The sequence below is a fragment of the Hemitrygon akajei genome, chromosome 16, assembly GCF_048418815.1.
Source record: "Hemitrygon akajei chromosome 16, sHemAka1.3, whole genome shotgun sequence".
NCBI classification, from domain to species: Eukaryota; Metazoa; Chordata; class Chondrichthyes; order Myliobatiformes; family Dasyatidae; genus Hemitrygon; species Hemitrygon akajei.
The window spans coordinates 30,461,093-30,605,271 of NC_133139.1; the positions used below are offsets into that span (position 1 = coordinate 30,461,093).

Below are 144,179 nucleotides of genomic sequence, written 5' to 3' on the forward strand. Positions count from 1 at the left end.
TCTAATCTTTTGCCTACCCTAATATTTAATTTTTGTACCTGTGGCTTCAGCTGCCAAGGCCCCAAGATCCAAGTAAAAATATTTTTGAATTTTCTTTAAATACTTTTGCTTATGAAGAAGAAAAAAATACAGATGATGACTAAAAGCTATTTGAGAGGCAGGAATCATCCAAACAGTATGTTTATTTGCGAAGTGACATGGGAAAATGACATGGTGGGAAATCTGATGATCAAGCAGCCGATGATAAGTATATGGAGATAGGGTGCATGAAACTTTCAGGAAAACACTGTCAAATGCACAAAAATTGTAATTCCTAAGCGAGGCACCAGTATTCAACTATATAATTTACATATTTGCCAAATATATCAATTGTATTTCTAAATACATTTTTGACACAATGGAGGTGTGCTTTATTCGAGACTCCCAGTTCATTCTCCCAAACCAAATGCAAAGAGTTTGGTAAAGGTACAGCATTTCACTAACATTTGTCTTTGATATTTCCCTTACACCTTCTCTTTCAAATTACATTGGGTCAGTTCATATTTAGCTTATTTTTGAAATGGAACCAGCAGCACATGATAAAGGCAATCTGATTAAGGGTAGGAGTCCCTGGAGTCCACTCTAGTTGTAGAATGATACATATTTCTACATCATGGTTCTGTACTCTCAAATTCCTAACTAGAGAGGGTGGAATGTGTGCTATCTGGTTAAATAAAGGCTCCAATTCTACAGGTCTTTGTATGAAGTCCAAAGATCACTCTGGCAATGCTTAATAATCCCTCTTTCAGTAGCATTAATACTGGACACTCTGGGTTTCAGAAAATCCTGTTTGATCGATTTATTGAGGTATAAATATCAGTTACTGTGAAGGTCAAATATAGGAGGCAAGGGCCTTGTCTTAATATGGCTTGGTGAATGTTTTTATGGGGGAGGCCAATGGTTTATATTATAAATAATTTATCTGTAAACACCTAATGCTGAAAAGAGGTCGGAAATTCATTGGTAACACACTGCTACCACCTTTGCATATTTGGGGAACCAGCTCTCAACTCCAGTTAAATAATTTCAAATCCCCAGTTGGTGTCAATGCCCGTTTCTGCTATCTACATACCTTTGAAATCCTCAACTACAGGAACACCAACCATGGAAAATAATTATCTTCATTCAGGTAGAGTTCTACTCCAAACAACACCATCCACATTCTTTAGCACAAAACCCAAGATAACCAGACCTCAACACTTCAACAGATTCTATCCAGTTACAAAAGAGAATGCATCAAAATATTCTTACAGCATAATTTAGTAAGAATCATCATCTTAAAATATTAAGAGACATTAGGTACTGCCTTAGATATGTTATTGTGCCATTTGGGTGTATGGGGTGTCCAGGGAGGTGAAGGAGCTTGTTGTGTCCATTCCGGGGAAGCCCACTCACCTTTGGTTCCCTACTGGACTCTCACCTGTTGCTGCAAGTAGTGGTTGCATCAACAGTGGCCACAATCCTGTACACCACTTCAGCAGGTGGACAAAACCAAGCGAGGGTAGCCGGCGATCTTGTACCCTGGTGAGATAGGTACACGCCTGTCCTAGCATGGAAAGTCAGTTCTGGCAGACTGGGCAGATGAAATCTATAGTGAAACCCAGTGGCCAGGAAAGCCACTCTGCAATGCTCCGTGGCAAGCAAAGGGCCCAATGAGGCAGTCATCCTCTGCAACCAAGGGAGACCCCAGTGGAACTCTTATTTGTAACTCTGGATCCAAACTTCTGAGGTCAAGAGTGGAACTACCCCAGCGCAATGGCTTTTCCCCTTTAAAATCTCTCCCACACAGGTTACCTGTCATCATTCCACAACCACCACCATTATTAACAGATTTCAAAAATCGCCTCCAGAAACCATTGTTGTACAGTACCTATGCAAATTAAACTCAGTCGGCCCATTTTGGAATTAAGGAAGTCTACCCATGGATGCCATGCGTGTGAGAGGCAGTGTTGGTCAGGAAGGAGTGCAAAGATAAGCATGTTTCATAACCACAGCAATTATGAAGTTTCCTTCACTGACTTACTTGGCAGAGTCTGGCCGATACAACTCATTTCCAAACACTGCTGCACAATGCGGTCTTGTTTAGGGGAATGAGAAAATGTTGAAATCCAGATGGCCGTGAAAATTGACCAGCTATTGAGAATTATGCATACAGATAAATTTCTGCCTGGTGATCAAAATGCACAGAATTCCATCAGCTGTTGACGTAGTTTGGTGATCCCCTGGCAAATACCCAATAAAGCAGCCAGAAAGTATGATGGCTGAGCTACTTGTACGTTCATCCCCCAACGTATCCCTGCCCCTCCATTCCCATGCAGTCCACTGCATGAACGTGCACACATAGTGCAAAGTCATTTCCCTCCCTCTTCTCTGGCATTTTCTATTTCATTTGTCATTAAATATCTCCTATAAACAAATTTTGCTAATCATTGATCTTTACCATGTTTTCAGTCAGCAGCATCACTACAATTTCTATTTCTCCTCATTTCTAACCAGTCTTTCATTTCCTCTTCCCTTCCCCAGTTTCTTTGCCATTTAAGGCTTGATATATTAAACTAAAGGTTCTACTGAAAGTTCACTGACCTGAAAATTTTACTTCTTCCTCCATAAATGCTGCCTGAATGGCTGAGGATCCAACTATTCTTTATTTCATATTTTCAACATCTGCAGAATTTCAATTTTGTATTGTGCCAATGAATTTGTTCACTTAAACATGCTAAATTTGACCACTGAATATCATGTAGAAAAAAATTAAATAAGTATTTGGATTGACAGTTATTAGTTTGCTTCAAATGGTTTTGTTTGTACAATGTTTATAGCTAAAAGAGTGATCATTTCACTAAAAAAGGTTAAATAATCAACTTTTAAGTAATATTGATCTCATTAATCAAACAACCTTTGATCATCTCTAATTATAATTTACCTGGTTTCTGAAATTAGATTGTTTAAATTGTATGTAATCTTCTTTTAAAATGGGTTATAATACACAAAATTTAAGTAAAAGCAAGATGCAAGGGGACTGCAATTACTTGTGACCCTAGAAAGACCCCTTATAAAATCTTGCAAACCAATCTGGTCTTAGAGTGAACACAAGGAAATCTGCAGATGCTGGAAATTCAAGCAACACACACAAAATGCTGGTGGAACGCAGCAGGTCAGGCAGCATCTATAGGGAGAAGCACTATTGACGTTTCGGGCCGAGACCCTGAACTTACTTGTAAGTAAAGGGAATGAGCAGAAGTTAATAATAAGTTATGGGAAGATCATTTTCAATGAACAATTATACTGTCCATGCGTTCCAAGTTTAGTAGAGTGACAGTTAACCTCATTAAAACATGCAATATCATAGCATAGATGCAGGGATAAACTTCCCCTAATGGAAATTTCTAATATCATAAGTCACAGACTCCTTAGGCTATTGAACATTCAGGACTGAAAGGAGAAGGAAATTCTTCACTCAGAGGCCAGTGACACAGCAGAACTGGCTATCCCATAAGGTTGAGCCTGCTCAGTTACTGATTACATTCGAGAGTGCACCCAAAAAACTTTCACCATGAGGAAATCAAGGGATGCGAGGCTATTACAAGAATGTGCCATTGAAGTAAAAGATCAACCATGCAAGGCCAAATATAGCCCATTTCTGCTTTTTTTAAAAACCCAATCAAGTTTACAGTCTTACAATTCACACTGAGCAGTAATTATACAATGATGGATATAGTAACTGGGTTCATATTATGTTCAGTGCAATGGTCAGTGAAACAAACTCAAACATGTGAGGATCATTCCCCAGCTATATCCTCAATCATATTCTTCCACCAAATGTTTTTTGACTTCTCCAGTGCATTCAACACCATCCGCCCTGCTCTGCTGGGTGAGAAACTGACAGTGATGCAGGTGGATGCTTCCCTGGTGTCATGGATTATTGATTACCTGACTGGCAGACCACAGTACGTGCGCTTGCAACACTGTGTGTCATGGAGAGTGGTCAGCAGCACTGGGGCTCCACAGGGGACTGTCCTGTCTCCCTTTCTCTTCACCATCTACACCTCGGACTTCAACTACTGCACAGAATCTTGCCATCTTCAGAAGTTTTCTGATGACTCTGCCATAGTTGGATGTATCAGCAAGGGCGATGAGGCTGAGTACAGGGCTACGGTGGGAAACTTTGTCACGTGGTGCGAGCAGAATCATCTGCAGCTTAATGTGAAAAAGACTAAGGAGCTGGTGGTGGACCTGAGGAGGGCTAAGGCACAGGTGGCCCCTGTTTCCATCCAAGGTGTCAGTGTGGACATAGTGGAGGATTACAAATACCTGGGGATATGAGTGGACAATAAACTGGACTGGTCAAAGAACACTGAGGCTGTCTACAAGAAGGGTCAGAGCCGTCTCTATTTCCTGAGGAGACTGAAGTCCTTTAACATCTGCCAGACGATGCTGAGGATGTTCTATGAGGCTGTGGTGGCCAGTGCTATCATGTTTGCTGTTGTGTGCTGTGGCAGCAGGCTGAGGGTAGCAGACACCAACAGAATCAACAAACTCATTCGTAAGGCCAGTGATGTTGTGGGGATGGAACTGGACTCTCTGACGGTGGTGGCTGAAAAGGGGATGCTGTCCAAGTTTCATGCCATCTTGGACAATGACTCCCATCCACTCCATAATGTACTGGTTAGGCACAGGAGTACATTCAGCCAGAGACTCATTCCACTGCGATGTAACACTGAGCGTCATAGGAGTCATTCCTACCTGTGGCCATCAAACTTTACAACTCCTCCCTCGGAGTGTCAGACATTCTGAGCCAATAGGCTGGTCCTGGACTTATTTCCACTTGGCATGATTAACTTACTATAATTTAATTATTTATGGTTTTTATATTGCTATATTTCTTGACTATTCTTGGTTGGTGCAGCTGTAACGAAACCCAATTTCCCTCGGGATAAATAAAGCATGTCTGTCTGTCTGTCAAAACTGATCACAAAACTGGTCTCAAGAGATCTTGATAATTAAGGAAGGGGAAATTAAATTCAGACATCTTAAAAATAATTCCTAGTAAAGAACAAGAATGGCCTTGATTTCCATGCTTGCATTCAGCAAAATAGATAACATGTCTGAGAAAATGGAAACTGAAAAATGAGAAATACATTCCATCCTAGAGGATTGAAATAACATACAGGCAGCCCTCCTTATCCACAAGTTCCGCATACGCACGTTCAACCAACCGCAAAGCAAGAAAACCCGGAAGTGCTCTTCCAGCACTCATTGCTCGAGCATTATTCGCCTCGCATCTCATTCGTTCACTACTTTGTTCCTGTGAAAAATGGCTCCTAAAAAACAATTACCGGTATGTGGTCAAAGCAATTCCTCAAAGGCTGAGTGAATCTCTCACTGAGAAAGTAGAAATATTAGATCTTTTGAAAAGTGGCATGTCGCTTTCTGAACTGGGCCGTAAGGTCGGTAAGAACGAATTGAGCATTCGCACAATAAATCAGAAAGAAGCTGCAATTCGTGGAAGGTTTAGTGTTGCCCCTACAACGTCAAAAATGGCCTCTCTGGTTCGTGATAAAGTGCTTGTGAAGACTGAGAAAGCATTAAGGGTGTGGCTAGAGGACATGTCACAGAAATATATGCCTGTTGATGGCCAAATTATATGTGAAAAGCTCTCAGTCTCTATGAGCACTACTGTGACGGGGTAGATGAGAGTGAGAGAAAGTGTTTAAGGCTAGTAAGGGATGGCTGGCTGGCTATGTAAAGCGCTACAGCCTCAAGAACATAAAGACCATGGGAGAATCGGCGTCTCGTTCGTTCGCTGCTTGTGTTGTGAGTGAGAGGAACATGTACAGGTTTTTTCTTGTCAATATTCCCTAAACATTACAGTATAACAACTATTTACATAGCATTTACATTGTATTAGGTATTATAAGTAATCTAGAGATGATTTTAAGTATATGGTAGGACATGCATAGGTTATATGCAAATTCTATGCCATTTTATATAAGGGACTTGAACATCCGCGTTTCTTGGTATCCGCGGGAGGTCCCGAAACCAATCCCTTGTGGATAAGGAGGGCCAACTGTACAATCAGGTCACAACTCAAGAGGAAAATCGAAAGGGCCCAAGAATTGGAACAAAGTCATTTTCATATAATTACTAGGACTCTGCTTTAAATCCACCGTGATTTAGATAAAGTATGTATTACCAACATGAAGTAATACTGAAGCAGAATTTACATTCTTTTAATGGACAAGAAATATTATATTACAAGTTTGCAGGGCTTCAGCTGTTTTCAAAGTTTGGGAGGTCCAGATAAACGCCAGCCTTCCATTTTGCCCATCTTTGTGAGTGCTGCAATAGCACCCAGAGACAGACAGGCCAAGGTACCAGTCGAGTAGCTGTGAGCTGTGAGGGGGAAAAAAGACAAAGTACATTATAGAAACTGCACCAATCCATTCCCTTACTAGAAATAATATCACAGATTCACAAAATAGTCATAGCACAGAAGGAGGGTATTAGGGACATAATTCTTTCATGTCTTTAGGTAGCAGCACTGATATATAGGATTAAATGTATATTATGAGATTACATGACACCAAACTGTATACATGCAAAATATAGACAGTAGTACAAACAAGAAACCTGCAGATCCCAAGAATTCAGGCTAAAAGAGGCAATTGCTTCAATGTGCACTAAACATATAAAAAAACTGGGATATTGAAATAAGTTTTAAATTTTACCATTTTAGTTCACAAGAAAAAAACAAATAAGCTTGCAAAAGGCTGTCACATTTAGGCTTTAATACTTTCAGAAAAGCTTCTGGTGCTCTCTAGTGGTTAGCAGTAGAAACAGCAGACCCACTGGTCAGTCACTCAGCAATTCTGGCACTGTTCTGTAAGGAGTTCCTGTACGTCCTCCCAGTGAAATGCGTGGGTTTTCCCTGGGTGCTCCAGTTGTCTCCCACAGTCTATATACATACTAGGTAGGTTAAATGGTCATTGCAAGTTGTCCAGTGATAATGTTAGGGTTAAAAAGAACATGCCTTTATGCAGCAGTTTTTAAAACCTCAGCAGATTCCAATGGCCAACAAAATCAATTATATTTGAAGAACAGTCATTAATGCAAATTAGGAAATATCTCAACTAATATGCACCCAGCATGTTTCCAATTGCATTGATTATGCATTTTGGAAATGCTGATTAAAAAGTAAAAATGAGAACACAAGAACAAAACGTAAGAACAGAACTTGTGTTCTTTCTTAAAACTGGCTAAGGCACCAGCAAAAACTTTTGGCTCTTTTTCAACACTGAGCTGCAAGCTATGGTTTAATGTCATATCTACAAGAAAGTACGGCGCCATGTAGCGTAGTGGTTATCATGACACTATTACAGCTCGGGGCATTCTGGAATTCAATTCTGGCACTGTTCTGTAAGGAGTTCCTGTACGTCCTCCCAGTGAAATGCGTGGGTTTTCCCTGGATGCTCCAGTTGTCTCCCACAGTCTATATACATACTAGGTAGGTTAAATGGTCATTGCAAGTTGTCCAGTGATAATGTTAGGGTTAATTGGGATTGTGGAATTGCTGAGGTGGTGTGGCTTGAAGGCCCAGAAGGGCCTACTCCTAACCGTATCACTAAATAGATAGTGATTTTTTCAGTGCACAACATCAACAGAATCACATTAGAATTAAGGATTAGATTTATGATCATGTTTATCATCACTGACAAATGTCAAACTTGTTACTTTGCAGCAGCAATACAGTGCAATACACAAAAAATACTATAAATTACAGTCAGAAACATATACAAATTAAATTAGTGCATAAAGAGAGCAAAAAGCGGAGAGGTAGTGTTCATGGGTTCATTGCCTGAACAATTACCATTATGTTTGTGCTACTTTGGGAAGAAACATGGTCACAAGTGGCCAAGATTTTGAATTACATAATTGCTTCGGGATATTTAACTTTTACAAGACATAGGTCAAATGGAAAATATGGAGAGGTATTCCTGATAATAGTGGATAGGATAAATGCAAAAGAGAAAAAAAATACAAGTTACAAAAAGACATAGAATCAGTTCACATGGAGCTAAGAAACATGAGACAATGAAGTATCAATGGATGGTGTCTCTGGCCTCCAAAGAGATCTGGAAATGTAATACAAACCATAAAACAAAATCAGGAGCAACTTAACAAAGGTAATACCAAAAAATAATCAGAAACATTGTATATATGCAGGACAAACTATATTGCAATAATGGTGGAGGACAAGGTCAAGGAGTATATGAGATTTTGTTTTAACATCAACGTGTTGAGACAATGAGAGATTAGGTTATTTTGCAATGAGAAAGAGTTAGTAAATAATCTTGTCATTGAGAGATTTCAAGGGAAGAATAAGCATACTCTGATAGATTTAAAGTGACTTCACTCACATTAGTTCTTTATTTTCTTAGAAGGTTGACAGAGATTCAGTGTGTTACCGAACGCTAACAAACTTCTACAGATGTGCTGTTGAAATATCTTGACTGGTTGCATCATGGTCTAATACAGCAATTCAAAGGTGCAGAAATGCAAGAAACTGCAGAAAGCAGTGAACTCAGCCCAATATCTCATGGGTACAGCCCTCCCCACCATAAATACCTACACAAAGGCAACATCTGTCAAAGATCCCCACTATCTGGGTCATGTCATGCAAATTCCATCCGGCAGGAGATACAGAAGAACAGCAACTTTCCCTCAACCATTCAATTCTTAAACCAACCTGTCCCTAATTACAGAAACTCTGATCACTTTTTTTTTTGCTCTGTTCTTTCCTGTAAAAATTGTGTATACTTATGTTTTTCTTGTGAATGCTGGGTATATGATGCTATGTGCCCATGATATGGCTGCAAGTTTATCACTGTACCTGTGCTTATGCATATGACAATAAACTTGGCTTTGTTGAAACTAGGATTTTAAAACTAAACAATGGAAACCACAATGATATGAGCTATGCTGCTTATGATTATTTGGGATGACAAAAAAATAAACAAACAATATTTTTAAAAAATCAATAGTTTACAACAAATATATACTACTTCTAGACACAAAAACTTAACAACGAAAAATAGAAACCAGAGAAAATTTACAGATGCTGGAAATCTGAGCAACACACACAAAATGTTGGAGGAACTCAGCAGGCCAGGAGACATCTATGGAAAAAAGTACACTCGACATTTCGGGCCAAAACCCTTCAATAAGAAAAATTAGCATCAGCTGAACTACAAGAGATGTTGAAAACACTATTACCTCAAAGGAAATAATCTACAATGTATCGAAAAAGATCTGTTAGCCTCAGGACAGGCAAATGTGGCAGGCATTCAAACCATAACAGACTACAAATCTACCTTCCACTCCACCTTCCCCAAGGAGAAGGCACTCTGGCCACAGCTGATGTGAGGAAGACTCTACCCAAGGTCGACCCACATAAAGCTGTGGGGTCTGATAACATACCTAGTCAGGTGCTAGTCAGAGACTCTGCAGTCCACTTAACTGAGGTTTTAACAGACACCTTCAACAGCCTTCTGGAATAGTCCACTCTCCCCGCAGACTGCAATGCGGCCATCATCATCCCAACACAGTAACCTGCCTCAGTGACTAAATCCAGTGGCACTGGCCTCAACCATAATGAAGTGCTTTGAGTAGCTGGTTATGGATTGCATTAAATCCCATCTTGCTGCTATTCTTTCCAATTTACTTATTACTTAACTAGATCCACTGATGATGCCATAGCCCCTGCTCTCCACTCTGTCCTGTCCCACCTGGAAAATGGTGCCTCATATGCCAAGATGCTGTTTATTGACTTCAGTTCAGCTTTTAATATCATCATCCTTCAGAAGCTGGTGGATAAATTGTGCTCACTGTTTCCTAACAGCTCTCTCTGTAACCTGATCCTGGACTTCTCGACAGAAATGCCAGTCAGTTCATGTTGATAGAAGCATCACTAGCGCCATCTCCGGAAAGCTACCTAACGGCAAAGTGGTAATTCCAGATCAATGAAGGATGCATAACAGCTGTGGCAGGGCTCGAATGCTATCACCTTTTACAAAGTGATATCAAGTAACATAGCTGACGATGCTGCTGTCTGCAACAGAGAAGTGTCGAAGGAGGTGGGCAGTCTAACAGTGAGTGGTCAGCTTAGTTGCTTTTCTTGTAATAGCAGGACCTTTTGAACATTGATGTGGAATGCTGCAAGTCTGATTCACTGAGTAACTGGCAGACAATGGGGAGCTGTGGGCCTCAGTTGTAGCAAGGACTAAGCTTTTCAAGCTGTGGTGTTGCCCGTTTTTGTATGACTGTATTTTATTGATATCTATACTATGTGGGTCTTGTACTGTGTATGACTGTTGGTACTGTATTTTGCACCTTGGCCACAGAGTAATGCTGTTTTATTTAGCTGTATTCATGGATATTTGTGTATGATTGAATGACATTTAAACTTGAACAGGCTTTGCTTCCAGATGAGCTCAATGCCTTTTATGCTCGCTTTAACCATCAAAATATGAAGGTACCATTATGAATTCCTACAGTCCCCGATGATTCTGTAATTTCACTCTCTGAGGCTGATGTGAGCGCATCCTTCAGGAGGGTGAACCCATGGAAAGCATCTGGCCCAGATGGGGTACCTGGCCGAATACTAAAGCTGATCAACTAGCTGGAGTGTTCACTGAGATCTTTTAACTTCTTGCTTAGGCAGTCTAAGGTACCCACCTGCTTTAAGCAGGCTTCAATTACACTGGTGCCCAAGAAGAACATGATAACCTATCTCAATGAATATCACCCCTTGTTTACAAAATTATTGGAAAGATATTTTTAATATTATCTCAAGAGTTTTAAATATCAATCTCCAACCGCATCCTTTTACTGCAATTTTTGGTTTACCAATGATAGATAATAATCGTCTATCCGCTTCATCTCAACGAATGATTGCATTTGTTACATTAATGGCTAGAAGATCTATTTAACTGAATTGGAAAGAAATTAACCCTCCAACTGTATTTCAGTGGTTTTCTCAAACTATTTCTTGTCTGAGTTTAGAAAAAATTAGAAGTGTGGTTTTTGATTCTTCAGTTAAATTTGAGGAAACTTGGAGACCATTTATTCAACATTTTCATATGAGTTAAATGGTCTGATCCTAAACCTTACTGTTATTATCCTTAATTATTTGGATGGAGATTCGGAGTTATCGGCACTACTGTATGTATTTAACATTATGCAATTGCCCATGTTGGTTAGTTTTTTTTTAGTTTTCTTTTAGTTTTTGTTGGGGGTTTTTTCTTCTCTTTTTCGACTCTTTTACATTAATACTATGAGTTTGGGAGGCCTTGTATATTGATTATTACATATCTGATTGTTTATTTAAACTATTAATTATGTACTCTCAAATGTTTTGTATTCATAGTTCACTAATGTTTTTCTTCAAATTAATAAAAAGATTTAAAAAGAAAGAAAAGAATATCACCCAGCTGCACTTACAAGCACAGTGATGAAGTGTTTTGAGAGGTTGGTGATGAATAACATCTCCTGCCTGAGAAGCAACTTAGATCCACTCCAATTTGCCTACCGGCACAACAGATGTCATATCATTGGCTCTTCACTCAGCCCAAGGCGTGTACTTAGCCCTCTGCTCTGTTCACATTACACTTATGACTATGTGGCTAAACACAGCTGTAATGTCATATTTAAATTTGCTAACGACACCACTGTCATTGGCCAAATCAAAGGTGGTGACAAATCAACACACTTTAGATTGAAACTCTAACCGAGTGGCGCCACAAAAACTTACTCATGGTCAGCAGGACTAAGGAGCAGTATATTGACTTCAAGAAGAGACAACCAGAGGTCCATCAGCTAGTCCTCATTGGAGGAATCAGAGGTGGAGGGGGGAGGTGTCATTATTTCAGAGGACCTGTCCTGGGCCCAGCATGCAAGTGCAATTACAAAGAAAACACAGCAGTGTCTGCATTTCCTTAGAGTTTGCGTGATATCTATGACTTTGACTAACTTCTATAGATATGTGGTGGACAGTATATTCACTGGCTGGATCACAGCCTGGTATGGAAAAACAAATGCAACAGAAAATCCTATAAAAAGTAGTGGATACAGATCAGTTCACCACAGTAAAGCCCTGCACACCGTTGAGCACACTGACACGGAACAATGTCGCAGGAAATCAGCATCCTACATCAGAGACTCCCACCACCCAGGTCTTTCTTTCTTCTCATTGCTGCTATTAGGAAGCAGATACAGCAGCCTCAGGACTCACACCACCAAGGCATCAGACCACAAGTTCCTACAAAGAATGCAAGGCCTGCTGAGAGGGTCTTCGGGGTCTCTTTTCCACCCAGTAGAGATATTTATCAGGAGCACTGCGTATACAGACCCTTAGCATTGTCAATGATCCTTCCCATCTGTTCAACAATCTCTGTGACCCCCTACCATCAGGCAGGAGGTGCCGTAGCATTAGGAAAAGAAATGGTAGGATAAGAAACAGCTTCTTCCCCCAGGCTACCATCCAGGTCTCATCACGCATGAAGCGCCAGTAGCTTAATACTGTTAACTTTTTAACTTATATGATATAGACACCTCATTAGTTAATTTATGGAAATATTAATTTATTTGTTATTTCTGTGAGTTACAAGTACTACGTTGTGCACCTTGATTGTTTCGCTTGGTAGTACAGTATACATGTGTACGGCTGAATGACAATAAGCTGAATTTGAACTTTGAATTTCTGCAATGGATCACTAAGAAATGGAGAAGGAAAAGTAGAATATACAAGTAATCCAGCAAAATAAAAGACTGGAAAAGTTTCCATACATGTATAAAGGGGAAAGCAAGAGTTAAAATGGGTTTTCAAAGAAATAAAAGAGAATAAGGAAATGGCAGAAATTAAACATACTTTGTGTCTATTTTCACAGAAGATACAAAGTGCTACTTGAAAATAGTAAAATTGTTATAGTGAATGAGGGGTTAAAAGAATTTGCATTAATAACAAAAAGGGCTTTGCAAAAGTGGAAATTCTAGAAGAATGTAAGTATGATTGGACTCACCTCGTACTCCAAGGATCACTCCTGAAGCACAACCTCCAATGAAATAATTCAATGGATCATCATTGGTTCCTCGAAAATGTGCACTTAGACAGGTTGTTATTCCAAAAATTGCACCAAGTGCAGCTGAAAGGCAAGCAAATGGATTTGGAGTTATTACATTCTGCTATAAAGAGCCTTTAAAATAAGAGAAAACTCAAAGTCATTACTAACTAGGTGGCTGATTTTCCATTAAACAGCACTTCAAAAAAATAGCCAGATTGATGGCTGTTAAGAAGATTGAGCTGGATTCTTACTGATTACACAAATTAAATTGCATCCTTGAAAATAGAAGCATGTGTAAGGGAGTACAGGGCAAAATTGCATTATGATTACTCCTACCATAATCATGGATGATTATATTTTTTTGCAAAGGAAATCTTCCCCAGGGTTTAACCTAATAATTCTTCTAAAATCTTTATTGGTTTACTAAGCAATTCAATAACAGCACTTGATAGGCTTCATACTTTTTTTGCTACTTGCTCCAAATTTGACACTAATTAACATTCAACTAGACTTTTATGCAATAGTTTAATACTACGTTATTTAACTAGGCTATCAAAGTTGACAAAAGTGACATCTCCTCCTTAACTTCCAGTTGTGGTTCTTAACGGCATCCAATTTCTCTCTATCATTTTGATTCACATCTCTTCCATTAAACACCCCACTCCATTTTTGCCTGACCCATTTTTGAACTTCTTCAGTGCATAACCACTGAACTCTTTCTGTAGAACCATCTGCCTTCATCTCCTTAGCTCTCACGTCATAATTACTTATGATAATTTCCTGATATCCTGTTAATGTTTATCAGTAATTCACTGGCCTAAGTAATTAACAGCGCTTAAACCTAACCTTACCTTCATCATGTCCGTATCACTATAAAAATTTATACCGATCTACAGAAACAAGCAGCCACATGCACATTCCAAGTGGACTACAAGTCAATATTACAAGTACAGTTTCTTTTAACATTTTAACAGTTTAACTTCACATGGTAAACAATCCTTGGTACAGTAAAATTAGACTTTTATAATATAATAATGCCCTCATGAGTTCATAATGCACTTGGAATTCAAGCACCTTAAGAAACACAGTATCCCATAGATTCATGCCCACCATCAGAACCACTTTCCCGAGGGTCATAGAACCCTAAAGTAAATACAAAACAGAAGTAATATATTATTGCTGTTACTTGAGAAAGAATTTCCAACCTGAGCAAATATTCTTCTTGACAACTAATACTAGTGTATACAAGGTCCAAAATGCCCTTACCCATTGTCATGGTCCCATTGACTCCTCGTTGCACAGCTTCCATGGCATTTTTAGGTGGTAATGCAACAATATGATAGGCAGAACCAACAAGACCTATAAAAATAAATTAAGCAATAATCAAAAGTTTTTTTTTATTGTAAGACTGCATAGGAGTTTCAAATCCACTGGAACAGTTCTCAAAAAGTTGAATTAAAGTTGTTCACCAAATGCCAGAGGATTCAAATGTCACTCTTAAATTTGTCCGTGACAATATTCAAAACAACGGTTTGTTTTATTTGTCCTTCAGATACAACTATTTGAATTGCCCACTGAATCCTTTCAAGGATAAAATAAAACCTAGAGAATCAACACACACAAAATGCTGAGGGAACTTAGTAGGTCAGGCAGTATCTATGGAGGGAAAAGGGCAGTTGACATTTCAGGCCGAGACCCTTCATCAGGAATGGGCAGAAGCCAGAATAAAAGAGTAGGGGGAGGGGGAGCAATGCAAACTGGCAGATGATATGTTAATCCAGATAAAGGGGAAGGCATGAGGGTGGGGGTGGGGGCTAAAAGGGAATGAAGTGAGAAGCTGGGAGATTATAGTTGGAAAAGGCAAAGGGCTAAAGGAATCTGATAGGAGAGGAAGTAGGCTATGATACACAGGGAAGGTGGGGAACCAGAGAGTGGAAGATGATCGTAATAGGCAGGTCATGAGTGCAGAGAAGGGGAAGGAGAAGTGATAAAGGGACCAGAAAGATAAAGGAAAACAGTTTAAGTAAGGGTGAGAACAGACAGGAGTCATTCCCGGATGTTAGAGATACTGATGTTGATGTCCTCGGGTTGAACAGTAATAAGCCAAAATAAGAGGAGCTGGGCTTCCTATCTGCGTCTGGCACAACACGGTAGAAGAGGTGGCCATGAAGACATCAGTGTGGGAATAGGAAGTGAAATTAAATTGGCTGGCCACCAGTAGATCCTGGTTGTTACAGCACATGGAGCAAAAGTGTGTGCTGCACTAGGAGTACCAGTTACTATAAATAATGTCAATAGATTCACGATGTTAAACTACGTAGACTGAGTAGACTACGGTCAATTATGGATAACTCTGAACATCCTCTACATAGCACCATCCAGAGACAGAGAAGCAGTTTCAGCGACAGGTTACTATCGATGCAATGCTCCTCAGACAGGATGAAGAGGTCAATACTCCCCAATGCCATTAGGCTTTACAATTCTACCGCCAGGACTTAAGAACTTTTTAAAAGCTATTATTAATGCTTTTTGAGATAGTGATTTAGATGCATATCATATTTTTTTACTGAGTTAAGTATTGTATGTAATTAGTTTTGCTACAACAAGTGTTTGGGACATTGGAAAAAAAGTTGAATTTCCCCATGGGGATGAATAAAGTATCTATCTATCTATCTATCTATCAGAAGCAGGTCTAATACTTCATATGCTTGCAAATATGTGCCTGGAAGGGGAGTGATGGGGTGGGACAAGCAGACAAGGGAGCTGCAGAGAGAGCAATCCTTGTGAAAAGCCGAGAGGACAATGGAGGGAAAGGAATGCTGGTGGTAGAATCCCATTGGAGATACCGAAAGTTATGCTGAATAATGTGTTGAATGGGGAAGCCTGTGGAGTAGTATGGGAGGACAAGAGCATCCCTATACCTGTTAAGTCAAACAGGGTGCTGGCTGATGTGCGGGAAGTGGAGGAGATGCAGGTGAAGGCTACATTAATACCAGTGGAGTGAAAACCATTTTTTCTGAGAAAAGAGGGAATCTCATACGTCCTGGAATGGAATGTCGCATCATGAGAACAGATGCAATGGAGACAAAGGAAAGAGAAAAGGCAATAGCATCCTTGCAAATGATAGGTCAAGGTAACTGTGGGTCAGTTTGCAAAATATGTCATTGGATAATCTGTCTCCTACAATCTACAGAATGCATGCCATCTAATCAAAAGTATAGGAGTGTGTTTGCTTTCTGTTACCAGCACACACCATTTCTCGGTTCAGTTCATTCAGGGCTAATGAAACATCGACTATACTCTTTTCCATAGATGCTACCTGACTTGCTGAGTTTCTCCAGCATTTTGTGAGAGTTGGTTGGCAACAGATCTTATCCCTTTTGTATAGCTGGTTATAATTAAAACTGGTATGAAATGACAACTGTTAAACTGTGTACACTGCCAGACACTGGTAAAACAAAGGCTTGAATCTGACCCCACTACCCCATCCAATTTCTGGACAGAGATATTGCTTCCACAAGATTCAACACCTCCTCCGCAAACTCAGTTTCTCACACTGCACCCTACTTTGCCCTATAACTCAGGGATTCAGTCTTTAGGAATGTTTCGAGTGAGACTGCAAATAAGATTTAAATTCTGAAGTTTGGAGCTATTGACTCATGCCCAATAGAGATTAACATCTTCATTGCAGCAAAATACCCCTGAAGCTTTGTCAGATTCGTTTTAACAGTCATAATTCCAGAGTAAGAAGCTCAGGTAGCTGATGATGGTGAAAGTTAAGATGTTGCAGGATTGGATGCTCAGCAAGAAATGTTGACATCCATTATAAATGAAGGAGGAATAACAGCTCAAATAGAATCCGTTCAAAAGAAGTACTGGTAGTACAAATGCTTTGAAAATCATAAAATGCGAGATAAGTATTTGATAGGGTAGCAGAGATAAATAACTTGCTTTTCTTCAAATTAGTTCCATAGGATCTTTTAGGACCAGTTGGAAAGCAAATGAGCCTCATTTATCATCTTTTATTGGAAGATGGCACCATGCAGGCACTGTGTTCCTTCATATCTGCACTAGATTATCAACCAAGATTTTTTGCACTGGAATTTTTTGCTTCCAGAATTGTGCAAAAAAAAAACTGCCAAAAACTGACATGTAGTGATCCATGCAGTAGGCTGTTTAGAAAAAAAGTTACACAACATATATATATAGACACCATGGTTATATTCAATGCCAGAAAGCAGATTTGTTCACTTATCACACTTGGACCTGTCAAATGAGTACAAAATCATCCTACCCTAGGAATTTGTTTCCAAAGAAAAAGCTCAGGCATGCTCAATACACAAGAGATACTAAATGACTTCCTTAATTGGAAAATAAAGCTAAAATTGTTTGTTTAAAAAACCAGGTAAAGAAAAAAAATACAAAATGTTGGAAAGCAACATTCATGGAGGGGAAAAACATCAGCTCAATTAGCATTCATCAGAATTGGGTATAGTTAAAAGGGAAATTTTTAAGTGGCAAAGGATGTATAATGGCAGAATTGGAAATGAGAATAACAAATACACGTGCTGAAAATCTGCAATAAAAACAGTAAATGCTGGAAACACTCAGCCAGTAAGGTAGTTTCTGTGTAAAGAGAAATAGTTAACACTTTATGTCTTGGTCCCTTCAGTTGAATTATATCTGTCAACTCTGATGATGGCAAACACGAGGAAATCTGCAGATGCTGGAAATTCAAGCAACACACACAAAATGCTGGTAGAACACAGCAGGCCAGGCAGCACCTATAGGAAGAAGCACTGTCGACGTTTTGGGCCAAGACCATCAGGACTAACAGACAGAAAAGATAGTAAGAGATTTGAAAGTAGGGGGGGAAATGCAAAATGATAGGAGAAGACCTGAGGGGGACAGGTGAAGCTAAGAGCTGGAAAGGTGTTTGGCAAAAGGGATACAGAGCTGGAGAAGGGAAAGTATCATGGGACGGGAGACCTAGGAAGAAAAAAAGAGGGAGGGGAGCACCAGAGGGAGATGGAGAACAGGCAGAGTGATGGGCAGAGAAAAAAAAGGGAGGGAGGAATTAAATAAATCAGGGATGGGGTAGGAAGGGCATTATCAGAAGTTAGAGAAGTCAATGTTCATGCCATCAGGTTGGAGGCTACCCAGACGGTATATAAAGTGTTCTTCCTCCAACCTCAGTGTGGCACATCCCATTCTCATTCTGATATGTCTATCCATGGCCTCCTCTACTGTCAAGATGAAGCCACACTCGGGTGGAAAGAAATGGACAGCTTATACTTCTGGGTCAAACACCCTTCATCTCGACTGAAAGTGAAGGGAAAGGGTATAATATGAGCTGACAAGTAATAGGTGGGTTGCAAATGAGGAGATCTGATAGGAAAGTGGAGCATGGAACCAAATAAAGGAATTGGGGTGAACACATAGGAACTGTGGAGGGAGGGATCCCGGTAAAATAAATGTGTGAGTGATGTGCAAATCAAGTAACTGCAGGACAGAAAAGAATAATGTGATCAGGCAGAGTTTGGGCTTATATAGGAAGAACTAGGTAGAGCAGGAAGATGAGGGAGAAGGGGTGGGGGGGGGGGGTTAGAAAATCCTGTATTTGATGTTCAGGCCGTCTGGCTGTAACTACCCAAGCAGAGCGAGGGGTCTTTCCTCTGGTTACATTTGGCTTTACCCTGGTAGTGGAAGCGGTTGAGTACAGACAGGTTGGAGTGTGAAAGTGGAAAATGTCTTGTAACCAGGAGCTATAGATGACTACTGGCAGACAGAACAGGGGCTCATCCTGATCTCAACAATACAGAATGCAATTAAAAAAAAACGTTTGAGGGGGTGACTGGCTTGCTGAATGTTTCCAGCATTTACTGTTTTAGGGCAGAAGAGGTGGTAATGCGAACCCCTGTATAATCCCATTACACAGTCCTATGGCCTTCTCCATAAGGCTCTGCAATAAATTTCTTTATCGATTTATCCCATTTCCTTGAAGGTTACTACTAAATCGTCTCACTACGTCCTTTCAATCAGTGGACTCCAAGACCATAACTTGTTCTGCAAAATAAATTCTCGTCAGTCCTGCATTTTTCAGTCGTTTAAAGCTGCAGCCCTCCATCCCAATTCGGTGTGTTTATCCATTGATTTTCCTCAGGCGGCCCCCAAGTTCAACGTGCCCCGAGTTAGAGCCACACCTACCGAGGCCTGCCCCGAGCCGCGTCGTCTCCCAGGTTTTACTCGGACACTCATCCCCATCCTCCGAGTCCCAGTAACCCATCGCCGCCACCTCAAGGACACCGTCACTGGGGAAACGATCCAGACACCGCGAGACCACGGTACCTCCGCGAGATCGGAACCTCGTGATCAGGTCGGGTGGAACGCATGCGCGGAGTGGTCCTGGCGCTTTGAGAGGATGTTGGTCAAAACTAATATATGAAGTCTGAGTGTTAAGTTTTAGTACAAGGTAAATGCCCTTTGTCTTTCAGATAAGTGTTTCATAACAAGCAAACTTTGTGGAGAATGAGACACAGGCGGACTGCAGCTGCTGGGATCTGGAGGAGCTCAGCGGGTCCAGCAGTGTCTGTGGGAGGGTGGGAGCGGTCAGTCGACGTTTGGGGTCGAGATCCAGGTGAAGGGTTTCGACCCCAGTCGTCGACTGAGCATTTCCCTCCACAAATGCTGCCTGGCCAGCTGAGTTCCTCCGGCGTCTTGTGAGGTGTGCATCGTCTTGACTGCTGCTTGTGTTGCCTACCTCAGTGTGCCAGTCGTGTCTCGCACTGGCTTTATTTGGGGATAATGTCAATTCCAAAATAGTGGTGCGCAGGAATGCGTGTGGCAGATAAGAAATAGAAGCCTTTCGCACCTGTTGTGATATTCATTAAGACCATGGATATTTTACCTGGGCTTTATTTTTCTGCACGGATCCACATCCCTTGATTTCGTGACATCCAAAATTTTCCGCTATTTTTATTAGGTGTACTTAGTGACTTGGCTCTCAGAGCCATCTCTTGTAAAGAGTTTCAAAGATTCGCCATCCTCTCTTTGAAATTAAATCTCAGCTCCAATCTGAGTGGCCCTTAATTTGAAAGTTTGATCCTCAGTTATACACACTCAAGCCAGACAGGGTAAGGTGTTGCTCCATAAAACCTGTGGAAAATGTACATTTCAGTCTTTTGTACTCAGGATAAAGTGGGCTGAGTTGGGTCTGAAACTGTACTATCCTAGAAATCAATTTGTTGAACCATTTGCTTCAGTTCCTTAATTGCAATTTTGTCATTCCTTAGTTGGGAAAAATAAACCTGTACACCATATTTGAGAAAGTGTTGCCAAGCCTTAAATAATTTCAGTGAAATGTCTTTACTGTTATATTGAAATCCTTTTTATAGCAAAGACAGCATTTGCTCTCCGAATTGCCTTCTCTTGCCAACACATTACTTTGCAATGATTAGTGTGGTTATCCGGGCACTTCTGAACATTGAAATCTTTCCCCCTTTCTTTACTTAAGAAAAAACTTTGCTACTTTTTCTATCAAAGTGGATGACTTGGCATATTTCCATATTGTATTTCATCTCCTATGCCCCATAATTTGTTTCTCCCAAGGATTCATTTTCCTCCTAATTACTCATGCTGGTACCTAGCTTTGCATCATTGGCTTCATCATTGCATCCAGACCATTCTTATAGATCATAAAGAGTTAGGATTTGGCACTGATCCATCACAGGCTGCCAACCTGAAAATGATCTGTTCATTCCTAGTCTCCATTTTCTATTCAATAAAGAGTTCCCCAATCTGAGGTTTCTAATTTAGTTTAATATCTCCTAATATGGTAGATCATCAAATGCTTTCTGAAAGTCCAATGGATCCAGGAGATACACTGAAACCTCTTCCCCAACCCCCACTGATTCTGCTAATAAGTTCCTCCGAACAGTGTGGAGCAGCAACTGCCTCACAAGTCCAGTAACTTGGGTTCAATCCTAACTTCTGGCTCTGTGTGGACATTGTATGCTCCCTCTGTAACTTTGTGGGTTTCTGCTGGGTGCTCCCATTTCCTGCCAGATCCCAAAGGTGTGCAGGTCGATAGGTTAATTTATTATTGTAAATTACCCTGTGTGTGTATGTGAGTAGCTAATGGGAATGTGAAGAGAATAAAATGTAATTAGAGTATGGTTAGTGTAGATTAGTGTTCAATGTCAGCCGTGACTTGGGCAATGGGCATATTTCCATGCAGTATGAATCTACAACTCTATTGGATTGATCAAACATGAGGTTTTTTTTCATAATTCCCAATTCTATTATCACTTTCTCTTCTACTGATATTCAGCTAGCTAATCTGTGGCACCCCATTTTCCCTCTCCCTCTTTTCCTAAATAACTGGGTTACATTTGTTATCTTCAAATTAGTGGGAACAATACGTACTAGAATTTTGGAAAGTATTAGTGTATCTACTGAATTCATGGGCACCTTATTCAAACGAATGCAGGTCTATTAGGTTCTTGGGATTTGTTCACTTTTAATCTATTAATTTCCTTAGTGTTTTTGGTTTAAACTAATGCTGATATCTATCAGCTCTTCCTTCACTCTATTTATTGTTTTTTTGTCCACTATGTCCAATGGTGTTTTTGTGACTTCTTCCAGAAAAACAGCGAACTTTGTTTAAATTCTATGTCAGTTCCTTATTGTCCCCTGACTCACAATATTTGGCCCACATTAACTTTTGCTAATTTTTTTGTCTTAAACACTTATATCAAAGCTTTTGCATTCCTGTTTTGAGAAGATTACTTTCCCTTTCCTTTTCCAATCATTGTAATTTTATCAATGGACTTGCTATTCTTTTTGGCAATATATAAGCCTATTCCTCTTGATTTAGCACAATCTTTAATTTCTCTGATTACCACTTTCTAGCTAGATCTTTGTATCTGAAGGGATAGATGTGTATTTGTTATGACCAGTACATTCATTCTTTGAGTATTACATTTTGCCATCATGCCTTTTAAATTTAGTTTCCATTCTGCTATAGATAGCTCATGCCTTATACATTTGTAGTTCACTTTATTTTCTTTTAAAAGCCTGGTTTCAGATTAAACCAATTCATATTCAATTATTAGATAACCTTCTGCATATTATGATCACTCTTACCTTAATTACAAGATTGTTATGCAGATTTCCATACTATGAACTCTAAATACTATGTCTATGTCAATTTACTTAGCTATCTAGATTATATGAAGCCTTTCCATATTCTCAAATCTCTCTTATTTCTAAAATCTTGTTTTCCTTTCAGACATGAGGGTTCATGAAAGGTGATTCAGAGGGTGATTAATGTGCCTTTTACACACATTCCATTCCTGAAATAAACTGCAGATATTATTTCTCCAGATGTACTCCAGTTTGTAGGTCAAAATTCTGGACAATAGTACAGCCAGCAGATCCAGCTGCATACCTACCCAGGTTCTTCACTCACGCGATACATCTATCATGTTTCTGTTTTCCTAATCCATGAACATCTACCCATATTCCATCCATTTTAATCATGTTAATGAAAGGCCTGAAATGGAGAGTAGATTGGAAGTAAATTTACTCTGAGCTGTTCAGGATTCTTCTAAATTTTTCTCTATTTACAATTTAAATTTGTGTCGCTTTACACTTTTCTTTAAAATATTAACTACTTTTAATAACATCTCATTGGGCTGGACTAGTTTCTGAGAAGCATTGATCTTGCTTATTTTGTGAAAATGATCAGAAAATCTAATTACTGAACTGTTACCTGTTAAGTGTAAGTTCATTTAATAATAAATCAGAAATGAGGGGAAAGCCTTAAGAATACAATGGGCAACTGTCTTATATGTCGGGTGTTATCTATGTGGATGTGGTGGAGACAAGTACAATAATAGCTTTGAAAAGACATTTTGATATAATAATTGGAAAGGTTCAGAAGGCCATTCAAACACTGACAAATAGGACTAGATTGAATGGGGCATCTTGGTTGTCTTGGACCAGCTGGGCCACAGGACCTGTTTCTGTACCATTTAACTCTTAAGACTATGATTTTAAAACATTATGCATGCCAAAGGATGGTAGCTGTACCATTTCCCCTTTCACTAGTTTCACATCAGGGCTTGAATGACTGTATGCTTTTAGTAATATTGTTTTATCAAGAAGGTGAGCCCAAACACATCATAACCAGAATACTGCACAAATTCAATGATAAAGCTAAACAGAAGAAAGCACCAACACCAATTTAATTAATTAAACAATTAAAAAATACAGTTAATGACAATTCATGGACAAGTATGAAGAATTACGTTGAAAAACAAAAGAAAATCTGCAGATGCTGGAAATCAAAGCAGCACACACAAAATGCTGGAGGAACTCAACAGGCCAGGCAGTATCTATGGGAAAAGTGTATAATTGATGTTTTAGGCCAAGACCTATAGATGCTGCCTGGCCTGCTGAGTTCCTCCAGCATTTTGTGTGTGTTGCTAGAATTACGTTGAAAGTACTTGATTCTTCAATGTTTCTCAGTTGTGGCTGAGTTTCAACTTACAGGGAACTTTCAACATCCAGGACTATAATAGATTTAGCAAGGTTAAACCTACAGTACTTATTCAGCTTGACATGAAATTCAGTTACTCCCTAAATGAAAAGTTAAATACAATAGTTTCTAGACAAGGCTGATCCAAGTAATTTTGTTTTCCTCCTGGCAGACTGATGTTCTTGGCCACAGTCATCATTCACAGTTGTTTCTTCTTTTGTCATGCTCTTGGCCCACTTAAAAAAACTTGGCACAACTTTATCTCTCAATTGAATATTGTTGCTTTGCTCTTCTGGGGTTTGGAAAAATCTAAGAATTAATTTAGAGTTAAGTTTGATTCAATTAAAGGTTTAGCTTTTTCTGCCAAATTAAGAATTGCTTCAAAAATTATTTAACTTCTAGCTTTCTTACACTTCTCCTGTAATATCTTTTGTCTAGCAAATAAATGCCTAGGCCCAAATTTCCCTAGAATATATATACAGTAGAAGAAAGCCCTTAACTCCAAGTGGAGTCATTGGGACATCGTCGTGATGGTGTTTTTTAGCAGGCTTTCTTATTTTTATGAGGCCAAGTTGCTAGCTCGATGCTCAACCCAGCACGGATGGAAAGGGTGCAAGGGAGCCGGCTGGATATACTACACTTCATTCCAAATTTCTCCAAAACAAATCTAATTATTAACAGAAGAAAGTCTGCAGGTGCTGGAAATCCAAAGCAACACGTGCGTTAACGCTGGAGGAACTTAGCATGTCGGGCAGCATCTATGGAAATGAATAAAACAGTCAACGTTTCAGGCCGAGACCATTCTTCAGGACTGGGAAGGAAGAGGAAGATGCCAGTATAAAAAGGTGGGGGGAGAGGAAGGTGGGAAGTGAAACCAGGTGGGAGGAAATGGTCAAGGGCCGAAAAAGAAGGAATCTGATAGGAGAGGAGAATGAACTACAGGAGAAATGAGAAATTATTTCTATAACCCACTTTAATGCAGGAATGTTGTTGAAAATGTATCTAAATCTTTATTTGTGAGCAAGACGACGGCACTTGTAGGAGCAAACTCTGGCACTTATTGTCATGCGTAAACTTGTTTACAGAAATATGTTGTCGTACCTGCTATGTTCAATGACACAGGTGATAGATAGAGACTGGACAATGAAGACCCAATATTCTGGGAAACAAATAACACACAGTGAGGTGCTACAAATCATAGAACTGTTGTGGCACAGAGAGAGACAATTTGACGTAGCAAACTCCTTGTAGAATAATGTTACCAGTCTTATTCACCTTTTCTCTTCACCCTGAAATTTACATACACTGAACTTCCTCTCAAATTCTCTTTCAAAATCTATAAATAACTGTACGTACCATCCTTACAGGAAATGAGATTTTGTTGATTACCATTTTTTCACACCTGTCCTTGCATCTGTTACTTGATCATTGAATCTGTGATCCTTGGTACAGCTTCTTTCTATATTATCTAAAACAATATTTCTATCATATCTTCTCTTCACCTTCATTTCTCCAAGAACTTCAACTCTCAGTATAACATGTTAGCTGACATTTTTTATCATTTGAACATCCTTGTATTTTTTTGGCACCTTCTTTGGAATTTTCATCTTTCCTAAAGTGATGATCAAAATTGAATGCAATACTTCAGTTTTGTTGGCTAATCAGTATTTATATAAATGTTCTGCACTTGATGACACAATATACCCAAATTCCTTTATAGCAGCATACCCTTTAGTTACAAGCAATTTTGTCTATATTGTACTCAGTTATTCTTGTCATATTAAAATTCATCTCCCAGACTCCTGGTTGATTTGCAGGTCTAGCTATGTAACTTAATAGTCTACTCCTTTCACTTTACACCTCTAAATCTGATATTGTACAAACATTTTAAAAGGTTACACTATATAGCCAAATCAATTGTAATATCAAATAAGCATTAAGATGTTCCTTTCAATATTGCCTCAGACACATTTCGTTAACTTACACTTATTTTAAATTAATGTTGATGCTGAAATTTTGACCTTTAGAGAGAATAAGACCCTTTTGCGGGACACCTTGATTTGCTCCACAAGAATGGCCTTCAGCTTCTAGTCAACTATCAATTTAATTTTCTATATTATATCCATTCTGTGTTCTCAGCTTCTGACACAGCTACATTAAAGCTCGTTAAACTTGAGAACAGCAGAATGTACCTTCCATATTCCAAAGTTCAACAGTTTCAGGCCATCGGGATTTTCATCATTTTTATTTCAGATTTCCATCATCATAAACATTTGTGGTAATTTGCACAAATGATTCTGCATTGATATATCTCCCTAACTGACACCATTATCACCACCGTTCACCAAAAATTGTCTCTTTGTCATTTAATCTCTCCTTCCTCGCAATTGTTTTCTGTTCTCCTTCCCCTTTCCGAGCATCTTAAAACCAAACACATTTCAAAGCTTAAAGTTCAAAGTACAAAGTAAATTTATCGAAGTGAGTATACCATATAAAACCTTGAGATTCATTTTCTTGCAGGCATGCACAGGTAAATAAAGAAGTACAGCAGAATCCATGAAAAACCTTACATAACAAAGGCAGAGTCCCTGAATGTGAGATTACAGGCTGTGTACTCAATTCAGTGCTGAGGCAAGTGAAGCCACCCATGCCAGTCTAGGAGCCTGATGGTTGTAGGGGACCAACTGTTCCTGAACCTGGTGGCATGGGACCCAAGACTCCTGCATCGCTTACCTGATGATAGTAGCAAGAAGAGAAGGGACATGTCAAACACAGGCAGACAGGATGGGCTCAGGTGGGGGGATCTTTGCTGAACACCAGTTTGTTTTCTGCTCTCAGGTCTCAATGCTTTAATCTGGCTTGAAGTCCACCCTGGTGCCCTCTCTTCCAGTGATGGCCAACCTTCAAGGTGCCATACCTGCATTCTTGAGAGTCAAAGTCACTGAATCCTTTTCTAGCAGTCCCATATCCACTCTCATCTCATTTTTATTTTTTACTTGAAAAAGCTTTTACTATCCACTTTGATGTTGTGTCAGCTTCCCAATCCTCTGTCTTCCAGCTAATTTTTGCTTTGTTATATCCCTCTCCTGCTTTTACATTCGCTTTGACTTCCCTCGTTATCCACGGTTGTTTTATTTAGCCATTTGGGTATTTCTTCATTTTTGGAATACATCTATCCTTCAACTGCCTCATTTTTCCCTGAAACTCATGCAATTGCTGCTTTGTCATCCCTGCCAGCATCTCCTTCCAATGTACTTTGGCCAGCTCCTCTCTCATACCACTGTAATTTCCCTTACTCCACTGAAATATTTCACTTTCTCCCTATCAAACTTCAAGTTGAACTCAATCGTATTGTGATCACTGACTCCTAAGGGTTCTTTTACCTTCAGCTCCCTAATCACCTCTGGTTCATTACACAACACCCAATCCAGTATAGCTGATCCTCTAGTAGGCTCAATGAAAAAACTGCTCTAAAAAGCTATCTTGTAGGCATTCAACAAACTTACTGTCTTGAGATCCATTTCCAAACTATTTTTCCCAATCGACCTGGTTGTTGAAATCTCCATGACTAACATAACATTGCCCTTTTGATACGCCTTTTCTATTTCATGTTGTAATCTAGTCCACATCCCGGCTACTATTGAGAGGTCTGTATAAAACTACCATCAGGGTCCTTTTATCCTTGCAGTTTCTTAACTCAACCCACAAGGATTCAACATCTTCCAATCCTAAATCACATCTTTCTACTGCATTGATGCCATTCTTTATCAGCAGATCCACGCCTCCCCCTCTGCTGACCTTCCTGTTCCTCTGATACAACATGTAACCTTGGACATTTAGCTCTCAACTACAATCATCCTTCAGTCACAATTCAGTGATGGCCACAACATCATACCTGACAATCTGTAATAGTGCAAAAGATCATCCATCTTATCTGTTATACTCCGTGCATTGAGATGCAACACTTTAAGTACTGTATTTGTTACCTTTTTTGATTCAGCATCCCTAATGCACTGATACTCACCCTGCTAGCTGCAGCTATATCCTATCATCTGCCTACCCACTATCAGACAGTCTGACTGCATGCTATCTTTGCTTTTTTACCATCCATCCTATCCTGAGTCCTTCACTCTGGTTCCCACCCCCCCCCCCCCCGCCAATATCTAGGAGTAGAATATTAGTAGTAGAACTACTAGTTGAATATCTAGTAGTTTTATGAGCTGCCCAGGAAAAAAGCTGCCATATACCATCAGCACCATCTTTTCTAATGAAAGTCATTTGTCTGACTCACTGACTTTTTCTTTGTAAGTATGATCTGATATTGCTGGGCCTGCTATTTCCGGCATTTTCTTTTTTTTTATTTTGAGGTACAAATCTGGGTTTCGTGCTATTCTTAATATACCTTGCCTGAAGGTAATGTCAAGTACTTGTTTTTTGTCAGATATATGACTGCAGCGTCAATGTTAACCCTACTGGAACACACACAAAATGCTGGTGGAACACAGCAGGCCAGGCAGCATCTATAGGGAGAAGCGCTGTCGACGTTTCGGGCCGAGAAGAGTCCTGACGAAGGGTCTCGGCCCGAAACGTCGACAGCGCTTCTCCCTATAGATGCTGCCTGGCCTGCTGTGTTCCACCAGCATTTTGTGTGTGTTGTTGTTTGAATTTCCAGCATCTGCAGATTTCCTCATGTTAACCCTACTGGATACAGTTAATTGGCCCGGCTCTTAAAACATAAGCAATATTTGGGGCAATTCTACAATTTTGTTATGTGAGCAAATATAATCCATAAAAATGGATACTCCATTATCCAGAATGTCATTAGATATTATTGCAGTATTACACGTGAAATACAACAAGCACCAGGGGTAAGTGTACAGTTGAAGATCCCTGTATTACTCAGCTTTGCTGCTTTCCAAGTCATCCACCTTAGCTGGCCTGCTATTCTCCATTTGGTTCTGCAAAAAAAAGACTGACCACTGCACAAGGACGCTTCAAGTAGAAGGGATTAGAATTAAACCTTTCGAATCCTCTTATTCTGACAGTAACAAATATTAAGCAATTGACAAGCTTTGGATAACACACAATCCTTGAAAATTTTCCAGTTCTTTAAGGCACTTAACACTGCTGCAGCTACAGGCTAAGGACCCAATAATCTCATGACAGTAAATTAGAGCCATCATTCTGAAATGATTAGATTGTGCTTGGGAAATATCCAGGCTTTGAATAATAATAATACTTTAGGACCAGCAATACACATCTCATTTTGGGTTTTCACTATAATTCACATTGGTAAATATAATTTTATGGTGCATAAGCTAATTGAAGGAAATGTTTTACAATTGTCAAGTTTTATAAAATCATGTTATGCTTTTAAGAAACTGTCACTTGAAAGTTATTTGTATGATACAGTGCTGAGTACAAGCTGTATTTATGGTATTCATTAATGTTACAGTGAGGGGGTGCTACATTGTTGTAAATGCCTTTCTGTAATAATGTGTAACATAAAAGACTAGTGTGCTTACTCAGTTCAGATGCATTGAAATTACTTGAAGAAACAAAGAGTTATTTTTGTGTCCAATAGGATTAAATATTCATCCCTCAAGCAAAGTTTTAAAAACTAGTCAATTGTGTTACTATTGATAGTGAACTCTTGTTTGGTGCAAAAGAGTGATTCCACTTCTTATATAAAAATAGATATTCTACTTAATTCTCAGAAAATATTAAACTGCAGATGCTGGAATCTGAAACAAAAACTGAACTGCTGGAAGAATTCAGTCAGTCTAGCAGCATCTTTGGATGTAACTAGTTAATATTTAGAGTCGGAACCCTTCCTCAGAATTCTGTCTGGTTAGAGGGCATTGGGGTGCTTTTGAGTGTTGAGTTCAGACTTGACTTCAATTTGATGCTTTGCAATTTAGATTATAGCTAATGGTGCTGTGTATCCAGTTAAATGTGAACAGTTGAATTGGAGTCAGGCGGGAGCTACAGTGCCCCTGAAATCTGCTCTGCCATTTAAACAAATCACGTCTGATCTGATTGTAACCTCAGTTACATATTAGCATCTACCCACAGTAATTTTCACCCCCTTGCATATTATGAACTTATCTACCCCTGGTTAAAAATATTCAAAAAAGTTCCAAGACTTATGGCTGTCTGAGAAAAATAGTATCACTTCATCTCTGTCTGAAGTGGGCAACCCCTTATTTTAAACAGTCACTACCATTTTCAAAGTATCTCACAAGAGTAAGAATTCTCCCTGAGTCAGGATTCTTCAGGATATATTAGTAAGCCCCATCTTAGTCTTTTAAACTCCACAAGATACAAATCTATCCTGTCCATTCCAGGGCTAGTGAACATTCTGTGAACTGCTTTAAATACTTTAAAATTCTCAAGGTAAGGAGATCAGTGTTATAATCATAGAGTACTAAATCACAGAAACAGACCCTTCAGCCCATCTAATGCTGACCTGATCTTTTACCTAGTTCCATCTACCTGCATCCCGACCATATCCTTCCAATTCATGTACCTATCCAAACTTCCCATAAGTATTACAATTGAACCTGTATCTATCACTTCTACTTACAGCTTGTTCTGCACTTATATCACACCCTGAGTGAAGAAGTTTCCCCTTAAATGTTTCATCTTTCACCTTAAACCCATGACCTCTACTTCTAGTCTCACCCAAACTGAGGAACAAACACTTATTCAGCCTATCTGTACCCCTTATAAATTCTGTTGATCTCTCCTCTTTCTCTTGCACTCCAGGGAATAGTCCTAACCAATCAAACCTGTCCTTATAACTCGGGTCCACAAGTCTTGGCAACATCCTTGTACACAGAACTCCTGATGTACTGTCGCCATATGACTGAAGCGTAACTTCCCTACTTCAGAATTCATTTTCCCTAAGCAATAGATAATCAGATTCTGTTAGCTTTCTAATTGCTGTACCTATGTAGTGGGCTTTTACAAATCATATACTAGGACACTCAGATCCTTTTGTATCTCAGAACCCTATAGTTTCTCACTATTTAAATAAACGTTTTAATTTTTTTCTGCCAAAAATGAACTATTTCACATTTTGCCCACTCACTTAACCTATATGTTGCTTTGTCGCTTTCTTATGTTCTTAGTACAAATTATTTTACTGCCTTTGTTTTTGTCCTCAGGGAATTCTAGCTTCTGGCAGAGATCTGTTGCATAAGGTAAAGTTCCAAGTTTCAAGTAAATGTATTATCAAAGTACATATATGTCACTATATACAACCCTGAGATTCACGAGTCCATAGGTTGTGAGAACAGTTCAGTGATGGGGCAGGTGAAGTTATCCCCTCTCGTTCGACAGCCTGATGATTGAGGGGCATAACTGTTCCTGAACCTGGTGGTGTGCATCCTGAGGCTCCTGTACCTCCTTCCTGATGGCAGCAGTGAGAAGAGAGCATGACCCTTTGTGGTGGGGCTCCCCGATGATGGATACTGCTTTCCTGCGACAACTCTGTGTAGATATGCCCTTGTACCCAGTTGTGTTTCATATAACCATATTTTTCTATCTAATTATCCATGAAGAATAAAAATATGCTTGCTTTAAGAAAAATATGCTAGAGCTAATGGGAAAATAACCATGCTTAGTCACATTTTAACTTGTAATTGAAACTTATTTATTCAATAATATATATATTCAGTCAAATCTTTAAACATATACAGGAATTTGTACTGAACATGAATCCTAATGAGAAAAACAAAACATTTACTTGATCTCCCAGAGATTTATTAAGTACAATGCCTGCTCAGGCCACTGCTGAAATTTCAGAATTCCTGGGCTTCTAAGTATGTGAAACTGAGAGAGGTTTCTTTATGTTCACTGCCTCATTTGCCACTTTATCATTGGCTTTAGCAAAAGTTAAAGGTTCAAAATAAATTAATTATCAAAGTGCATATATGTCACCATATACAACCCTGGGATTCGTTTTCTGGTAGGCATACTCAGTAAATACAGGAAACTTGATAGAATCAATGAAAGACCGCACCCAACACTCAATGAAAGACAAACAACCAATGTGCAAAAGATGACAAAACATGCAATACAAAAGAAAAGAAAGGAGATAATAATAAAAAATAAATAAGCAATAAAAATCGAGAACATGTTATGAAAAGTCCTGAAAGTGAGTCCATAGGTTGTGGGAATAGTTCAGTGAAGGGTGAGTGAAGTTATCCCCACTGGTTCAAGAGCTTGATGACTGAAGGGTAATAGCTGTTCAGGAACCTGGTGTCCTGAACCTTCTTGCTGATGGCAGCAGTAAGAGAAGAGCATGACCTGGGTGGTGGAGATTTTTGAAGATGGACACTGCCTTCCTGTGTCAACGCTCCATGTAGATGTGCTCAATGGTGGGGAGGACTCTACCTGTCGTGGACTGGGCCATATCCACTACTTTTTGAGGATATTCCATTCAAGGACATTGGTGTTACCATACCAATCTGTGATGCAACCAGTCAATATACTCTCCACTGCACATCTATAGAAATTTGTCAAAGTTTTAGATGTCATGCCGGATCTTTGCAAACTTCTACGGAAGTAAAGGCACTGTCGTGCTTTCTTCATAATTACAGTTATGTGCTGGGCCCAGGACAGGTCCTCTGAAATGATAACACTGAAGAATTTCAAGTTGCTAACTCTCTCCACCTCTCATCCCCTGCATGGACCTCCGGTTTCCTCCTCCTGAAGTCAATACCCTTGGTCTTGCTGATGTTGAGTGAAAGATTGTTGTTGTGGCATCACTCAACCAGATTTTCAATCTCCCACCATATGCTGATTTGTCACTACCTTTGATTCGGCAACGACAGTGGTGTCGTCAACAAACTTAAATATGGCACTGGAGCTGTGCTTAGCCTCACAGTCATAAGTGTAAAGCGAGTAAAGTAGGGGGCCAAACATACAGCCCTGCTAGTGCTACAGTTTTGATATATTTACATGATTTATAGAAGCAAACACATTTTTGAGTTCTTTACACGTGCTCTGAAATTCCGGCATTTTTGTTGATTTGGCCTATTGGCACTCGAGAAGTTACTTATCATGGCACAGCCTCCTGGGTTATATCGTTTTTGGGTCCGGTGTAGAATAATGCGATAAGTCCCACTAATAGGATTGTGGGATTCCAAATCAAGGTTATTGTAGATATGTTCCTCTGTGATCCCCAAGTCACTTAATGTTTTCTTCACTTCCTTTTCCTCTTCACTTAGGGGCAGATGACCAGCTAAGTGATCTGGACTCAAGTGAAATGGTTGGTATGGTTCTGGAACTTGCATCTCTCTCAGCCATTGACTGTCCAGGATATTAGCTATGGTGTAGCGGTTTGTCGGAATGGGTTGCAGAATTCCATGGATTAGTTTCTTGCAGGGATCTGATACATAAGGTGGAATTGCATATGATCCCAATAAAATGCATTTTTTAAGCTTCTTGACAGTGTCTGCACGGAAGGGCAATGTCGCTGTCACCATGAAATATAATAGGATGCCTAAAGCCCAGATATCCACATGGATTCCGAAGTAACCTGTCTCTCTAAACAGCTCTGGGGCCGCATATGGAGGAGAACCACAACTCATATTTAAGGGTTCATTCACAGGACGCAGGATGCTGAATCCAAAATCACCCACCTTCATGTGGTTTGTGGCTGAATAAAATACATTTTCTGCTTTGAGATCCCGATGCACCACGTTGTTCTCATGCTGTTAAAGCAAATGGAAAAACAAGTTGGAAAAATATGAAGCAGTCAAGAAATGATGGAAGAAGTGGGGAATTAATAAACTGTTGAGTGAAAAACATGAACTGGGAACATGAAGACAACTAATGTTATGGCCACCACCAACAGCAGATCCATTACTCAGGTACAAAGATGAAATTTCCCCAAAATATGATCAGAATCATAGTAACACATACAAACTGCTGAAGGAACTCAGCAGGTCAGACTGTATCTAAGGAAAGGAAAAAACGGTCACTCTTTCAGGCTGAGAACTGATGAGTTCTGGTAATAGTTGGCAAGTCACAGAAGTCGTGTAATAAGGAGAGTGCACATAAATCAGTTAAGGTCAAGAAAATGGTGCTCTATTCTCTAGAACAAGGAATGTTGAAGGATAGACAAATACTGTCTTTAAAATTATGAAAGTTTTTCATAGAAATACTTAATCTGTTGGAGATCATCAAACCTAGAGGCATTAATGTAAGAAAGTCACTACTAAATCCAATAAGGAATTCAGAAAAAATATTTTTACACAAAATTTTTAGAATGTAGAACTTGCCAACAAAAGGAGTAGATGAGGGATCATTCTGGACACCTTGAATAAGATGCAAGATATACTTCTAAGGAGCAAGGAATAAAAGGCTGTTTGGGATACGTGAAGGGGGAATAAATGGCCTTGTATGGACCAAAAGTATCAGCATTGACTTCTCTCCATCTCCATTTTTCTGTCGTTCTTCCTACAAATGCTCCCAACCTGCTGAGTATTTCATAAACTCTAGAAATTCTGCAGATGCTGGAAATCCAAAGCAACACGCACAAAATGCTGGAGGAACTCAGCAAGTCAGGCAGCATCTATGGAAATGAATAAACAGTCAATGTTTTAGGTCGACTGAGACCCTTCTTCAGGACTGGAAAGGAAGGGGGAAGATGCTAAAATTAAAAGATGGGGGAGGGGAAGAGGGATAGCTAGAATGTGATAGGTGCTTTTGTATCAGCATAGATCTGTTGTGACAGTATCTTTATTTGCTGTTAATCTGGAAATAACTGAAAGTACCTGGAAATGCATTAAAACTGCAGGGTTATTCCATTGTGGACAAATTATCTCAATCTCTGGATTACAAATCTCTAATTGTGGGTTAGGAGGTCTGAAAAGGTGATTAGGTTGAAAAAAAAGGGAACTTAATCAAATCTTTCAAAAAACACAGAAAACACACCCTGACAATAATGTACAGCTTCAATTTGTATGAGATAAGGAACTTATTGAAATGGCATGTCCTAAAACAACATAAGTGGGAGAATATGTCAATCAATTTAAAATACAAAAACATTTTTTTTGTGCCAGGTGTAAGTAACATCATAGCAATTGTTAGGTTATATGGACAACCTACCTAAGTGATGATCACTCCAGTTCACTGGTGGTAGAAGTACAAATTTAAAGGTGACCCTAACACAATACAATCTTTATTAGCTAAGACTCTACTTCTCACTTACCATATGTTTGACAGCCGACACAATCTGAATAAATATGAATTTACTCTCATGCTCCGAGAGCCGACCCTGTGTGCAGATCTTGGTGAACAGATCCCCTCCTTCTGCGTACTCCAAGACCAAATAGAGCCGAGTTTGTGTCTCCAGCACCTCATATAACCGGATGATATTTGGATGATGAAGTTGCTCCATACACAGAACTTCATTTATGAACAGATCCTGTCTCTTGTGTGTTAGATGCTTTTTATCCATTATTTTAATTGCTACCCTTTCTACAAATAGGAAAATAAGAAAATATATATAATTACTTTTTCTCATTAATGAACAATATACTAGATATCACGAGGAAGTCTACAGATGCTGGAAATTCAAACAACAACACACACAAAATGCTGGTAGAACACAGCAGGCTAGGCAGCATCTATAGGGAGAAGCGCTGTTGACGTTTTGGGCCGAGACCCTTCGTCAGGACTAACCGAAAGGAAAGATAGTAAGAGATTTGAAAGTAGTGGGGGGAGGGGGAATTGCGAAATGATAGGAGAAGACCGGAGGGGGTGGGATGAAGCTAAGAGCTGGAAAGGTGATTGGCGAAAGTGATACAGAGCTGGAGAAGGGAAAGGATCATGGGACGGGAGGCCTCAGGAGAAAGAAAGGGGGAGGGGGGAGCACCAGAGGGAGATGGAGAACAGGCAAACAACTAAATATGTCAGGGATGGGGTAAGAAGGGGAGGAGGGGCATTAACGGAAGTTAGAGAAGTCAATGTTCATGCCATCAGGTTGCAGGCTACCCAGCCGGTATATAAGGTGTTCTTCCTCCAACCTGAGTTTGGATTCAACTTGACAATAGAGGAGGCCATGGATAGACATATCAGAATTGGAATGGGACGTGGAATTGAAATGTGTGGCCACTGGGAGATCCTGCTTTTTCTGGCGGACCGAGCGTAGGTGTTCAACGAAACGGTCTCCCAGTCTGCGTTGGGTCTCGCCAATATATAAGAGGCCGCACCAGGAGCACCGGATGCAGTATACCACACCAGCCAACTCACAGGTGAAGTGTCGCCTCACCTGGAAGGACTGTCTGGGGCCCTGAATGGTGGTGAGGGAGGAAGTGTAAGGGCAGGTGTAGCACTTGTTCTGTTTACAAGGATAAGTGCCAGGAGGGAGATCAGTGGGAAGGGATGGGGGGGACGAGTGGACAAGGGAGTTGCGCAGGGAGCGATCCCTGCGAAAAGCAGAAGGGGGGGAGGGAAAAATGTGTTTGGTAGTGGGATCCCGTTGGAGGTGGCGGAAATTACGGAGAATTATATGTTGGACCTGGAGGCTGGTGGGGTGGTAGGTAAGGACAAGGGGAACCCTATCCCGAGTGGGGTGGCGGGTGGATGGGGTGAGGGCAGATGTGCGGGAAATGGGAGAGATGCGTTTGAGAGCAGAGTTGATGGTGGACGAAGGGAAGCCCCTTTGTTTAAAAAAGGAAGACATCTCCTTCGTCCTGGAATGAAAAGCCTCATCCTGAGAGCAGATGCGGCGGAGACGGAGGAATTGTGAGAAGGGGATAGCCTTTTTTACTAGATATGATTTTTACTAATATACTAGATATGATTTCTTAATGTTTAGAATGGAGTCAATGAAGCCGTAGATGATTAAATATCCAAAATTGTGTGTGTGTATTTTGTTTTTTGTTATTTAGGTTTGGCAAAAATTGGAGAAAATGCTTGGGCAGGGGATCTGAAGACTGGAAGCATCAGCAGGGAGGATAGAGTGAGGCCAAATATAAAGGTTGAAAAGTTGAAGAAGAAAACCACCATATTGGTTTCCTCTGTGTATCATGGTTTCCTCCTGCAGTCTAAAGTCATACCAGTTAGTAGGTTAATTAGTCATTGTACATGGTCCTGTGATTAGGCTTGCGTTAATAGGTGGGTTACTGGATGGTGCAGCTCCTTGGCCGGAAGGGCCTGTTCCACACTGTATCTCTAAATAAAATTTTAAAAATAAAAAGAGAGATGCCTTAGAAACTCAGTTAACAAGTCTAGAAAGGTTGAACACTTTAATACTGAAATATGCCTCAATCCCAAATTAAAGTCTCCTTGAGTGATCACAACTCATATCTTTTGCTTGTCTGTTGTATGTGGTAAAATTTTGCACAAGTGAAATCAATTGGATGCTGTATTGCAAAAAAAATTACAGTATTGTGTGTATTCACTGTTTTCATCAACCGAGTTATCTTGTGTTTCACATTATCAATGTTGGACTCTATAACAGGATTTCTAGATTACTGCATGTTAATTTATACCAGAAACATAAATGACCTGGGAGACAGAAAAGTTTTAATTTGTGATTCTTCATTTATCTGTCATCTAAAATAATGAATATTTTGTTTGTTACATTGATACACAGATTCCTGTAAGTTAAATAATTTAGTACTGATATATCATCTTGTTGACTTTTTTATGCACTTCCCTTGAATCCCACTCAAGTTTGATTATTTGATTAGTTTAACAAGCTTGCATACAGGAAAAAATGCTTGGCAGTTTGATATCATCTTGCACTAAGTTATTCCTCTAATTGCTAAGAAAAATTAATTTACATCTTTAATTTAAAATTTATGATTTTTAATTTTGGTGAATGAAAGTGTTCATTGTCCCAAAGTGACACTTCCAAGCAGAATCTATAAGATAAATGAGCAAAAATTAAATTAAAAACTAAACATGCTCAACCTGTAATTAACCAATTACATTATTAAATACCAACATGCCAGTCTCAATGAGTAAACCTTGGTAATGATAATTTCTTGGATTTTTTACCCATATTAATTTATAATGTTTGAAACCATTTAACATCCTCAAGGGTAATTGTAACAAAACCAGGTTTCCTGTAGTTTTACAGTATCTAATCCCAAGATTTTGTTTTCAGATACATTAAATGTTGTTTTATTCCCTAATGGCTAGTTTCAAATATAACATCTGTTGTGATGGTAGGCAAATTGGAGTGGATCCAAGTACAAGCAGAACTTGATATGTTTCTCAAAATACGTATGTGCTGCTGGACAATAGTCATTAAGTCAGGTTAACATGTTCTTCTCAGGCTCCAGTATAACTAAAGCAGCTGAGTGCAAAGTTTAACGGGAGTGTATAAGATGATGAGAGGCATTGATCATCTGGATAGTCAGAGGCTTTTTCCCAGGGCTGAAATGGCTAGCATGACAGGGCACAGTTTCAAGGTGCTGGTGAGTACGTACAGAGGAGATGTCAGGGGTAAGTTTTTACACAGAGAGTGGTGAGTGCGTGGAATAGGCTGCTGGTGACGGTGGTGGAGGCTGATACGATAGGGTCTTTTAAGAGACTCCTGGACAAGTACATCTAGCTCAGAAAAACAGAAGGTTATGGGTAATCCTAGGTAATCTCTAAGATAAGGACATGTTTGGCACAGCTTTGTGGGCCGAAGGGCCTGTATTGTGCTGTAGGTTTTTTATGTTTCTAATATCACTACTACATCATTATCTAAAATCAAAATCATAGTCTAGTCAGCAGAATGGTGTTCTTATTTCAGTATAATTGTTCCCAATGTCTTGCATTGATGACTGCTGCAACTGTAGACAACCTGCTTACATTACGTCAAGTAAAATATTCACAATATGAACCTGACTTCTTAAATACTCTGGATGGAATTTGGTACTTCAGACATACCTTTTGTCAAGCAATGTATTCCAAGCTTCACCTTTGAGAAGTTTCCAATGCCAATCTGTCCACGGAGCTGGTAAAATCCAACTCTCTTTCCAAGTATCAGTTCATTTTTCACTTTTTCATTGTTCCTCATATCATAAATGACTTTTTCAAAGGGTGTGAATACAGTGTTTTCCCTCTTGCTCAACTCATCCTTGTCCATTTTGCGTTGTATCTGTCGTTTAATCCCTTGAATTGGGCTGGAGTATTTATGCAGTCCTTCACTGTGAATAGAAAGTGCCACAGCCATCATTGAGGCTCGCAGCTTATATCTCCTAAACCATTTCCTTATAAACAATTCCTAATTAGAGCTCACAAGGAGGAACTTCTGCTTGAAGGATGAAACCCTTTATTAGAAAAGCTGCTCCAAATATGATCTTAGTTCAATTTAGCCTTATTCCGTAATAGTCTCAGTCTTCTCGGAGTCACTTCCCAGCCTGTGATGCAAGTTTACGCTCTTTGCTTTCTGTGATTCAAAAAAACCCAAAACCTGAAGTTTCAGAAGATGTCCAATGACAATAAGACTGATATGGTACTTTCTAATAATAATCAGATCAAATAGCTTTCAACTAAGTTTTTATTCATTGACTGCAGAGTCACTGGATGATGGGAGCACCTTCCTCAGTTTCTAGATGAAGGCCGAAGATACTTTGAGATAACTCTGTGGGGAAAGATAAATTTAATTTCAGTAATGTTCAGTAAGCAGATTTGTGCAGAGTGCTTTAGTTGATATGGTATTGGGGATTGAGTATAAGAGTCTGATAGCAGCTGGATAGAAGCTGTCCTTGAGTCTGGTGATATACAATATGCTTTTTTCTATCTTCTACCTGATCAGAGAGGAAAGAAGAGAGAGTGTCTGGGGTGGGTGGCGTTTTTGATTACACTGGTTGCTTTACTGAGGCAGCGAGAAGTATACAGCAGATATGAAAGGAGTCATGAAAATCTAACTTGCTGTTTATAAATATCAAGTGATCAGGTGCAGCTAAAATTATTTCACATATTGTCTGTTTATGTATTACTTAGTGGCAAACTATTTACCACAATTGCCACTGCAAAGTTCAGTTGTGTCCAGGCCCAAAGCCTTGGGCATCATTAACCAGCATTGAAATTTATTCTGCTTGGCAGCTAAGCTGGATCTGGTAGATTAGCTGGCAATCATAAACCCCACAGGGGCCTGGGAACAGGTTAGCAATCAGGTAAGAGTGGGATTGGAGTAGCAGTCGATATCAGAACCTTGATCAGGAGATGTAGGACATCATTGGATTGGAGCCAGGGGAGAATGGAAGGTTATGTGGAAAATAGTGGAGCTGGGGTGAGGTTGGGGACAAGAAGAAATTGTAATGTTGAGGATGATTGGTTGGCGTGAACTTTTGGGACGAGTCAAATGGGTCATGAGGAGCGTTGGGAGTAACTTATAAGGCACCCAAGCAGTTCTACTTTTTGAGTAGGTTTGGTATGTCAGCAAATTTCTATAGCTGTACCATGGGGAGCATTCCGACTGGGTGCATCACATCCTGGAACGGAGACACCAATGCACAGGATTTCAGGAGGCTGCTAAGGGTTGTAGACTCAGCCAGCTCAATCATTGGCACAACTTCCCCCACCACTGGGGACATGTTCAAGAGGCAACTCCTCAAGAAGGTAGCTTCCATCACCAAGAATCCTCACCATCCGGACATGCCCTGTTGTTACCATCAGAAGGAGGTATAGCTCTCAACAATTTAGGTACAGCTTCCTTCCCCCCCCCCCCCCCGACCATCAGATTCCTGAAAGATCCAAGAACCCATGAATACTATCTCATTTTCCTTTTCTAGTGTTATTTATTTATTTTTGTAATTTATAATAATTTTTATATCTCTGGACTGTACTACTGTTGGAAAACAACAAACTTTGCGTATTATGAATCAGTGATCATAAATGATTCAGATTCTCTTGTCGAAGTCCCAGTACTGCATTACTCATACAAGGTTATCTGGGAGTACCAAACAATAGGGAATAAATTTTGCCCTTGCCTGCATCTGAAAAAAGAATTCCTTCCACAACGGGGCGGCATGGTAACGCAGTGATTAGCACAATGCTTTACAGTATAGGCAACTCAGGCTGCCTGTGAGGAGTTTGTATGTTTTCCCTGTGACCGTGTGGATTTTCTCCCACAGTGCAAAGACGCATCAGTTGGTAGGTTAATTGGTTGTTGTAAATTGTCTGCTGATTAAATCAGGGTTTGCTGGGCAGTGCAGCTCAAAGGGCCGATTCCATGCTGTATCTCAATCAATCCCCAAAAGCAGCATTGCAGAAGAAATTCTGATTTGATGCATGTCTGATAGGTCCTTAGACACAACAAATTTGCAAGTGTCTTTTCAGCAAGTGTACAAGTAGTTATTCATCCTCAGTCAGGTTTAAATCCAGTTGCCTACAACTAAATTATACTGAGCTATCAATCTAACTTTGAAATATCTGAATATTAGGTACATATCAGGTTGAAGGAGCAAAACAGAGGAGTTAAAGGATCTGTCCAGGAGAGTTTTGGATGAGCTAAAGTTTAAGGGGATGGAGGTTGAGAAACCAGCAAGGAGAGCACTGAAGTAGCTAACTGGAGGTAACAAAAGCATTTTACAGCAAGCTGGATTTGACAGGAGTGGAAAAGTACAATATTATGGCTTACAGAGTTGCAAATTATCTCATAAAAACTAATAACCATACACACCTCATGTAAAAATGAACATAGATGCAATTAAATAAATTAGAAAGCTACTGACATGTCATATGACCAGCATCAATAACAATCAGGCCTAATGGTGCAGGCCAGCAGAGCAGAATATCTGCTAATAGAAGGTCATCTGAGGAAATCGCCTTTTGTTCTGTATCCTTCCACTATTTTTGGGACTACTGTGTTTCCCATATCTGAGAGTGCTCAGGAGAGGTTGCAAGTGTTCTTTCATTGATTGAACCTCAAAATAACCAGAGCCAGACTAAGCTGAACTTGGACCAAGGCAGTAGCATAGAACAGAATTAAAAGTAAACAATCAGTGGGAGCAGCGTTAAGGTCATGGTAATTAGCACTGACAAAGAAGGTCTTTGTATCATTAACTGTCAATTTGATACTCAGGTAATCTTACCATGACCTCTATTAATGTAAATATTTGCAACTTTAAATCTAAATTAATAACTAACTAGTGATACATTGCAGATTTGCAGGTTTAGTTACCTACTTAACTGACCATGATTTTCATCGGCTCCATCGGCTGTAGCATATGTTAATCGGTTTGTTTTGTTCTTTTTTACAAGGTGTCCACATCTATTGTTTCAGTATCCTCTGACTCCCTTTGTTCTTGTGTCGATTACTCATAGCAAGGTCCACAAATGGCTTCAGTCACTGGCAGATCCTGTGAAGGACTGCTAGCAGTGAAACTGAAGAGGGTTAATCTTATCCACACACCGATAGTCATCAGAAGGAGGATTAATGGAGTTACTTTTCCTTTTTTTATCTGACCTGTTTGCTGTTAACCGGATTAAGAATTATTGCCTGACCTAAGATGACAACGCTGCCATTTATTAATTATTTATTTGTCAGAATTGATTCCTTTACCAACATGTAGCCAAGGACTTTAAATTGTTTGTTACTGGAAATGCCCAGCACCTCTCAGTTTAGGATTGTGTACCAGAGCCTCATTTCTCAAAAATAGCAACAATCTACATTCTATTGCATGAGGAACCTTTAAAAATATCCAAGGGGATTCACCATGAATGTTATAAAAATTATGCTAAGGGAAATATGAAGTAGAATCATTTGGTGTGTATTGAATTGAACTGACCTTATTTCTTACATCCTTCACATACACAAGGAGTAAAAATATTTACGTTACATCTCTGTCTAAATGTGCAATTTATAGTAATTTGTAATAAATAGTATGTACAACAGGATAGTCAGTATAGCATAGAAATACAATTGTATCTGCGCGAATTAATCAGTCTGATGGCCTGGTGGAAGAACCTGTCCTGGAGCTTGTTGGTCCTGGCTTTTATGCTGCGGTACCGTTTCCTGGATGGTAGCAGCTGGAGCAGTTTGTGGTTGGGGTGACTCGGGTTCCCAATGATCCTTTGGGCCCTTTTTACACACCTGACTCTGTAATATAGTGAGAAGTTCACATCTACAGATGTACTGGTCTGTCTGAACCACTGTCTGCAGAGTCCTGCAACTGAGGGCAGTACAGTTCCCATACCAGGCAGTGACGCAGCCAGTCAGGATGCTCTCAATTGTGCCCCTGTAGAAAGTCCTTAGGATTGGGGGACTCATGCCAAACTTCTTCAAAAAATGGAGTAGAATGTTAAGAAGGAAAATTCACTGCCTGCTACTCAAAGCTACCAATGAAAGGTGAATAAAATTCGGGTCTTTAATGCAAGGGGATTTTAAGTTATATAGGCTCTTGTGAGTTAACACTTATTTTCTGAAATTTTGAGCAGCTTACCTTAAAAAGGGATCTATTTGCTATGGAGGGAAAGTGAGTGAAAATTTGCTTGACGGGTTTGTTATTTGAGAAGGGATTAGGCAAACTGAGCCTCTATTCTCGTGAATTTAGAAGATTAAAAAGTGATCTCTTTAAAACAAAATACTTTGACGGCTCAATAGGGTAAACATATAATGCAATGTTAGTTCTGTTCTGCTTCAAGGAAATGTCTGAGGAGAACTAATCTGATTGGATAAAGGCTTTTGTTATTTTATGTGATTGGCTAAGAGGCAGTGTTTCTGATTGGTGAAAAGCAGGACGACCGACAGAATGGTGCTCTCTGATTGGATTCTCTTGGTTCTTTCCCAAAGGCGGGAAGGGCCGGCGATGGAGGATTTGGAGAGCGCGGTGGCGGACGAGCGTGATCAGGAGAACCGGCAAAGCGTGCAGCTCGACGCCGAGGCTGAGGCGGAGCGGCCGAACTCGGGCGCACAACAGAAACTGCTCCGCCTGCCGCTGAGCCGTATCAAGGGGCTGATAAAAGCGGATCCCGAGGTGACGCTGGCGAGTCAGGAGGCCGTATTCGCCATCGGCAAGGCCACGGTGAGTAATCCTGCTGGGTTTCGGGCATTGCCTCCAGCCTGGAAACACCTGCCTTGGTGTCCCCTGATCGGGGCTTGGACACCCTCGATTCTGCTCCTGCTTTGGCAGCCGAGGTCCGTCCCACTGGCGCCCTGGACCAGTCTCCTCAAGGTCTCTGGTCTATAGCACACTAAAATTTCCTTTGGAAATATAATCAACGACATCAGAGCAATGGAGGTTAGAAAACGGGGGGACAGTCAGGGGATCCAGGCCGCTTCTAATTCATGATGTTGAAACTATAGTTAAGTGAGTGGTAATGTTACTTAAACAATTACTCATCCTTCTACTTTTGGATGTTAATGTTATTTAGGAGAGTAGCTGCTGTTACCACTTTTTCTACTGGGGTAGGTGTACTTCAGCTGTGGGATTGCCGTTTGTATTCTTTTTGTTGTTAGTTGTATCGGAAAGTAGAGTTCACCCTGTTGTCAGTTTCTTCAGCCAGAGTGGATGTGTGTAATGGTTGGCCAACACGGTGAGTGTGCGTGTGCTACAGGGTGGGTTATCCGATTTAGCCAGCGTTTGTAGAAGAAGCGATGACTTTTGGCTCTTTGTCTTACATATTAATTTCTGATCACGATCCTGCAGACTATTCATTTCCAGTAATCATTCATGAAGTACTTTTGTCAAGCATTGTAAGCTTTTGTCCCACCATGGTTGGCAAATTTTTCAAAATGTTAGCTTGCTACAAGGACATTTATTTCATTTGCCATTTTCTTCGGATGCCTTTGTGTCCTCTGGTCCTCGAATGTTACGTTTAACAAACCAACATTCTGGATCCAAAAGCTTATATTTTCAAACAGTTGTCACGTATCTGTCCATATTACAGCTCATCCAACAGGTCTTGCTTTTCCTTTGGAATATTACCTTGGGGCAGATTTTAATTCAGCCTCTGCATGTTAGGATCAACTATTAAATATTGAAAACTTCTAGTTGGTACCTGGCAAATAGCAAATTTATTTATTTTTGAGCTTCCTTTCATTTGCCTTGCTGGGTCAGATCTATTGCATTAAATGACCTGAAACAATCTTCTCATGTTCATATAATTAAGTAATATCTAGTATTAAACAATGACATTGATCAAATACAAGGGAGAGTGGATTAGTGAAGCTTAGGACTTAACAAAACAGCTGAGATGAAGCTTTTCTTAGTGCGCTTAATGGTTCAAAGGTCTTCCCTGGGACTTAACAGGCTACCTAAAGGGAAAAGATAAACGTTTGCTGAGGGAAGAGGTGAGAAGTCTGTACAGGAACTCCTGAACAACTTGTATCCCATGGGTGAAACAACCTGTTTGGTTTCTTCCACCAGGAGCTGTTTGTTGAAGTGATTGCAAAGGATGCATGCACATATGCACTGCAAGCAAAGCGTAAAACTATCCAGCGGAAAGACTTGGGTGAGTCTGACAGTCAGCTGTCATATCATGCTTCTGAATGCCAGTGTACATGACAAACTAGCATTTCAGGTTGTGATATTGCCTTGGTCAGTTTTGCTTTTGATTTAAAATTGTCCTCTTTATTAAAATGTTTTTTTTAAATTTCCCTTTCAGATAATGCAGTAGATGCTGCAGATGAATTCGCATTTTTAGAAGGCAAGTTTGTGTTGTAGCCATTTTTTTTGGTCATACAAGTTTTTGTTATCTAGTTCTGGCACCCTCATAATTCCTGGACTTTGATCCCTCTGTCAGAAATTTGAGAGATGAACTGAGGGTTTTGTCACTTGTTTCAAGTTTGCACAGTCGGAGGAGGCATTGATGCAAGTGACAATATCGCCTTGAGTTTCATCGCTGATGTAAAATGTTTTTGATTTACTGTTTGCAGTGAGCAGAAAGCACTAGTATAACATCCCCATCCTGTTGCTTTTAACCACTTTTCTAATCTTAAAAGTTGACATGATTTCAATTTCAAATAGAATGGTAGTAAATGTCATAGTTTCATAAATGCATATTTTTTAATCTGTGGGTGTGGTATTTAATATATATCTAAATCAGACAGACAGACATACTTTATTGATCCCGAGGGAAATTGTGTTTCGTTACAGCCGCACCAACCAAGAATAGTGAAGAAATATAGCAATATAAAACCATAAATAATTAAATAATAATAAGTTAATCATGCCCAGTGGAAATAAGTCCAGGACCAGCCTATTGGCTCAGGATGTCTGACACTCCTAGGGAGGAGTTGTAAAGTTTGATGGCCACAGGCAGGAATGACTTCCTATGATGCTCAGTGTTACATCTCGGTGGAATGAGTCTCTGGCTGAATGTACTCCTGTGCCTAACCAGTACATTATGGAGTGGATGGGAGTCATTGTCCAAGATGGCATGCAACTTGGACAGCATCCTCTTTTCAGACACCACCATCAGAGAGTCCAGTTCCACCCCCACAACATCACTGGCCTTAACGAATGAGTTTGTTGATTTTGTTGGTGTCTGCTATCCTCAGCCTGCTGCCTCAGCACACAACAGCAAACATGATAGCACTGGCCACCACAGACTCGTAGAACATCCTCAGCATCGTCCGGCAGATGTTAAAGGACCTCAGTCTCCTCAGGAAATAGAGACGGCTCTGACCCTTCTTGTAGACAGCCTCAGTGAAATCCATCACTGAAAAAATGTTAAGTGTTTATTTCTTCAAAGCAGCCTCCAGTTAATCTGCCATTCTCATTACTTTGTTATATTTTGTATAGTATGTCCAAAAGTCTACTGATCCTAATTTGCATTCATCTTGACTTTAATCTACATCCCTTGCCTTAGCCATAAAAAAGAAGCAATATGGTCTCAGCAAGACATCAAATGTATTCTTTTCCTTAGATGCTGCCTGGCCTGCTGAGTTCCTCCAGCATTTTGTGTGTGTTACAATATTCTGTTATTTTGTTTATTAAATCCTTGTTACAGCTTGTTTAAAATATTTTTTAATTGGTTTAACATTTACTGACAATTGAATCACTTTTTTGGTATTTTTTGTTAATCTTTGTATCTGTCCGCAATTTTGACCCTCTTACAATATACCTAATGTCAACATTGCTTATAACATTGGATAGTGTGTACCATTGGAAATAGCTCAGAAAATGTGTAGTTGATGGTTGGGTTGAATTGTTCTCTGATATTGGTGAGAAAATGTTTTCAAATGGATTGCCAAGATGGGAGAACAACTCATCCCAACCAGTCTATATTGTACACAGAAGTGATCCCTATACAGAGGTCTCCAGAACAATGCAACTTTGTTCAGCTCTGTGTTTCAATTACACAAGAAGCACTGTAGCACATTAATTATAACAAAATGTATGAGCTAAGTGCTAATCCAAGGTCCTAGCAGGTGAATGTAAAACACTGCATGATCTTTGAAAAAGTTTTGTGATACCTATTAGTGTACTGTCCTTCCAAGAAACATTTCTATGTCCTGTTTGCTGTTCACGGATTTTCCATATGAAGAACTTTGGAGCATCTGAAGTTGCTGATCTGAAACATTCAATCCAATGGGAGATGCTGCCCTAGCATATGTAGCTTTTTAGTTCAAGATTTCATCGTTGTGTTTTCTTATGATTTCACAGTCTTTGTGAATGGCAGTTTTGTGACTTTCATGTGCTTCTTTCCTTTGGATGGAAGATATAATTGATAGTGAAGCATTAGTGAGAGATTTATTAGTTGTTATAGTGAAGCTAGATCATATGACTTAAAACTGATTAATCCATTTATTGCTCTTTTTACAAAGACAATGGTGCCATTCATCAATATATGTCAAATGTTCATATTTTCCTGTGCCATTATAAAGACAGGGGAGGCAATAGCCTTTGCTACTTGGGTATATATTATTAGAATGTTTGCTGCAAGTTTGTATGTCTCGGGGTGTTTCATGCTCTTATTATTCTTCCAGGAACTTTGGAGTGAAATGGAGACAAGTTTGATGAGGCTAAAATAACTCCATAGAAGGAGAGCTGCCAGCAAATTTGCTCATTATAGATGTATATTTGTATAATTTGTAAAAAGGAAGTTATACTTATTGTATGAGTAAATGTATGATTCCAAGTGTGAGTGTTTTCAGATTAAATAACTTGCATCAAATGAAGTTTCAGTAATTTTTTTCAATATTGCCTTTTAATCTCACAAGCCGGCTGGTGGCGTAGTGGCATCACCGCTGGACTTCGGGGCTGGAGGTCCTGAGTTCAAATCCAGCTGGCTCTCGGTAAGAGCTGGTGATCTCTTTTTAGAAAAACTCACCCGGCAGAAGACAATGGCAAAGCACTGCTGTAACTTGCCTCTTACGCGATTTCCCAGTACGTCAGAATGGCGTGGAAGGAAATCATCCACTAACTGGAAATAATTCCGGATGTGACATACCTTTTTAATCTCAAACCTTTCAGGAAATGTGGCTTATACAGCTTATTATCCCTTTATCCGAATTTTTTCAGATTTTGGAATTTTGAGTGCTGATGAGACGTCACAAATGGAAAATTCCACAAGGTGCTGTGAAGGTTCCCAGGTGATGTGCAGTGTCTGCACAGCACAGACAGTTCTGAAAAATGACCTCACATATATAATGAGCGGGTATTAATGAGAAACAGAAACACTGCATAAAGCTGAAAGTAAAGATCTCGATCGTGTGTTGGAAGATGGATTCAATCGTGTCCGAGTGAGGATATGTTGCTTAATGGTATCCTGATTATGAAACAAGCAAAGGTTTATCAAAACAAACTGAAAATTGTAGGTGATTGTGAACATTCAGCAAGCAGGTTGCAGAAATTTAAGACAAGACACAGCATTAAATTTTTAAAGATTTAAACAAAAATTAAAGCATCTGCTGATCGAGTAATAGAGAAATTCATTGAGTTTGTGAAGATTGTCACTGATGAAAATCTAGCACAGAACAAGTCTACAATGCTGGTTGTTTTTATACCTTACATAAAACCTAAAAAATTAAATTGCAGTGTACTGTAGCCTTTTAATCAAAGCATGACATTGTCGATGGAGACTGAAAGCATGTTGTTGTTCATTGTTCTTCAACAGCTGATTCAGGTATTCTGATGCTGCTGTGCTGTTTTGTTACCCTGAATACATTCTACAGTACATTAATGGTTATGTAATAATTCTTATTAAGTGCGGAACAAGTGTAAAGCAAAGATTGCTTACAGGTAGCACATAAATTCAGTTGGAAATTCGACAATCCTAAGCTATCTCATTATATATTCTGAAATATGAAATCTGAAACATTTTGGCAAGCATTTTAGACAAAGGCATTTTAGACTTGTCTCTGGAAAAGGAATCCTACTGCAATTATACTATCTCCAGGATCAGTGGTTTACATACAACGGAAAACCCCTTTCACAATTTAACCGTCATACTCATCTAGTGCTCCCATCCTTTTACAAACATCTTAATACTTGTACCTTCTAATGTTACAATATGTACTACAACAGTGCTGCGGTGGTTCCTCTGGGCAGTGACTTGGGCTCCATCATCTGCTGCTTTAAATGTAATCTATCACAAGGTCAGAGTGGAAAAGTATAGTTATTTGCGAACAATGTTCTATTCACAGTTCTGTTAACAAGTGAAGTGGTAATGCCTGCATGCATAGAGTCCACTTTGCATTTGGGTATGTGCTGATAAATGTCACAAATATCACAACACAAACGCCAATCAATAACTACATTCAACAAAGGCCTTCAATGCTATCATTCCTGAGTCTTTTACCATCAACCCCCCGGAGATAACCATTGTCCAGAAATGCAACTAGACCTGCCACATATATTTTGTAATTGAGAATAGATTGTAACTAAGTATCCTGTGATGAGCCTCCTGACTTCCTAAGATTTGTACCACTGAGGAGCTGGAATCGATAGTGTTATGAAGCACTCTCCGATTGCCTTAGATGAGAGCAGTCTCAACAGCTTTCTAAGATGGGACATACCAATTCAATAGCACCCAATTAACAGCCTTGCTTGGGCTAATTCAATGGCAATCCCAAACATACAAAACAGTCAAGTAAGTTTAGATTGGTATACACCGAATGCAAACAAGTAGGACTAGTGTGGATAGACATTTTGGTTGGCACAGATGATTTGGACTAAATGATTTGTAACCATGCTGTATGACTCCCAACTACTGAGACAGCAGGCACATGAGAGCACTGCTATCTGCAGATCCTCTTCCCAAGATCTACCCAATACGGCTTTCAAAATAAATCACCATTGCTTCAGTGATTTTCTAAGTCCTAGAACTCTGTACCTAAGACAGCTGAAGGACTGCAGCAGTTCGGGAAGGTTGCTCACCATCACCTATTCAAGACCAATTAAGGAGAGACAATAAATACTAACTTTGCCAGTCTTGTCAATATTGGATATATAAATACAAAAGAAATTGTATTTTGCTATTATTGCAAAGTATATCATTAAGGTTATGTGGAATTTGTGCTGCTCAAGAATATTCGAACATTTAGAAATTTAGCTTTACAGCTCTGTCAACCTGAAATTGCTACAAAGGGTTCATTATTGTATAGATATCATATTTGTTTATGTTTTACTTACTAATTATTGTTGGGTGGCTGATTGCTTATTGTGTTTGAAATGAACAAAGGATTATCTGATAGTGCAATTTTTATTTATGGTAACTTTAGAATACTAGTTTCTGACAAGATTCAATTACATTGTCTCCTGAATTCTTCAATCTATTTTGAATCAAATCCCACTTAGTTTCTGTTTTTTTTCTAGGAAGAGACTTACCGCTTGCTCACATCAAATACATTCGTGGCATTCAGTTAATCTTTGTTTGCAGACATCTTGGGCAATAGTAATGCCTCACTTGTCTATTCAGCACCAGATTTTTGTGCTGCTGCCTGGGCTTGGTGATAGTGATAGAATATGTTGAAGAGCGTGGGCAGTAATGGGATGGATTTTCTTTTTAAGTAAAATCCTAATGCAATACATTCAACTGATGAGCATCTGTATAATCATGCTTAATCTACCTTCATTAATTTAATATGGTCTGTCTGTATGCAGTGTATCCTCATCATCCACCCAATGCCAAGTACTTAAACTGGGTAGAAATTGTTGCTCTGAACAATGAACATAAGCACCTGTGAGATTGTCAGACTTTGAAGGATAATATTGAACATGGACTGCTTGGGCTTTTCTGAAGGTTGGGTAGTTCTGGCTTATTTCTCACTGTTTAGATTGAATTGCACCTCAGACTGTATTTTACCTCCAAATGAATATAATACAATGAATACAATTTTGTTATACTCTTCTACATTCTTCCTCACTGCTTTAACCTCAGATGTTGAATGTCTTCATAGATATTGTTTGCATTCTGAACAAGAAAGCTGAGAGTTAAGGCTCTCCGACAGGATGTTAGCATATAATCTACCTTCTTGTTTTAGCATGATACTGCAATTTATAGAAAAGTGTTGATGGGTTGATTAGAGGCAAGGAGAGATCTTGCAGGAAGAGCAAGACAAGTTTCTGTGCTTTAACATTGTGAAGAGTTGAAAAATGTATGTACCAATAGGCTTAGCAAGGCAAGCACACTCTAAATGTTATAAATCTCCAACAAATTAAGCCTAAAAGAGACTGCAGGAATAGATGACATTTATGCTAAACTGGCAAAACCCAAATTATTACAGTTTTAGGGACACTATGATCATCTTGTACTAAGATGGACATTTTTTGGTGTAATTGTTTTCATCATTGTAAAATTTGTATATAATTTATGTTTTTCTTGTGGCCTGCTGCAAGTAAGTTTTTCATTGCATATGTGCATACATGTACTTGTGTGTGTGACAACTCAACTTTGCCTTAGACTGTCATTGCAGGTGTTTCTGGACAATGATTAATCAGAAGATTAAGCATAGATTGAATCTTGTATTAAGACAGAGCAACAATTTGAAATCTCCACAGCCAAAACTTACCAGTTCTGCTAGTGTAAGGTTATGGAGAATGCCCTACATCTGGAAATGTAGGTGGTGGTATGATAAATCACATGATTTTTATGTGGAGTGATGGGCATACGTATAATCACTTAAATTGTATGTAACAGTAAGTAGTGGGAGAGGGTCAGGAATTACTGATTAAGGGTTTTAGAGCAAGAGAAATTAACTGGGGAAGGATGCAACTGGGCCTGTGCGTGAGAAAGGATGGAAGTGGGGCAGGTTCTGCTTGCTGCTCTGTGCTGACCTGAGGCTGAGGTCTACTCCGGGGTTTGTGTCTGTGGACGCACTCTTGTTCTGAATATTACTTGCTTGTGTTTATTGTTTGCATGATTTGTTTTTTTCTCTACACATTGGGTGTTTGGCCATTTTTGTTTGTTCTTTTGTGTTGCCTTGTTTTGTGGCTACCTATAAGAAGACAAATCTCAAGGTTGTATAATGGATACATACTTTGATAATAAATGTGCTTTGAAATAACTAAAGAAAAACAGTAAATAAGCCTAGAGGTGAATTAGAGAAAATTAATGAAATTGGCTTGAAGCGAGACCAAGCAAGAATGCAATGAGCCCTGGGAATAATAGCTGGGAAAGGATTATATCAAGTAGAAGTGTCAGAAGTAACATTACAGGACAATAAATGAAAGCAAGAATTTAAAATAAGGCAGAGAAAAACAGACAGTATCAGAATAGTAATGAGTGAGAAGCAAGAATGAATAATTGAGGGGAAGATGAGGGTATGAATAAACTAATCATTTTTTTTAAATTAATGCTCCATTATAAAATAATAAGTCACCCAGGCTCTTAATATTGTGTTTATTACTCTATGGAATCCATTTATATATTTATTAGATTTTTAAAAATTATACACTATCAACTCTCACAATACTTTTCACAATTCTGCATATATTAATACATCTGTATATTTAAACATATAAACATATTATACAATTGTCTGCTGTGCAGTACCACAGCTTGTGGAATGACTTTTGTAAAAAAAAAGTCATTCACTTGGACAAGCAGTTTACTTGCTTGTGTTAAAGAAATTCCAGATCTTCTGAAGATGCTTTTTTCCCCACTTCCATACATACTAACTCTATAAAATTACATCTGTTCTCTGCCTGACAGTCATAATTTTCTAGAGGCGGTGCTTGAAGAAGTCAATGAACTAATGACATCCACAACTGCCAGCAACCATATCATTGTACTGTTTCAGGACCACATTTTCATCATCATCAAAGTACAGCAGGTTGATGGAGAAGAGTTTGTCTGGGATGCAGCAAGGAGTTGCAACACCATTAGTTAGCTTAAGGGCATTTATAATGGATTGGACAGTGGCGTGGTTGGTAGGCCTCATATTTTGGCCCAATGGGAAAATGCATGCTCCTTTGCAGTGGTAGGCGTTGTAACCCCGAGGGGAGATGATCCAACCAGACCAGCCAATCTCTTCAAAATCCACATAAAGAGGATACCTCTGGCAGCCTTGCAAGTTCAAGGATCTTGTGTTGCGACTCTGGCTTGCTTTATCGTGAAGTGTTACTTCAGAGAGAAATGGAGTCTCTATGGCAAAGACAAAAGTTAACAATGTTAATAACAAAATCAAATCAAAATTATTACAGATGTCAATATGTAAAGACATCAAGAACCTGAAGGCTGTTGTGGTTTTAAAGGCAGCAGAACCTATTCTATGCACGTGGACCCACTGTACATCTGTCTTTGTGTGGGGATATATTACCTTGCTGATTTTATATAATTTTATCATTTATTTACTTTTCAAGCAGATTGGAATTAGTTTTCCATTTAAACATTTGGATCGTGCTTTGCAGTATTTCATCAAGTTAAATACAAGGCATCAAACACACGTTAGAATAGCTATGGACTACATAATCTGTTGAAGCTTTTCTAATATTTTCTCTGCTGGAAGTTATTTGCTTATACACTCAATGTACACTTCACTCAATGCATAAAAGAATGTGGACATGGTCAAGAGGTTCAGTTTGTCATTCAGACCAAACACAGGATAAAAAAGAAATGTGATCTAAGTGACTTTGACTGTGGAATGATTATTGGTGCCAGACGGGGTGGTTTGAGTATCTCAGAAACAGCTGATCTCCTGGGATTTTCATGCATAGCAGTCTCTGGTGCAGGGGTTCCCAAGGTAGGATCCATGGATCCTTTGGTTAATGTTAGGGGCCCATGGAGAAAAAAGGGTTGGAGACCCCTGCTCTAGGGTTACAGAGGATGGTGAAAAAAAAATCTAGTGAGCTACAGTTCTGTGGTCAAAAATGCCTTGTTAATGAGAGCAGTCAGAGGAGAATGATCAAGCTGACAAGAAGGCAACAGTAACTCGAATAACCATGTGTTACAACAGTCTGAACGTACAGTACATTGAACCTTGAAGTGGATGGGCTACAGCAGGGAAGGGGCTATTTATTAGGTACAGGAGATACAGTACCTAATAAGGTGGCCAGAGTATAGTGTCTGCTAATAACGCAGAGACTGGCAATGTGATGTGGACTGTGAAGAATTGTTTTAGAGCAGACTGGCAGTAAAACTGCTAATGGGGAAAATCCAGTACACGGTCTGATTCATCTGTTCAAATGAGAGACTGCAGTCATCCTGTCAAGCTCTCCAGTCTGTTGTATTGAGGATAACTTGCTTCCACTTAGGTTTTGTGGATTCTAAGACTAATGATGAGGCCAAAGTGGGAATCACAAACTGACACAGTGGGTGGAAGATTCCTGTCAGGCCAGGTGGGCAGGGCTAGTACACCACTTACACTGTGTTTGTGTGGGTTCAGTGAGCAGCAGCCTGAATTCAGATACTCCTCGTCCCTCTCTTGCATTGGAATGTGGGCCACTTTTACGCAAGTGGTAATATCCCTTGATTTTAAAACAGCTCCTTCTCAGTTACTGGTTTGGCAATGCCCTCTAGTGTTCATTGATATTGACTTTGTTTCTAATATAATCGCTAAATATTTGAATGTTAAACAAAATCAGTGTTACATTACCATTCACTACTGAAAGCTACAATTGTCTCCTCATCATTATTATTTGCTTTTCCACAGGCTACATTAGTTCACCAGTATATCACCTGACTGGTCTTTAATATAAGTATATAATGAATATTAATCTCCTATTTGCTTCAAATTTCTGACTCACACATATAATTGAAGTTTAAAGACAGTAGTCTGGGGTATTAAGAGATTTATGAAAAAGTGAACTGAAAATATAAATGACTTCCAGGGGCAAGGCAGAAGATGCAGGAGACGGGAGGATCTATTCTGTCATTGCAATCGTTGTCAGGAGGACAACTAATGGCTAATTGCAGTGTCCTCAGGCTCGTGGTAGTTAGAGAAATTACTTTGCATGTCCAAACAAATAGTTCAGATTATGTTTCATTCTATAGAATCCAATATGCAGTTATGCCTTAAGGCATTAAGACAGATAGTGTATGAACCACCAGGAGCTATGAATTAATCACAACTGTACGTAACTGAATGGGAATTTTATTCTCGAAAATGAATCTGAAGGAAGACAAGAGGGAACCTGTCTGACATTAGCTAACTCACTGATGTACAGATCCAATGACAGCTTTCTGTAAGAACATTTGACACAGTGCATCAGTGTGGTAGACTCTATACAAAATGCTGGAGGAACTCTTTGGAGAGGAATAAACGTCAACATTTCAAGCTGGTACAGGACTGATGAATGGTCTCAGCCAAAACATTAACTGTTTATTCCTCTTCGTAGATGCTGCCTGACCTGCTGAGCTCCTCCAGCATTTTGTGTCTGTTATTCTGGATATCCAGCATCTGTAGAATCTCTTGTGTTTGTGGTAGACTCTTTAGTTGTAACTGAAGAATTACCTATTGAAGAACTGGAGGTGGCAGTCCCTCTCCTTTCATCGTCTGTAAAGAGAACCACCATTGGCTTTTTGCTGCTGTGATGGTCTCTTCCGGAGGCAAAGTGGATGTAGTTGTTGAGTTGCTCTCCAGCCAGGCCCTGCACACTGACAAGCAAGCCTTTATTGCTATCTTTATCCTGTATCCAGTCATACACCTACATAAATAAACAAAACTCTCATCAATCAAGTTCAGCAAGTGTTTCTGGCAGAATGTGACTCCTGTTATGCCTCATAAACTGGTTTTAGATTTTTGAATATTAAAGGAAATAAGAGATGGAGGGTTAGTATAGGAAAGCAGCCCTGAAGTCAAATGTCAGCCATGATCATAATGCATGATAGAGCAGGTATGAAGGGCTGAATTACCTCCTAGCTCAATTTCTTGTGTTGTTATGTTACCAGAATGAGGCAGTGCTGAGTCTGATACAAAATAAATCTCCCTCAACCCAGTTAAAGTATGACTTAGTTCAAACTAACAGTTTTTTTTAACTAGAGTATTTGGACATTTCTTGCAAACCTCTGTCAAAATTGATATTGGATGTAAATAAATGTTCTAATTTTCTGTGGCTCCATGTTGATTTATAATATACGGAACTGAATCCACCATTACTTCAAAAACCTGGTTTACATTTCATTGTTATCTAATCCTGCTCCAGTTACTGTCTACTTGTAAAATTCATAATCCATCCAAACTTGTCTCTAAGACCATGAATATGACATCCGATGAAGAGAGATTTTCTGCTGTGGAGCTATGGTTGTAACTAGTTTTTATATTAATCTACTGTGGCTCCCAGTCAGCCTGGCCTGTTTGTTTTCATTCAGTTTCAGAGCACAAAATCCACCTTCTCACTTGGACCTACATACGTACCAATGCTTTGCTCGTTACACAGATTAAGTCCAGGAGACATGTCAAACTTTAGCCCCGTTAATTTACTAGGTACATTTTATTTATTGATAGGGATTGTTATGGATTGCTTCCTCCCTGTTGCCACTTGACTATTTCAATTGGGATGTTTTTGCTATCTTCTCCCATGAAGACAGATTATATTTTCCATTATTAACTCCCGAGTCTTACACTTTGGCTGACCAATACTTATTTCAGCTGCTCTCTTCCTTTTAATATACTGTCTGTTTTAAATTTATTTTCTACTTTACTCAAGAGCTCTATTTGCTCCTTCATAATTTCTTTATTTATTCTCAGCTTATTTCTAAAGAAAAATTCCCAATTAGTTTACTACTAATCTTCCCAATGCACATCTTCCTTCAATTTAATGCCATTCTAAGCTTAATTAACTACATCCTTCTCACAGAGCCTCTCTTCCTCACTGGTATAAATCTTTATGCGATTTATCAAACATCTTAAATATCTATCAACGATAGACTACTGTACCATTTTATCCTTTCACGTGTTTTGTCCAATTCTACTTTAGCCAATTGCCTAGGACATCCTTGAATATTCACTCATTAATTAACCCTGTCTCATCAAGTAATACAAGAAAAACAGCCATTTCCCTGATTAGCATGACAAGGTATTGCTCTAAATCAAGCATCCAGTACTGTAATTGGCAAGTGTTTAATGGTGAGGGCTGAAGCTGTGATGCAAGTACTCCCCGTAGTTCTAAAGTGGCTCTGTATAATCTCCTGCAGGTATATGGGTACTATGCAGTTATTCCTGCAGTTATAACAAGGATAAGTTCAATTATTGCTACAGGTATTACTGTCTTTTAATGTATTTACAACCAAAGCTGACCGGTTTTGTAACAAGAGTATTTTAAATGGCTAACACAGGCATTATGGGCCAAATGACCTTCCGTACTGTATCATCCTTTGGTTTTTATCAAGAGCTGGTATGGATACTAAATATGTTACAGCAGGAATTGTAGGCATTTGCCATCAGTAATAGAAACCGTGCAGTTATATATGCCATACAGAAACTACAAATATTATTTCTGTTGAAGATACTTACAGCATTAGTGATTGTGAAGACCTCCCATGTGCTGTCGTGGACTGGAAGTAGTCTGGTTGACAATAATCTTTTCCCTTTTGCTGTAGATGTGCCATTGTCCAATATCTGGTAGACACTAACCTAAGAAAAGAGATTACAGCTCAGACAAGTTGCAACATCTAGTCCTTTGAAAATAAACTCACATGACTTTTGAGATGGACTGAGTGCATGGCACATTTCCTTCAGACCTAAATGGAGGAGAAACTTAACGGAGTCAGGTTTATTATCACCGATATATGTTGTGAAATTTGTTGTTTTGCGGCAACAGAACAGTACCAGACAAAAATAACTATATGTTACAAAAGTAAATAGAATGCAAAAGATGGATAATGAGGTAGTGTTCATGGATCATTAAGAAATCTGGTGATAGAGGACAAGAAGCTGGTCCTAAAACACAGTGTCCAAATCATCTTGAACACTGAGGTGGCTTCAGGATTACTCCCTCCTACCTACCACTATTTTGAATTTCCAAACCATAATGTTTCATTGGATAATAAAATCTCAGAGTTGTGATTAATGCTGGGGCTGAGCGAAGGTATTCCTCAAAACCTAGTTTCTTGTTTCTGGCCTTTTACCTAAACTCCATGATAAGGAATTTCCTACGTGGGTACAAATGGGAAACTACACATGGTGGTGTGCCTGATTCATTTTAACCTTGACAGGAAATTTGTGTACAGTAGTTATAGGCGATCTCATTGGTACACATTGTAATATGCATATAGCAAAAATCTGTTTAAACAGGATCCAAACAAGTGCCAATTTGTGTCCTATATTCCTCATGGTATGACAAAGGCTAAACTATCCATCATTCACAAATATTAGACATATGGCATGTTTAACAATAAGAACATGATACTTTGGGACAAAATCAGTTAACCTTAATGATATAAAATGGTTGATATCAAGTGGTCAGCTGATTTCTATTGCAAGTGATTGCTTGCCAGTTTTTTTTTTAAAACCACTTTTGTATTATTATACAAAAATAAAATTACTATATTCCTGTACCTTAAAAATGAATTCAAAGGCACAGAAATATATAATACATGTTCCAGTATGGTTATTTTTAAATTACAATAAAGTGCCAGAGATATTATTCTTTCAAAGCATGGGCTTATTGTAATGTCTTTTAGAACCAGTGTGATTGCACGGGAACAGTGAGGGTGGCTTTCTAACCTGGAGAGAAATTATTGGTCCACAGAGAAGGTATTCCCCAACCTAATGGCTTTCTTTATAAGTCTTATTGAAAGTGGCTGCAGTGTTAATGGGTACATTGGTTGTAATCTATCACAATCCCCTGGGTTCTGGAAAGAACTGGAGAACTGCAAAAGTAATGTCACTCTTCAAGGCCAGTTAGCCTACCTGTTGTAGTGTCATCACTAACTACAGCCACTTTGTTCAATTGAAAAGAGAATATCCCTAATTGGCCGAATTAATTCGATTAAAATGAAGATTATTCCTAAATTTTTATATCTTTTTCAGGCCTTACCTATTTTTATTCCTAAGACGTACTTTGATTCTTTAGATTCAATTTTAACCTCATATATTTGGAATAATAAACAAGCTCATTTAAAGTTTACTTACAAAGAAATAAAGAGATGGGTGGACTAGCCCTACCCAATTTTAGGTTTTACTATTGGGCTGCCAATATAAGGAATATTACTTTCTGGTCCTATTATATTTATCGTAAAGATTGCCCATCATGGATCTCCTTAGAAGTTAATTCTGTAAAAAATTCCTCTATTGTCTCTCTTCTTGGATCATATTCTTTTTCAGCAAATAAAACAACAGATAACATAATTGTTAAGCAAACTTTAAGGATCTGGTCTCAATTTAGAAAATTTTTTTGGTTTAGCAAATTTTTCATTATCATCTCCCATTCTCCTTAATTTTTTTTTTATCCCTTCCATGACTGATAAAGTCTTTAAAGATTGGGATGAATTAGGTATTAAGTGTGTTTGGGACCTGTTTATCTCAGGATCTCTTGCTTCATTTGACCAATTGTCAAATAAATTTGCACTCCCAAAATCACATTTTTACAGATACCTTCAAATTAGAGATTTTCTATGTTTCCAGTTAGCTACTTTTCCTATAGGTCCTGATAAAAATTTACTGGACGATCTTTTAAATTTAAAACCTTTTGTTAATGGTTCTATTACCGGTATCTATAACTTGTTGATTGATTCTAGACAAGACTTTTTAGATAAAATAAAAAAAGCTTGGGAGAATGACCTAAATTGTCAGATTTCTGATGATAGATGGAATAAAATTCTTATACGGGTTAATAAGTCATCTTTCTGTGCTTGTCATTCTCTTCTACAATTTAAAGTGGTTCATAGAGCTTACATTTCTAAACAGAAACTCTCCAGTTTTTACCTGAATGTTTCTCCACTTTGTAATAAATGCAACTCTGCTGATGCCTCTTTAGTTCATATGTTTTGGTTTTGCCCTACAATTGAAAAGTTTTGGCGGGAAGTATTTCATACCATCTCTCAACTTTTTAGGGTCCAATTTGACCCAAATCCCCTTACTGCCTTGTTTGGTATTATTGCAAATGAAGATATAACTTTAAATACTCCTAACCTACAGGTTTTAGTTTTTAACCTCTCTTTTAGCAAGAAGAGCAATCTTGCTTAAATGGAAGGAGTCTACCCCTCCTACACATCTTCAATGGCTACGTGATATTTTGTCGTATTTAAATTTAGAAAAGATCCGCTGCTCAGTCTTAAATTTGAAACAAGCTTTTTATGATATTTGGGGACCTTTCCTAAATTACTTTTCCAATTTATAAAGTTTAACAGTGCACAGACTTTTATGTATATTTTTATCTTCTCTTCTTAAGTGAATATGTTTTTTTTTCTAATTATCCATTGTCATCCATCAGCTTTTTTCTTTGGTAGTTGGTAGGGGGTTGACTTTTTATATATATAAAAAATTTATTTTATGATGTATGACCTATCTTTAAATTTTTGATTACAGAGTGGTATACCTTTGTGTTATGCTATAACATTTTGATCAATTTTATTACAATATATGAATGTACACAAGTTATGTTGAGATGTATCTATGTGTTGCACTCTGTAAATCTTTTTTTCTTCTGAATAAAAATATTGTAAAAAGAAAAAAAGAGAAAATGCTGGAAAAACTCAGGTTGTTCAGGCAGCATCTGTGGAAAGAAAAAGTCAAGGTTTTGTAACCTGCTAAGTTTTTCCAATATATTCTGCTTTTACTTCAGATTTCCAGCATCTGGAGTTCCCCCCCCCCCCCCCCCAATCAAATCTGCAATACTCACAGGTCCTTGGTCAGTTATTGTCATGGCTTGAGGGTTAGTTGTTGCATGATTCAGTAAGACCAATACTTTGTGTCTTCCCTCTCTGAGTTTTCCCTCACCTGTATGGCAGTTATTTCTGCAGCTGTTCAGTAGCCACCATTGCCCTGCTGACTCACTTCCCAGTGATCAGTGGGGCAATGGTGTGACAATTGTTAGGCCTTACTGCAGCTCCCTCAGAGCTCCTGTTTTCTCTGATTACCCACACACCAAATCTTTCACTTTTTTTTTCCTTTCTGGGTGTCTTTGTAATGCAGTCTCTCCATCTGTGTGCAAAAGACCTTTTAATAGATTTTTGCCCAATTTCAGTATTTTTGTGTAGGATTAGAGTGAGTCCAGCAGGACAGAGGGGAGGGTCCAACTTCTAGGCATAAACGTCTGACATTCAAAAGACATATCGAAGCTAATAAAAATTAATCAAACAAAAATTGGTTATTTATTGCTTTTTAAACAATTATTTAAACACATTCACACCATTTGAAACAGATCTAAGAGCAAGGACCACTTCATCAAGCACCTACAAAAGCGGAACTTCCCGGTGTCCCTGCCCACTCAGGCCTTTTCCCTCTTCTCACCTGCCTCTCACTTCCCCCATGGCCCTCCTCCTATGGTCCACTCTCCTCTCCCATCACATTCCTTCCTTTCCAGCCCTTTATCTTTCCTACCCACCTTCCAACTCTCCACTCCCCCCCCCCCCCGACCTTTTTATCCTGGCGTCTTCCCGCTTCCTTTCCAGTCCTCGGGAAGGGTCTCCGCCGGGACCGTTATTTCCATGCATGCTGCCTGACCTGCGGAGTTCCTCCAGCATGTTGTGGGTGTTGCTCTGGATTTCCAGCATCTGCCCGATTTCTTATGTTGATCTTTAACATTTGTTCTCCATGGATTTCAACCTCGGTACCAAGTCTCTGAGCGTATTTCCCAGTCTCAAGGTTGCAAAATGCAAAGAAATTCAGCGGCAAAATAATTACCTACAAGACCCATAACTAAACTTTACATAAGTTTGAAGTAGCTTTATGCTCGGATGCCCTGAGGAATAACACACCGACAAATTCACCCACCTGGGAAACACATTTAAAACCACGCAACCAAGACCGCTTCTCGACTTTGGCTTTTCCCTCCAATTCCTTACTTTTGCTTTTTTTCCCTGTTTATTCCTAAATGTGCTTTATCTTAATGTCTGCCATTCGCCTATTTGCTGGGATTCTTTCAGCGTTCTCTGTAGCAGAACCTCTGCCTCGGTTTTCAGCCCCTGCACCACCCACCTCTCTCAATGACCCGAAACATCGACTGAGCATCTCTCCACCACCCCCAACACACAGGGGCTGCCCGACCACTGAGTTCTTCCAGCAATTGCTTTTGCCCTCTCGCTCAGGTTTGCGGGGGGAAAAGAGGCTGCGGGATGAACGGAGCTAACAGTCGCCTCTTACCTGACAAAAGTGGTGCTTGCGCTGCCCGAGATCCTGGGACGGGCGACCTCGCAGTTTGAAGAGATGCAGCTCGGCGGTCAAGATGGTCTCGCTCTTGGCCACACTGGACAGGTTGAAGAAGAACACGAACTGCTGGTTACGTGCTGAGGGAAGCAAGCATAGAAAGCGGAGAGGTCAGTGGAGCCGGAGGTGGCCAGGAACAGTCCCTGAGCACTGGGCATCAGTCGGGAGAAGGGCTCTCACCTCGATCCAGGAAGCTGCGCACCGTGTTTCCCACCAGCAGGTCGGGCTCTTTGGTCACCCCGTCCGCATCTGCCACCGTGTTGTACAGGTCCAGCATGTACTGGGGAGGTTGGCGTAGCTTGTGAGGCGACGGCGGCGCATCTTCCATCCCGAACACCTCCAACAACCTCTTAAGTGCCTTGGACCGTATCTGTCGGCTCTGGCCGGGCAGGCTGGCGGTGTTACCCGGTCCCGAGGACACGAGCAGGAGAAGCAGCAAGGCACCGGCACCCGGACACATGGCGAGAGACGGGGGAGCAGGATGGTGGCCACGGAGGGAGCCGCAATATATCCGCATCCTTCCCTCCCCGTGTAGCGCATCGCGGCCAATTAGTAGGTGAGAGGCTCGGGGCCTTCCTGCTAACGAGGTGTGAGCGACCCCCTAAAGCCAGGAAACACCTCGCTCCTGACCCTGCAATACACAAGTATCGAGTCACCCCGCGGAGACACCCCGCCGCTTCTCTCTATCCTGAGTGTACTCGCACAGTCGGGGCCGCTTGCTGACCCCTCGAGTGGCTAACTTCTACTAATTGGACCATTAGCTATACAAACAGAGAGCACCGGCGTTACCGAGATGGAGCGAATTAAAGAGACTGAGGCAGCGAAGAGTCGTGTATTCAGTTAGAATCAGAACCAGGTTTATTATCCGTGATATAGGTATGCCCTGAAATGTGCTGTTTTGCGGCGGCAGTACCTTGCAAGGCATAGAATTTACTGAAAGTTAGGAATAGTGTAAAATACCAAGAAGGAGGTAGTATTCATGGACCATTCGGAGTCCGATGGTGGAGGGCAAGGAGATGTTCTTAAAGCGTTAAATGCATGTCTTCAGGCTCCTATATCACTTCCTCCTATATGGTAAGGTGAAGGTCTTGGGTGGAGAGGGTCTTAAATGGTGGGTGCCCCATTCTTGAGGCACCAGCTCCTGGAGATGTCCTCGATAGCTGGGAGGGTTGTGGAAGTGACGGAGCTGTCCCTCTATAACCCTCTACAGTCCCTTGCCATCCTGCCCAGGGAAGCTCCATACCTGGCTGTGATGCAGCCAGTCAGAATCTCTCCACCAAACATCTGTAGAAATTTGCAATTGGCCTTGCAGCCCACTAAACTCACAACTCTCAAACACTAAATCCAAGGAAAAGGTTCATGGGGGGCGGACTGCATTAAGTTGAATTTATTGTCATATGAATAAGTACAGTGAGATACAGGTACATTTGATAAGCATCATCATCACCGGTTCAGACAGCACATAGAATATAAATTACACCTGACAGTGGGAATGAAAGGTTTAAAGAGTTTGGGTCAGAGAGGGATGCATAATACTCTCAGAAAGAGATTGGTTGTGAGTGAGAGAAGTTCTTGGTCTATCTTAAACACAAGAAATTCTGCAGATGTTGGAATGTAGAGTGGATGCTGGAGGCACTCAGCAGGTTGGGCTTATGGAAAGGAATAATGGTTGACATTTTGAGCTGACCCTTTGTCAGGACAGTGCTAATGAAGGTTTGAGACAGTCCTGATCTCCACCTGAAACGTTGACTCTTCATTCCTTTCCATAGATGCTGCCTGAGTTCCTCTAGCTTTTTATCTGGGTTTTTTATCAGAAGTTCCTGGGCTGGTGCAGGCTCTAACTGAGAGCTCTGGTATAAAGGCAATGAGCTGTCTGCCTCCTGACCTCTCTTCAGGTGGCTTTCACACTCTTAGCATGGCCCAAAGTCATTCATCTTTATGGATGCATCTTTGCAGTTGATGTGCTGCGGAAAAGTCAATGGGTAATTTTCACACCACCAGATCCCACAAATGGAAATACTTGGGGTTAAGGAGTCAATAAAAGTATTGGTAATAACATGGAAAGGAACAGAGTTGGGAGTTACAATTAAGAGAAAGAGGCAACAGGAGCGCACAGTTGGTAAGGCTGCTCCAGTTACTCAACTTCTATCCTGACCTCTAGTGCTGACAATCTGGAAATTATATGTTCTTCCTAAAAACCACATTTGTTTTTGCTGGTGGTCCAGTTTCTTACACATCCTAAAGATGTGCTGGTTCCAGGTTAATATGCCATTGTAACTTGCCCCTAGTGTAGGTGTGTGGCAAGACAATCCGCAGAGTAGAAGAGCGTAGATCAAGTTACTGTGAACCATAGAACTTTACAACACAGTACAGGCCCTTCAGCCCACGATGTGGTGCTAATCTTTCAGCCTAGTCCAAGATCAATTTAACCCTTCCCTCCCACATAACCCTCCATTTTTCTTTCATCCATGTGCCTATGGAGTGATAGAAAACCAAGGCACAGAGACAGGCCCTTCAGCCCATCTAACCTGTGCCAAATTGTTATTCTGCCTGGTCCCATCAGCCTGCACCTGGACCATAGCCTTCCATTCGTGTACTTATCCAAATTTCTCTTAAATGTTGAAATCAGAGCTCCGTCCACCATTTCTGCTGGCAGCTCGTTCCATGCTCTCACCACCTTCTGAGTGAAGATGTTTCCCTTCATGTTCCCCTGAAACATTTCACCATTCACCCTTAACTCATGATCTCTAATTCTATTCTCACCCATCCTCAATGGGGGAAAAAACTGCTTGCATTTACCCTATCTATACCCCTCATGATTTTGTACATCTCTATCAAATCTTCCCCTAATCCTAAAGTCTTAACCTTTCCCTATAACCCAGCTCCTCAGGCTGAGACAACATCCTTGTAAATTTTCACTGCACTCTTTCAGTCTTACAGACATCTTTACTACACACAGCACTCCAAATGATGCCTCACCAAAGTCTTATACAACTTCAAGATAACATCTCAACACCTATGCTCAATACTTTGATTTCTGAAGGTTAATGTGCCAAAAGCTTTCTTTAACCACTCCATCTACCTTCAAGGAATTATGCATTTGTATTGCCAAATCCCTCTGTTCTACTGCACTCCTCAGTGCTCTATTGCTCACTGTGTAAGCTTTCCCTGGTGTGTGTTGGCCTCCCTAAGTGCAACAGCTCAGACTTGTCTGCATTAAATTCCATAAGACCAGGAGCAGAATTAGGCCATTCAGCCCATCAGGTCTGCTCTGTCATTCCATTATGGCCGATTTATTATCCCTCTCAACACCATTCTTCTGCCTTCTCCCCGTAACCTTTGACACCCTGATTAATGAAGAACCTATCAACCTCCACCTTAAATACACCCAATGACCTGACTTCCAGAGCTGTCTGTAGCAACAAATTCCACAGATTCACCACCCTCTGGCTAAAGATATTTTTTCTCTTCTCTATTCTAATTCAATTCTGAGGCTCTGCCCTTTGGTCCTAGACTCCCCTACTATAGGAAACATCCTCTCCATATCCACTCTATCCAGACCTTTCAATATATTGATAGGTTTCAATGAGATCCCCCATCATTCTACTAAACTCCAGCCCAGAGCCATCAAATGCTCCTCACTTGTTAACCCTTTCATTACTGGGATCTTCCTCGTGAACCTCCTCTGGATTCTCTCCAATGCCAACATTTAGATAATGGGCTTCAAACTGCTCTCAATCCTCCAACTGCAGTTTGACCAATACCTTATAAAGCCTCAACAGTACATTTTAGTTTTTAATATTCTAGTTCTCTCAAAATGAATGCTAACATTTCATTTGCTACCAACTCAACCTGCAAGTTAACTTTTAGGGAATCTTGCACGAGGACTCCCAAGTACCTCTGCACATCAGATTTTTGAATTTTCTTCCCCTTTTACATAACAGTCTACAACTTTATTCCTTCTGCCTAAGTGCATGACCATGCACTTCCCTACACGGTATTCCATCTGCCAGTTCTTTGCCCATTTCCCCAGTCTGTCTGAAGTCCTTCTGCAGACACCCTGCTTCCTCAACACTACCTGCTCTTCCACCTATTTACCTTTGTATTGTCCACAGAATTGCCCACAAAACCATCAATTCCTTTATCCAAATCATTGACATACAACGTGAAAAGAATTAGTCTCAACATTGACCGCTGTGGCACAACACTAGAAGGCCCTCTTTATTCACATGCTTTCCCTCCTGCCATTCAGCCAATCTTCTATCCATTAAACCCACACAAAATGCTGGAGGAACTCAGCAGGCCAGGCAGCACCTATGGAAAAGAGTAAACAGTTAATGTTTCAGCCGAGACCCTTCATCAGGACTGGGGGAAGAAAAATCAGAGTAAGAAGATGGGGGTGGGGGGGGGAGGAAGGGCTTTTGTGCATTGAATTGCTGCCATATGTTTGGCTGATTAGCTAATCTAATAAAGTGGCCACTGAGTATATTTGTCAGATAAATATCCACCTTCCTTTGCTTTTATCATTTCATCCAAATGACTGTGTTCATATTAGAGCAACTCTTCTCTACAGTGGGAACTGAACCCACAATCATCTTATGCAGAGGGCTATGGGGCAACCTCTGAGCCACTCAACCTCAGGTAGGTGTGGAGATGAGGTATCTGACACGAGAGTTAAGCTTTACAAAGGGTTAACCTGGTTGCGGGGTCATCACTGCAGAATTTTGTAATGATCAACAACCGGATTAATCTAAGCCCTAGTTTAAAAAGCTAACAGCACTTTGAAGAACTAAGTGCCAAAATCTGTGGAACAGATCAACATAGGAAACAAGGGCAAGAAAAGGGAAAGTTTGGAAACACTGGGAGAAGTAAAAATACTTAGACAGACAGAAAGGCCACATAAAGGCATTGACGACTAGCTTATCTGTATAACAATCTGCAATTCTTATATCTGTTTTGGTTCAAGTTTTGTAATTTTATATTTTGCAGTTTTTATTTCTGATTAGGATAAGAATTCTTGATCAACCTGGAATAAGATTAAATACAAAATTTAAATTAAAGCCACACCTTAATTTTATCATATGCATTTAATATCTTCAACATTTTAACAAGTTGATTTGAATTCCTTTCACTTTCCCTGGGCCCTGAAATCACAACAATTTATAATCATTTATTAAATATGTAAATATTTTCATTAATATTATTGGAAGTTCTGTCAGAAGTTTTATGTTATAAGATCAGAAATATAAAAGACAAGAAATGACTACAGGATAAATAAGAAAATGATGAATTCTTACAGGTTTATGTAAAATGCTTGTTGAATATTGGAACAGTTTCAACTGAGGCCAGGGTTGACCATGGATGTTCCGTCCCAGCTGTCTATCTGTGTGTCCCAGGCAGTAAGATACGAAGAGTAAGCTGTTGCCCATGTAGCAGACTACCCCTTCCCTCACAGCTGATGAATCCAAAGTAACAGCGGAGACCGATACCGTTTGGCACCAGCGGCATTGCAGCAGTTGCCAATCAATATTGGATTTTTTCCCTCAGGGTTTACTTCCGAAGCTTTTCCCATGAGTGGTATAGCCACTAGGCAGTGAAGGTTAGAGATCAGAGCTTTCCTTCTCCTAGATGAGCTGCCTACCATGGCTAACGAGCTCCATCTGCCTGAAGTGACTGGTTTTAAGGTGCCAGTAATCCACTTTTGCCCCTTCTCCTGTCAGTAGAAATGGTTTTGCCAGGCTTAGTAGCTAAGCTACACGTGAAGGCCAAGAGCTTAACTTGGTTGTCAGAAGCTATTTGAGATACACAACATTGGGAGCATTTAATAGGTAGTGGGAGCTTATTCCTAATGCCACCCACTGACTAGAACAACATTAATGAACCCAACAGTTACAATAAAGATCAGCATTTAGATCAGTCTTTTTTTTTGTATTACTTTAAAAATTGGTAAGTTTTCTCAGGTACAGTTTGAAAATTTCGTTGACATAACCTTGAAAGATTTCTTCAAACAGACCTGGAATAACTGAGAGGATGACGTATCATGGCTTTATACAAATAATGAAACAAAATTACAAGGAAGCTACTAAATCAATGTGTAAACCATAACTTAACAAATAGCTAAAAAAGTAAAAATCTACCTCTGTCATTCTTGGTCTTGAAAAATTCAATTGGTCCATCACCCTTCTGGGTAAATCCTATGTTTCCACTAATCTTTCCACAGAAACCTTGCTTCCTGATTTCACTTTGGAATGGCATAAATCTAAATTAATGATTATGTTGATAGTCTCAGACCTGAGATATTAATTTTGCTTCTCCCTCCACAGATGCTGCTTGATCTGCCGAGTATTTCTAGCTTTTTCATCTTTTGTTATGGATTCCCATTATAGAAAAACCTTGTCAAATTATTTTATTACAGCAAACAGCTCAACAAAGTCAGCCTCAACTTTTATACTCAAAGGAATAGAAAGCAACTAGTTATCATAAATGAACACTTGAGTTCCCAGTATCTTGTAAATTAATACTGAAGACTGGTATCTCCTGAGATACAAAGGTTGGAATATAAAGCAAATACTCCAGATGCCATCTGTTGAAGTCACTGTAACAAAACTTCTCCCCATTGTACCTTAGCTCCTTTGAGGCCCTCATTTTTAATAGCACCATTGATTAACTTTTATACTTGCCTGTTAAATTAGAAAGTTTTTGTCAAAAATATAAACATGCCAAAATGAATATAGATTTTATTGTGTTTCAACTTTGCAGATGAAAGGATAGAGAATTTGTGGTTTGCAGCAGTGTCACATCATAAAACAAAATGTTTATGTCTCGATACAATGGGTAATTATGTCCTTTATAAGTTTAGTCCCATGAAGATATTTACAATCTTATCACAGCTCATTTGTTATGAAGGTCTCTGTTATATTCCTGGAGTACATGATGCAGTTGTATACTGAAATTGACAAAAAAATCCCCCAAGGTCAGTGCTAGAATCTATGTAGTTCTTTTTAATAATTAAGTAAGTTGGATATTGGAATAAAAATCACAATTTGCAAATAATATTCAACTTAGCAGATTGAAAGAAAAACAATAAGTTGGCTGCAACAGGACAAGAGTAGATAACAAGAATAGGCAGACATGGCTGGTGGAATGTTACACAGGATGTGCATTTTGGCAGGAGTTGAAGAACAGCAATATATGTAATGGCAAGAAGTGAAGGGATGGGGATTCAAATGCATAGATCTTTGAAGGTGGTGGGACTTTAAGGAAAGCAGTTAGCAAAGCATGTGAGAAGTTCATTTTCATTTTGAGTATAAACGTCGAGAAGTTACGGTAATTTTTTTTCATAAAACTCCAGGTAGACCTCAACCAGTTAATTGCATTCATTTCTGATCAACATACTTTAAGGAACGATGCAAAGAACCGTCAGTGGGTGGGAAGACATTAGCCAAAATTCCTTCCAGAAGTGAAGGATTTTGGTTAAAAAGTCAGGTGAGAAAAGCTAAGGCGATGGTCCTCATGGCAAAGAGGATGGAGAGATTTGCTGGAAGCACAAGATTCTGACAGTTTAGATAAAGTAGATCAGGGGTGTCAAACTCATTTTAGGTCACGGGCCGGATTGAGCAAAATGCAGCTCCATGCGGGCCGGATCAGTCGGACGCGTGCGAACGCAGCTTTCGTTGCCTCCGTTTTTTCAGCCTGCTCTCATGTGTCTCAGTCCCTGCTAAAACTACAAAGTGTTTCACTTTACAAATTCCGTTTCTTATGAAAAAGACTGCCGAATAAACACTAAAAACCCTGAAAACCTGGTACCTGAATAAACTCAGCATTAGCCATATCATACACCATAGGTGCTTCAATTACTGGGGCCAGCTTTAATAGTAATTAGATATTATCTCGCGGGCCAAAGATAATTCCACCGCGGGTCGGATTTGGCCCGCGGGCCTTGAGTTTGACATATATGAAGTAGATAAAGAAAAGCAGTTTCCAATGTGACAGTGCAAGGAGCTAAGGGTGTAAATTGAAGGTTTTGGACGGATGGCCTCTTGTACTGGAATGACTTATCACTTCATATTGTGTCAGTAAACAAGAATCTCAGAAGAGCAAAACTGCCAATATTCCAAACAAAAACAACCAGTAAACAAGAGTGAAATTCAACAGGTGATTCTACAGCAGTTTGTTCTCTACGGACATTAAAATTCAACTGTGACTGTCATCTGATTCTCCAGGACTTGTAATAGCTGCCCACTGTAGTTCCAGTGTGACAAGGTGGCTCAATTTGTAATCTTGCTGATGGAAATCAAGCTGAGAAGTCCAAGGAGGGAGCTTCATAAAAGGCAGCTTTGAAAGGCTGAGGTTAAGGATTAATAGAAGTAATTCAAAAACTTTTACCTATGAACCAATTTCCATTATCTTAGACATTCCAAAGCTTTGTCACTGGAAATATCAGTTCTGCAGGAGGTATAACCATATCTTAAAAGCATCCTTTGGAAATGGGTGTACGGGTTTGCTATAGAATGTTTATATATCCCAGGCACTTTCACCTCTGTTTAAAATGGAAATGTTATTCAATTTTTCAAGATAAGCTGAATAGCCAGCCAAATGGGGATGAAGTGTAATAGAGATAATTTGTCAAAGCACATCACAGAGACAGAGCAAAAGAAGTCCATAAAAAATGATGGAAACATTCCAGACAACAGATCTACAGATAAGCTTAATTACAAAAGATTACACAGGTGCAGATATAAATGTTATAAACAGAGTATTTATTGCAGGTCACCATGAGGTGTTCATTTGAATTGCCTCCTTGTTTAAATGTTGCATTACTGAAACACTTAAGGACAATCTCATCAGCCTGTTGTTTATAGACAGGTTTAGAAGCCATCCAGCTGTGTGTTAGCCGGCAGCTTCCAACACCAATTTGGCCAGCAACAGGGGCAATTGTTGCAGTTTCACCCCACTCAATTAGTGTTATCCTCTTATATCCTTGGATTAATCTATAGTATGGTGTTGCGTTTAATTTGAGCAAATTAAAAATAAATGACTATGACTAAACATTAGTCACCTCACACTTAACATAACCAGGGGGGTACTTCTAACATTAGAATTTCAGTCTGGCAATGTTTTTGGCTGTAAAATGTCATTATTTATTTACACAAGAGTAATCGTTTTACATTTAATATATCCAGATAGAAATAAATTATTCAGAGTTACTGCAGCTCATTAGCCAGCCTTGGTTGTTCACTTGAAGAACTATGACGTACAGGATTGCAGACCCAATACCAGCAGTCAGGATGAGTCTGGATAGATCTCCTCTAGGGGCAAGGACATTATGGGCTGAATCACTTCTTGTTGGGATTTTCTTCTGACTCAATGATAAAATGTGAGCAGCCATCAAGAACAACCCTGGGCATTCTTCACTGGATTAGTTCAAATGACGTGAGAGTGAAGTCAATCCAATGCATTTGGCTCTGGCCGGTTTAACAAATCGCTGTCGTCACAAGGTGCAGGACCCGAAAACGCCAGTTGTGCCTGGAGCTTAAGACTTGATTTGCGGGAACCACAAAAAGAATCAGAATCTGGGTCTGTGAGGAAGTGGTCCATTAAGGAACTTCCCAAGGAAAGAAAATGTGTCTGAATTTTACTCCTGTTTCCCCATTCCTCCCACATCAATGGAGTACTCAAGAGGACTCAGGAAAAATCAAATTGTGTGAAAGTTCACATGATATCATAGGAAGGGTTCTAGGACTTGTGAGGAGATAAACCTTGTGTGACTACTTGTGGCAATCATGCTCAAACAGAATAAGTAGACAAGGTCTACATTGAAGCAATCGGAGCTCACATGGGTAAGAACACGGAATATAGCTGAGGACGGATTTACAAGCCAATTGACCTTTCCCTGATTTCTCCTTTTTCCAGAGAGCATCATGGAATGGTCACTGCTGAACTGTCCCTTAAGCTTGGACTTCCCTCTTTAAATTTGAAGATGATCTTATTTGATCAATAGTTAATCTATGCTGAGTTGATGATATTAATTGAACTCAGTGCTTGCACCATGGGAGCGAGGGCTAGATGAGGGGTCACCACACATCTAGTATGACAATAGTCATCAGGTCAGAGGCAAATGGATCTTGGTCAATGTAAATCCCGAATGGCCAAGTGGAAGAGATGCAGATGCAGCCATATCCCAGTGTCTTCGGGAGGGGGGAGATGAATGACTGATGTTCCGCCAGTGCATTATGCAAACCAGCCTCATGATGTCCAAGACTTTTGGAAGGGATTACTTTCTCTGCGCTGCATTATCAGTCTAGGCATCTTACATCGGGTACTGTTTTTGTAGCTGGTGTGCTCCTGCATCATTTCCTTGATCATCATGAAGTTGTCCAGTGGCACTTACAGGATTTGATGGTGTAGATGTTCCTGATTTTCTATGTCTGTTCATGATTGCATGAATTTCATACTCCTGAGGAGAGCAGCCATTGGATGAGTCGCCTTCCCAAGCCACACATTGACCTTTATTACGACTGTCCCTGTAAAAATTAAAGATAAGAAACAAATAAATACGTAGCATTATGCCTTAAAATGCAGACAACGGTATTATTACAATATATCTTGATTGTTTTAAATCCAAACCCAAAGTAGCCTTGAGTTTCCATATCCTAGTTCTGACAGCATAGGCACCCTTTTAAATTGTGCCATTTAAACCGGCTATCTGTGACAATGAAACTGAAAATGCGTAGACAAGTTCCATGTTGAAGCAAGCAGAATTCCAAAGCAGATGGATAATATAGGGAAATAAGGAATGCAGAATCTATGGATTTGACACTATCTTAATGGTATAATCCTGCATCTATGATTTTGTAAGCAGACTATTAAAAATAACCCTCTCAGAAAATATGTTTTTAAAAGACATATAAATAATAAAGCAATATGCCTGGTATCTGCATTGCATGAATGCTATTTGTATGTCTGGATTTGTGTAGTTTGTGAACACAGGTCACATAAATATCAGAAGAATTGTGAATGGAACCATACATTGTCCATTCATCAGAGAACATAGGACACCTGATATGTGTACAGTATATACATATAAATTAGACAACTTTCATCCCATCTATAATATGCATTGCCATGCACATATCTTTGAACAAGGATATAAGAGTATCTGTAACATGCAAGTGGAACAGGTTCATTTTTAAAATTTGTACTGTGTGTTTAAACAAGCATGACAAAAATGTTCAGAGTGTCAAAGATCTCCCTTGTTTGGGATTAAACCATGTGTAAACCTTGATATGATAACTGATGTTATCAATGGGTCATCACTTAACAATACAAACAACTCCCCTGAAACTCAGATCAATTAAGTTCTTGATGTTTTAAATCCAAGCCCAAGCAATTCAATCCAAGCAATAAAAAGATTATGTATAATGGTCTGTTAATAATTCTATGGTGCAGAAATCATCAAGCTTAACTTGAAACCTTTCAGGGTCATTTCAGTAGATCTCAATGGAAGGAATGAGATTTAAAATAGTGGTGCTAAAATAATGAGTGATCCTTAACTCCAAACATGAGAGAGTGTGCAGATGCTGGCAATCCAAGCAACGTGCACAAAATGCTGGAGGAACTCAGCGGGCCAGGCAGCATCTATGGAAAAGAGTAAACAGTTGACTTTATGAGCTGAAAAGTTTGGCCTCCAAGCCTCTGAAGATTGCAATAATGTTTCTCAACCTCTGAGTGTGACCTTGGCTGAACAAAGGAGGACTTTTAGTAATTGACTAAGAGAACTACACTGCTCCAAAGAGCATTCTTACCCTCGGCCATTAAACTCTATAATGAGTCGGCCTATAGCCGGGGAAGCAATGAACCCCTCCTGTTAGACTATTTGAGGTAACTTGTTTTTTTATTCTTTCTTACTTCTCTGCTAATATTTGTATATCTGTGCACTTGTAATGCTACCGTGACACTGTGATTTCCTTTGTGATCAATAAAGTATCTATCTAATGCCAAGTGGTTTGAGTTCTAGATCTGACACAGAAGCTGCAGTCTGCATCCTTAGAAAGCAAATCCTAGCAGGAGTGGATGAGAGGGTGGGAGAGTGGGGGATTCGATGGGCCATGTGTGCTTACCTTTGGAGACGTCCACTTCCTGCAGTACACAATCCTGAACATCTGCCAACATCGATTTCCTGCAACATTAGCACAACAAAGAGGCACAGTCACTTCAGAAACCCGAGTAGAACAGCAGCCAAGCGCTGAGCAAACGGTCGCAGCTGAGTAATTAACACCTGCAGTACCTTGAGCTCCTCTTCCTTCTCACCCCTGGAGTTAATGGTGATCACATAGTAATACTCCACATGGGGCGGTCTGTAGCAATTCTCTTGCACCTCGCATGATTGCACGGTCTGAATAAGCTCCAAACCATGTGGGCTGTCCAGCACAACTGATTCAAATTCAGTGGGTACACATCTCAAACCCCACCTACAGGGAGCTAAACAGAACAAGGCTATAAAAATGGCTTCTCTCAGCGACACTTTATGAAACTCTGTCCATGAAGCTTCACAGAGGACAATTGCTCAGACACCGATCACCATATCTCAGACTGCAGCCCCGTTGTTCTTAAAAACAATGAGCACAAAATGGCCTTTAACCATATCTTAGGGTTGATGATACGAGTTATATGGGAGGGCTTGCAAGAATCATTTATTCTTTAATTTCTTTAATTTGTACAATTTGTCTTCTTTTGCATTTTGGCTGTTTGTCAGTCTTAGTTTATGCATACTTTTTAAAAATAAAATCTATTGGATTTCTTTCTCCTCATGTAAATGCCTGCAAGAAAATGAATCTCAAGATGTATATCACAGAAAATGCTGGAGGAACTCAGCAGGCCAGGCAGCATCTGTGGAAAAAGTACAGACAAAGCTTTGGGCTGACAGTAGGACTGTACTTTTTCTCCATAGATGCTGCCTGGCCTGCTGAGTTCCTCCAGCATTGTGTGTGTTGCTTTGACTTCTGGCATCTGCAGATTTTCTCTTCCTCAAGATAGTAGATGATAACATTCATGTTGTTTGATAATAAATTTGCTTTGACCTCAACTTTCTCTGCATACACCAACAGGCAGTCCAACACATAGGTCATTTTTATTTTTGCCAGGAACAATATTTGCCATTGTTTTAATCATTTTCTAGAAGTTAGACAGCTTAGTCTTGACTGTAGGACTAACCGTCACCTCCCTACCCTTCCCAACTGACTTGGCCACCACCCCCCCCACCCCGTATTCTCGCTGATTCCCCGATTTTAGACATGTGCGGAATCCCAGTGGTAAGGTACAGATGCTGTATTAGGCACAGTACAGGAAGAGATGTAGTGCTTTCTGCTGTTGATCTCCTGTGCTTCATGTTGCCATATAATCAACCCTCCGCCCTCAGGCCCGAGATCACACACGGGCATGTAACAATACTCTGTGCTAATTTCTGAAGAAATCCACAATGTGGGCCACTGATGTCCTAGCACCACCTCCCTCCACAGCGACAAATGCTGCTCTAGGCCTTGCTCTACGCAGACATGAGCTAGAGTTTAACCCATGGCCAACTTTGGTGATTAGACCAAGGGTTAAGATCTACCTACTGAGCCCGTATGCAGATTATGTGATGAAACTACACACAAGAACTTCACAGTGGTGTTTTGGTATTGGTATTTTCTATGTGATGTCTGGGTTACATCTCTATGCAACGTATTGGAACGCTTCCATGTAATATTTCAATGGAAAAATCTCAGTGTGCCAATGTGGTATTTCCACGGTAGCGTGTAGTGGTTAGCACAACACTTTACAGTACCAGGGTCCTGGGTTCAATTCCCACTGCTGCCTGTAAGGAGTTTGTATGTTCTTGCCGTGATGGTGTGGCTTTCCTCGGGGTGCTCTGGTTTCCTCCCACAGTCCGAAGTTAATTGGTCATAGTAAATTATCCCGTGATTAAATTAGGATTAAATTGGGCGCTGTGGGGGGGGGGGGGGGTGTTTCTGGGCAGCACAGATCAAAGGGCCAGAAGAGCCTATTCCACTGTGTATCTTAATCTCAATCAATCAGTCAATAAATAGATAAATCAACACTTCCATGTGGTGTATTGTGTGGTGCTGCCTTGTAGTATTTCCAGTATTGCCTCACATTCCCTCAGTGTGTAACCATGATACGTCTCCGGATAATGTGCTCTGTTTATGTAGTGGTTTCACCTGGTTTCGCAGCGTGAAACTTCCATGTGGTATCCCCTTGTTTTCAACGTGTATCTGAGGGTTTGTACAATGCCTTGGTAAGTGGACAGGGAGATATCTGGAGCAAAAGTCTAAATAATAATGGGGATACTAAATAAAGGAGCAGCTTTTCAGCTAGTTTTTCTGTTGGTTAAATACAGAATCTCACCATTTGCCTCGTTATAAATTTGCACCTTATTATTTACCTGCACTTTTACTGTTACACTTTATTCCGCATTGTTATATTTCACCTTATCCTACCTCAATGCGCTGTGTAATGATTTGATCTGTATGCAAAACAAGCCTTTCACTGTATCTCAGTACACGTGACAACAATAAGCCAATTCCATATGACACATGAGCAGCATTCGGCTTTTCAGCCCATCGAGCCTGCTACTCCATTCGATCATGGATGATTCTTTCAGAACCTACTTTATATTTTCCCCTTCAGCCTCCCATCCTCCTGCCTTCTCCCCATAACCTCCGACACCCTTACTAATCAAGATCATTCAACCTCTGCTTTAAATATCCCCAATGACCTGACCTCCATAGCTGTCTGTGGCAATGAATTCCAATTGAAAATTTAATTTTATATTTTCTGTAACATCTTTTCTCTTTACAACTGAATAATGAAATAGCTGTTTACTGTGAAGCATGGAAGTCTCAGAAATTAACCAGGATGAAGCATTTTTAATGCAGAACATAAAACCTGTGAGAAAGGGACCCCCTGGGAAATGCACCCTGCCCAGCAGCACAGTAAGGCTGTAAAGGAATAACCCAAATCTGCGTCTGCAGATTCTTTCTCGTTAGCCAAAATTCCATGTTTATCGACTACAGAGCATAACAAAAGCCAGCATTGTCAGGCAGTGGGAGATAAGAGGATGAGGGCTGATGGTGGTCTGTGACCAACAGAAAGAAAAGCAGATGTGAGAACATTTCATGAGGGTGAGGAGTGTCACTGAAATTGGTGGAATGGGGTGGGGCTCTGATGAGTGATCAAGACTGCCCTGTGTCAGATCTTCTAAGCAGTGTGGGTAACAGTCACAAACATGCTTAACACTGCAATTTTATTACCGTCTTCATTGGCTAGATGAGTAACTATTAACCTGCCCAAACTGACCCTGAAGTAATTGGCTCTCTGGGGCTTTGCAGAGGTCAGTTAGAACCACATTAATGTGAGTCTAGAGTCACGTAAAGCCCCCAAACTGGTTAGGGCAGCAGATTCCTATTTCTGAAAACACTGGGGACAAGGGCAGGGTTTTTACAATAATCTATCAACTTTGTGGTCACCGTTGCAACAACAGATTTTTTAAAATTCCAGACTTATTTAATATTTGAATTTGACTCCCTTGGCTGCCATCTTGAATTTGGACTCCATCCTCCAAGTCTCCAGATCTCTGGACAAGAGTGCTGTAACTTAGCCTCTGTATCCTATGTTTGGTGCAACAATCACTATTGCTGGTTCTGTAACATTGTAAAGCCTGGGAATTGGGAATAAATCTCCCTCAACCCATTGCCCATCTCCTCATTATGCAGGGAATAAATCTCCCTCAACCCACTGCCCATCACCTCATTATGCAGGAAATAAATCTCCCTCAACCCACTGCCCATCACCTCATTATGCAGGGAATAAATCTCCCTCAACCCACTGCCCATCATCTCATTATGCAGTGTCTAGGTGCTGGGTAATGGAGGTGTTTATTTCCTTTCCTCGTACAGAAGGTAGTGAGATCTTTACAACTTGTTAGATGCAATCACAGGCAATCAGTATTCTCCTTGTGAAACCCTGGGCAATTAACACTGACCAGATCGAATCACAGAGGTATACTGCACAGGGACAGGCTCTGCGGAGGAAATGATGTTGTTGTCAGTACATCAAAAATTAGGGTTTATAAATTACTTTCCACTGGGGAACCCAGGAGAGTTTTTGCTTGCACAGAGGGTGGTGTGAACGTGGATCGTGTTACCATAAGGAATCGTTGAGGTGAGGAGCATATTTGTATCCAAACGGAAACTGGACAAGTAGCAGTGAGATGGTTACACACGTGTGGTGTTCAATCAGGTGGGCGGGAGGAGCTTCATGTGTTGTCTAAATACTCAATGCACCAATCGAATGGAGACACAACGGCTGATGCTCACATCTGGAGCAACAATCAAAAGGAACTGAACAGCATCTCTGAAATGAAATGGGCATTTCAGGCCGCGATCCCAATGAATAGTCTTGACCTGAAACGTTGAGATCCTCCAGCAGGTAGATTGCTGCACCAGTTGAAGGATGGGTTCGTTCCTGAAGAGTTCCATATAAATCTCATTCTCTTGCTCTAAATAAATGCCAATCTAGTGCAGAATGTTAGACTTGATTATCATTGTTTTTGCCCCTCTAGTTGTGTGGAGTTGCCACCTCCACACTAATATTCAGCTAGGGATGGGTCTGTACAGATTCACACTTAAGATTCCTGAATGGACTACAGTCTTGCAATCTCAGTTTTTTCATTTGTTCCTAACAGAGGCCACAACTATGTGAAATTTCTCTGTCTCTCCAGACCCAATAGGTGCCATAGCATCCCATCCAGAATGAAAATGAAATTTGTTGAAATCATTTAAATAATGGAGCTTGGTTATGTCTGTAAGAATGGTTAAGCTGCACAGAGCCTTGCTGATTATTACGTCATCTCGCCCCACTCTGCCCCGTCCCTGCCCCCACCACTCTCAGCACCACATCAGGTTTTCAAATGGGGTGTTATAAGACCAATAGGATAGGAGCAGAATTAGGTTATCTGGCCCATCGAGTCTGTCCGCTATTTTATCATGACTGATCCATTTCCTTCTCAGCCCCAGTCTCCTGCCTTCTCCGCATATCCCTTTATGCCGTGACTAATCAAGAATCGATCAACCTCTGCCTTAAATATGTCCAATGACTTGGCCTCCCCAGCCACACGTGGCAACGAATTCCACAGACCCACCTAATCCCAGAGAAGGGGCTAAAATATCCTCTGGAAATGGGAGTTAAACTTGACCCAACATAATTAGAAACAGATCATTTTATTCTCACATAATTGTTGAGGGAGGTACTGTAGGTTTCTCTATTTTTTGCATTAAACAGTAGCAGGTTTTTAGGCTGAGAAGTATTTGGGATCTCCTTAGACCACCTTTGGTACTATGTCAATGCACACGTCCTTTTTCAACCACCAGGACTGCCAATCCATTATTAAACGAGCTGAACATCACAACTGTCCACCAAGATTCAGTGAACCCTGAGGCCATCACCAAAACGTGCATCAAGTGCCTGGTATAGCTCAGTCTGAGCATCTGCCTACATCCACAGTGACCTCCAATGGACTGTCAGGGAACTATGTTTTCAGAATGGCTGATTGAACACATCCTGTAGGGTTTCCGTTGCACTGGCATGCCTCAACCGCCCCCAGCTCTCTAACTCCATCCAAAAAGCGCTCGAACCTCACCCAAATTGGCTGGCACACAGCCTCACCTGGACACAACAGGCTTCTCAGCATCCCAGCAACGTCCAGAGTCTACCCTGCTCCTGCTCTGGATTAAGGTAAGCAAATAACATGACGGAGCGATGAGAGACAGTTCCAACTAAACAAGACAAGTGTCATCTTGCCCATTCAGAGGTAAAAACAGATTGCTGGAAACACTCAGTGAATCAGGCAGCATTTGAGGAAATGGAAACAGTCAAAAAACTCTTCCCCAGAAATGATATGTGGTATTACCATTACCAGTGGTAATGGATCAGAAATATTAAGTCTGCTTCTCTTCTTGACAATGTTGCCCGAACTGCTGAGTTTGTTTTCTCTTGGCATCATCTGTTTTATTTCTGTCTTCCATAAGACGATAACCTCCAGGAGCAGAATCGAGCCATTCAGCCCAGTCGAGTCTGCTCCTCCATTTGGTCATGGCTGATCTAGTTTCTCTCTCAACCCTTTTCATCTACCTGCTAATGAGCAAACAAAAAGCTAACAGGACAATTCCCATCATCAATAACGAGCACTCGAGCGTCAAAACATGTTGCTGAAGCATTTACAGCTATTTTAAGGTTGAAGTGCTAATCCATCTTGACTTCCTTTCAAAGCTCCCCCACCACAGAAGTGGATATGTAACCAATTGATCTAATTACTTCACACGACATTAAAAAATGTCATCAAAAGCTACCGGACAGGACAACTTTTAGATGGAAAAGCAATGCTCCAGAAGAAGCCATATCTCTAGCCAAACTGTTCAAACTCGGTTAATCACACTATTTTAATTTACACAGAAGCATGGAAAATTATCCAGGCTTATCCTATTCCAACACCTGACTTTCGCCATATTCAGAAGATAAATCCAGGGGATTGATAGAGTTAGGGAAGAATTCTTATTTCCTGTGTAACACTTTCATACTTAAGCAAAAAATTTCAACTCTGTTCATCCTGCAATCCGCTTTCATACTTCAGGCAGCTACAAAGTTAAATTATGCAGGAAATCTGAAATTAATGTGTAAAATGCCAGGAAGATTCAGCTGGTCGGGAAATAGGTAGGGAGACAAGAGTTAGCATTTATGTCTTTGACTTTCAGAGGAGAACCAGGTTCAAGCTGTGGAAACAAATACCTGCCAGTCCTGTCACAGTCAATTCTCTGAAGTGTTTACATTTCTCCTTTCCTTAGTGACACCTGGGAAAGAAAGTCGGAGCAGCCCAAGGGAGGAGGAAGAGATCCATGTTTTAATTCTGCCCTGCTGGACGTGGGTGGGTCAGCAGAAAGCCTAAAGCACCCTCCTCCTTGCTCCACGCACCATGTATTGAAGGTGGGCTGGCTGAGGTCCAACATGCTCATGCTGAAAGCTACCCTCCTCCCTCCACCAACCTCCTATCCGCTCATCTGTAATTCTCACAATTTGTGAATGTGGAAAGCTTTTCCTTGAGGCCGGAACATAAATAAGAGGTTTTCTTGGGGTTCTGCACAAGGTCTTGTTCTTCCAGCCCATCAAGTGCGTAGAGGTTCTGACTGAAGTGATCCCATCAATCCTGTAGAGTTATAGAGCACTGAAGCAGGCCATTCAGCCCATCTAGTACATGCCAAACTATTATTCTGCCCAATCCCTTCAATCTCCACCTGGACCATCGCCCTCCAAACACCTCAAATCCATGTACTTATCCAAACTTCCCTTAAATATTACCATCGAACTCGTATCCACCACTCCTGCTGGCAGCTCGTTCCACCCTCTCACTGTCCTCTGAGTAAAGAAGATCCCCTTCAGGTTCCCTTTTAAAAAAAATCACCCTTTACCTTTAACCTATGACTTCTATATTAGTCTCACCCAAGTTCAGTGGTAAAAGCTTGTTTGCATTTACCCTATCGCCCCTCATCATTTTGCATACTGCAAACCTATCCAGTCTCCCCTCACTTGCCTACGCTCCCCAGAATAAAGTCCTGACATTCAAACTTTCCCTATAACTCAGCTCCTCAACTTCCAGCAATTTTCTCTGTACTCTTTCAATCTTATTGATATTTTTCTTGTAGGTAGGTGACCAGATTGGGCACACAATATTCCAAATTTGGCCTCACCAATGTCTTATAACAACTTCACAATAACATCCCAGCTCCTGTACTCAATAGTCCAATTTGTGAAGGCCAGTGTGCCAAAAGTTCTCTTTGTGACCCTATCTACCTTCAAGGAATTATGGATCTGTATTCCTCAATCCCTCTGCTCTACCCCACTCCTCAGTGTCCTACCATTCACTGTGAATGTCCTACCCTGGTCTGTCCTCCCAAAGTGCAACCCCATCCTTCCCTCATTACAACTTAATCTCTCTTGCATATGTCCATTAACTCCCTTTTGACTATCTTAAGGAATAACTTACAGTAGCCAATTACCCTACCGGGGATGGAAATAGGACACCTAAGCCCCAGGAGGGGAAACCCATGTGGTCATGGACAAACTCAACATAGACTGCACCTGAGGTCAGGACTGAACCAAGATCAACACGTTGACAGCGCTTCTCCCTATAGATGCTGCCTGGCCTGCTGTGTTCCACTAGCATTTTGTGTGTATTGCTTGAATTTCCAGCATCTGTAGATTTCCTCATGTTTGCAGGATCAACACTCCCTAGGTTTCTACCACTTCTGTCTATGTTATACTCTTGTTGGCCCATCTCCTTCCATTTATCTGGATTAATGTTAAAGGCTAGATGGGTAAATTGAGTTAAAAATGTGGATCATTCAGAACCCGACTGAAAGGCAGCACAGTCTTGAGGAAGTTGAATAACCTAATTTCATCCTTATTACACCCTGAAAATATTTACATGCATTCTCCACTGTTTAAGGTTTGCAACTCTAAACTTAGAGTATTTGAACAAGAGGGTTCTCCTGATGCCAAATTTCATCTAACACTCCACAGAAATTGTTATGTTACTTCTGTTTAAACATACTGTGGGTTAACAGTAAAGAATCATATTCTGGAAGAATTAGAGAACTTTTATTTACAGTAATAAACAAACACGTCTTAACCCCCGCCACGTGCTGGAACATTCTGGCAAACCCCGCGCAGGCTCAGTGCTCTCCAATCAGGCACATCATTGCACGTGATACGACCACAGAAATGTTCCCCAGGTTTCCTTAAAAAATACTCATTAGTTTGAGTATTAAATATTTTTTTGTTAAAATAATAAATCACCTTATGTGTCTGGAGTTGTTCCAGCACTGAGAGATGTTTGGAGAATCCAACAATTTCAGAGTTGTAACTTGCTGATCGCCGGTTACTATCACACTGGGAGCTACACTTTCCAAAGTCCACACTGATTGGACTGCAGGAGATATTTGCCAGGAAAATACAGTCTCTTTTCAAAAGAATGAGGCAGCAACAGTTACATTTTAATCAAAGGAGCACTCAGAAGTCTGTAAATAAAAGCACCATTGCAAACAAACTCGAGTCACTGTAAAACCTTAACAACATACAAGAAGTCTGAGGTAGAAGGAGTAATAGGCTAGACCAGAGAACCAGGGATAGTGTCAGAAACAAGACTCTTGACCAGGGGAGAAAATGTACAGTATAAAACAAGATAGTGCAAGATAGTGTGAAAGAGGCAGGACGAGAGAGGGTGAAGGATGAGACAGCATCAAGCAAAGAAACTCAACCAAAGAGAAGGAAACAGGGAGAGGGAGGGAGAGAGAAAGAGAGAGATGGGGAGGGGGTAGCATTTACGGAGAGACAGCACGAAGCAGTAGCACGGCAGCAAATGAGAATGCAGTGTTCTGGAATATGTGTATATAGAACCAGGCTTATCATTGGAGGACTCTGGCCCTGTCACTGGTGGTTTATCCAATCCTATGCAGTTTTTATATGCTGTTTACTCAGCCTTCACAACCTATCCCAAAAACTTCTGATTGCTCAACCCAATTTTTGGTCCTGATGTTATGATTCTTGACTGTCAACCAGAATCTTCCCTTCCTTTGGCCCTAAGGCTTTAATTTCCTTCAGGGACTCCACAAAGACAGGCCTCACACTACTGAATTTACAACTGATCATTAATGTAAAAGCATAATTCATAGGCAAGTCATCTAAAACCAATAAATTACCAAGCATTTGGTTTCACTCCCTCATATTAGGAATAAACTACTCCTAAGGAGAGTTATGAGAGTGCAATCTCACTGGGGGCCACTTCAGCCACTTTGCACTAAAATGGACTTTGTTTTCTTTCTAATTGTGTTTTCTTAAAAAATGTGTATAATTTATGGGGTTTTTTTTGTGAATGCTGCTTATATGAGGCTATGTGCCCGTGATGCTGGTGCAGGTAAGCTTTTTATTGCACCCATATAAATATTCTTATGTATTTGACAAATGACAATATGTTCAACTTTGTACATGCCCACTTAACCATCATAACAGAGAAATTGCTGATAATCATAGGGAGTATGGGGAAAGGTTAACCAGCTCTAATCTAATTTCAAAGTCCAAAGTCTATTTATTATCGAAATATATATAAGGTATACAACCATGAGATTTGTCTCCCTACAGGCAACCACAAAACAAGAAACCTGAAAAAACCTATTCAATAAAATACTGACAGACACTCAATGGAGAGAGAGAGAGAGAGAGAGAGACACACACACACAGATCATGCAAACAATAAAAGCAAGCGACAGCATTCAGAACGAAATTGAGTCCATAGATACGAAGCCCAGAGAAGGCCCACAGCCTCAGTTCATCTCACATCGAGACAAATTTGAATGGCGGAGCAAACTCACTGAGCCAAATGACCTGCTCTTGGTCCTAGTTCCTGGGTTTAAATGCATGCAAGTCTGGTGTAACCAAAGTTTTATACATGTAAACCATGACTTCCTGACTCGTATACTCTGTGCCCCTAGTGAGGAAGACAAGTATGACATTTGCTTTCTTTACCACCCTATTGCTAATTGTAAAATGATAATTAAGTAAAAAATTAATATGCAAAAAGTCAAACTTACCCTCTCCTAAAGACAGTAATGTAGTAACCTGTGGATTCCCATGGTTATCTTGACCATATCTCTTCCCACCCATCTCCTGTTAAATTCTATCCCCTTTTCTCAGTTCTGGAGCCTCTGCAGCATCTGTTCCCAAGGTGAGGCCTTGCTTTCAAGGACGTCAGTGATATCCTTCTCCAAAGAAAGGGTTTTGAAGTTGCCCTCACCCGCATCTCCTCCATTCCCCGGACATCTACGCTCCTGCCGCCTTCACAGTGAAAGAGTTCCTCTTGTCCTTACCTACCAATCCATGAGCCTCCACATCCAACACATCATCCTCTGCAGCTTCCTCCATCTCCAAAGGGATCATACCACTAATCATATCTTTACCTCCCCATCCCCACCATCCACTGTCCACAGGGGTCAATCCCTCCGCGATTCCTCTGTCCATTTGACCCCCCCCCCCCCACTAATCTCCTGGCACTTATCCCTGCAAGTGGCCAAAGTGCTGCACCTGTCCATACACCCCCTCCCTCACCTCCATTCAGGGCCCCTAACAGTCTTTCCAAGTGGGGCAACTCTTCATGTGCAAATCTGCTGGGATCAGCTCCTGATGCAGCCTCCTCTACATTGGTGAGACCCATCGTAAATTGGGGTGCCACTTCGTCAAGCACCTCTACACCATTCACCACAAGCGAGGTTTCCCGGTGGCAAACCGTTTTAGTTCCGATTCCCACTCCTGTTCTGACATATCAGTCCATGGCCTCCTCTTGTGCCAAGATGAGGCCACCCTCAAGATGGAGAAACAACAGCTTATATTTCATCTGGGTATCCTCTAATCTGATGGCATGAATATCAATTTCTCCCCCCTCCCCTCTCGAACCTTTTACTTCTTCTCACCTACCTATTACTTCTCCCTGGGTCCCATCCTCCTTCCTTCTCCTATTGTCCACTCTTCTCTCCTATCAGATTCCTTCTCCAGCCCTCAATCTTTCTCATTTACCTGGCCTCACCTATCACCTTCTAGCTAGCCTCGTTCCCCTCCCCCCAGCTTTTTATTCTGGTGTCTTCCCCCTCCCTTTTCAATTCTGTAAAAGGGTGTCGGCCCGAAATGTTGACATTTTATTCATTTCCGTAGATGCTGGCTGACCTGCTGAGCTCCTCCAGCATTTTGTGTGTGTTGCTTCGGATTTTCAGCATCTGCAGACTTTCTTGTGTTTATAATGTAGTAAGGTCTGTTCCGATCTTAAAAAAGTTTAAAAGATGGAGCCAGGTGCTACATGCATCAACTCCATCAAATATCATCCAGACCAGTCCACTTCCATGTATTTCTGCATATACTTTTCTCTTCAACTCTAACTTTACAGTGGACATATGACGTCAGCAGCAAGAACAGAGGTGGGCACTCCGAGATTGAATTTACCTGTGGGAGCAGCGTAGTAGATACTGAGGTCAGTAAACAGACAGGTGGCTCTTTCAGTCGAGGCATCTTCCAACGTGACCTCTTAGCTGTGTCGGGAGCTTTTATGTTCGGGGACACAGAAGAGGTGGAGTGTGTGCCGCTGGCTTGGTCTCTGCCCCAGTTTCATTGGGTCAAAGCTGACCAGCCACTTCCAGACAATCACTTCAAAGACACTCTGAAATGAGAAGGGTCTGCTGGCTCCCAGAGTGTTTATTACAGGTCAGGGTGAGGTTACTGTTTAACACGCTCTTTCGCTAAAAGCTTGTTGCAGCCGTTTTAAAATGAGGAGACATGAAGGAATTCTCCCAGTGGCTTATCTCCCAGAGATCATGCTAGGGGGGTGAGGGAGCAGGTGACAAACACAGCAGGGGGGGACAGGGAGGCAAAACTCACCCACAAAAATCAAAGACCTGCTCTTATCAGTTATAGTCTGCAGCAAAGTCCACGTCTGCAATCCAAACAATGCACGCGGACTGAGTGTCCGCCGGAAGGTCTAGGCCATATATGTCAAACTCAAGGCCCGCGGGCCAAATCCGGCCCGCGGTGGAATTATCTTTGGCCCGCGAGATAATATCTAATTACTATTAAAGCTGGCCCCAGTAATCGAAGCGCCTATGGCGTATGATATGGCTAATGCTGAGTTTATTCGGGTACCAGGTTTTCAGGGTTTTTAGTGTTTATTCGGCAGTCTTGCTCGGCAGTCTTCTTCATAAGAAACGGAATTTGTAAAGTGAAACACTTTGTAGTTATAGCAGAGACTGAGACACATGAGAGCAGGCTGAAAAAACGGAGGCAACGAAAGCTGCGTTCGCACGCGTCCGACTGATCCGGCCCGCATGAAGCTGCATCTTGCTCAATCCGGCCCGTGACCTAAAATGAGTTTGACACCCCTGCTCTAGGCTATCAGTGATGGTATCTTTCGGATTGTCCTGTGTAGACCATGTCCAGTCTGTTTGCCACTCCTGGTGCATGTCAGAATCAGAATTAGTAGCATTGACATACCGTGTGTAAAAAAAAATTGGATAGGTACATGGACAGGAAAGGAATGGAGGGTTATGGGCTGTGTGCAGGTCGGTGAGACTAGGTGAGAGTAAGCGTTCGGCATGGACTAGAAGGGCCGAGATGGCCTGTTTCCGTGCTGTAATTGTTATATGGTTATACGTGTTGTAAAATTTGTCTTGCAGCAGCAGTACAGTGCAATATGTAAAATATTACTACAAGTTACAATAAGAAATATAATCAAATAAACAGTACGAAAAAAGAGCTAAGTAGCGAGGTAGGGTGCATGGGTTGGTGGCAGAGGGGAAGAAGCTTCTCTTAAACTGACGAGGGCGTGTTCTCAGGCTCGTTTACATTTTTCCTGTTGGTATTAGATAGATAGATAGATAGATAGATAGATACTTTATTCATCCCCATGGGGAAATTCAACATTTTTTCCAATGTCCCATACACTTGTTGTAGCAAAAACTCCTTACATACAATACTTAACTCAGTAATAATATGATATGCATCTAAATCACTAACTCAAAAAGCATTAATAATAGCTTAAAAAAAAAAAAAAAAAAAGTTCTTAAGTCCTGGCAGTTGAATTGTAAAGCCTAATGGCATTGGGGAGTATTGACCTCTTCATCCTGTCTGAGGAGCATTGCATCGACAGTAACCTGTCGCTGAAACTGCTTCTCTGTCTCTGGATGGTGCTATGTAGAGGATGTTCAGGGTTTTCCATAATTGACCGTAGCCTACTCAGCGCCCTTCGCTCAGCTACCGATGTTAAACTCTCCAGTACTTTGCCCACGACAGAGCCCGCCTTCCTTATCAGCTTATTAAGACCTTATCTCCTTATTAATGAGGAGAGGGCATGTCCTGGCTGGTGAGGGTCCTTAATGGTGAATACTGTGCATTCTTGAGGCAGCACACTTTAAAGTACATCCAGGTGACGAGTGACTCTGTTGGGTAGCTCCAGGGTATGAAGCTGAGAAATTGCTGCAATTGCCCGCAAGTTTAATATTCAGTAGTTTTGGATGTTTAAACATGTTTAACTACTACTAAACAGCAAACTTCCCAGTAATTCCTCTGTTTCCCCATTAGGAAACAGCAAACACGAGACTCATGGGATATCTATCCTTCAGGCACATTTAGCTTGTAATAATCCGTCCTTCCAGAAACACAGAGTTTGCAGTTATAGACAATAGACAATAGACAATAGGTGCAGAAGTAGATCATTCGGCCCTTCGAGCCTGCACCGCCATTTTGAGATCATGGCTGATCATCTACTATCAATACCCGGTTCCTGCCTTGCCCCCATATCGCTTGATTCCCCTATCCATATCTAGCTATGCTGGTGTTTCTTTTTATGAAGTTGTTTCCCCTTTGAGGGAAGAATTTCCTGAACTCTATCTCACAGTGAAATTGCACAGTAACACAGCAGCTAGTATAACGCTTCACAGCGCCAGTGATTGGGGCTCAATTACTGCCACTTTCTGTGAGGAGTTTGTACGTTCTCCCTGTGACCATGTGCGTTTCCTCCAGGTGCTCTGATTTCCTCCCACAGTCCAAAATGGCATGTGTTAGTAGGTTGTAGACATGCTACTTTGGCACCAGAAGCCTGGCAGCTCTTGCAGGATACCCCTCAGGATATCATCGGACTGTGTTGGTTATTGATGCAAACGGCATATTATGTTTCAACGTGCGTGTGACAAATGAAGCTCATCTTTAACCCTCGTGGCAAGTGTATTGTATATTAGTTTCAACCTCTGACCTGCAATTCCTTCTCTCTCATAACCCATGGTGCCACTGGGAAATAAATAGTTTGACCTTTCTCGTACCATTGAACAGAGATGTGCTCTGCGCGTGATGGATAGGTGTATGAGCTGTCTTACAGAGCACTATCACAGAAATTAGCTGCTTAGTGAAGCCAGCAATGATCTGGCAGTGAATATGCTTCACCGACCAGTGCACCTTCATAAATATTACACCAAATCTGCTGCGGATCCCCAGGGGGAGATAACGACCTGAACAAAGTGGCAGAATAAACACGAGAGAGAAAACCCATAGATCATTAACCCAGAATCAGAATCAAACTTATTACCATTGGCATGTGTCACGGAATTTGTTGTTTTGTGGCAGCTGAGCAGAGCAAAACATAAAAATTACCGTAAGTCACAATGCATAGGCAGACAGATAGCTGGATAGATTGGATCGAAAAATGATATGAAAAAGAGGAATAACGAGGTGGTGTTCATAGACAGTTCAGAAGTCCGATGGCTGTTCCTCAAACACTGAGTGTGTGTCTTCAGTCTCCTGTATCTCCTCCTTGATAGTAGAGATGACAAGAAGACATTTTTCAGGTGGAAAGGGTCCTTACCAATAAGTGCTGTCTTGAGACACTGCCTTTTGAAGACATCCTCCATGGTGGGGACAATTAAAAGAAAACAAACAGAAGTTGGTCAAAGTCTCTGTTGGTAGTATTTTTGTTTAATTTCTCCTGTCCTCCAGTGATGGTCTGTTGCCTCCAGACACATAATGTACAGAAAGGAGTCATTTGACCCATGGAGTCCGTGCTGACTCAACAAGGAGCAAACTCATTATCCTCTTTCCCCTCTCCCACATACACTGTGAATTGTTCTCACTCAAACACCCTCTCCTTTCCAAAAACTCTGAGTGCTTTCGTACATACAATTCAGACATACGAGGGGTGATTGATAAGTTCATGGCCCAAGGTAGAAGGAGATGAGTTATACAGGCACATGCAGTTCAACTCTTTGAGTGATTATGCAGAAAGTTTAAAGTTAATAACTCATTTCCTTCTACCTTAGGCCACGAACCTATCAATCACTCCTGATGAGTTATTAACTTCAAACTTAATGCAAGCCCTGGATGATGAGGGTCTTTGATGAGGGTCTGCTGTCTTGTGGCAGCACTTCTTATAAATGTGTTCAGTGGAGGGGAGGGTTTTTCCTGTGGCGGACTGGGCTGTGTCCATCACTTTCTGAAGGCTTTTCCATTCTTGGGCATTGGTGCTTCCATACCAGGCCATGAAGCAATCAGGAAGTTTGTCAATGTTTTCGGTGATATGCTAAATCTATGCAAACTCCTAAGAAAATAGAGGCACTGTCAAGATTTATTTGTGATGATACTTAAGTGCAGGTCCCAGGATAGACCCTTTGATATGCTGACCCCGAGAAATTTAATGCTACCAGCCCTCTCCATCTCCGATGAGGTCTGGTTCATAGAACTCCATCTTCTTCCTCCTGTAGTCGCCAATCAGCTCTTTGGTTTCACTGACATTGACTGAATGGCTGTGGTGGCACCACTCAACCAGATTTTCGATCTTCCTCCTATGTGCTGATGTTTCACCACCTTTGGTTCAGCTAACAACAGCGTTGTTGTCAGCAAACTTAAATTTGTTTAACTAAAGAATCAGAATCAGGTTTAATATCACTGGGATGTGTCCTGAAATGCGTTGTTATGCGGCAGCAGTACAATGCATGATAATAAAAACTGTAAGTTTTATATGTGTGTGTGTGTGTGTGTGTGTGTGTGTGTGTGTGTGTGTGTGTGTGTGTGTGTGTGTGTGTGTGTGTGTGTGTGTGTGTGTGTGTGTGTGTAAAATTATGTTAAATTAAATAAGCAGTGTGAAAAGAAAAAAAATAGTGAGGTATGTTCATGGGTACAATTTCAATTCAAAATCCTGATGGCAGAGGGGAAGAAGTTGCTGCTGAATCATTGGGTGTTTGCCTTCAGGCTTCTGAATCTCCTCCTTGATGGTAGCAACAAGAAGAAGGCATGTCCTGGGTGACACTGGTCTGCTCTCTCGGTAAAACCCTTTTCAGTGTGATGGTCTAGAATGTAGACAATATTTTGTGGCAGTTGGGGCGACGTTCAAGCACCCAGAGGACCTGGACCAGGTTTTGTTTGTACAATCCCAACACAAATGGTCAGGTTGTGCTCTATTGTCTAATTCTGGATACATACCATTTGCAGAGAGACCTTCTGCTGCATGTTCTTAATCTTTTACCTGTAAACAGCTACAAATCTACTTTCCAAAGATTTTGCCATAACTATTTAATAGAACATCATTAAACCTTAAAAGGATTTCACAATATTTTTTGTCTCTTCTTCAATGTGGCTGTTATTGTGTTAATCAATCTCTTACAAAACTATCCAAAGACATAAATCAGAGCAAAATCCCTTCAAGACTGAATGAACAGGCCGATCTTTAACCTCATCTCCACTTTTCAACCTATTTCCCATTCCACCCAGTTACACTTATTATTCCATCTTCAAAATGCTCTGTCTTGATTCAGACTAGTATTGTGTTTGTCTGTCACTAGAGTCACAGCCCAGTGCTGTGTAGTGAGGCCATTTGTTTGTGTTGGCAACCTCTTCAAAGAAATCCCAATCAACATGACTCCAGATTTGTAGGCAGCTCTGAAAAAAAACCTTCCAGAGGTTCGCCTTTGTGACAGGAATTCAAAAGTATTTCTTTAACTGTGCAGTGTCTTGCTACTGCCCCAAGTCACACTTGATGTTACATGAATGAAACACTTTTACCAACATCGTTGAATTCAATTTCATAATTTTATTTATTGGATTATAAACTCACTATTTCTGGAATAGAGTGTTAATATTACAACATATATAATGTTGTATTGTATTGTACACTGCACAATGTATGCGACCAAGACTCTAAATTTTCTTCCATACTGCCAAGTGAAGGTGAATTGATGTAAGATTTCTGTTCTTGTGGACTTCAGGGAACTGCTGCCATCTTTAAACACAAAGTACACTGCAGATGCTGCAACGGATGCTGCCCGACCTGCTGAGTTCATCCAGCTTGTTTGTGCTGCCATCTTTACCTTTGAATGGTGCTCAGAAATTGGTGCTTGGACTTCATTAACATTGAGCTGCTGAGACCAGCACGCAGCTTGCAAGCAAAAGGGAAATGGGGATCAGCTCGCTGGTGTCACAGTGGCTTCTGAGGTACATTGAGGACAGAGCCAGAGATTGTGGATTCTGTCATGTACTGAAATGGTAAGGTCAGTTAATGTGGTTTGACACTTGTCCGGTACGGTGATGATGTCATCAGTCTGGGACAGACCAACACACGGTGTGAGGGAGCATGGAAGCAAGAATAAGAAATAAAGACAAATACAGAGCATGAAGTGTCGAGTCATGATATATGCACTATCTAATTGAGTACTAAGATTGGCTGCAAATACACAGCAGTGGCGATGAGGATACGTACTTTGAAAGTAAGTTTAGCGTTTGTGATGAGAATGGAAAAATCTGGGATCCAACACTCTCAACGTGTTATGGAGCCAGCTGTGCTAGGTCCAAATTGGATGCGCTGGCTCAACTCATTTGAACTTTATGCTGACGGTAAAGGATTGATAGTGTATGATAACGCAATGGATAATACAGAACAAAGGAGGGGAGAGCTACTTTTGCATCTTGCAGGACCAGATGTGCAGGATATATTCTCAGCACTACCAAACACAGGACAGGTCACAGACTATGCGGCATTGGTGGATGCACTGAATGCTTACTCCGTTCCCCAGGTCAACACTACGATTGCCCAGCAGCATTTTCACTAGCTTGCCCAAACGCAAGGCGAGATGGTTCAACAGTTCTCTACTTGCCTTTGGCAGGCAGCAAGAGACTGTAATTTTCTATATGGCACAGACAACCAAATCAGGGATGTCATAGTGGAAAAATGTAACTCAGTCTATGAGTGGAGACAATGACTGGAGAATATGCAGGGTCTAATGCTTGCCCGCCCATTGGAAATAACGGCGCGTTGTGAAAATGTCGAGTCCTGAGTCATGCCGAAGGGTCTCGGCCCAAAACGTCGACTGTACTTTTTTCCACAGATGCTGCCCGGCTGCTGAGTTCCTCCAGCTTTCGTGTGTGTTGCAAGGACATCAGAATGTGCCCAGACATGAGAAGGGCAGATGAAGCAATTGTGAGGGAGAGATATCCCATTCCGACTGTAGATGAGATACTACAGGGTACGAATGGAGCTGCAGTGTTTAGCAATCTAGACTTGAGATGGAGCTATAACCAGCTGGAACTAACTCCAGATTCGAGAGTGATAACCACATTTGCTGTGCATAATGGGGTGTATAGGTACAAGAGACTGATATCTGGTGTGTCATCAGTCAGTGAGCAGTACCAGCATCAGATAGCAAATGTGTCAGCTGGAATGGAAGGAGTTGAGAACATCTCGGATGATATGATTGTAACAAAATCTGCACGATGAGAGACCGCACGCTGTCTTAAAGAGACTCGCAGAGTGTGGACTGAACCCGGAGAAATGTAGGTTCGACATGGACAGACTAGTTTTCATGGGAAGTCTCTTGTCACAGAAAGGCATCAGACCAACTGAGGAGAAAGTGCGAGCAGTAATGGAGGCTCGTGAACCACAAAATGTCACAGAAGTGAGGAGCTTCCTGGGTCTTGTTGGCTACAGCAGCAGATTCATACCACGGTTTGCAACTTTGTCAGAACCACTGAGACGAAGGACACCTAGTTCAAGTTCAGAGAAGAACAGAGACAAGTACTCAAAGCCCTAAAAGAGGAGCTTGCAAGAAGAGGTACCTTGGCCTATTTTGATAAAGATGCACCAACTAAAGTAATAGCAAGTGCCGGCCCAGTCAGACTGGGAGCAGTACTCATACAAAAACAGAGTGAAGAGATGGTCCCTGTCTGCTATGTGAGCCGTTGTCTCTTGGACTGTGAACGAAAACACTCACATACAGAGCAAGAAGCGTTAGCACTGATGTGGGCCTGTGAGAGACTTCATCCTTATTTGTATGGGAGAAACTTTGAGCTAATCACAGATCACAAGCCTTTGGAGATGATTTACAGTCCAAGACCTAAACCATGCTCACACAGAGTGGTGGGTCTTGAGACTGCAACCATATGACAACAGAGTTACACACACGCCAGGAAAACAGAACATTGCAGACCCACTGTCCAGGCTGCCGGGAGGGAGGGACTGCTCAAAGAGAGAGACACAAACATGATTTGGAGGAGTATGTCAGGTTCATAGTGCCCTGCCTAAAGCCCCGACAACATGAGAGGTGGAGAGAGCGTCAGCCACCGATCCAGAGCTGCAGGCGGTGTGTAAAGCCATTGTGAATAGACACTTTGAGAATGGTAAAGCAAACGCACCCACTGCAAATGAGCTGTGTGTAGTGGGTCATCTTATCCTCAGAGGGACACACAGATTGTTTTACCTAGAGCCTTGCACACACGGGCACTTGCCCGAGCTCATGAAGCACACTTGGGAATCGTTGATACAAAACTGCACCTCAGAACCAAGGTTTGGTGGCCTGGTATGGATAAAGCAGCTGAGAAATACTGCAGAACTTGTCATGACTGTCAAACTGCATCTAGACACGACCCTCCAGAACCACTAAAACTGACACCGTTACCAGATGGCCCTTGGCAGGAGGTAGCTGTTGATTTGCTTGGACCATTACCAACAAACCATTCCATTCTAGTTGAATACTACAGCCGATTTTATGAATATGACATTTTGACCTCTACAACTGCACAGAGAGATAATGACAGTCTTGAGAACATTTTCTGTAGATATGGACTGCCTGTGTCAATCAAATCAGATACTGGACCTCAATTCAGACGTGAACAGTTCAAGGAATATTGTGAGAGTAATGGAATCAAACTCCTGTAAACAATGCCAAAGTGGGCTCAGGCAAATGGTGAAGTGGAGCACCTAAATGCATCATTGATGAGAAGGTTTGGGATTGCTCAAGCAGAAGGATTGACTGGAAGTGTAAAGTGAGGAAGTGGGAAACTGTGTATAGACATGTGGGACATGCCACTACAGGGAAATGTCCTATAGGCAAAATGAGGGTGAAGTTACCAGACGTCAAGGAGGCACACACAGCAGAACTGGAAGTACAAGATCGGGATGCCAAACAAAAAGGAAAGTACTAATTGTACACAGACAATCACAGAGGAGCACAACAGTCTATTGTAAAAGTTGGAGACATTGTGCTTATCCAGCAAGAAAACTTGGGACAAATTCACCACAGCTTTCAACATAACACCCGCAGGGTGGTGAGGAAAACAGAAAATCAAGTGTTAGTTGAACCTCCAACTGGAGTGCAGTATGCAAGGAACACCACACATGTGAAAAAGTTCCACACAAGAGAGACTTCTGTCAAACAGGAGGAAATTCAAGGATTTGACAATGAGGTACTGGGACAGGAGGACAATGTAATGGATGGTTATGGACAAGCTCAGGTTCACAGTGAGCAAAAGCCATTGTCAGACATCGAAAGCAAAAAGAAACCGGTAGAGGGACCTCAAAGAGTTAGAAAACAATCTCTGAAGTTTAACAATTTTATATTGAAGTAGAACTTTAAGTTGTGAGTTTTGAAACAATGAAAACTGCTGTAAGTTGAATGTGTTCTAAAACATTGAAGTTCATTTCTCAGGCAAGGAGGGATGTCATGTATTGAAATGGTAAGGTCAGTTAATGTAGTTTGACACTTGTCAGGTATGGTGATGATGTCATCAGTATGGGACAGAACAGCACATGATGTGAGGGAGCATGGAAGCGAGAATGAGAAATAAGGAGACGTTCAGAGCATGAAGTGTCGAGCCATGATATATGCACTATCTAATAGTACTAAGTTAGGTTGCAAATACACAACAGATTCAAAGTTCAAAAGTTCAAAGTAAAATTTATTTTCAGAGTACATATATGGCACCACATACAACCCTGAGGTTCTTTCTTCTGCAAGCATACTTAGCAAATCAATAGAACAGTAACTGTAAACAGGATCTGTAAACCATAAACATCAGGAACTGTAAATTGTAAACAAACTGTGCAAATGCAGATATAAATAAATAGCAATAAATAACAAACATGAAATAACAAAATAACAGAGCAATGAGTCCTTAAGTAAGTGATGTTGCCCCCTTTTGTTCAAGAGCCTGACAATTGAGGGCTGTAACTGTCCTTGAACCTGGTGATGCGAGTCCTGAGGCTTTTGTACCTTCTACCTGATGGCAGCAGCGAGAAAAGAGGATAGCCTGTGAGATGGGAATTTTTGATGACGGATGCTGGTTTTCTACAGCAATGCTTCATGTAGATGTGCTCAGTGGTTGGGAGGATTTTACCCGTGATGTACTGGGCCAAGTCCACTACCTTTTACAGGATTTTCTGCTCAGAGGCATTGGTGTTCCCATTCCAGGTTTTTACCAATCCAAACTGACTGGGGTCTACAAGTGAGGAAATCTAGGATCCAATTGTACAAGAGGGTATTGAGGCCCAGGTCCTGGAGCTTATTGATTAGCTTTGAGGGATGATGGTGTTAAATGCTGAGCTGTAATCAATAAAGAGCATCCTGATGTTGCTGTTCAGATGTTCCAGAATTGTGTGAAGAGCCAACAAGACAGCATCTGCTGCTTTGGTCGGGGAATTGGAGTAGATCCTAGATACCATTCAGACAGGAACTGATGCGCTTCTACACCAGCCTTTCAAAACTCTTCATCACTGTGGATGTAACTGTCAGTGGGTGATAGTCACTTAGACAGGTTACCATGCTCTTCTTGGGCACAGGTCTTCAGTACTCGGCCAGGTACTCCAACCAGACCGGATGCTTTCTTTGGATTCACTCTCTTGAAGGCAGCCGCATGTCATCTTCAGATATTAAGACCAAAGGATCATAGGGAGACATGGGGGTGCGCGATGATTTCTCCCTGTTCTGGTGATCAGCGTGAGCGTAGAAGGCAGTGAGCTTCTCTGGAAGTGAGGCTCGGCTGTTCCCTATGCAACAAGATTTAGCTTTGTAGGAGGTTATGGCATTCAAACCCTGCCACAGGTGTCAAGCATTCCTCGTCGATTCCAGTCTAGACCAGAATCTCCACTTTGCCCGAGAGGTGGCTTTCTGGAGATCATACCTGCACCTCTTGTAGCAATCTTGATCTCCAGACTTGAATGCCTCTGATCTGGCTCTAAACAGGTTCCGGATTTCATCGTTCATCCAGGGCTTCTGATTGGGGTAAACCCTGAACGATTTCATGGGGACACACTCATCCCCACAGCTGTTTTAATGAAGTCTGTAACGACCTTGGTCATCAGATGAGTCTTGAACACGGCCCAGTCCACTGACTCAAGGCAATCCTGTAACCCTTCCTCAGCCTCTCATGACCACCTCATGGCTGTCTTGATCTCTGGACCCTTGCTCTTTAGGCCTTGTCTGTGTGCAGGTAGCAAGAGTACAACCAAGTGATCTGACTTGCCAAAATGTAGTCTCGGGAAGGAGCGATAGGCATTCCGCACTGTAGTGTAGCAGTGGTCTGTGTGTTGGGACTGCCGGTGCAACAGGTTACATGTTGGTTAATGTTGACAGTTGTCAAGGGGTTAGCAGACTGTTGGTTGCACCTTAGCAAAGAACAATCTGCTGGAAGAACTTGGCAGATCAAGCAACATCTGCGGGAGGAAATGAAGTGTCCATGTTTCAGGTTGAAGGCCTGCATCGGCCCAGATTCAGGGCTTCAGCCTGAAACATTGAGTTCTCCCAGCAGATTGTTTGTTTCTCCAGATTCCAGTCTCTTGCGTCTCCTTTGTTTTTCCTTATCTGTCTGCGAGTCTGCTGTCCTGAGCTGACTGCATGAGGGCACATCAGTCTCACAGTGGGACCCTCAAATATAATCAGGTTACAAGGAGCAGAGTACGAGCAGGCTATTCTGCCTGCTGTACCAGCTCTGTCATACAATAGAATTGTTCACAGGCTTTTCATTTCAGTGCCATTAACTACACAACCCCCACTTCCATTTATTCCCTTAATTTCCAAAAGTATGCTTATCTCTTGCATATAACCAGCGCCCGAGCCTCCCTAATTACTCTTGATTAGCAAGTTCTAAAAATTCGCCACCTTCTGGATGAAGAAATTTCTTCATGTATTCTCACGGCCAATCTCAGTCATGGGAAACATCAGCTTCAGGTCTTGTGGTGAACTACATATACCTGTCTGGACACGCCCCCTGATGACTGCTCCTGTGGGTCCTCCCACTGACCCCTGTATAAAGGTGATGGAGGTCTGAGCCCAGCCTCTCAGTCTCCAGGATGTAGTATGGTGGTCACTCACTGCTTGTTCCTTCTTCCAGTCAATAAAAGCCGATACCTCACTTTTACGTCTCAGAGTGAGTTATTGATGGTGCATCAGGTCTACTCTGTAAAGCCTAGAATTTTCTACATTTCAATGAAGTATCTCATTCTGTTTAAGATAATGCAGGAACAGATAGCTTAATCTCTGCTCTCAAAGGCTAGAGCCTCAGTGCAGTGAGTCTGCTGAAGAAATGCTCCATTGTGAAAACACAGTTCTTTCAGAAAAGGTGCCAATCAAAATCACGTGTCTAATTGTAAAGCCTCATGAACTCTCCACACCTCGCTTAATTTGCAGAAGCTGTCTGGGCCCCTGGGGCTTCTCGGTACATTCTGTGTCATGCAGCCAATCTTAACTCTCTTCTATTTTTTGGGGTTCCTGTAAGTAGCAGCTACAGAGCTGCCACCAAACCTCAAACTTTGTGGTAATCCAGAGCAGAGGAAGCCTATCTCCTGCTGCTTTTGAGCAGTTGGTGAGTAGAATGGAGTCACATCAGATTGACCTCAGGCCTGTAATAGGGTCATTTGGCTTTGCTCAGGTCCTGGGCATTTTGGTGGGACATTGGGTGGAGGGAGAGGGGTGGGGAACATAATGGGGATTGACAGTGTGCTGTTTTAAAGGCACAAGATTTAACATAATGGAATGAAAAGTTAAACAACTCTTGTGGGAAGGAATGAAATCACAACTTAATGTTTGAAAACAAAAGTACTTTCAACGTTTTTAACTTTTGGATCTGATAATATGTTGCTAGCAATTGGACAGATGTTCACTTGATACTGTTAATTTGAATGTTTAAGGCAAAATATTTCAACCATTTATAGCTCAGACATTATCAGATTAATAAGAACAAACCAGCAACAATACAGTTTTTAATTAACATTCCAGGAAGAAGACCAAAGTTTAAATAAACTTTGCCTGATGCCTTTACTCACTCCAAATGGAGCAGAACTTAAAATTCCATCTTTGAGTCACATTACAGATTGGTGAAAACTCTGGATTTGGCATAGAGTCATAGAGCAATACTGAAGCGTACTTTCAGCCCATCAAGGCAGTGCTTATCCATTTATACTAATCCCACATTAATCCCATTTCATTCTCTCCAGATTTTACCACTCATCTAAAAACAGTACAAAATATAGTGGGCAACAAACCTACCAGAGCAACACAGACAAAATGCTGGAGGAACTCAGCAGGCCAGGCAGCATCTATAGAAATGAATAAACAGTCTTCAGGACTTTCCGGGATTCCAGAATTCTTCAGTGTTGCTTGAAGGTTCCCGGTCCGTAATGTTGACTGTTCACTCTTTTCCATAGACGCTGCCAAACCTGCTGGGTTCCTCCAGCATTGTGTGTGTGTTGCTCTGTCCATAGACGCTGCCAGACCTGCTGAGTTCCTCCAGCATTTTGTGTGTGTTACTCTGTCCATAGACGCTGCCAGACCTGCTGGGTTCCTCCAGCATTTTGTGTGTGTTGCTTTGGATCTCCAGCATCTGCAGATTTTTCCAGTGTTTGTGAACTAACCTAACAGACTGACATCTTTGGAGTGTGGGAGGAGACCAAAGCACCCTGGGGAAACCCGCACAGTCAGAGGGAGAACGTGCAATCTCCACCTGGGGTCAGGAATGAGCTTGAGCCCCTGGTGCTGTGAGACAGCAGCACTATCAGCTGCTCTGCGCTAGCTCAGAGTCATTAAGGACAACATGCAAATGGAAGCAGAGTCAGCAATTAACACTTGAGATTCATCTGAAGAATGAGCAACTTTTCCCAGTATTCTGGTCAACATTCATTCCCCACCGAAACAGATCAGCTGGTTAATTTCTCATTAATATTTGAGGAGCATAGCTACTCATGTGTTGATAGCTATGTTACCTTATAAAACATAGTAGATACTCCTGAGAAAACCACTCTTTGCAATCTGTTTACCCCTCCCTGTGTTGCATCTTGAATTCTGTTGATGTTCATTTTACTTGGAAATCTTTTACAATGAATATTACCACATTATTTCTGAAAGTCCCCAAAATATCCTGAAGTAATATCATTTAGAACATTAGGACAAAGAACATAGAAACTTAAAGCACATTACAGGCCCTTCAGCCCACAATGTTGTGCTGACCATGTAACCTACTCTAGAAACTGCCTAGAATTTCCCGAGTGCATAGCCCTCTATTTTTCTAAGTTCCATGTACCTATCTGAGGCTCTTAAAAGACCCTATTGTATTCACTTCCACCACTGCCGCTGGCAGTGCATTACTGTTTAGTCTGTAATGTACTTGATAAAGAGTCAAGCAAAAAGTAGGTAGAGTGTGGAATAAAGTCAAAAGAGAGAAGGGAGACTGACAGAGAATAACTGCAGTCAGCTGAGTGATTTGGGAAGGGACAGACCAAACACACAAAGGGAATAGTTGCACGTACAAATCCCAGCAATTGCATGTTAATAGCCAGAACCTCCCAGGTAAACCTGGGCCAAGATTTTCCACTAAGACTAACAACGATGATAGATACTAGCTTACATTTTCCAGGGAAAATGCCAGCAGTTAGGGATGCAGCTGCTGGGATTTCTGCACGTATATGATCAGGGAAAGTCTGCTCGCCGCATTACGGGACGAAAGTGGAGGCTTTGGAGGGGCTACAGAAGATGTTTGCCAGAATACTACTTGGATTAGAGAGAGTATTCTATAAGCTGTTGGACAAGCTAGGATTGTTTTCTCTGGAGTAACAGAGGCTGAGGGAAGATCTTATAGAAGTTCACAAAACCATGAGAGACATAGACAAAGTTGACAGCAGGTTTTTTTTCACCAGTAATGCTTAATATTACTGGTGGCGGGGTAGTGGCATCCGCACCGGACTTCGAGGCGAGTGGTCCGGGTTTGAATCCGGCTGCCTCCTTGGAGGCTTTTCATCCGTGCTGGGTTGAGTATCGAACTGGCGACTCGGTCTCGTGAAAAACAGACAAATGCTAAATAAGTGGCAAGGTTGCCGCCCAATGGTGCAGAGGGGGACAACAATGCTTGATACCAAAGGGCACGCACTCAAAGTGAGAGGGGGATTGGTTTCTTTGCACAGAGAGTGGGGGGAGCTTGGTCTGTACTGCCATGGGAAATAGAGGCACGGAGAATGCTGGGATATGGATCATGTGCAGCAGAAGGGATTAGGCCCAGGAATCCCCCAGTTTAATCCAAGCCTAATCATGGGGCAATTTACAATGACCAATTAACCTACCAACCATCTTTGGACTGTGGGAAGAAACTGGAGCACCTGGTGGAAACCTTCGTGGTCACAGGGAGAAAGTACAAACTCCTCATAGGCAGCAGTGGGAATTGAACCCGGGTCGCCTGTATTGTAAAGCGTTGTGCCACCCCATCTGAATTAGTTCAGCACAATATATGGGCTGAATAGCATGTTCCTATGCCATACTGTTCTGAGTTCTCTGGAATCTGAGACTCCCTGCATTGTAGTACCCCAATTTCTTTACTGCTGTCTAAGGTTGGACTGCAGGCAGGAAATCTGCCTAGGGAACATCCGTTATGTTTGACTTTGCACAGTTTCCACCATTCCTTTCTGTTCAAAGGAGGCCACTGGCTGTAAAGGAGAATCAATAGATTTCAGATAATTTATTTTTCAAATTCATAATGTTAATGAAATATGCCTAATTCCTTTTGATTATTTTCCAGTGTTTTCATTCGATCATGCTTTTATGATTTTTAAAACTTTTTATATCTTTGAATTGTAGGTGTTGAATGTCAGACACATTCACCATTTAATCTGTTCATCAGCTTTGAAAGCCAGTTCAACCTGACAGATGTAAGGTAGTTTTTGTGTGATTTATGATTGGACAGCACAGGGTCTCACCAAATCAGCTTTGTTAGAAAGCCCACAACTCAAAATAAGAGCATGTTTATTGGGCAGGTTTGGAGCAAGTATGAACTTCAGGACCAATGTAATATCAGTAAATTTACATATTAACTCAATCAGGACTTCAACTTGCAGAAAGATACCAACATGAATTTTAAAGCTGTCGCTCAGGGTCCCTGTCACTTGTCTGCTTTATAAATTTTATTTGAATACTGAATAAATAAATTTACTAATTAATTGCAACCTCTGGGTAACAATGTATAGTACGCCTGCCTCTGAGTTTGAGCTGAGGTCCCACTGGAGCCCAAAGCACGGAAGGCGAAGCTCACATACCAGTGTAGCATCAAGAGCTGGACTGTCAGAGACATCAGGTATTCTCTTCACAGGTAAATGTAAGAAATCCCATGTAACTTTTTAAAAGTGTTGCAAAAGAGTTGTGCTGGGTGTCCGAACTCATATTTATCAGCATCACGTGGTAGAATAACTGGTCAGTTTTATATTGACGTTAATAGCACAAAATTAACCAGTGTATCCCTGAGACACAGCACTGATTGAGGTTGTGAAAGGTTCGATGGGAATGCAAAGCTTTTAAAATCTTACCTAATTTCATTCAATCCGCACCCCTGCATACCAACTGCTTTGAAGAATTAATAACAATTAAAACCCATGATTTTTCCGTCTATTTAAAAGTGGCTATTTGCGCTTGGTCTTGAACATGCAGTTGAAATTATTTACTTACTTACATTCACTCAAAGTAATTTATAACTTCAGCAATATGATTTACCGGCAATAGTTGGGGCATTATTACAAAGCACCCTCTGGGGAATTATTTGTGTTTTTATAATACATTCCTTCTGTATGACTAACATTTGTGAGTTCTGACAGCACGTTAAATAATTCAAACCTACATCTTTCAGCCAGGTACCAGATTATAAATTCTGACAGCATGAAGATTTTTTACTTAATACTCTCACGTGACAATGAAATTTAAGGAGTGATTTTCCCAGGTTGCGAAATAATGCCTCAGGTGAGTGCACAGAGCAGTGAAAGAGAGAGAAAGGAGAGAAGATAGCGTGGATTAAACACTTTCCTAATTCTTACCCTATAATGAAATATTGTTTGATGTGCAGTATGTGAACCAGTGGAGAGCTTTTGTGACCGAACTTCACTTTTACCAGCCAAGGCACCCAATGCTCCCTTAGCACCAGCGACTCCCCTCCTCCCTCCTCTCCCCTCCAGTTCAACCTGTGGATGAGCAACACTGGCACCCCCTCCTTACAATCCATGCCCCCACATACCATCTGCTATCGTCCCGATCTTCTCCTCCCCCAGCCCCCACCTTCCATTAATTCCCCAGTCATCGTGGACTCACCTTCACTGCTGAGCGGGTGAGAAGGGCTCTGGGGAAACTCAGACACGGCAAAGCATTGGGACCGGACGGTGTGAGCCCCAGGGTCCTGAAGGAGTGTGCTGAGCAGCCGTGTGAAGCTGTGTGTCCTGCACATTTTCAATCTGACTCTCAGTCTCAGCCTGGGAAGGGCCCCGAATGTATAGGAAACATCATGTGTGGTTCCATCACCCAAGAAGGGCCAACCAAAAATCTGGAATGACCACCATCCAATAGCCCTAACTTCACACATCATGAAGACTCTAGATAGATAGATAGATAGATAGATAGATAGATAGATAGATAGATAGATAGATACTTTATTCATCCCCATGGGGAAATTCAACTTTTTTTCCAATGTCCCATACACTTGTTGTAGCAAAACTAATTACATACAATACTTAACTCAGTAAAAAATATGATATGCATCTAAATCACTATCTCAAAAAGCATTAATAATAGCTTTTAAAAGGTTCTTAAGTCCTGGCGGTTGAATTGTAAAGCCTAATGGCATTGGGGAGTATTGACCTCTTCATCCTGTCTGAGGAGCATTGCATCGATAGTAACCTGTCGCTGAAAGTGCTTCTCTGTCTCTGGATGGTGCTATGTAGAGGATGTTCAGAGTTTTCCATAATTGACCGTAGCCTACTCAGCGCCCTTCGCTCAGCTACCGATGTTAAACTCTCCAGTACTTTGCCCACGACAGAGCCCGCCTTCCTTACCAGCTTATTAAGACGTGAGGCGTCCCTCTTCTTAATGCTTCCTCCCCAACACGCCACCACAAAGAAGAGGGCGCTCTCCACAACTGACCTATAGAACATCTTCAGCATCTCACTACAGACATTGAATGACGCCAACCTTCTAAGGAAGTACAGTCGACTCTGTGCCTTCCTGCACAAGGCATCTGTGTTGGCAGTCCAGTCTAGCTTCTCGTCTAACTGTACTCCCAGATATTTGTAGGTCTTAACCTGCTCCACACATTCTCCATTAATGATCACTGGCTCCATATGAGGCCTAGATCTCCTAAAGTCCACCACCATCTCCTTGGTCTTGGTGATATTGAGACGCAGGTAGTTTGAGGCTGTCCTGGCCTACCTCCAAACCCTGATCAGATCAGCCCTCAATCCCCTGCAATTTGCCTTCCAGAACCACAATGGACCTTATAGCTTCACTGTTCTCCCTAAAAACAGGACAGCTTGGTCTTTTTGATGCACCATCAATAACTCACTCTGAGACGTAAGAAGCGAGATATCGGCTTTTATTGACTGGAAGAATGAACAACACTACATCCTGGAGAATGAGGCCGGGCATCAGGCCTCAATCGCCTTTATACAGGGGTCTGTGGGAGGAGCCACAAAAGCAGTCAGCAGAGGTCTGTGGGAGGAGCCACAGGAGCAGTCCAGACAGGTATATGTAGTTCACCACTCTTTTAAAAGTAGAGGAGGTGGAGCATGCTTTACAATGAACTCATCGCTATGCACAGACATGTTGCCTCTGTCTCACCCGACCTAGCAGTCAAATGTCAACAATTTTATCTGCAGTGGGGATTTTCTGCCATCATCCTAGTAGCAGTGTACATTCCTCCTCAGGCCAGTGTCAGGCAGGCACGGAGGAGCTGAGCGCCGTGATCAATGAATAACGCACCCTGACACCTTCCCTGCCATTGCAGGAGATTTCAACAGGGCCAGCTTGAGGAAGTCCCTGAACAGCTGCCACTAACATATCACTGTGGCACCAGGGGAGCCAACACACTTGACTAATGTTATTGTGGTGAACTAGATATACCTGTCTGACTGCTCCTGTGGCTCCTCCCAAGACCCTGCTGACTTCCCCTGTGGCTCCTCCCACAGACCCCTGTATAAAGGCGACTGTGGCCTGCTGCTCTCCCTCATTTTCCCCAGGATGTAGTGTTGTCCTTCAGTCAATAAAAGCCGATATCTCACTTCCTAAGTCTCGGCGTGAGTTATTGATGGTGCATCAATTTTATTGACTGAAAGTTACAACATGGAAACCGCTTTACGCCCAGAACGTCTAGACTTGGACCCCCGAGACCCTGGAGCAGCTCTTGCCTTTGAACACTGGCTGGTGTGCTTCCAATCGTACTTAGAGGAGGTTCGTGCCACCGATTCGGCTGTTCGGCACAAACTTCTCTTCTCGAGGGTCGCCCCAAAAGTTTATTCGTTCATCAGGGACATATCCACCTACGAGGAGGCGCTTGCCGCCCTCCGAAGACAGTACCTGCGGCCTGTAAATCCAGTTTATGCACGGCACCGCTTGGCCACGCGAAAACAGCGGCCTACGGAGTCGACTGCTGAAGTTCTTCGCGAGTTACTGATACTCGCGCGGGACTGTGACTGCAAAGCGCTCTCAGCGGAACAGCATAAGGAACTCTTGGTCCGAGATGCTTTTGTGACTGGGGTTCGGTCAGTGTGTATCCGCCAGCGGCTGCTGGAAAAAGCTGATCTTACCTTACGCTCTGCGATAGAGACGGCCAGTTCGATAGAGGCTGCGCAACTGTACGCCGAAGAAGTCCAACCGAGCCATTCCCCGGTTCCGAGCGAATTCGCCAACGCCGCAGCCAGTCGCGGTATCTCAAACCCCACGAATTCGCCAGGTATGAAACTCTGTTACTTTTGTGGGCTTCGGAAACATGCCCGGGAACTCTGTGCGGCGCGCGAAGCGACTTGTTCCAGCTGCGGGAAGAAGGGCCATTTCGCCAAGGTCTGTAAATCTAAACCGCGCCCGGGGTCGAGCAGCGCCGCGTCTGAGACCTGGGGGCCGCCATTTTGCATGACCGGATGTGGACAACCATCTTTGCCGGCGTCACCTGGCCCCGCCCCTACCTACCCGTGTGCGACCTGGGAGCCGCCCTCTTGCATGCCCGGATGTGAGCGGCCATCTTTGCCGGCGTCACCAGGCCCCGCCCCCGCCTCGCCATCTTGCATGCCCGGATGTGAGCGGCCATCTTTGCCGGCGTCACCAGGCCCCGCCCTCGACACGCCCAGTTCAACGCTGGCTTCCGTGACCCTCGATCAAAGCGCCCCGCACCAGCTCGCAAGGTCGATGATGGACATCCTGGTGGAGGGGCACAGGACTAGCTGCCTGTTTGACACGGGCAGCACTGAGAGTTTTATTGACCCGGCCACAGTGAAACGCTGCGGACTCGTGACACGGCCGGTCCGTCAGAAGATCACCTTGGCTTCAGGGTCGCATTCCACAGACATCCGGGTGGGTTGCGTAGCGACATTGGTGGTGCAGGGCACAGAGTATCGGAACTTTGCGTTCCTGGTCATGCCTCGACTGTGCGCACCTGTGCTATTGGGGCTCGACTTCCAGAGCCATCTCGAAAGTGTGACTATGGCATATGACGGGCCCCTCCACATCCCGCCCAGCACCATGCCGATAGCTGTGCTGCTGACACTATTTGCAACCTCTCCACCCTCAAGATCCCTCCCCCATCGCTGTTCACCAACTTGACCCCCGACTGTAAACCTGTGGCAACTAAAAGTAGGAGGTACAGTGCGGGGGACAGGGCCTTTATTCATTCAGAGGTGCAGCGGCTGCTCAGGGAGGGGATCATTGAGCCAAGCACAAGCCCATGGCGGTCCCAGGTGGTCGTTGTTCGGACTGGGCAGAAAAATAGGATGGTTGTGGACTACAGCCAGACCATCAATAGATTCACGCAGCTTGACGCGTACCCCCTACCCCGCATCGCGGATATGGTCAACCAGATAGCTCAGTACAAGGTGTACTCGACAATTGATCTGAAATCCGCTTATCACCAGCTCCCCACCCGCCCAGAGGACCGCCCCTACACCGCCTTCGAGGCGGGTGGCAGGCTCTATCACTTTCTGCGCGTCCCATTTGGTGTCACAAATGGGGTCTCAGTCTTCCAGAGGGAGATGGACCGGATGGTGGACCAGTACAAACTGACGGCCACATTTCCCTATCTAGATAACATCACCATCTGTGGTCGCGACTGGTCGGACCATGACGCCAACCTCCAGCGTTTTTTCCAGGTGGCCGATGCTTTGAACCTCACTTATAACAAGGACAAGTGTGTGTTCAGAACCACACGGCTCGCTATCCTTGGGTATGTCGTGGAGAACGGGGTCATTGGCCCTGACCCCGACCGTATGCGCCCCCTGTTAGAACTCCCTCTTCCCACTACTCTCAAGGCCCTCCGGCAGTGCCTGGGTTTTTTTTCCTATTACGCCCAATGGGTTCCCCATTACGCAGACAAGGCCCGCCCCCTGGTCAAGTCTACCACCTTTCCCCTCTCTGCCGAGGCCCGAGCGGCCTTCAGCTGCATTAAAGGGGACATTGCCAAAGCAACGATGCATGCGGTAGACGAGACCATTCCCTTCCAAGTAGAGAGTGACGCCTCTGACGTCGCGCTGGCTGCTACCCTCAATCAAGACGGCAGGCCAGTGGCGTTTTTTTCTCGTACCCTTCAAGGCTCTGAACTTCGGCACTCCACGGTGGAGAAAGAAGCCCAAGCCATAGTGGAAGCTATTCGGCACTGGAGGCACTATCTCGCCGGCAGAAGGTTCACCTTGCTGACCGACCAGCGCTCGGTTGCGTTCATGTTCAGCAGCCAACAGCGGGGCAAAATCAAAAATGATAAAATTTTGCGATGGAGAATAGAACTCTCCACCTATACTTACGATATCCTGTACCGGCCTGGCAGGCTCAATGAACCGTCTGATGCCCTATCCCGGGGACCGTGTGCTAGTGCCCAGCTCGACCAGCTGTATGCCCTTCATGCCCAACTTTGCCACCCGGGGGTCACCCGGTTTTATCACTTCATTAAAGCCCGGAACCTGCCGTATTCCCTGGAGGACATCAGGACGATGACCAGGGACTGCCAGATCTGCGCTGAGTGCAAACCGCACTTCTACCGTCCTGACACTGCGCAGCTTGTCAAGGCCACCCGCCCTTTTGAGCGACTGAGTATTGACTTTAAGGGCCCCCTTCCCTCCACCGACCGCAATGTCTACTTTCTCAGTATTATTGACGAGTACTCGCGATTCCCCTTTGCCGTTCCCTGCCCCGACACTACTACCACGTCGGTCATCAAAGTCCTGCGCCAGCTCTTCACACTGTTCGGATATCCCTGCTATGTCCACAGTGATAGAGGGTCCTCCTTTATGAGTGACGAGTTGCGCCGGTTCCTGCTTGCTAGGGGCATAGCTACTAGTCGCACCACGAGTTATAATCCCCGGGGGAATGGCCAGGTGGAGAGGGAGAATGCCACAGTGTGGAAGGCCATACTTTTAGCCCTTAAGTCACAAGGGTTGCCGGTCTCCCGATGGCCGGAGGTCCTCCCTGAGGCACTCCACTCTATCCGCTCCCTGTTGTGTACGTCCACTAATGCCACCCCTCACGAACGCTTATTCTCTTTTCCCAGGAAGTCTGTCACTGGGACCACCCTGCCAATTTGGCTGACGTCCCCGGGGCCAGTGCTGCTGCGTAAACATGCGAGGAGTAATAAGTACTCACCACTGGTCGAGAAGGTTCACCTCCTGCATGCTAATCCCCAGTATGCCTACGTGGTCTTGCCTGATGGGCGGGAGGACACGGTCTCTGTCCGCGACCTGGCGCCCGCCGGAGCAGCAGACCACTACCCCGAGCACTCCACGGTAACTATGCACCCTGTACCCGAGGTGACTTCGCACGCCCCGTGCCCCACACAGACTCCGTATGCGTCTGTTCCAGGGCCCTCGCTCACACGCGAGGGGTCCCTGACACCTCCTGTTGGGACAGAATTAACCCACTCTCCACCTTCGGAGCACACACCACCTCCGGCACCTGTGCCGTCATCACCTCCGGCTCCTGTGCAATTGCAGCCGGAGCTACGTAGATCGCAGCGAACGATTCGACCACCTGATCGACTTAACCTGTAAATATGCTTGGGAATTTTTTTAAACAAAGGGGGGGTGAATGTGGTGAACTAGATATACCTGTCTGACTGCTCCTGTGGCTCCTCCCAAGACCCTGCTGACTTCCCCTGTGGCTCCTCCCACAGACCCCTGTATAAAGGCGACTGTGGCCTGCTGCTCTCCCTCATTTTCCCCAGGATGTAGTGTTGTCCTTCAGTCAATAAAAGCCGATATCTCACTTCCTAAGTCTCGGCGTGAGTTATTGATGGTGCATCAGTTATACAACCATTAAGATCGTTTACCGGGCTATCCCATGCCTGCACTTTGGAAAGTCCAATCACCTGACCATACTTCTACTCCAGGTATACAGGCAGAGACTAAAGACCACAGTACCAGTGGTGAGGACTAACAAGATATGGTCAAGGTAAGGTGGAGGAGCATTTTCAGAACAGCTTTGAGTTGGTCAGCTGAACAACATTCAGGGACTCATCTTCAAATCTGAATAAATACACTACAGTTGTCACCAACTTCATCAAGATCTCTGCAGATGAGTGTGTGCCTTCAAGAACATATTGCACGTACCCAAACCAAAGGTCCTGGTAGTCTGCTGAGGCTTGATCTGTGGCATTCAAAGCCAGTGATCCAGCACGAGACAAGAAGTCCAGGTACAACCTATGTAAGACTTTTTTAAGAGCGAAAAAATTAAACAATTCCAATTGAAGTTAGAAATGGAATTTAATGCATGTCAGTTCTGGTACGGTTTGCAAGTCATTACCTCCTGCAAGGCAAAACCTAACATCATAATGCTTCACTCCCAGATGAGCTCAACGCCTTTTATACAGGCTTTGAAAGGAAGAGTAAAACTGAAAACTGTACCTGTGTGAATCCCTGCAGCCCTTGGTGACCCTGTAATCTCTGAATTGGGGGCCAGCATCAGAACATCTTTCAAGAGTGTGAACCCTTGCAAGGCATCAGGCCCTGATAGTGTGCCAGTAGGGCATTGAAAACCTGTTTAACTACATAATGCCTCATAGGCCTGATTTTATTCTCATAAATCAATGAATATGTTGTAAAAAGGAGATCACTCCCTACTTGTACATAGTTCTTTCCTTTTGCTTGTTTTTTCTTTCCACTCTTTTCTATAAGTGTATACCTCAGATAAATACTTCGTGGAGATTTGTGATATATATGATTATATGATATATATGTACAATGTCTGAAATACATCTTATGGAAATGTTTGTTTGATGACGAACTTCAATAAAAAAAGAGGGAAAAAAAGATAAAAAACCTGTGCCGACCTACTGGCGGGAGTGTTCAAGGACATCTTCGATCGCTCAGTGATGCAATCTGAGATTCCCACCTGCTTCAAAACAGTGACAATCTTCAGTGCCCAAGAAGAGGAGGGTGAGATGCCTCAACAACTATTACCCAGTTGCACACATATCCACAGTGATGAAATGCTTTGAGAACTTGGTCATGGCTAGAATCAACTCTTGCCTAAACAAGGAGCTGGTCCCACTTGCAGATTGCCTATCACCACAACAGGTCTACAGCCGACGCAATCTCACTGGCTCTCCACTCGGACTTGGATCACCTGGACAGCAGCAATATTGAGGTCAGGCTGTTGTTTATTGACTACAGCTCAGTGTTCAGTGCAGTCACGCCTCAGTTCTCTTCCTCCCCCTGCAACTGGATCCTTAAATCCTCACCGGGAGACCACAGTCAGTGGGGATTGGAAATAGCATCGGATAATCAACACAGGCACATTTCAAGAATTCCTGCTTAGGTCACTGCTCTACTAGCCCGACACCCACATCTGTGCGGTTAGGCACAGCTCAAACACCTTCTATAAGTATGCTGATGACACGGATTTTGCTGGCAGCATTTCAGATGGTGACAAGGAGGCGTACAGGAGCGAAATAGATCAGCCGGTCGAGTGGAGTCTCAACAGCAACCTTGCACTCAACGTCAGTAAGACCAAGGAATTCATCGTGGACTGCAGGAAGGGGAAGTTGATGGAACTCACACCAGTCATTGTCGAGGGATTCGCAGTGGAAAGAGTAAGCAGTTTCAAGTTCCCAGGTGTCAATGTCTCTGACGATCTATTCTGGGCCCAACATATTGATGCAATTACAAAGAAGACACGACAGTGGCTATATTTCAGTAGGAGTTTGAGGAGATTTGGTATGTGACCAAAGACGCTCGCAAATTTCTACAGATGCACTGTGGACAGCATTCTAACTGGTTACATCTCTGTCTGGTTTGGAGAAGCCATTGCACAGGATTGGAAAAAGCTGCAGAAAATTGTTAACAGCCAGCTCCATCATGGGCACTAGCCTCCCCAGCATTGAGGATACCTTCAAAAGGCAATGCCTCAAGAAGGCAACTTCCATAATAAAGGACTCCCATCACCTAAGACATGCCTTCTTCTCAATGGTACCATCAAAGAGGATGTACAAGAACGTGAAGACACACACTCAATGTTTCAAGAACAGCTTCTTCCTCACTGCCATCAGATTTGTGAATGGACAATGAACCCATGAAAACCACCTCAGTAAATTTCCCCTCTCTTTTTGCACTGCTGACTTAATTAATTTGTATATATATTTCTCATTGTAATTTGTAGGTATTTTTATTATTATGTATTGCAATGTACAGCTGCCACAGAAGGACACATTTTAGAACAAATGCCAGAGATATTAAACCTGATTCTGACTCTTCTTACAACTTGAATGTTTTAACTACATTCAAGTCCTCAAATTTTCATGGTAGGACTTAAAGTCATGTTACTAACTCCAAACAAGAGGAGATTCATTGTGCTACAGCTCCCAGTGAAATTCTGAAGTGACAGCATCGATAGCCCTGATCCTATGCAGTTTGTGCAGCCTTCTTCAGAATTCAAATAATAAATCCTATCCATTCAGTTCGATGTGTTTCCCTGCACTTGTGTCTGGATCTTTCCCATTATCCATTGAGCAGACTCTTCACAGAATGGTAGACGTCAATCTCGTCTCTATATAAGTCAGGTTTTCCAAGATTAGTACTTCCTACAAAGTCATGGAGCAAAATCCTTTATAACTCTTTCAATTGCTTCATTTATTGGTACCTACATTCCCTCTCCTGCATTGGCTCCAGAATAAAATCATTATGTTTACAGTTGCAATATCTGTTAGCTTTCCCAATTGCACGCCCTTGCATACTCACAATGGTTGTCAGTTTAAATTCTCACAAGGCACACACCTTTTTCTCCATGTAGGTCTCCTTTTAGCTGCAGTTGGGTAAGACGTTGACGGAGTGGTTGCATGATAGCGGTAATGTAATTTAGCATCAAGGGTAAGTGTTGTGCAGGTAAATGGACTTGATTAAGGAACTTAAGGTGAAGAGGCCCTTAGGAGGCAGTGAGTAGAATATACAAAGAGGTCTTTTAAGAGACTCTTAGATAGGTACATGGAGCTTAGAAAAATAGAGGGCTATGTGGTAGGGGAATTCTAGGCAGCTTCTAGAGTAGGTTACATGGTTGGCACACCATTGTGGGCGGAAGGGCCTGTAATGTGCTGTAGATTTTCTGTGTTCTGTGTTCTATAATATGGTCGCATTCACCGTGCAGTTTAAGAGGGAGAAGCTGAAATCAGATGTAACAATAACAGATTTTAGTAAAGGTAACTACAAAGGTATGAAGGAAGAGCTGGCCAGAGTTGATTGGAAGGGGACCCATCAGGGAAGAGGGTGGAGCAGCAATGGCAGGAGAATCTGGGAGTAACTTGGTGGACACACCAGAATTTCATACCAAGGAAGAAGGAGCACACTAAAGGATGTGGCATCCCCGGCTGACAAGGGAAATCAGGGCAGATTAAAAGCAGAGGAGAAGCCACAGAGTGTGGTGAAAATTTGTGTGCAGTTAGAGGTTTGGGAAGCCTTTAAAAGACAAAAGAGGACATCTAAAAGTAACAATGGGGCAAACAATGAAATAAGACCATAAGACATAGGAGTAAATTTAGGCCATTTGGCCCATCGAGTCTGCTCTGCTGATCCTTCTTTCCCACCTCAGTCCCACTCCCCAGCCTTCTCCACATAACCTTTGATGCCATTTCCAATTAACCACTCTGCCTTAACCACACCCAATGACCTGGCCTCCACAACTACCCGGCTAAAGAAATTTCTCCACACCTCTGTTTTAAATGGACACCCCTCTATCCTGAGGCTGAGCCCTCTTGTCCTAGGCTTCCCAACCATGGGAAGCATCCTTTCCACACCTACTCTGTCTAGGCCTTCCAACATTCAAAAGATCCGCCCCTCATCCTTCTGAATTCCAGCAAGAAATACAAGAGTTAACTAAACAATAATATAAAAGATAATGGCAAAAGATTTCTTTAGATGTATAAAGGGTAAGAGATAGGAAATAATGGACATAGGATCACAGGAGGATGATGCTGGAGAATTAGTAATGTGGAACAAAAAGTGGTGGAGGAACTGAATAACTGCTTTGTGTCAGCCTTCTCAGCAGAAGACACCAGTAACATACCAGAAATTCAAGAGTTGGAGGCAGAGGTGAATGTAATGCTCATTTTTAAAAGAGTGCAGGGAAGCTAAAAGGTTTGAACATAGATAAAGTACATGGACTGTACCCCAGTGTTCAGAAAGAGGCAGACAAAGAGATTGCGGAGATAGTGATCTTTCAAGAACCATTGGTGTCAAGGAGGCTCCCGGAGATGTGGAATATCACAAATATTACACTGCTATTTAAAAAGGGAGGGAGAGAAAAAGCAGGGAATTATAGATCTGTTAGCCTGACCTCAGTGGTTGGTAACTCACTGAAACCTACTATATTCTGAAAGGGCTGGAGGGTGTCTTTTATACAAAGAATGGTGGTTATGTGGATGGAGCTGCAAGATGAAGTGGTAAAGGCAGATTCAATTACAATATTTAAAAGACATTTGGACAGATGTTTGGATAGAAATGGAGTAGAGGAGCACGGATCTAAATTGAGAAAATGAGATTAGCACAGACAGGCATCTCAGTCTGCACGAACCAGATGGACAGAAGGGCCCATTTCTGTCCAATGATACTATCCCATCACCCTAGGTCTAGTTGACAAGAATATGGAAGCTCCCTGATTTTTGTACAGGTGGATCATTTTTGATTTGCAATTTCCTTGGATTGTCAACATTCATCCGCAGTCTAGGCTGGAATGATCAGTGACGAAATGAAGCACTGGAGAGAGCTTGGTTGGATCAATGAATATTTATTGAATGATTGAAACAATCCACAGAGTGCACTTAATCAGGCCTACTTTGTACTAAACAATATTGAGTTATTAAAATCAATCAACCAAACAATCTGCACCAAATGTTCAGGACAAGACTTGCAACCTGTAGATAGGGCTGGGCCAAGGCCCACACCGTAGCCCATTGAAACCTGCAGACGTCTGAGCAACTGATTGGCTTGCTCCTCTTCCAATATCCCACAGGTATGCCACTGTTTTCCTTCAAACCAAAAGTATTGAAGTGGTAACTTAAATGGAGTAAATTATAAAAAAGATAAACCAGTCATTAAAGAAAGAAAAGGCTATACACAAAATAACAACATATACCCCAGAAGTGGCAATAAAACTGTCTGCAGTTTGCTATAATGATAGCTTTGCTGATTAAACAGTGATGATCAAGGTGTATGAGTAATTCACTGACAATGGTATGTCTGATAGTGACATTGCCTCTCTTCCATTGCCGTCTCCTGTCAGGCATCTCCTGGTTATGTTTGGGTTTGGCTAAACGTTGACTGCTCTCCGCACGGATGTGCTTTTGGATTTTTTTTATTCCAGGGTGTGTTGCTGGGAAGGAAAGGTCTCCATCAGAGAGAGTCATGGGCCAGCTTTCATCCTCCCTGCTACTCCTGAAAGATAAACAGCGAGTTGAATTTAACTCATTGAATTTAAACAATGAGTCAGCATTGTAATACCATCATTGCGCGCTGGGAGAAAGGAACGTCAACATTTCCAGAGACAAGCTGAATTCAATCATTTGAAGTGGCTGATGGTTTTCACTTTACATTGAATTTTATTTGTTTATTTCACTGAACTTCTCTGTTACTGCAACACATGCATCTAGCATATGCAGATGTCCTCTTGACTATATTCTCCATTCTGATTTTTTAACTACTTTGATGTAATTATGGAAGGTATGATTTGTCTGCATGTTACACAAAACTCCTCTCTGTGTCTTGATGCATGTGACAACGACAAACCTATCAAAATCTTTCTGCTAGCAATCAGGAATAAGAAACTAGATTGCACCTACAACAAATCCCTAAGCGGGGCAAGGATTTGAATGTTTGGGTCACCACACACTGAAGGCCAGGTCAGGCTAGACTTAAACACAGCAAGGACACAGATTCCATTCCATTTAATTGTAATGGATTATCGATTCACATTCAGGGAGCTAAATGGAGAGAGTTAATGAGAAGCAAGATATTCTGCAGATGCCGGAAATCCAGAGCAACACGCACAAAATGCTGGAGGAACTCAGCGGGTCAGACAGCACCTATGGAAAAGACTAAACAGTCGATGTTTTGGGCCGAGACCCTTCATCAGGACTGGAAGAAAGATGAGGAGTCAGAGTAAGGTGGTGGGGGATGGGAGGTGATAGGTGAAACCGGGCTGGGGGGGGGGGGAGGGGTGAAATAAAGAGCTGGGAGGTTGATTGGTGAAAGAGATACAGGGCTGGAGAAAGAAGAATCTTATGGGAGAGTTCAGAAGGCCAAGGAAGAAAGAAAAGGGGGAGGAGCCTCCAACCCAATTGCAGCCTCATCGCGACAATAGAGGAGGCCATGGGTGGATATGTTGGAATGGGAATTGGAAGTAGAATTAAAATAGCCACTGGGAGATCCAGCTTTTGTAGGTGCTCGGCGAAGCAGTTTCCCACTCTACGTCAGGTCTCACCAATATACAAGAGGCCTCACTGGGAGCACTGGAGACAGTAGATGACCCCAACAGACTCACAGGTGAAGTGTCACCTCACTTGGAAGGACTGTTTGAGGCCTGAATGGTAGTGAGGGAGAAGGTTTAGGGGTTAGGAGGGAGATCAGTGGGGAAGGACAAAAGGGCAAGTGAGTCGCATAGGGAGCGATCCCTGCGGAAAGCAGAAAGTGAAGGCATCCTTTGAAATTTGTACTTGGTGGTGGGGTCCCGCTCACCTACCACCACTTCCAGCCTCCGTGTCCACACAGTTCTCCATAACTTCCACCATCAACAGCAGGATCCCTCCCACTCCCCTACCACCTTACTGCGACTCCTCGTCATTTTCTCCAGTCCCGATGAAGGGTCTCAGCCCAAAACGTCGACTGTACACTTCTCCATAGATGCTGCCTGGCCCGCTGAGTTCCTCCAGCACTGCATGTGTGTGTTGCTCGAGTTAATGAGAAGATTCGGTTATCATGTTAATGAGATACGAGGGCAGAAAATCCACTGCCCCAACCTCTCCTCAGTCTATTGTTCATCACAGACACAAGAGATTCTGGAGATGCTGGAAATCGGGAGCAGTACACATTCCTTGCCGCTGTTAGCAGATTGCTCACTTCTCCAGATTCCAAAATCTCCATTCTCTTGTGTCTTACAGCGTCCTGCTGTGACAGCAAGAGGATCAGGAACATTCACCAGGTGGAACAAAGTCTACCTTTTGGCCCCTAGATAGGCAGAAAGGCACACTTACCCTGCAGATTTCACAACACAGGTGTAAAGCAGGTGGTTCCCATTCCTCACCAGACCAGGGGTTGTAAGGAGCCCCTGTACAGGGCAGACCCAAGCACCATGGTTTTCCCACCTTCCTGATATTAGCTCTGAGGGTCATTGAAGGATGCGGTTTGGACTTTCTAGGCTCACGCTGTCCACAAGAAGGAAGTCCAAGTGGTTCGTCAGGTTATCAGCAAACTGCCAAGGGGTCTGGAGGGGGGAAGCTGCTTCTACTCCAGAGACGTAGACGTGTGTTTAGGACGACATCCATCCCCCCACTCTCTCAACTCTCCCATTTGCAGTATGCCGCGGCTGTTGGATGTCTTAGATATGCACTGGGTGGCATAGATGAAGAACCTCAGGCCGACCACATACTCTGCACTAGCTGGGCTTCCTGACACTCGACAAAACCATCCAGGCTCTACACTGATTCTATTCCCACAGTCATTATTATCTGAATAGTCATCCGCAGCTCCATGGATCTTTTTTCTGGTTATCCACTCTATTGGATTCCTGGAATTTACTCTGTCTAAGGCAACGTGTTCTGAGTCTACAGGCCGACAGCCAATCCACATGGCACCCCCTGGACTCCATTTAAAACAGTTACAGAATTAGGCCCTGAGAGAGTTGGACGAAACTACTCGGGGTACAGAGAGTAAAACAAGGCTTGGACTAAAAGAAGGCAAGACCTTCTACAGGGGCACCATTGAGAGCATCCTAACTGGCTGTGTCACCGCCTGGTACGGGAATTGCACCAACCTTGATTGTTGGGCACTGCAGAGAGTGGTACGGACAGCCCAGCGCACCTGTGGGTGTGAACTTCCCTCCACTGAGGACATTCACAGCAGCAGGTGCGTAAAGAAGGGCTGGAAGATCATCGGGGACACCAGTCACCCCAACCATAAACTGTTTCAGCTGCTGCCGTCTGGCAAACAGTACCGCAGCATTGAAGTCAGGACCAACAGGCTACGGGACAGCTTCTTTCTACAAACCATTAGACTTTTAAATTCAACACGAGTGAATCTGCAGATGCTGGAAATAAATAAAAACACAAAATGCTGGCAGAACTCAGCAGGCCAGACAGCATCTATGGGAGGAGGTAGTGACGACGATTCCGGCCGAAACCCTTCATCAGGAGTGAAGTAACATGGGATGGTCGAGAGGGGATAAGAAGTAGGGGGAGGGATGAAGTAGAGAGCTGGGAAGTGATCGGCTGGAGGGAAATGGGCTAGGGGGAAGGTGGAGAGTTATGGGAAATAAAAGAAAGAAAGGTAGGGCTGGGGGGAGATTATAGTGAGGGGGGATAAAAGAGAGAGAAAGAGAACCAGACTAAAATAATAGATAGGGATGGGGGTAAGGGGGGGCAGGGGTATGAACAGAGGTCTGTGAGTTGGATGTTCATGACGGCAGGTAGGAGGCTACCTAGGCGGGAGATAAGGAATTGCTCCATTGACCTGCGTGTGGCCTCATCTTGACGGCAGAGGAGGCCATGGACAGACATATCGGAGCGGGAGTGGTCTGTGGAATTGAAGTGTGTAGCCACAGGGAGATCCCGCCACTGCTGGAGGACCGAGTGCCGGTGTTCGGCGAAACGGTCTCCCAGTCTGCGCCGGGTCTCCCCAATGTATAAAGGGCATTTTAAATTTTAGACTTTTAAATTCACATGTCTGTACATTACAACGGAGTCATTATGCAAAGAATTTTACTCCCTCACGTTGTGGGACGGATGTAAGATTTAAATAAATCCAATTCCAAATTCAAATAATCGGCGAGTTGGTTTAACACAAGTCCAAGTACTTCTCTACTTACCTTGCGCCAGTATTTGCAGTATTCGGTATGATGCTTGCACCTTCTCTTAACTGGTCTCTTTTCAGTTAAATTGATGTAGTTTCTGACCCACTTCTCTTTGGGGTTCACACAAATGCTCACGTTCCTCAGCTTGAGGCTGCAGAAATGGAGAAGCCTAGAGTCAGGACCAGGCAGCAGCAGACTGGAACACAGAACTGACAGACAGACAGGTTCTATCACGAAGCCAATTATGGAACCGCAGAGAGTTATAGAAACAGCGCAGGAACAAGCTCTGCACACGGCCGAGTCCACACCGACCATTCAGCCCCATATTTACGCACTCTAGCCCTATTCCCACTGCCTGCTCTCAGATTCTACCGTTCACCATACATTCAGGGCCATTTACAGAGGGCAACCTCAACACATCTTTCGGTCGCAGGGAGAAGGTGCAAACTCCACACGGACAGCACCGGAAGTCGGGATTTAAGTCGGGTTGCTGGGTCTGTGAGAGAGCAGACGTTTTAGCTGTGCTGCTCTGCAGGATACGGGACATTGACCCAGCGTTGGTCTGCAACGTGTATGGAGCTACCTTGGTGTAAGTGTACAGGGAAAGGATACTTCGCTGGTATAAACGTGCCCGCAGAGCGCACTCTCCCGGTATATAACTGGTGGCAAGTGGACACAATCCTAGTTCAAGAGTGCAGGAGTAAAAGCTAGCCTGCCATAAGTATGTGAGCAGGGATCACTATCATAGTGTAAGTCTGCAAGGAGTGCAGGACTATCACGCACTCCTGTAAGTGTGCAAATAGTGGGCACTATGCTGGTGTAACTGTACTGGCGCCAGGCATAAGCTGCTAGTATGCCAGCAAGTGGGGCAGTCTGCAGGGAGTGGATACACCTCGGACTACACACATTGGCAATAAGCACTGTCCTGGTATAAATTTGCCTCCAGCAACAAATCTCCTAATATAAATTGGCTCCATCCCAGTGCAAGCAGGTTAGCTGCGGGGATTATACTTGTGCAAGAAATGGGCACAAACTTGGAGTAGATGTGTAGGCTGTGAGCAGGACCCCGGAGAGGATGAAAAGGCAGTGTGAACTATAAAGGTGTATGTGTGTAAGAAGAAGGGAAATAGACTTGTGTAAGTGTGCACAATCCTCCTCTGAATGAGTACATTCCATACGCTCTGTACACTCAAGGAGAGTGCGGAACCATATTGCTGTAAGAGTGCGGGAATGGGAAACAGCGCAATCACTTTAAAAGAGTCAGCGACACAGGTTCAATTCCCGCTGATGCCTGTCCTCTGGGCGGTCTGGTTTCCTCTCAGATTCCAATAATGTATCGTTAGGGTTAGGGTTAGTGCGTCTGGGCAATAAGTCGGCTCAGGAAACGCGGCAACACTCGGGGCTGCCGCCGGCACAATCCTCGGACTGTCGTTCATTCCAGCGACACATTTCACTCTACGTTTCAACGCACGCGTGGCAAATAGAGCTAATTTTTAACCTTTAGTGGGTACGATGCAGGTGAAAGCGTTCACGTCTTGGTGTCACTGCATGGTGTGGGCACTGTCCCAGTCGGAGTGTAAAGACAGTGGGAACAGTTCCACTGGGAGCTTGTAGGGCAGGTTCATTATCATAATAACTCATCTACTTACATCACTGCAGCTAAGTTGCAACCTCCGCCTGTTCTCTGTACCCGGTGACTAACGATGAGCTTCTGAACCCTCCTGGGGCTTTTTACTTTAGTGTATTTCAAACAGCAGTCTTCAAACGAGTTTGCTGTTTCGAGAGACAAAAACCATAATCAGGTTAACGAGAGCATCATTTATCAGAATGAACCGCCGATCTCTCTTTACGTCAGTAATACAGCAGGGTGTCGCTGACGTGGACGTGTTTAATATGCTTCCACCTTCTGTCCACAGCTCCATATTTCATCCACATCAGTAAGACAAAGGAGAAGATGATGGACTTTAGGAAGACCAAGCCTGCACTGCTCCCTGTTACTATTGCTGGTGAGGACCTACAAGTACCTGGGGGTGCACCTGGATGACAGACTTGAGTGGATCTCCAACACAGAGGCTGTGTACAAGAAGGGCCCGAGTCGCCTCTGCTTCCTGAGGAGATTGAGGTCCTTTGGAGAACGCAGGCCTCTCTTTCATACCTTCTACCTGGCTGCAGCCGCCAGTACAATCTTCTACAGGTGGTATGCTGGGGCAAAGGCGTCACACAGGTGATGCCAACAGGCTCAATAAACTGATTAGAAAGGCTGGCCCTGTCACAGGAGTCAAACTGGACACACTGGAGGCTGTCGTAGAACAAAGGACCCTACGGAAAATCCTGGCAATTCTGGACGATGTTTCTCACCCTCTGCATGCCACCTTGGCTGAACAAGGAGCACTTTTAGTAATAGACTAAGACAACTGCGCTGCTCCAAAGAGTGCAATATGAGGTCACTCTTACCCTCGGCCATCAGGCTCTATAATGAGTCAACCTATATCCGGGGAAGTGATTACCCCTCCTGATAGACTGTTCCACATAACTTATTTTTTATTCTTTCTTACTTCTCTTATAATATTTGTATATCTGTGCACTTGTAATGCTACTGTGGCACTGTAATTGCCTTTGGGATCAATAAAGTGTCTATCTATCTATCTATCCATTTTCCTCCTGATCAGACGTGTGATCTTTTCTGTTTCAGTTAGGTTGTACTTGAAGAGATACTTTTGTTTCAGTCAGCTCTTTGTTGTCCTGTTCTAAAGGCCATCTTAAACCCTGAAATCACCTTTGTCAAGGACTGTTCTTGGAGGTCTTCTGCCAACTCAGTGTGCCCAGGAGCAGCAAAGACCTACTCCTTTAGTGCCAGACTTCCAAAGATTATCCTCAGTGAACTTGCCCAGATGGAAAACCTCAGCCTTGCGGGTAGGCTTAATGGTTCCCGTCGTAAAAACTGACCCCTTGATTTTCTATTGAACAGGAAATTAGTCATTGAATAATGCCAGCGTTCATGTGCTCACTCACCTTGGGCTGTGCTGTAATAGAAGCAGGCTGCCATCAGGACGAGGGTGAGGAGCAGGAACCTCATCTTTCCTCGATATGTGAGCTCACGGTGATCGGTCTGTAGATGGGGAAAAGCCACATCTCACTTCTGCAGCATGCAGGCCTCACTGTCATACACTCTGCATCAACTTACTAAGATTTCTCTCCAGTTCACTGCTGTGACCTGCACCCTGGAGCCTGAGGAAAAGTCCCGGTGCCCCTTTACAGCTGGCTTGGATCAATGCTAAACTCTTAGTGTGATACAGCACAGAAACAGGCCCTTCGGCCCGAATGGTCTATGCTGACCACAGGATCCTCCCTGCCAGCCCCAGTTGTTTATGTTTGTCCCAAACACATCCCCTCACATCCCCTAAATGCTTCTTAAAAGGTGCAGTCTAACTCACCTCAGCCACCATTCTCTGGCAACTTGTTCCAAGTACTCACCATCCTCTCTGTAAAGAAGTTATCCCCCAGGTCTGTTTTAAATCGCTCTCCTCTCATTTGTGTCTAATTTTGGACTCCCCAACCCAAAGGAAAAGTCTATGGCTGTCCACCATATCCTTAACTCTTATGATTTTATAAATTTCTATGAGGTCACCCCTCATTCTCCCAAGCTCCAGGGTGTAAAGATCCAACAAGACCAACCTCTCCCTGTAACTCGGACCCTTCTTTAGCGTGAGGAGTAATTTGTCTCTGCCACTGTCATTGTTTAAGATCCTGTGACCTTTCTGTATGTTGTTTTGTTCTGTTCCCTGACACCGCATTGGGGCAACCAGCAGAGGTGCTGTATTAGATCTCCAGTGACTAGAGTTTGCTCTGGGCCTCTGACTTACTTTGCATCTGGGACTGAATGAGTTTCCTCCAAAACCGTCTCTTTCCTCCCACATTCCAAACACACGCAGGATGGCAGGTTAGTAGACCATGATCGGAATTAGAACAAAGAAGAGTACAGAGAGAGAATAAAGTGTAGATGGGTGTTCTGTAGTTGGCATGGAGTCAGTGGACTAAAGGCCTGTGTCAATACTGTTTGGCTCCATAGCTACCAGCAGTCAATGCAAACATTATTGCCAGTCAGGAAATGAGACTAATCGCTCTTTCCTCAGTTGAGAAAAAATTGAAAATGAATGTTCAAAGGTGAGAGAGGGTGCAGCCTGTGTACTGAGTTTAGCCCGGTGCCTGCTCCATTGTCAGGAGCTTTGTGTTCCCGATAGGCAGAGCTGGGAGATTGCTTCAAACAGAGATCCGAATTGGAAGCAACAGGGGAATTAGAATATCGTGTCTCATGATCAGCGAGTCTCTCACTAACTGAGTGGAGCTGGGAGTCAAGTTCACAAGAAATTATCTGTCACACAGGTAACAGCATCAAAATAGGGAGTGTGTGTCATACTCACAGGGAACAGACTATGTCACACTCATTGTGAACAGTGTGTCACTTTTGGGATTGACTGTATCACACTCAGAGGGAATGGATTGTATCACACTCATTGTTAACAGTGTGTTACACTCAGAGGGGGATGGACTGTATCACACACAGAGGGGATGGACTGTATCACACTCAGAGGGGATGGACTGTATCACACTCAGTGTGGAAATGGTCAATCCCACACTCACAGGAGCCGAGATAATTGCACACTCTCAGAGTAGAGATACCACCCTCACCAGATCAGACAGTACGGTCACAGTTCAGCATGTGCAGAAACCGCAACTTGCAGAGTATTTCACAGATGCACAAAGTGAAACAGATCAATTGAACAATTTCTTTTCAAATCACTGCACATTACCAGTTATTTTCTAGAAACTTTCCATTCCTCCCACAGCAGTAATACACCAAATGTTTCACTTACGTTACTGTTTGAATCCTCGACTTTTTCCTTCTCGCTTAGTGAGAACTCACCAGTGAAGTTCCCTTTTATAGGGAAATTTCTCAGTTGCCCCACCCCTGAAGCACTTCAAGAATCTGCTGACACAATCCTGTTTTTTTTTGAGAAATCTGGATATACAACACGACTTTTCCCAAACAAAGCAACAGCCCCTGATAGCCAAGCAAGGTACAGTCCATTGCAAATGCTGAAGAATGTATGACAGGTAAGTAGATACAGTGGCAGACAGATGCTGTCCCTGTCCCCATCTGTAAACAAGCACCTGTTATTTAATCTTATCACTGGAATCTGAAATTTGACCTTAGCTAAAAGTCGATCCCCTTTCAGAGCTGCCCCAAGCCATGGCCATCATCTTTCCCTTTGACTCTGTGAGCGACGAGGGGTTAGAAATTCACCTACGCCGTTGTTAAAGTGACGTGCCATGTCTCTCTAACACTGCTTTAAAGAGCTATAAAAAGATTGTGATGTGCAAAGTGCTGGTTAAAAATCAGCTGTGATGGTCTCCCTTGTGTGACACCACTCTGGTTTGAACTAAACCAGGACACCGCTCTGTTTCAGAATACTCTTATCCTTTTACAATACTCCTCTCCCTATCCTCTGTGAGCCTCTCTTCCCACCTTTGTATATCTTCCTGTCTGTCACTTTTCACCATGTGCTCCTCTTTGTCTATTGCTCTCTCTGACCCCTCCCTTTCTATGTTTCTCCCCCCCCCCACTCATACAGCCTGTGTTCTACATCCTTCTTTGTGCTAAGACTTCAAAGGGCCAAACGTTCATTTATTATCACAGTATACAACTCTGAAATCCTTCTTTTCTGGGTAGCCATGAAACCAAGGAAGAAAAGAAGGGCAGAAAGATCAACAACCTCCAAATCTCCCCTTCCGCACAAAAAAAATGAACAACACAATGGACCAGGCACATCAATCCCCAAATCCCCCTCCCTGCACATAAAAAGAATGAGAAAGATCTGGTGAAAAAACACAGAATATCAAAAACTAAAGACTGAAAAGAAGTCTATAGTCCAAGTCCACAGCCCAAAAGCAGAAAACCTGCACAACATTCTCCGGGAACAGCACCAGGCTCTCCGGTGGCGTAGCAGAGCGATCGAAAAACAGGCAGCTGGCCCTCACCCTCTGCATTTACCTCAATGCTTTGATCTCCCTCATCACTTTAATTGCCGCCCAACGGAAACTTTAATTGGCAAAATGGTCAAACATTGGCTTGCACTCCATCTCAGTCTGCCCGCTACAAGGTTAGCGCACGCTGCCTCTGTCTCCCAGAATCCTCTCAGAGACTGCAGAGCGCTGGAACATCCAAACTATCTCCAAACAGCAAATTACAGCCTCCTACAGCTCCACAATCACATCCAAGACAAAAAAACAAACGTAAAAGACATAAGAGAAGTGGAATATATGGTTTGAAATATATACGTCGACAGTGCTTCTTCCTATAGATACTGCCTGGCCTGCTGCATTCCACCAGCATTTTGTGTGTGTTTGCTTGAATTTCCAGCATCTGCAGATTTCCTCATGTTTGCTTTTTAAATATAAGGTTTCATGGTCTATCTAGAAGATGTCGACCAAAGGAGCGTTATATGCCAGCGTCGTCTTGATCCTGCTGTCATCTGAGGTCACGGGGATTGTTCCCTGGGCATGCACTGACATGTCTAACAAATTGGGTCAAGCTGAGAGTCACACACCAATTGTAGGACATACCATAGATGTTTGGGAGTCCACAGCTACAGGGGTTGGGGTGGAGGAGGTATAAAAGGCAACAGCCCACTGCAAAGACCAGAGCGGGCTGGGAATATCTCAAAAAGTAGTGAGATTCTCACTGCAACCTTCAGATTGCTAGATTCTGCTGTACTTTTTAATGTTACAACTTCTATTTTCAAAAATTCTTCTTATCCTCCCTCCATCTTTACCTCTCCCTTTCTCTTCCACCACACTCTCTCACTTTTCATTTTCACCTCTCCTCTCTTTGTACCACACTCCCTCCTTTCTTTCTCACTCTCTCTTCCCCCCTTCCTCGCACAAACTGCCAGCCATGCATAGCCCAATCACGATTCAACACACACAATGAGATGCACTGTATCAGTGCTCCTGCCCACTCACAGTATACTTTGACACTCATCCCATTAGTTGCCCCACATCCACACTTTCACGCTGCCTCTGAGATCATTCCACATAATCACCTAAAAGGCCAGAGACTGGAGGGTATCAATAGAAGAATCATTGAGCACTACAGCACAGAAACAGGCTCTTTGGCCCATCGAGTCCTGGCTAAACCATTAATCTACCTAGTCCCAGACCATAGCCCTCCATCCCGTCCATGTACCTATCCAAATTTATCTTAAATGTTGAAATCAAAACTACATCCACCATATGCACTGGCAGCTCATTCTGCTCTCTTACCACCTTCTGAATGAAGAAGTTTCCTCTCATGTTGCCCTTACACTTTTCTCCTTTCACCCTTAACCATGACCTTTAGTTGTAGTCTCACCCAATAGTGGAAAACGTCTGCTTGCATCTACCCTACATATAGCCCCCATAATGTTGTATACCTTTATCAAATCTCCCCTCAATCTTCTACATTCTAGTGAATAAAGTCCTAACCAATTAAACCTTTCCCTGTAACTTGGGTCCTCAAATCCCAGCAACATCCTTGTAAATTTTCTCTGCCCTCTTTCAATTCTATTCATATCTTTTCCTGTAGGAGGTGACCAAACCTGCACACAGTACTCCATATTAGGCCTAGCACCATCTTATACATCCCAATTCCTTTATTCAGTTCATTGATTATGAAGGCTGGTGTGCCAAAAGCTTTCTATATAACTCTATCTACCTGTGACACTACTTCCAAGGAATTATGGATCAGTATTCTCAAATCCCTCTGTTCTACTGCACTCTTTAGTGCCCTACTGCTCATCGTACAAGTCCTACGCTGATTTGTCCTCCCAAAGTTCAACACCTCACACCTGTCTTCTGTAAATTCCATCGGCCATTTTTCAGCCCATTTCTCCAGCTGGTCCAGATCCTGCTGCAAGCTTTGATGGTCTTTCTCACTGTCCACTACACTCCCAATCCTCTTGTCATCTGCAAATTTGCTGATTCAGATATACCACATTATCACCCAGAATTTTGATATAGATGACAAGCAATAGAGCCAGCACTGATCCCTACACAGACTTCTGTCACCTGCCTTATCTCATCCCCAATAGGAGATCCAGTATCATAGAACATAGAACAGTACAGCACATTACAGGCCCTTCGGCCCACAATGTTGTGCCAACCCTCAAACCCTGCCTCACATATAACCCCCCCACCTTAAATTCCTCCATATACCTGTCTAGTAGTCCCTTAAACTTCACTAGTGTATCTGCCTCCACCACTGACTCAGGCAGTGCATTCCACGCACCAACCACTGAGTGAAAAACCTTCCTCTAATATCCCTCTTGAACTTCCCTCCCCTTAACTTAAAGCCATGTCCTCTTGTACTGAGCAGTGGTGCCCTGGGGACGAGGCGCTGGCTGTCCACTCTGTCTATTCCTCCTAATATCTTGTACACCTCTATCATGTCTCCTCTCATCCTCCTTCTCTCCAAAGAGTAAAGCCCTAGCTCCCTTAATCTCTGATCATAATCCATACTCTCTAAACCAGGCAGCATCCTGGTAAATCTCCTCTGTACCCTTTCCAATGCTTCCACATCCTTCCTATACTGAGGAGAGCAGAACTGGACACAGTACTCCAAGTGTGGCCTAACTAGAGTTTTATAGAGCTGCATCTCTATCGCATTATCTCGCGTTGTAACTTCTATGTACTGATTAAGGAAACTTTCCTGAACACATCTGACAAAGTCTTTCCCATCCAGCCCTTTTACAATATGGGAGTCCCAGTCAATAAGTGGAAAATTAAAATCACCTTCTTTCACAACATTATGTTTCTTGCAACAGTCCACGATCCCTCTACAAATTTGCTCCTTGAAGTCCCACAGAGGGTTGGGTGGTCTGTAATATTAATGAGTATTAACAGTTACCTGTGGAGTTCCACAGGGGTTGGGGTTGGGGTTGGGACCGCTGCTTTTTACGATGTATGTCAATGATTTAGACTATGGTATTAATGGATTTGTGGCTAAATTTGCCGATGATACAAAGAAAGGTGGAAGAGTGGGTAGTGTTAAGGAAACAGGGGTCTGCAGAGAGACATAGATAGTTTAGGGGAATGGGCAAAGAAGTGGCAACTGAAATACAATGTTAGAAAATGTGTGGTCATGCACTTTGGTAGAAGAAATAAACGGGCAGACTATTATTTAGATGGGAAGAGAATTCAAAATGCAGAGATGCAAAGGAACTTGGGAGTTCTTGTGCAAGATACCCTAAAGGTTAACCTCCAGATTGAGTTGGTGGTGAAGAAGGTGAATACAACATTGGCATTCATTTCTACAGGTATAGAATATAAGAACAGGGATGTGATGTTGAGGCTCTATAAGGCACCTGTGAGACCACACTTGGAGTATTGTGTGCAGTTTTGGGCTCCTTATTTTAGAAAGGATATACTGACATTGGAGAGGGTGCAGGGAAGATTCACAAGAATGATTCCAGGGATGAAAGGGTTACCGTATGAGGAACATCTGGCAGCTCTTGGGCTGTATTCCCTGCAGTTCAGGAAAATGAGGGGGGATCTCATAGAAACATTCAGAGTGTTAAAAGGATTGAACAGATCAGATATGACTAAGTTATTTCCCATGGTAGGGGATTCTAGGACAAGAGGGCATGACTTCAGGATTGAAGGACATCCATTTAGAATTGAGATGCAGAGAAATTACTTTAGTCAGAGGGTGGTAAATCTGTGGAATTTGTTGCCACGAGCAGCTGTGGAGGCCAAGTCACTGGGTGTATTTAAGGCAAAGATAGTTAGGTTCTTGATTAGCCAGGGCATAAAAGGGTATTCTGCTGTCATTGCCCGATACACTTCAGAATATTCAATGTCTTTGTTAATGGGGATGTGTAAATGTGTATATATTGTTTGTATACTATATTTAAGGTAAGTGCTTCCGTTTAATTTGTAGTATGACTGTAACTACATTATGGGGTGCATCATATTCATGTGTAGTCTTAAGTTAATTTTTTGGGTAATTAAAGATGGTATATCCTGGTGCCTAAACAAATGTGGTGGATGGTTCTTGGTGGCAGAGAGAGAGATGAGATCAGGTTGCCAGGGGTTCACATGGACAAATAGTGTGTAGCTACAATTGTGTTTTTTGGTAGATATCTTTCTGTGAATATCAGCAGTTCTCTTTTCACTATTTTCACTAATTTGTGTAAGTTGGATTTTTGATGCACTGAATAAACACCCTTGCTCCGTAAACTCTTATTTTCAATTTTCTTGCTTTAGGCTTATTCCAGTTCACATCTACATGCCAGCTCTCATTCTCATGGGCAAGCAGTAGAGGCTATTCTTTTCCAGCGTGCAGTTGATGGTAGAGCATCAGGAGTCCTTTGCGGTGACCTCTGATATATTCCTGTGATGCGCTCCATCTTGATCTACGTCTTAACTTTAGGGACTACATACTCCCCTGTTATGTACATGGGCTTTAGCCGAAAGGGGAGAATGACTTGAGTCTGTGAGAATGAGAGCTGAAATGGTCACACGTTGAGTGGATGCACTTTGAGAAGCCTGGAAGTGGGATTAACCTCATCTAACCGAATGCTGGCTGATGGAGTCTGGTCCTATAAATGACTTCTCCCTTGTGTAGTGATGGTCTGTGGACATATCAGTAGAAGTGAACTGGAATAATCCTAAAGCAAGAAAATTGAAAATCGGAGTTTAAGGAGCATTCTGATCTCTTCAGTAATAAATCTCCAGAAAGCAAGTACTTACTTGTCCACATGATGAGCTGATGACATACATACCACAATTGCTAGGTTTTGCCTAATCTAGTTATTATTTATTTATTTACTGATACAGGCTCTTCCAGCCCAGCAAGCTATGCTGCACAACAAGCCACCAAATTAACCCCTGCTTAATCACAGGAACTTTTTTTTACAATGATCAGTTAACCTACTTCCATATAAAATAGTGGCCAGAGAGCAGATTGTGGCTCCACTCCACAGAAACAGAAGTTAACAGGTGTGGGAACAAGAAGGGAATCAATAGAACGAATCCTAACTATCAGTTTCCATAACACATTAGTTCATGGATGCCTTAGAAATACTGCATATGGCTGAGGGGGAAGATATTTGTGTCCCTGTATGTAAAAACTGAAAGTAAAATAGAAAATGCTGGATTCACATAGCAGATCAGGCAGAATCTGAGGAAAGAGAAAACAGTGTCAATATCTCAGGTCTGGAACCCTTCATCACAACTAAGGGGAAAAAGAGGAAGTGGGAGAGCTAAACTAGACCTTGGGTTAATCCCACTTCCTAGTTCCTGGTCTGATGTCCTGCAGGTGAGCTACTCATCCAGGGTCTCTTTAAAAACATTTCTGTTTCCATCATTCTATGAGGCATAGAGTTACAGATCCTGACCGCTCATTGAGTGAATATTTTATCTTCATCTCCTCATTCCTACCATTTAACCGACACCAATGCCTTCTATTTACTGACCTCCCTGCTAAAGGAATTAGATCAATACTGCTTACCATGTCCAGGTTTCTCATAAAGTTATAGATTTCAATTACATTTCCTCTCAGTCACAAACAAGAGAAAATCTGCAGATGCTGGAAATCCGAGCAACACACACAGAAAAGCTGGAGGAACTCAGCAGGCCAGACTGTTATGGAAAAGAGTACAGTCGACGTTTCGGGCCAAGACCCTTCAGCAGGAGTCCTGAGGAAGGATCTCGGCCCGAAACATCGACTGTACTCTTTTCCGTAAATGCTGCCTGTCCTGCTGAGTTCCTCCAGCAATTTGTGTGTGTTCCCCTCAGTCACCTTAGTTCCAAACACTTTGCCCATCTTTGTTCCCCAAATGTACACTTGGCATTATTGCTGAGAATTTCCTCTGCATCCTCCTCAAAGAGCCATCACACAGTCCTGCAGTATGTTGAACAGAACTATACAGGGTACTCTACATGTGGTGTAACAAATGGTTTGTACTGTTCTAGTCAGATATAAGCTTTTCCATAACAAATCCAAACGGAGATTCTGGCCCCTCTCTGCTCTATCCCATCACCCTTTTGTAGAGAGCAGGAGCAGCATATCTCGTGATTTTTATTAACGACCTGGACGTGGGGGTGGAAGGGTGGGTTGGCAAGTTTGCAGACGACACAAAGGTTGGAGGTGTTGTGGATAGTGTTGAGGGTTGTCGAAGATTGCAGAGAGACATTGATAGGATGCAGAAGTGGGCTGAGAAGTGGCAGATGGAGTTCAACCCGAGGAAGTGTGAGGTGGTACACTTTGGAAGGACAAACTCCAAGGCAGAGTACAAAGTAAATGGCAGGATACTTGGGAGTGTGGAGGAGCAGAGGGATCTGTGGGTACACGTCCACAGATCCCTGAAAGTTGCCTCACAGGTAGATAGGGTAGTTATGGAGTGTTAGCTTTCATAAGTCAAGGTTTATTAATGTGCAGCTCTATAAAACTCTGGTGAGGCCACACTTGGAGTACTGTGTCCAGTTCTGGTCGCCTCACTATAGGAAGGATGTGGAAGCATTGGAAAGGGTACAGAGGAGATTTACCAGGATGCTGCCTGGTTTAGAGAGTATGGATTATGATCAGAGATTAAGGGAGCTAGGGCTTTACTCTCTGGAGAGAAGGAGGATGAGAGGAGACATGATAGAGGTGTACAAGTTATTAAGAGGAATAGACAGAGTGGACAGCCAGTGCCTCTTTCCCAGGGCACCACTGCTCAGTACAAGAGGACATGGCTTTAAGGTAAGGGGAGGGAAGTTCAAGGGGGATATTAGAGGAAGGTTTTTCACTCAAAGAGTGGTTGGTGTGTGGAATGCACTGCCTGAGTCAGTGGTGGAGGCAGATTCACTAGTGAAATTTAAGAGACTACTAGACAGGTATATGGAGGAATTTAAGGTGGAGGGTTATATGGGAGGCAGGGTTTAAGGGTCAGCACAACATTGTGGGTTGAAGGGCCTGTACTGTGCTGTGTTGTTCTACAAATGTTTGTATGTTCTATGCTCTGTCTCGCCACTTATTGAACTCTTAAAAGACGATGCAGGAAACACCCAGGTCAGGTAGAATCTGTAAAAAGTGAAACGGAGCTAACGTTTCAGGTCCAGGAGCACTTGTGAGAATTCATACTGGCTTGCATGTTAAACCTTGGAGAAATCGTATGAGAGGTGAACATTCACATAAGGTTAGATATTTGGAGCCAATGGTTGGCTGTGTTCACTTTGAACATTTCTGCACGAAAGTGGAAGGTGGAATCATGTAGGAAAGGGTGCACATTTTCTACTGGTTATTTTATCAAAGAAAGGTTGCTGGCTTTGGTTGCTTGAAATTCTAGGGAAGGTATGAGATTAAAGCAATGAGCATGGAAAGGAAGATGTGATGCATTGGTACAATGCTTTGCTGCTACTTGCAATAGTCTGATGTTCCTCTTCCCTGTACATCTGCTCCTAAAGTAAGAAGGACCATCTCACCCACAATGTTCTGGGTGATACAAATACCCGAAAGTGTGTGAGTTAGTACCTCTCCCCTAAACTACCACTGGGCTTCGAAGGATCAGATTGCCTGTGTGGTGTTCAAACCTGGCAGTTCTGTTCCAGTCCTGTTCACCAAACCTGGGTCCCCTTCTGATCAAGTGCCATCCATTTTACCTGTGGCAGGAGATTTCAGTGATCATTTTGGTAGCGGTGCAGATCCCACCACAGGGCAATGTCAAACAGGCTCTTGACGAACTGAGTGACGCGATAAACAGCACATCCTGTTGCCTTCCCCACCATTGTGGGGGGATTTTAACCAGGCCAACTTGAAAAAATCTCTAAGTAATTATTACCAACAAATCACTTGTAGTACCAGAGGGACCAAGTTGCTGGCCAGCGGGTACACCGCTAACTGAGTACTGACTGTGCTACCCCACACCCACATTTTGGCTCTACTTCTACTCCCTGAGTACAGGCAGAGACTGAAGACTGCAGCACCAGTAGTGAGGATCAAGAAGGTGTGGACAAGGGAGGCGCAGGACTGCTTTGAATCGGTAGACAGGACTATATTCGGGCAGTCATCTCCGAGTCTGGATGAGTATACCACAGCTGTCACCGACTTTATTAAAACCCGTGTTGATGAGTGTGTGCCTACGAGAACATACTGTACATACCCAAATCAAAAGCAGTGGATGAACCAGGACACTCGTAGTCTGCTGGGGGCCAGACCTGTGGCATTCAAATCCAGTGATCCTGACCTGTACAAGAAAACCAGGTGTGATTTGCGGAGAGCTAAGGAATAGTTCCGAGTGAGGTTGGAGGCAACATCGGATGCACGTCAGTATTCTGAAACAGCTCTGAGGATCCCTGCAGCACCTGGTGACCCTGTGATCTCTGGCTCGAAGGTTGACGTCAGGCTGCCTTTCAAGGGGGTGAACTCTCGCAAGGCTACAGGCCCTGATGGAGTACTTGGTAAGGCTCTGAAAACCTGTGCCAACCATTTGGCGGGGATGTTCAAAGACATTTTCAATCTCTCATTGCTACAGTCAGAAGTACCCTTCTGCTTCAAAAGGGCAACAATTAAACAGTGGCCAAGAAGAGCAAGGTGAGCTAGCTGCCTTAATGACTAACATCCAGTAGAACTCACATCCACAGTGATGAGAGGTAGTTACGGCTAGAATCATGTTCTGCCTAAGCGAGGATCTGGACCCACTGCAATTTGTCTATTGCCACAATAGGTCTTGAGCAGATGCGATCTGACTGGCTCTCCACAAGACCTTGGATCACCTGGACAATACAAATACTTATGTCAGGATGCTTTTTATCCAAAACGTGTTCCCGGAACTGTTACAGCCTGCGATTTACAGTTTGAAGGTTGACTGAGTGATCTGGTGCTTTGCTGTCTCTGAGAAGATTCTGGAAAGTGATTGCGAGGGCGAGCGGCCTCGAGGTGAAGAAGCTTAGAGGTGGAATGGGAACCCATCATCAACTCCATTTCACAAATCGAAGCATCCGTTAATCGCCCATTAAAGCATCGAGGAAGATTGAATCATCGAGGCAAATGTGGAAGGTGAGTGAGGGTTCAATGCCATCTACCTGCCTCTTGTTCGCTGCTGTGATGGAGCTCACTGCTGCCGGAGAAGGAGGTTGCGTGGTGGCCGATTGCTCACTGTTGCTGAAGGGAAGGCCTCTGAGTTTGAGTGGCATCTCTCTCTCGATGCTGTTGGAGGATGTTACTGAAGTTCTGCGATTATGAATTAGATTCCTTTAGCTTTATGGTTTTTATATTCTGCATTTTTGTCTGTTCTTTCTTGTTACCGTATGGCACATTTGTTCAGATTTTATTGTGCAGGCGAGGGGATTGGGGATTTATGTTCTTGTTGTCGTTTGGTGCGTTTTGTTCATTTTTTGTGCAAGGAAGTGGGTTTGATGTTTTTCTTGAATGACTTCCATGGTTTTTCTGTTTTGTGGCTATCCAGAGAAGATGAGTCTCAGCATTATATACTGCATATGCTCTTTGCTAATAGGTGAACCTTTGTACCATTGAACTTTTGAAAAGCTCCAGGACCCAGGCCTCTGCACCTGGATCCTTGTCTTCCCAGCTGGAAGACCACAATCTGTGCGGGTTGGAAATAAAATTCCACCTTGCCGACAATCAACACTGGCACACCTCAGGGATGTGTGTTCAGCCTACTGCTCTACTCTCTCTACACCCATGACTGTGTGGCTGGGCACCGCTCAAAGCACACCAGTCCTCGAAGGGATCAGAAATGGAGAGAGTGGAAAATTTTAAGTCCTGCGTGTCAATATCCTGGAGAACTTAACTTGGACCCAACATATCGATGCAGCTTTAAAGAAGGCAAGAGAGTGGTTATATTTTATGAAGAGTTTGAGGAGATTTGGTATGTCACCAAAAACACTCGTAAATGTCTTCAGATACACCGTGGAGAGCATTCTAACTGGCTGGATCAGGGTCTGGTACGGGGTGGGGGGGGGGGGCACTCTGCACAGGATTGAAGTGAGCTGCAAAGAGTTGTAATATTAGTCAGCTCCATCATGGCACTAGCCTCCATAGTATTCAAGACATCTTAAAGGAGCAATGCCTTAGGAAGGTGACATCCATTATTAAGGACCTCCAGCACCCAGGATGTGTCCTTTTCTCACTGATACCATCAGGAAACAGATACAGAAGCCTGAAGGCACACGCTCAGCGATTCAGCAACAGCTTCTTCCCCTCTGCCATGGGATTACTGAATGGACATTGAAACCATGAACACTGCCTCAATACTTTTCTATTTCCTATTTTTATGTACAACTTATTTAACTATTTTAAAAAATATATATACTTATTACTTAATAAGTATGTTTATTTTTATATATATATGTATGTATATAGTACTGCTGCTACAAAGTTCACAAATTTCACAACATGTGTTGGTGATATTAAACCTGATTCTGATTCTATTTTGTCAAATCAGCTTACTCGGGAAATATATCACAAATTCCCCTCTGAAATACTTACACCTAGCCAATTATGTTAACTCTGCCAGGATGTACATTAACTGGACCATAAATGATCCATTTAATTGCACGTACAGCATATCACATTACTTCATGTGGCCTATTTTCTCTGGGTACACTGAAAATAAAACACTTAGTTCTCAAGCATGGCATGACCAGATTTAAATAGGGTATTTGTGTTTTGCAACAGTACAAGTTGTATCCAAAGTGTGATATTTACCATTTTGCCCCAAATATGACAATTTAAGTTGATGAGGACAGCACAGACTTGTTGTCATCTGTGTTTACCTTCATTTCTGAGTGGAATGATTGCAAAGAAATGACAAGTTTTCAAATGACAAGTATCCAGAACTCATGACAGAACTCGAGCTGACTCTGCGAACGCATTCACTTTCCAAACAATAGAGCGAGAGGTGTTGGATCTGGGCAAAAGTGAGAAGTGCAGCTTATGCTCCAACACCGAGTGTAATGACATAAAACATCAGAGAGAAGGGATAAGGATTCACAATCTGACTGGCAGGATGCAATAGCTAATGCTCCTCAGGGGCTTATACAGGGCTAAGCATTCACTATATTTATCAACTGCTGGCTGGTGGTGTAGTGGCAACAGCACTGGACCTCAAGGTGAGTGGTCCTGGGTTCGAATCTGACTGGCTCCATGCATGCCTTCCATCCATGCTAGGTTGAGCGTTGAGCTAGCAACTTGGTCTTGGAAAAGACAGACAAAAATACTAAAGAAACGGGAAGATTGGGGCTTGATGTGCCATGAGGCATGTAAAGGATTTTATTGATAAAAGGCATTCATCTTTATTCAGATGAATAGCTGCAATCTGTTGAAAACTTTCCAGATCAGAAAAAAAATGTTTCTACAAAATGTAGTGGTTAACGCCTTTAAATATCTTCAACTTCTTTATGAGGGAATGGTTTGAATGTATTTCTACATGGAATAGTTCAGTTAAGTACTACAGCTGCATTTACTGGGGAGAAATATAGTGAAAGGTGTTGTGTATTTAATATTTCAGCAATATTTGAATAATATTGTAAACATTGTTTGATTAAGCATTATTTGTTGTTTGCATAATTAATTACGTGTTGCATATAAAACTATGTGAATGGCATACGTCATCACGCTACCTCATCATACGCTTAAAGTCAAAATGAAATTAAGGCAAACATTCCCAGCTCCATGGTTCCATTCAGTTACCTTTATGTTTTGGCATTACAAAACAAAACAATAGGCTGAGATAAAGCAGGGTGGAAAGAAACTTGTGGGGGACATAAACTCTAGCTAAAGCCATTTCGACTGAATACACCGTTCCTATTCTGAAACGATATGTAGTGAAACACGAGATGGAGGTCAGTATGTGGCTCCTTCCTGTACCCCCTCACTCTAAAAGCTTCAATCTTTACCCCACGCCATCCTTCGTAAAACTGGATTCCAAAGCTTATTCCACGTTTAGAATAAACAGCAGATATCAAATGTTTAAAGAAGAAGTCTGTTGCCTTAAGTGAGTGGACGGCATTCAGTAAATTCTCTCCATTGATGATGCCATGTTAAAAGAAGAAAGGGGAGGCTGAGGGGAGGTTTATAAGATTATGACAGGCATAGATAGAGTGGACACTGTTTCCCAGGGTTGAAATGTCTATTAACAGAGGGCAAGAATTGAGGGTGAGAAGGGGTAGGTTCAAAAGGAATGTGAGAGGTAAGCTTTTTTACTCAGAGGGGTGGATGCCTGAAACACACAGCCTGTTAAGGTGGTAGAGGCAAATACATTAGCGGCTTTTAAGAGAAGTTTAGATGGGCACAAGGGTATGAGGAAGGTGGAGGGATATGGACGTTGTGTAGGTAGGAGGGATTAATTAGTGTTTGAGTGTTTTTGATTTGCTTTTATCTGGTTCAGCACAACATTGTGGGCTGAATGGCCTGCTCCTGTTCTGTACTGTCTACGTTCTAAATACCAGCATCAGGTATACAAAATTATGAGGGGGTATACACAGGGTAAATGCAAGAAGGCTTTTTCCACTGATGTTGGTTGGGACTACTGACAGAGGTCATGGCTTTAGGGTGAAATGTGAGTAGTTTAAGGGGAACGTGAGGGGAAACTCCTTCACTCAGAGGGTCGTGAGAGTGTGGAATGAGGTGCCAGCATAAGTGGTCCATCTGAGCTTGACTACAATGTTTAAGAGAAGTTTTGATAGGTAATGGATAGTAGGGATAAGGAAGGCTATGGTCTTGGTGCAGGTGGTTGGGAGTAGGCAGTTTAAATGGTCTCAGCATGGACTAGATGGGCTGAGGGACCTGCCTCTGTGCTATACTTTTCTATGACTCTACTTTTACTGTGCCATTAATGACCTTTTACAACCAAAGTATTTCTGAAATACTGTAAAATGGCGTGGCTAATTTTCCCAGGCAATCTCTCACAAACAAGATCGTAATAATGTGCAAGTGATTTACTTTACAATATGCTGAGTAAGGAATAATTGTTGACCAAGATATCAGAGATAGCTAGCCTTCTCTTTAAAATACTGAAAAGAGGTGCTATTTTAACACTCCATCCTTGATGAGAGATCACATTCTGATGTAAAAATTCTATTTTCTAAATGGGAAGCAAATTCATAAATCAGAGGTGCAAAGGGACTTGGGAATCCTCTTGCAGGATTTCCTGAAGGTTAACTTGAAGGTGAGGAAGGCAGATGCAATGTTAGCATTCATTTCAAGAGGACTATAATACAAAAGCAAGGATGTAATGCTGAGGCTTTGTAAGGCATTGGTCAGACCGTACTTGGAGTATTGTGACCAGTTTTGGGTCCTTTATCTAAGAAAAGATGTTCTGTCATTGGAGAGGGTCCAGAAGTGGTTTGCAAGAATGATTCCAGGAATGAAAGTAATATGTATTTACAGGGTCACAAGGCACCCTCAAAGTGTTCTAGGTCGTAGTGGGCACTCACAGCAAATGGCCTGAGGTTGCCATCATGAAGGGCTCTACATCTGAAAATTTCATGGAGGCTATTAGTGACAGGATGACATGTTGCTGGTTTGATGTGCTGAATACAGTTTGCTTCCATAAATGCTTTGAACGCTTCAGACAGGAATTGTGAACTATCGTCATCTTTAGCCATTTTGGGCTCCCTGTGATGATGGTCCACAACTGCTGTCTGAAGTGTTTATGGAAGCGAACTGTATTCAGTACATCAAACCAGCAATATGTCATCCAGCCACTAACAGCCTTGCTCAACGATTTGTACAAACAATAAAACAAGCCCTCAGGACGTCGGTGGGAAGTGGGTCCTCTACCCAGCATCATAGTCATTTTCTGCTGACATATGGAAATATGACGTTGTAGCTATTAGTGAAACATGGTTGCAGGAGGGGTGTGATTGGCAACTAAATATTCCTGGATTTCATTGCTTCAGATGTGATAGAATCGGAGGGACAAGAGGAGGAGGTGTTGCATTGCTTGTCAGAGAAAATATTACAGCGGTACTGATGCACCATCAATAACTCTAGGAGACTGGAAGTGAACGATAGGCTTTTATTAACAGCGAAAAGGGAGCACGACATGTCAAAGACTGAGGGAGGAGCCCCAATCGCCTTTATACAGGGGTCTGTGGGAGGAGCCACAGGAGCAGTCAGCAGAGGGGCATGTCCAGACAGGTATACATGATTTACCATAGGTACTCTGGCAAGATAGATTAGAGGGCTCATCTAGAGAGACTATTTGGGTGGAATTGAGGAATGGAAAAAGTGTAGTAACACTTACAGGGGTGTATTATAGACCACCTAATGGGGAACGAGAATTGGAGGAACAAATTTGTAAGGAGATAGCGGATATTTGTACTAAGCACAGGGTTGTGATTGTGGGAGATTTTAATTTATCACACATAGACTGAGAAGCCCATACTGTAAAAGGGCTGGATGGTTTGGAATTCGTAAAATGTGTGCAGGATTGTTTTTTGCAGCAATACAAAGAGGTAGCAACTCGAGAAGGGGCAGTGTTGGATCACCTGTTAGGGAATGAGATAGGTCAGGTAACGGAGGTAGGTGTTGGGGAGCACTTCGGGTCCAGTGATCACAATGCCATTAGTTTCAATATAATTATGGAGAAAGATAGGGCTGGACCCAGGGTTGAGATTTTTGATTGGAGAAAGGTTAACTTTGAGGAGATGCAAAAGGATTTAGAAGGAGTGGATTGGAACAATTTGTTTTATGGGACGGATGTAATAGAGAAATGGAGGTAATTTAAAGGTGAAATTTTGAGGGTACAGAATCTTTATGTTCCTGTTAGGTTGAAAGGAAAGGTTAAAAGCTTGAGAGAGCCATGGTTTTCAAGAGATCTTGGAAACCTGGTTCGGAAAAAGAGAGAGATCTACAATAAATATAGGCAGCATGGAGTAAATGTGGTTCTCGAGGAATGTAAAGAATGTAAAAAGAATCTTAAGAAAGAACTTAGAAAAGCTAAAAGAAGATACAAGATTGCTTTGGCAAGTAAGGTAAAAATAAATCCAAAGGGTTTCTACAGTTATATTATTAGCAAAAGGATAGTGAAGGATAAAATTGGTCCCTTAGAGAATCAGAGGAGACAGCTATGTGTGGAGCCGAAAGAGATGGGGGAGATTTTGAACAATTTCATTTCTCCGGTATTCACTAAGGAGAAGGATATTGAATTGTGTAAGGAAAGAGAAACAAGTAAGGAAATTATGGAAACTATGACAAGAAGGAAGTGCTGGCGCTTTTAAGGAATATAAAAGTGGATAAATCTCCAGGTCCTGACAGGATATTCCCTAGGACCTTGAGGGAAGTTAGTGTAGAAATAGCAGGGTCTCTGACAGAAATATTTCAAATGTCATTAGAAATGGGGATGGTGCCGGAGGATTGGCGTATTGCTCATGTGGTTCCATTGTTTAAAAAGGGTTCTAAGAGTAAACCTAGCAATTATAGGCCTGTAAGTTTGATGTCAGTGGTGGGTAAATTAATGGAAAGTATTCTTAGAGATGGTATATATAATTATCTGTATAGACAGGGTCTGATTAGGAACAGTCAACATGGATTTGTGCGCGGAAGGTCATGTTCGACAAATCTTATTGAATTTTTTTGAAGAGGTTACTAGGAAAGTTGATGAGGGTAAGGCAGTGGATGTTGTCTATATGGACTTCAGTAAGGCCTTTGACAAGATTCCGCACAGAAGTTTAGTTAGGAAGGTTCAATCGTTAGGTATTAATATTGAAGTAGTAAAATGGATTCAACAGTGGCTGGATGGGAGATGCCAGAGAGTAGTGGTGGATAACTGGTTGTCAGGTTGGAGGCCGATGACTAGTAGTGTGCCTCAGGGATCTGCACTGGGTCTAATGTTGTTTGTCATATACATTAATGATCTGGATGATGGGGTGGTAAACTGAATTAGTAAGTATGAAGATGATACTAAGATAGGTGGCGTTGTGGATAATGAAGTAGGTTTTCAAAGCTTGCAGAGAGATTTAGGCCAGTTAGAAGAGTGGGCTGAAAGATGGCAGATGGAGTTTAATGCTGATAAGTGTGAGGTGCTACATTTTGGTAGGACTAATCAAAATAGGACATACATGGTAAATGGTAGGGCATTGAAGAATGCAATAGAACAGCGTGATCTAGGAATAATGGTGTATAGTTCCCTGAAGGTGGAATCTCATGTGGATAGGGTGGTGAAGAAAGCTTTTGGTGTACTGGCCTTTATAAATCAGAGCATTGAGTATAGGAGTTGGGATGTAATATTAAAACTGTACAAGGCATTGGTTAAGGCCGAATTTGGAGTATTGTATACAGTTCTGGTCACCGAATTATAGGAAAGATGTCAACAAAATAAAGAGAGTACAGAGAAGATTTTCTAGAATGTTACCTGGGTTTCTACACCTAAGTTACAGAGAAAGGTTGAACAAAGGTCTTTATTCTTTGGAGCATAGAAGGTTGAGGGGGAACTAGATAGAGGTATTTAAAATTATGAGGGGGATAGATAGAGTTGACATGGATAGGCTTTTTCCATTGAGAGTAGGGGAGATTCAAACAAGAGGACATGAGTTGAGAGTTAGGGGGCAAAAGTTTAGGGGTAACACGAGGGGGAATTTCTTTACTCAGAGAGTGGTAGCTGTGTGGAACGAGCTTCCAGTAGAAGTGGTAGAGGCAGGTTCGATATTGTCATTTAAAGTAAAATTGGATAGGTATATGGACAGGAAAGGAATGGAGGGTTATGGGCTGAGTGCAGGTCGGTGGGACTAGGTGAGAGTAAGTATTCGGCACGGACTAGAAGGGCTGAGATGGCCTGTTTCTGTGCTGTAATTGTTATATGGTTAAATATTACAACACACTTCAGGCCACCACCAAAGTGGCTCCAGCCACAGCACTGACGAAAACAGCTTCATACCTGTTTTTCCCTGCTTTGAACAGCAAACACAAAACAGATTGTGTTAAAAGAACAGAAAAACCAAGCAGAGAGACATGCCGAAACAAAATACGGGAGGGGGAGAGAGAGGGGGAGAGAGAGGGGGAGAGAGAGGGGGAGAGAGAGGGGGAGAGAGAGGGGGGAGAGAGAGGGGGAGAGAGAGGGGGAGAGAGAGGGGGAGAGAGAATGAGAATGTACCTCTTCCCCTAGTTTAGAAAACAATGGTTTTGTTGCTGGTTGAATTTGATGATTATTCCTTTGAATGTTAATAGTTCAGTAGCAGGTCTGTGTATGAGAAGGGGAGAAACCTTTAAAATAAGTGGGGAAGGGGTATGTTAGATATTCATGTGTATTTTGACCCTTATGAGTTGCTGTTAAGCTTCCCTGTGTGTTAAGTATTGAACGGAATGTGAGAGCGCATTCTGGGTAGATGATTTACAAGTAAAATAAACCACAGCATATTCGTTCCTCACCTCTCCGTGCTCTCGAGTGTGTTATTCATGGGCATCACAAACATAACCGTAAGGGTTAATGTTCAAGGAGTGTTTCATGGCTCTGTGCCTGTGCTCGCTGGAGTTTAGAAGAATGAAAGGGGATTTCATTGAAACCAGTTGAACATTAAAAGGACTAGAGAGAATGGACATTGAGAGGATGTTTCCTATAGTGTGAGAGTCTAACACCAAAGGCCACAGCCTCAAGTTAGGGCGTCTCTGTAGAACAGAGCTGAGAAGGAATTTCTCTAACCAGAGGGAAGTTAAGCTGTGGAATTCATCGCCACAGACAGCTGTGGAGGCCAATTCATTGAGTATATTTAAAGTGGAGGTTGATAGGTTCTTAATTAGTCAGGGAATCAAAGATTATGGGGAGAAGGCCAGAGAATGGGATTGAGCGGGATAATAAATCAGCCATGATGGAATGGCGGAGCAGATTCCTAATTCTGCTCCTATGTCTATGTCCTATGATGTTATTACAGTGTTAAAACACCTGTTTTGATCAGTGAAGTCTGCACCAGAAATAAACGGTCAGTGTCTGTTGAATGACTCAAACAATCTGCAGGAGGAACTCAGCAGACTCACCGAGTTCCTCCCACGAACTGATTGTTGCTCCAGACTCCAGCATCTGTGGCCTCCTGTGTCTCTGATGGGTTATTTCCTGTCATCGCTAAAACTCTGCGTTTGTGGTCCAACACCAAAAAATTAGAAGCCGTTCTGGTTCACTCCTCAAGACCCAAGGCAGACCCAGTCTGCAGTGAAGCTTACAAAACAAATATAAGAGACGCAACCAGAAGCCCATTAACTGGTGACTCAGGTTTCATCTACTGCTACCTGAGAAGGCTATAAGCTTCACGCAGCATCAGGAGCACAGTTCCAGAAAGAACCCGTTCCTCGGGATGTTGTAGGTGTGTGAATGGTTCACACATATCATTAAGGTCGCAGGATCAGGGGTAATCCTTCAGTTTCTCAAGCCTCTGCCTGTAAAGAATTTGTACGTTTTCCTCGTGACCAGGTGCTCCAGTTTCCACCCCCAGTCCAAAGCTGTACTGATTGATAAATTCCCCTGTGATTAGGCTAGGGTTAAATCGGGTGTTGTTGGGCAATGCGGCTCAAAGGGCCCACTCTGCACTGTATCTCAACAGATAAATAATAAATAAATAAACAAACGGATGAGTAAGTAAGCTTATGGCTGGTCTCTATCCCAACACTGTTTTAGTTCCATATCTCTTATCCAATAACATTATATTGATCTCTGGTTAAAGCTATTTATCGCTTTCTGTGAGTGTGCGTTTTATAGAGCAAAATTCAGATATGATAGATTATTTCTCTTTATAGTTCATATCAGTGTCTCTGATACTTCAGCTCCCATCTGAACAATTTCATAATGAGACATCAACAATTCAGATGCCATTAGGCTTTACAATTCAACCACCAGGAGTAAGATATGTTAAAGTGCCGGGGTTGATTGTAT

General features: G+C 42.1%; 6 protein-coding genes and 1 long non-coding RNA gene across 15 annotated transcripts; 2 read left to right on the plus strand and 5 right to left on the minus strand.

Moving 5' to 3' along the window:
- Positions 1-6,253: 6,253 nt before the first annotated feature.
- ndufa11 (NADH:ubiquinone oxidoreductase subunit A11) lies at positions 6,254-19,521 on the minus strand. Its single transcript, XM_073068597.1, has 4 exons — positions 19,365-19,521; positions 14,424-14,516; positions 13,116-13,238; positions 6,254-6,432 (listed from the first exon to the last, which is right to left on the minus strand). The coding sequence occupies exons 1-4, from the start codon at positions 19,441-19,443 to the stop codon at positions 6,320-6,322; spliced, it is 408 nt and encodes a 135-aa protein (XP_072924698.1). The 5' UTR covers positions 19,444-19,521; the 3' UTR covers positions 6,254-6,319.
- pole4 (polymerase (DNA-directed), epsilon 4, accessory subunit) lies at positions 19,510-47,781 on the plus strand. Of its 6 annotated transcripts, none has more exons than XM_073068599.1 (5): positions 19,510-19,603; positions 43,454-43,685; positions 45,030-45,114; positions 45,268-45,309; positions 47,594-47,781. In XM_073068599.1, exons 1-5 carry the CDS (start codon positions 19,599-19,601, stop codon positions 47,605-47,607), a joined length of 378 nt encoding a protein of 125 aa, XP_072924700.1. In that variant the 5' UTR covers positions 19,510-19,598; the 3' UTR covers positions 47,608-47,781. The 6 variants fall into 6 exon arrangements, with proteins under 6 accessions (XP_072924700.1, XP_072924704.1, XP_072924699.1 ...); XM_073068601.1 differs by lacking the exon at positions 47,594-47,781 and adding an exon at positions 30,867-30,902 and having other exon boundaries at positions 19,539-19,603; positions 45,268-47,586; XM_073068602.1 differs by lacking the exons at positions 19,510-19,603; positions 47,594-47,781 and adding exons at positions 19,613-19,629; positions 30,867-30,902 and having other exon boundaries at positions 45,268-47,586.
- On the minus strand, positions 31,386-42,027 carry LOC140739919 (serine/threonine-protein kinase NIM1-like). 3 transcript variants are annotated; one of them, XM_073068595.1, is made up of 4 exons: positions 41,856-42,027; positions 38,602-38,861; positions 34,922-35,190; positions 31,386-33,419 (listed from the first exon to the last, which is right to left on the minus strand). In XM_073068595.1, exons 2-4 carry the CDS (start codon positions 38,798-38,800, stop codon positions 32,670-32,672), a joined length of 1,218 nt encoding a protein of 405 aa, XP_072924696.1. In that variant the 5' UTR covers positions 38,801-38,861; positions 41,856-42,027; the 3' UTR covers positions 31,386-32,669. The 3 variants fall into 3 exon arrangements, with proteins under 3 accessions (XP_072924696.1, XP_072924697.1, XP_072924695.1); XM_073068596.1 differs by having other exon boundaries at positions 41,847-42,027; XM_073068594.1 differs by lacking the exon at positions 41,856-42,027 and having other exon boundaries at positions 38,602-39,293.
- On the plus strand, positions 35,676-37,675 carry LOC140739923 (uncharacterized). The gene is made up of 2 exons (XR_012101771.1): positions 35,676-35,966; positions 36,606-37,675. It is a non-coding gene; the product is annotated as an uncharacterized lncRNA (long non-coding RNA).
- Positions 47,782-52,505: 4,724 nt separating the features above from the next.
- Positions 52,506-63,041, minus strand: admp (anti-dorsalizing morphogenic protein). Its single transcript, XM_073069503.1, has 5 exons — positions 62,537-63,041; positions 62,294-62,436; positions 57,503-57,622; positions 55,502-55,694; positions 52,506-53,193 (listed from the first exon to the last, which is right to left on the minus strand). Exons 1-5 carry the CDS (start codon positions 62,871-62,873, stop codon positions 52,802-52,804), a joined length of 1,185 nt encoding a protein of 394 aa, XP_072925604.1. The 5' UTR covers positions 62,874-63,041; the 3' UTR covers positions 52,506-52,801.
- Positions 63,042-72,720: 9,679 nt separating this feature from the next.
- On the minus strand, positions 72,721-80,105 carry pnhd (pinhead). Its single transcript, XM_073069482.1, is given in 5 exon segments — positions 72,721-72,779; positions 72,782-72,879; positions 74,476-74,534; positions 74,643-74,826; positions 79,867-80,105. Coding segments are annotated over 5 exon segments (639 nt in total).
- Positions 80,106-114,986: 34,881 nt separating this feature from the next.
- On the minus strand, positions 114,987-124,206 carry LOC140740359 (C-C motif chemokine 5-like). Of its 2 annotated transcripts, none has more exons than XM_073069504.1 (5): positions 124,152-124,206; positions 122,290-122,386; positions 120,927-121,050; positions 119,293-119,428; positions 114,987-115,649 (listed from the first exon to the last, which is right to left on the minus strand). In XM_073069504.1, the coding sequence occupies exons 2-5, from the start codon at positions 122,351-122,353 to the stop codon at positions 115,644-115,646; spliced, it is 330 nt and encodes a 109-aa protein (XP_072925605.1). In that variant the 5' UTR covers positions 122,354-122,386; positions 124,152-124,206; the 3' UTR covers positions 114,987-115,643. The 2 variants fall into 2 exon arrangements, with proteins under 2 accessions (XP_072925605.1, XP_072925607.1); XM_073069506.1 differs by lacking the exon at positions 124,152-124,206 and adding an exon at positions 123,141-123,209.
- Between the last annotated feature and the right edge of the window lie 19,973 nt (positions 124,207-144,179).

What these genes read in the sequence shown, in the direction of transcription:
- admp (XM_073069503.1), bottom strand. Translation starts at nt 62,873, where the DNA reads ATGCGGATATATTGCGGCTCCCTCCGTGGCCACCATCCTGCTCCCCCG. An exon ending in GCGCAGCTTCCTGGATCGAG is followed by an intron (nt 62,437 to 62,536) that starts GTGAGAGCCCTT and finishes TGCTTCCCTCAG; the next exon opens with CACGTAACCAGCAGTTCGTG. An exon ending in CACCTCCAGTTCTTCAATAG is followed by an intron (nt 53,194 to 55,501) that starts GTAATTCTTCAG and finishes TCTTTGCCATAG; the next exon opens with AGACTCCATTTCTCTCTGAA.
- LOC140739919 (XM_073068594.1), bottom strand. Translation starts at nt 38,890, where the DNA reads ATGATGGCTGTGGCACTTTCTATTCACAGTGAAGGACTGCATAAATAC. An exon ending in AATACATTGCTTGACAAAAG is followed by an intron (nt 35,191 to 38,601) that starts GTATGTCTGAAG and finishes TCCTATTTGTAG; the next exon opens with AAAGGGTAGCAATTAAAATA. An exon ending in TGTCGGCTGTCAAACATATG is followed by an intron (nt 33,420 to 34,921) that starts GTAAGTGAGAAG and finishes TTGCTTTAACAG; the next exon opens with CATGAGAACAACGTGGTGCA.
- LOC140740359 (XM_073069506.1), bottom strand. Translation starts at nt 123,194, where the DNA reads ATGTGGGAGGAAAGAGACGGTTTTGGAGGAAACTCATTCAGTCCCAGA. An exon ending in CATTCAGTCCCAGATGCAAA is followed by an intron (nt 122,387 to 123,140) that starts GTAAGTCAGAGG and finishes CCCCATCTACAG; the next exon opens with ACCGATCACCGTGAGCTCAC. An exon ending in CTATTACAGCACAGCCCAAG is followed by an intron (nt 121,051 to 122,289) that starts GTGAGTGAGCAC and finishes CTCTCGAAACAG; the next exon opens with CAAACTCGTTTGAAGACTGC.
- pole4 (XM_073068598.1), top strand. An exon ending in TCGCCATCGGCAAGGCCACG is followed by an intron (nt 43,686 to 45,029) that starts GTGAGTAATCCT and finishes TTCTTCCACCAG; the next exon opens with GAGCTGTTTGTTGAAGTGAT. An exon ending in TATCCAGCGGAAAGACTTGG is followed by an intron (nt 45,115 to 45,267) that starts GTGAGTCTGACA and finishes TTTCCCTTTCAG; the next exon opens with ATAATGCAGTAGATGCTGCA.
- ndufa11 (XM_073068597.1), bottom strand. Translation starts at nt 19,443, where the DNA reads ATGGGTTACTGGGACTCGGAGGATGGGGATGAGTGTCCGAGTAAAACC. An exon ending in GCGGCTCGGGGCAGGCCTCG is followed by an intron (nt 14,517 to 19,364) that starts GTAGGTGTGGCT and finishes TTATTTTTATAG; the next exon opens with GTCTTGTTGGTTCTGCCTAT. An exon ending in AGTGATCCTTGGAGTACGAG is followed by an intron (nt 6,433 to 13,115) that starts GTGAGTCCAATC and finishes TCCCCCTCACAG; the next exon opens with CTCACAGCTACTCGACTGGT.